Genomic DNA, 144,179 nt, shown 5'->3' on the forward strand with positions numbered 1-144,179 from the left:
TCCAAGACTTTGCTCTCATTCAAAGTTAAAATGTAAGCTACCCGTATTCTGAAAAGGGCTCTTAGACGTTTCCGGTTGAAATTGTGCTAAGTCTTCTCCTGTGGTCTTGTATCTCAGGCTGCCTCATTGTATCTCCTTAGCATATTTCTATTTCACCAGGATGTGACTTCAAGATCAAAATCTATATCTTATACAGTTTCATATCCCCTTCTAGAACAACAGTACTCTACACATTTTAAATATTTGATTATTTAATATATTACAAAGAACTGAATAATACTCTTTAAACCCATCCACAATTGTCACTGTAAATGATTGAATGTTTTTATGTAAACCCTATATAAAAGTTGTGTGCCATAGTTTCTGAAATTTTGAGTAGAATTTTATACTTGAATCATTATAAAATATATTTGGGAGTCATAAATTGTAATTCTATTATAAATTCTTCTATGAAGCCAACTTCACTCCTCCTTCTCCAATTTAAATATTTTCCAGTGAGTATCATTATACTTACCTCAAAAAATTATTTTCCAAAATTCTTATTTTTTAAGAATCAGATTTACTGAGATAATTTACATACAATAAAATTCACGTTTTAGGCATATTGGTCTCCACTAGTTAATTTTACTAGTTAATTTTCTAAGATCAGTATAAATTTGAAGCTATTACCTACTCTCTACATCTATCTCTCTAAAGGCTTATAATAATTTTAATGATCCCTGAATATGTTCTAGGGACAAAACAGTAGAAATCTCTTAACTGAAGGGAAACTGTTTGGAAATCTTCAGTACCAAAAATAACTGTGAAGACTGCTGTATATGATGAGGGAAATAAAATCTTCAATAATGCTTTTGAAACTTAGCTCACTAATCATTTTTAAAATATTATGCTTTGGGGCGCCTGGGTGGCTCGGTCGGTTGGGCGTCTGACTTCGGCTCAGGTCATGATCTCACGGTCTGTGAGTTCGAGCCCCGCGTCGGGCTCTGTGCTGACAGCTCAGAGCCTGGAGCCTGTTTCAGATCCTGTGTCTCCCTCTCTCTCTGCCCCTCCCCTGTTCACGCGCTTTCTCTCTCTGTCTCAAAAATAAATAAACGTTAAAAAAAATAAAAAAAAAAAAAAATTTAAAATATTATGCTTTTCCAGAAAGCTATGGTAGGAAAAAACCACAACAGGCACAATTTTTCATAATACCTTTACAGGCTGATTAGCATGGTATAGGATATTTTCTTTTTTTTTTTTTTTTTTTTTTTTTTAAATTTTTTTTTTCAACGTTTTTTATTTATTTTTGGGACAGAGAGAGACAGAGCATGAACGGGGGAGGGGCAGAGAGAGAGGGAGACACAGCATCGGAAACAGGCTCCAGGCTCCGAGCCATCAGCCCAGAGCCCGACGCGGGGCTCGAACTCACGGACCGCGAGATCGTGACCTGGCTGAAGTCGGACGCTTAACCGACTGCGCCACCCAGGCGCCCCATAGGATATTTTCAAAGACTGAAGAAATGAATGAAAATATAAAATGATATACTTATTATAATTGCCATAAGATCATATGTACGTGGCAAAATATATAATTACCCTAGCTCTGACAGTATACTTTTTACACATACAGGCAAACACTGAAAGGGTTGAATCTTAGTAACAAAATGCTTTTTGATGCAAAATATAGAAAAAAATGCAAGAATTATGAATACCTCATTTAGACATAAACACTTTTACTCAAATAGGCATATTCCATTCACTCTAGGGTCAATATGTCTAGAAATTAGTTATAATAAAAATTGAATAATGAGACTAACATCTACAGAGTTCTCCCTCTATTAGGTATTCTGAATTATAAGTAGGTATAACTGTTCAAGTTCATATAGAAACATGATAGTGGTTTTTCTTGAGTAGCAGTTGTGTTCAAATTGTAATATGGTGCCATTTTTCTCATTCTTTTTTTGCAGCACTTTTGAAAAACTAGAAAATGATGCAAACTTTCATTGGTGCACTCTGTAGTTCTGCATCTAGCTAAATTTGTTTGTGGTCCCCCAAAAGAGCACATCTTCCCCTCAACGTTGAACATCTTTCAGTTTTCTTATCCAATTGTCCCAAACCCCTTTGCAGTTTTGCATTTCCCAGGTCTGCTCTCACTGTGGCAGGCTCCAGATGCTTGCCTCCTCTAAATTGAAAGTTTAACTATCACGTTGGAAAGTAAATCCCCCAACACTTAACTGAGTAATAATAGCTCAATAGGTGATCTCTAAGGTGTTTACATTAAAAAAAGAAAGAAAGAAAAAAGAAAATAAAGGACACTTTAGGTACAAAGCCTTCATTCAAAGGTAATGAAGTTCTTTCTATGTGTAAAATTTCAAGCAGTGTCAGCTATGATAGACTTTCTGGTGGATGTTGGACTTCTTTAATGCTCCTTAACTCAAATGCATTTAGTCCACTCCCTTTCTCTTGTCAAGATAATAAAATAAATATTTCTGTAGGATGGTACATTCACTAGCTTTAAAAAATGTTTTAAAAGCTATTCATCACAATTTCCTTCTCATAAGGCATTTAGATCAATCTAACGAAAGCTTATTTACTCTTAGTATATTTTTTATTGAAGGTGGCAGAACATTGTGTCGTAACACTAAAAATTAATGAATATAATACAAAGATTAACACATTGAAAGAAATTAAGGCCAGAAATAATCAAAGCAGTATGAATCCTCTTGGCTAGAACGCCTCATGCCAGTCAGTTACATAAGTCCTTTATTCGTTCACTTTTGGAACCAAGTCTAATACATTTGACTAGAGGGAGTAGTCTTGGAAGAAGTAGCCGGGAAGAAATTGATCAGGAAAAAACAAAAAGATGGAAAAGTAGAATGTTTCTAAGAAGGGGTGGGATTTAGGGTGGAGGCATGGAAAAAATGCGAGCGTTCCTTCATTCACTGAACAAGCATTTATCTTTTGCCTCCCTCATGCCAGGGCCTATTTTGCGTCTTCTCCGGATGGGTGCTGCTAGTCAACAAATTCCGGATTCCGATTATCTCAGGAACTTGAGTTGCCCTCACTTCCGACCTCCCCTCTCAAAAACTGTCTTCAGGCAGGGGGGTAGGGATGGGATAGGGAGGATGGGAGAGGCGATGCCCGCCTCGTGGAGCACAACATCTGCTGTGTTCAGCGACAAGCGTCTGTCAAGCGGTGGGAGGAAAAAGAGCTTGGAGCCTCCAGCCCACTCTTAGACGAAAGTCGCCTGAAACGCTCCCCTCCCCCCCCCCTCCCCCCCCCCCCCCCGGACTTCTGCTGATTTCTTTAGGAAGGTGCTGCAGAAAGGCAACTTTTGGGAACTTGTAGAGGGTGTGGGGCGAAGCGGGACGAGCGTGGAAATGCGACTCCACTTGATCTCAGCTTAGGACTCCCACACTGGGATCAAGCGCAGCGGGCGCGGGGGGCCGGGACTGGGGCAGGAGCCCAGTCCGAAGCGGCAGCGGCAGCGGCGAGGCCGGGCGGGGCGGGCGAAGGACCCCAGGGCGCAGTTCCCCGTCCGGCCTCGCGGGGGCGCCGGCGCGGCCGATCAGGTGACCGAGCGCTCGTCCTGGGCTGCGGAAAGCGGCCTCGTTCTCAGCCGCCGGAGACGCCGCCGCCGCCGCCACACCTAGTGGAGGAGCCGGGGAAGGCGGCTCGGTGGGGGCTGGGGCGGAGAGCGCCGGGGGTGGGGACGGAAGGGCGGCGGGCGGAAGGCAGGAGGCTGCCGGGACGCGGGCTCCTACGGGGGAAGGGACCCCCGAGGCGTCTGCCGCGGTTCGCTCAGTCACCGGCGCGGGATTGGGGCGCAAGGGTCATGGGCGCTCTCCCCTGAGACGGAGGTCGCGGGCGGTGGGGGAGGAGGCCCGACAGAGGTTGCGGCGGAGGCCGCGGGCCGGTGACTGGGTGCGAGGCGGCCGGCGGCGGCACCACCACCAGCACCACCATGTCGCGCTCCGTGCTGCAGCCCAGTCAGCAGAAGCTGGCGGAGAAGCTCACCATCCTCAACGACCGGGGCGTCGGTATGCTGACTCGCCTCTACAACATCAAAAAGGTGCGCACGGGCCGGCGAGACCGCGGCGGGGGCAGCGGGCGGGCAGAGGAAGGACGTACGGCCGGGGAAAACCGGGGGTGGGGGCAGCGGGCGGCGCCCGAGGCAAAAATCACGGCAGTGCCGCGTCAGGCCGGGCCCGGGGTCGCCGAGAAGCGCCGCGGCCTATTGCGGAGTCCCGGCGCCTCCCCCGGTGGCGGGCGGGCCGGCCGGCCGGAGGCAGAGAGAAGCCATTTCCCAGCTCCCAGCAGCGGGATCCGGCCGGGCCGGCGCGGGGCCCGGGGCGCCGCTGCCGCCCCCTCCTCGGCGCCCCCGCCCCCGGAGCGGGGTCTACAGGAAAGGGAGGGCAGAGGGTGGGCGAGATTGGGGGAGGGGGGAGGAGATAGGAAAACTTGGGTGTTCATAACTGAGGTTGGATGGTAGGAATCTGTCGGAGGTGGTAGCAATTTTGTCTCAGTTTTTTGGTGTGTAAGTGTGTGGATGTGGGAAGGGAATGGCTAATCGGGATGAACCCCGCATCTCCTCCACTTGCCACTTTATTTTGGATTGCTAAATAACAGTCGTTTGAGAGCATGTTGACAATTTGGAATTATTTCATTTTGAAGGTAGAGAGGAGGGGAAAGTGAGGGTGGAACCAGTTTTCTTCTGAAATACTTCTGGGCTGTGAGTCACGAGAACAGGAATAACAACCTTCCATCCCTCTTTACTCCTCCTCTTAGTTTTTGCAACCATGTCTATCTAATAGCACCGAAACACCATTTCTTAAAGTTCGGTGTCGGTACAATTAGAACTGTAAATATGTTGCTATTACTGCTGGTTTATAACATGTAAGGAAAATTTGTGTAGTTGTAACTAAAAGGCCCATCGACAGTCTTTAAATGGCCTCAGTAGAATAAGAAATGGAAGGCTGAGTTGGAGTTAAGAGAAATAGATGTAAAGATAGGACAAATATTGTATTAATTTATCTTGAGAGAAAACAGACCAAAATCGTTTTCCTTTTAAGGCAAGGTTAGTAAGTTTCAAAGAACGTGGTGAAGAGCAAATTAAAGAGATTTTTGGGCACACTCTACCATTTTTTGAGTTTGCAGTGTGTATTTGATGTCATGTTTTCATAGTTATTTTTGTTGGCATTTTAACTATATCATGAACATTCCTTGTAGCTTGACCATAGCAATATAATTATAATGTGTGTAAATTAGGGCTGCTGAAGAAATATTTTTTTGAAATCCATATCATGGAGTTCAAGTTTTAAAACTGATTGATTCCAACAATTTGATATAGATGTTGTAATTCTAAAGGAGAAGACTATGCTAGCTTAATAGTGATAAATTTTTTATAAGGATGGCTTGTGTTCCTGTTGCTCACCTGAATGCAAGGATTGATTTGCCTCTAAACTCAGTAAAATCTGGAGAGGGCAACTGCAACATGTCTATTCAGTTTGTTACATCTTCTGTGGCAGGAGCTCAGCGTCATCACAAAGAAGCCCTCTGCATTTACCAAAGAGCTTTGGTTATACATTTATGGTAGATGGAAACAACTTAATTTTAGATAGTACTACTTACAGGTTGTATTGACTTGAACTTTTCTTGTGATATTATGCTCCTTAACAAACTTTCAAATTAGTTCCTATATGAACTTTGTCTAAAAAAACAAGCAAGGCAAACGGTACTAAAAATTACTAGACCTGTGGTATTGTGGTTAAAGGAAATGGTTACGATGGTTTTCAGAAAAGGAAGTGAGAGTAACATCAAAAGTGATTTGGGTATTTGGGCAAAATACCTTTTTAAGCATGCATTTAGACATTTTTATGGTATAAACACAACCAAACTTTACCTATTCTACCTTCATAAATTGCACAAAATTAAAACAAACTTGAAGCGTTTGAACTCCTGTTATTTCAGTTCACTGCCTTAAAAGCTTGTTTTTTTCACTTCCTGTTTTGAGAAGCTTCAGGTTCTTATATTACTGAGCTATTGAAATTTAAAATGATTTGAACGTGATTATTCCATCCAATTGTCAAATATTTGAGTTATTGTTATATTTCAGCACTTAACGCATATTTAGAGTTTATTGAGAAATATTTTGCCTATCTTGCCTTACGTTCCCTCTGGGCACGGGCGGTGTTAACTCGTTTTTGAATAACTGGTACTTAGGGCCTTACCTGGTGCAGAGTTTTCCGTTAAGTCTTGTTGAAATGGATGAATAATACATATATATGTGTGTGCATATATATTGGTGCACATATGTACAATGTATATATTTAACATATATGGCATGTTAAGAATATATATACGCATTTAACATATATGACATATATAACATATGAGTGTGTGTATAATCTTGCTCTAGTTTTAATAATAACTTTTGGTTTGCTCTCCTTGTGCAATTTTGCATACAAATGCATCAGATAGCTTTTGCATCTTTTAGCCTATAGAGTTGTCTATAAGACTGGCATATCTTCCTGGCTGGCTAGGGATTGAAACATTTGTTCAAAAATCTTGCCAAAAAAAGTGAGTAAGATTGGTTCACCATGTGTTTATAAGGTTCATGCTGTCTGCATTTTTATGACTGTATAAGCTACATCTTTTTAATCCCAATCTCTTACAGTTCTCAAAAAAACCTTCTACTGCATAATACATGTCTACCAATCAATTATCACATTTTTATTAATGCGTACATGCATTAGATTGTCTATCAGATCTGATTCCTGTTTCAGTTGGAAGTCTACATGGAAATATTTTAGTGAGCATACACAATGAAAATACTTAAAGTGACCTGAGTAAAATAACTTCATAAGTTACTGTAATAAAAAATAATATACTGGGGTGCCTGGGTGGGTCAGTTGATGAAGCATCTGACTCTTGATCTCAGCTCAGTCTTGATCTCAGGTTCCTGAGTTCAGGCCTTGCATTGGGCTCCATGCTGGGCATGAAGCCTACTTAAAAAAATCTATTATCTATATTTATATATGTATATACAGATGTATATATATATTATATATATTATATATATACACACACTTTAATGCTTATTACAGGAATATAATGTGGTTATTGAAGATGCCTTTTTATTTATTATTATTTATTATTTTTATTTATTAGAACGCTAGTGGGGGAGAGGGGCAGAGGGAGAGAGAGAGAATCCCAAGCAGGCTCCATGACCAGTGTGGAGCACGACATGGGGCTTGATCCCAAGACCCTGGGATCATCACCTGAGCCCAAGTCAATGTTGGATCCTCAACCAACTGATCCACCCATTGGTGCCCGTTTTACTTTTTTTTAAAAGAAAATTGATCAGTTGAAAAAATTTTGAGATCTTAATATGTGCAGGTTATGGAAATTTTAAGGAACTTGTAGACTAATCACATCCTTATGTGAGGACAGAAGGAGGAGTCGCCTGGGTAGCTCAGTCGGTTAAGTGTCTGACTCTAAGTTTCCACTCAGGCCATGATCTCATGGTTTTGAGTTCGAGCCCAGCTTTAGGCTCTGTGCTGGCAGTACGAGCCTGCTTGCTTGGGTTTTTTTCTTGCCGTCTCTGTGCCCCTACCTTGCTTGAGGGCGTGCATTGTCTCAAAATAAACATTTAAAAAAAAAAAGGAAAGAACAGGTGAAGGAGGAGTTTAGGAAAAGACATGAAGGTGGTAGGTAGTTTTATGTTTACATTTATTTGTGTCTTAATTCCTTAAAAATTCTGTTTTTTGTTGAAAAATATGTTTTTTTCCAGACCTGGTAATGCTACTTACCTACGTGTTGATTTTTAACATTTTCCAGTCTACTTTTATATCTGACTGTGGTGTGGTACTGGAAGTACAGTAGTGGGCCAGGGCTTAGGAGACCTGCATTCCAGTCTTCAATCTGTCACTGAGCCTTTTGTAACATCAGAGATGTCTTGACTTCCCTGAGCTTTATTTTTTCTCATCTGTAAAACAGACGAAAATTAACTGTAAAAGGAATGTTAAAGTCCATTCTAGCTCTCATTATCTTATCTTTATAATGTTTACAGTGGCCCATTTTAAATTTTTTTTTTTTTTTCAACATTTTTTATTTATTTTTTTGGGACAGAGAGAGACAGAGCATGAACGGGGGAGGGGCAGAGAGAGAGGGAGACACAGAATCGGAAACAGGCTCCAGGCTCCGAGCCATCAGCCCAGAGCCTGACGTGGGGCTCGAACTCACGGACCGCGAGATCGTGACCTGGCTGAAGTCGGACGCTTAACCGACTGCGCCACCCAGGCGCCCCACAGTGGCCCATTTTAAATAGTAACTGAGCTCAGTTTAGTTTCCATAATGCAGAGATAATGCCTGCTCTGCCTACTTCAATGGATTGTTTGTGAAGATAAAAGATAATAACAGTGTTAAAATAGTTTAAAACTTTCATGAATGTAAGTGTTTATTTAGGAGTCTCAGCAACTTTTTGGGGGGCAACGTTTGTTTGTTTCTGAAATTTTGCTGCTGTTAGCAAACACATTCCCAAATACCAAAACATTTTTGCTGAGTTGAACAAATATTTCTATTTTGTTTTTTCAAAGTCTCCTTTTTTTTTTTCCTACCGATCACTAATATGAACGATAACTCTTTACTAGAAAGGTCTCAGTTAATATTTGCGTGATTTTTCTAGTTACATCATTGCCTTAATTCTAAATGACGGAAAAGAAGAAAAGACCCACCCAACTATTGCAGACTTTTTTTTTGAATGGTGTGTGTTTGCAGATTTCAATGTATTTTCACTTGTTTAAAAAAATTTTTTTTATTAGAGGCTCTCTTTTTTTTTTCATAGTCTTCTCCCCATGATTTTGGATACATTTATTTTATGAGGAAAAAATGAATAGGAGTATAAAGAAATTGAAAGTCCTTAGCTGGTACCTGCTTATTTAATGGAGGAAAAAAAAAAAGATGCATGTGAAGGAGGGGTGTAGTGCAAGGTAAAGGGAGGGGAACCAGCTTTAGTTTTCTCTTTCAGTGTTCTCTTTTCATTTAGGGTATTATTTTCTCCATTCATCAATCAGGAGCAGAAACATGCTCCAAAGATTGGTTTGTGGCAAGTTCTGGAGTAGTAAGTGTTGTTAGTATGAGATTCCCCCCCCCCCCCGCCCCCCAAGGGGGTTTCATGAGAGCCTTAAGTATGTTAAGAAGGAAACATCTTTCCATAAACCCGAATTAAATAATATATATTATTGGGGCGCCTGGGTGGCGCAGTCGGTTAAGCGTCCGACTTCAGCCAGGTCACGATCTCGCGGTCCGTGAGTTCGAGCCCCGCGTCAGGCTCTGGGCTGATGGCTCAGAGCCTGGAGCCTGTTTCCGATTCTGTGTCTCCCTCTCTCTCTGCCCCTCCCCCGTTCATGCTCTGTCTCTCTCTGTCCCAAAAATAAATAAAAAACGTTGAAAAAAAAAAATTTTAAATAATATATATTATTTATTTAAACAGATCCTATTATGTCTATTTGTAAGTTTATTTTTTAATGAATGCTGCTTGTAAAAATGAGGATTTGATAATTTTTTTCTTGTTATATTGGATGGTAGGCCGAGGAAATAAGATCACTGAAAAATACTTAGGAAAAATTATTTTTATTTTTTAGTTTTATTTTGTTTTTTTATATTTTATTTATTTTGTGAGAGACAGCACGAGCTAGGTAGGGGCAGAGAGAGAGGGGGACATAGGAGCCAAATCCGGCTCCGTGCCCATAGCAGTGAGCCTGATGTGGGGGCTCAAACTTACGAACTGTGAGATCATGACCTGAGTGAACTCGGATGCTCAACCAACTGAACGACCCAGGGACCCCATTTTTATTTTTTTTAAGTAGCAATGATAGATTATCCTTTGTGGACTTGTTAAGTAACTTAAATATTAAGGATTTTTTAATGATTACAAAAGGAATACATTTATTGTATTCCTGTTTATTGTTAGAAATTCAAACATAACAGAATTGTGTCACTTCAGAAATTTCTCTGCTTACCCATTTCCTACTTTTAAAAATAAACCTTGTATACTTACATGCTTTTCTGTGCAAATGCTAACATATGTGCATGCATATTTTATTACCTTTTGATTAAATTAGATTCTTTACAAAAATAAAAATGAAGCATCATGGATGCAGTTTACATATAAATGAAATTAGGGTCCTTAATCTATTGCTTGTATACTTTGTAAGAAAAATTTAAAGGAATGAACATAGCTACTAGCTAGCTATGTCCAATATGTTAAAAATGAGGAGGCTCAGGTGAAAAACTGTCAGTGTCAGAAGTAATTGTCCTTCTTGACTAGGATGATTGAAAATCTGATCCATGTTATTGTTTGATAATATCCTAGGAATGTTCACATCAGTTAAATTCTAACAGTAATTTTGGGTCAGCTCCAGTAGTTATACACTTTATATGTTACTAGAATTAAATAGTTTCATCTCTTTATTGTCCAAAAAAAATGTGTAATGAAATTAATGCTAGCTGCCATTGTATGCTGTTTATATTTTTTTCTTTGTCTTTAGTTCTGTGATGTACATACTTATTTCTGGATAAAGGAGTTGAATTTGGAGGGGTTAAGTAATCTGTCCAATTTTTTTTTAGTTTATTAATTTTTTTTTTTAATAATCTCTATACCCAATGTGGGACTCAAACTCATGACCCCCAGATCAAGAGTTGCATGTTCTTCTGACTGAGCCAGCTGGAATTCAGATTGACACCTTTTTTATTGACCACTAAGTATGGCTTCTTCATTTAATTATTTTGCCATTAGGTTTACAGTCATTGATATTTTTTTGGTAGATAGAATTAGATTTTTAACACAGTAACCTTAAAGAAATATGTAATTCTGTTATAGTTTTTGTCTTTACTGTAGATTGCATTTGTATGAACTTTGTATGGATTTGTATGAAAATTGAGATCATACTATCAGTGTACCAGAGTGATTATTATTGGAGACTTCCGTTTAGCTTTGTCATGTGTTAAAATGAGCAGTGATTTAGAACTAGGAAATTTATTTATGTATGTAAGTATGTATGTATATTTTTGAGAAAGTAAATATGTGCCTGTTGAGCACAAGAGGGACAGAGAGAGAGGGAGACACAGAATTTGAAGCAGGCTCTAGGCTCTGAGCTGTCAACACAGAGCCCAATGTGGCACTTGAACTCATGAACCACGAGGTCGTGACTTGAGCTGAAGTCAGAAGCTTAACTGACTGAGCCACCCAGGTGCCCCTAGAATTAGGAACTTTAAAATTCAATTCAAATTTTTTTGGGAAACATATTTTGTATTTACTTTTCATGTTCTGTGCAGTTTTTCTTTGTGATTATTTCTAAAATTTAGTCCCTGACCTATTAAAATATACAAACTGAAAGAACTAATCATATAAACAATACTAAAGAAACAGGAACTTGCTTAAATTGGGGGAAGAGTATTTATAAAGCAGAAAGGAAAGTGTAAACTAAAAGATACAATGAAGTAGCATTTATCTTTCCTAATTTTAAGGACACATGGAATCATTTCCTAACTCGATACTCTGTTCCAAATTAAATGGAATTTTAAATGTACTTTTTTCATTTTACATGAAGTCAAATGGTAACATTTTCACATTGAATGTTCCATAACATGAAATATAAGAAGTGCAGTAAAGAAAGCCCCACCAGCAGGTACCAGGGTGGCTCAGTCAGTTAAGTGTCTGACTTTTATTTCAGCTCAGGTTCATGATCTCATGGTTTGTGAGTTCAAGCCCCGTATTGGGCTCTGTGCTGACAGTGCGGAGCCTGCTTGGGATTTTCTCTGTCTCTTCTCTCTCTGCCCCTCCAACATGCACATGTGTTCTCTCTCTCTCTCTCTCAAAATAAATAAACTTTAAAAAAAAGAAAGTCTAACCAATAAGTTTGTTTCTGTCTTGGGCAAAAATTAGTAATTAGTAAACTAGTAGTACTCTTCTGTGTTTTGTTGTTGTTGTTGGCTGTTTTTACTGTTGCCTTTATCAGTAAATGTAAAATCTTTTTAGTTTTAATGCTGTAGGAATTTGCAGTACCATAATCAGACTTTGGTAAATTTTTTACTTTTGGTAAATTGTGATGAGACAATCTCCTAGTTAATTATTTCTTCAAATAGTGTTACAGTGTAGTGTTTTAGTTAAATAAGTTAACAAACTTCATAAGTTCTTGAATTGCTAATTTGTAAGTAGGGTTGTACGTGTGCCAATTTTAAAGGTATCTCCTGTTTTAAGTAAAAGCCTATATTGGAAAATACTTTTTTATTGCATAGATACTTGATAGTATCTAAAACTACATTTTAAAAAGTATTTTGTATGGGGCGCCTGGGTGGCTCAGTCGGTTGAGCGTCCGAATTCAGCTCAGGTCACGATCTCGCGGTCCGTGAGTTCGAGCCCCGCGTCAGGCTCTGGGCTGATGGCTCAGAGCCTGGAGCCTGTTTCAGATTCTGTGTCTCCCTCTCTCTCTGTCCCTCCCCCGTTCATGCTCTGTCTCTCTCTGTCTCAAAAATAAATAAATTAAAAAAAATTTTTTTAAGGTATTTTATAAATCTTACGAACTGTTGTTTTAGTCCCAAATTTTGAGGGTTTCCATTTGTTTACTCTTCATTTGTTGAATGTCTTCCTTCATAGACACTGGTAAATTAATATACAGTCTCCAATGTCAAGAAGTTCATATTTTAGTAGGTATGAGAGATTTACAGAGATCTAACTGAAATGTATTATGTAAGTGTGATTATGGGAATCTTCAGAAGAGCGTTGAGGATTCCATTCTGAGGAAGAAGAGATAATGACTTTTGTGCTTGGTTTTGAAGTAGGAATAGAAGCTTCAGGTAGGCAATGTCAAGGAGTAGTCAGTCATTATTTAAGGTTCCAAAACTTCTGTTCAGGAGAATATATAAAGATATAAAACATATAAGGTTATAAAATACCTTAGTAATGTCTAATGTCCTTCTTGCTGGCATACAGCTTCTAAACTTGTCTATCATTTTCCATAGTTGTAGTATATTCTGTAGCTTGAGAGAACTAGATTCTAGATAAAGCTCTGGTACTATTTTTTTTTTTAATATTTTAATGTTTATTTGTGCGAGAGACAGAGACAGAGTGCGACTGGGGGACAGGCAGAGAGAGAGGGAGACACAATCTGAAGCAGGCTCCAGGCTCCAAACCTTATAAGGTTAATCAGCACAGAGCCTGATGCGGGGATCGAACCCACAAACCGCGAGATCATGACCTGAGCTGAATGAAGTTGGACGCTTACCTGACTGAGCCACCCAGGTGCCCTTCTATTTTGTTTTTTAAACTTTGGGCAAGTTATTTAACCTTTCTGGGTTATAATAGTTTCTTTATTTATAAGCTTCGAAGACTAGTGGTTCTTAGCCAGGGATACATAATATAATCATTATAAAGGGTTTTTAAAAATACATGTGTATCTTGACACAAACTACTGAGAAGAAAAAGCCCCTGAAGTGATTCTGATGTTAAGAGCCACTAAGATAAGTAAAATATGTTTTTAATACCTCTGATTTTTTTCTCAGGAAGTTGTTCACTGTAGTGATTTAATTTTGTTTTCTGTGGTATAACTAAATTTCTGGAATGCTAGTAGACTGCATGTAGACTTTCTACCAGCAAAATCATCTACTGAGTATTTGTTCTCAGCTTCTGTTATGCTTCAAGGTACACTTTTTATTTTCTATGCCATGTTAATCTTCTTGATTCTAACTCGAAATCTTAAATAGATATGCCGTTTCTCCTACATCTGTGGAATACTCTTTATTTTTTATTTTTAAGTAATCTCTACAACCAACGTGGGGCTTGAACTCACAACTCTGAGATCAAGAGTTGCATGCTTCACCAACTGAGCCAGCCAGGCACCCCTGTGGGATACTCTTTAGTTAACCTTATAAGGTTGAGAATTCAATGAGTTAATTAGTATTAAGTGCTAGTGCAGTGCCTGGCACAAGAGTAAGAAATAAATAAGTTTTGGCTATTGTTATCAAACCTATTCCTGGGCCTTGAAACAAAGTGGACCTTTAATAAGTGTTTATTTTTTTCCCCTGTTAAATCCATCTCAAGACAACTTCTGGAAATATTTCTTAATTATCCTTTTTAACTACCTGACATTATAGTTTGATATCTACTTACTGCTAATACAGAGTAAGTATTCAGTAGTCCTTTAAAGAGTAGCTTCTCTAAAACAGTAAAAATATGATCATATATAATGCTTTTAAAAAAACTATGGAGCACCTTTGTTTTATAAATGGAGATGTTTTTCTGTATTGGAAGCTGAAAAATGTTTAAGAGCAACAGTGACATAGACCTCTTCTTTTGAATTGAGTAGTAATTAGTAATGCATTTGAATCATTAAAATTTTTTAAATGTTTCTTTTTGAGAGAGAGAGAGAGAGAGAGAGCAAGTGGGAGAGGGGTAGAGAGAGAGGGAGGCAGAAGTTCTGAAGCAAGCTCCATGCTGACAGCAGAGAGCCTCATGTGGGGCTCAAACCCAGAAACCATGAGATCATTACCTTGAGCCAATGTTGGACAGTTAACTGTGCCACGCAACTGCCCCTATATCATTAAAATTTTTAATTAATTTTGAATTATATAAGACATTGAAATATTTCTTAAGTTTGTGATTTTTCCCAGAACTAGTGCTTAGAATAACAATAAGCATAATTTATATACCTTTAAGGTGGATGTTATTAGCTGTAAATAACAGGTAGTTATTGATACATTTACATTAATTAAAAAATTTTATTTATTTTTTTATTAAAATTTTTTTTTTAATGTTTATTTATTTTTGAGACAGAGGGAGACAGAGTGCGAGTTGGGGAGGGGCAGAGAGAGAGGGAGACACAGAATCCGAAACAGGCCCTAGGCTCCGAGCTGTCAGCACAGCGCCCGACGTGTGGCTCGAACTCATGGACTGCGAGATGATGACCTGAGCCGAAGTCGGATGCTCAACCGACTGAGCCACCCAGGCGCCCCTAAAAAACTTTTTTTAATGTTAGTTTATTTTTGAGAGACAGAGCATGAGTTGGGGGGGAGGCACACATAGAGACAGGGTGACACAGGATCCAAAGCAGTCTCCAGGCCCTGCTGCCAGCAGGATGCTGCTGGATGCGGGGCTCAAACTCACAAATCGTGAGATCATGACCTGAACTGAAGTTGGATGCTCAATCGACTTGAGTCACTCAGGTACCCCAATTTATATTAATATTAAAGAAAGCATTTCTAATAATTCCAGTTAACTTTCCTGTGAAGCTTCTTAATCTAAATTTTAGCAGTGAATTGCTTTTTTTTTTTTTCACTTCCCAAGGGGAAGTTCAAAGCAGTTTGGTTTGCCAAAATGTAGGTGATATGGACAAGAAAACAAAATAATTGGAAAATTAACCACTAATATGAGAATTTAAGGCTTGTTTTGCTTCTGACAGATTTTCCAGTACCTATTGAAAGATTTCATTGTATTATTTTCATTATTTCTAAAATAAATAAAAGAAGGCTAGGTAAGTTGCTTTACTAGTCCATGATTTTAGGTGATGTTCATTCTTCTTCTAGGCTTTAATGTCAGTTAATTTCCTTGGAGACTCGGGAGAATCTTGGTCCTGTTATGCTTTTAATTGTGCAAAACCTTTAAAAGCTCTGACTTTTTTTATTGAGAAAAAATTAAATTCCTGTTTCTATATAAATTGGTAACATTTTGCATTTTTCTGTTCTTCCCTTACATATTCAGATGGGGCTGGTTTCTTTCCTGTACTCTCACAAATAGTATTCTCACTCTGATCTCTGGGATTTCATTCATTTTATTTTTAAGATTTTTTTTTTTAATGTTTTATTTTTGAGAGAGAGCATGAGCGGGGGAGGGGCAGAGAATCTGAAGCAGCTCTAGGCTCTGAGCTGTCAGCACAGAGCTCAACATGGGGCTTAAACCCATAGACCATGAGATCATGACTTGAGCTGAAGTCGGATGCTTAACCAACTGAGCCACCCAGGCACTTCATGTTTTTTAATTAAATTATTGAATTTATTTTATTTTCTTAAAAAGTTCATTTATTTTGAGAGAGAGAGGGGCAGAGGGGCAGAGAGAGAGGGAGAGAGAGAATCCTAAGCAGGCTCAGCACTGTCGGCACAGAGCCCCACTCCACGCTCCATCTCTCATGATTCTGGCTCAGGTCTTGATTTCATGGTTTGTGAAATTGAGCAAGGGGCTCTGGGTGGATAGCAAGAAGCCGGCTTGGGATTCTCTTTCTCTCTGCTCCTCCCTGACTTGTACTTTCCCTGTCTCTCCTAAAATAAATAAACGTTACGAGTCGGACACTTAACCAGGTGAGCCAGCCAGGTGCCTGTAAGTTACTATATTTAAAAAATTGGTTTGTTCTATAGTTTTTTGGCAAAGGAATGTGTTTTACTGCTGACTTAGATAGACTAGGACTTAAAAAATAAAACTGATCGAACTAAGCAGGTTTTTCCTTTGATAGTAATTACTCCAGTGAAAGTTTTGAGCAGCTGAGGTAGTGAAAGAATGGGGCATGTTTTTTTACTTTTTGTGTTTTTTAAATTTTTTTTTAATTAAGCATTTTTAGTGCTTTGGAATCTTTGGGTCCTCAACAGCTAATAGTTGTAAAACCTTAATTTTTCTGAAGCTCCTTTCCTCTCCGTTGAGTGATGGGTTAGACACTTTCTAAAGTATAGATGTTTTACACACAGCAGGTGCCCAGTAAATGTTCTCTTTATTCCCTACCCTTGTTGTTGTTTTCTTTTTTCTTTTAAAAAAAACTTTTTAATGTTTATTTATATTTGAGAGAAAGACAGAGTGTGAGTGGGGGAGGGGGCAGAGAGAGAGAGAGAGGGAGACATAGAATTTGAAGCAGGCTTCAGGCTTTGAGCTGTTAGCACGGAGCCCGATGTGGGGCTTGAACTCACAAATTGCAAGAACATGACCTGAGCCAAAGTCATATGCTTAACTGACTGAGCCACCCAGGCGCCCCTGTTTTCTGCTTTCTTGATTGTCGCATAATCTCTTATGAATAGAGGACTATTTCTATCTATATTTGATTTTTTTAACATGATAAGTTCTTGAAAAAACAGGTAGCACTAATCACGTAAAATTAATCTGTGTTATGTAATCTTATGTTGTGACAGCCTAAGGAAGGGACTTGGAAGGGGTTTTGGTGGTAGATTGGCAGAAATATTTGTTATAAGGTTTACTTTAAAATCACATAAAGTTTGGTCTTGAGGTTTCCAGTGAAGGATGTTTACTTTTTGGCATGAGGAAAATATTATATGGTTTTCTAAAACATCTTTGTTCTTTATTTTTGGTAATAAATATTATATTTGTATTTTGTGAAAAAAATGAACTTGGAGATGTCGATTGAAATACTGACCTAGAATTGGTTACATAGAAAATCTTAACTTTGATAATTGGGAACTCACTATAGATATTGATGTGTTTTGGGAAGTTTTATTTTAAAAAATAGAAGATGATTATTTAGAACTTAATTATTAAGTGCTTATGTACCAGGCACTGGAATAAGCACTTTATTTGCAGTTTGTCTTTTAAAAATCTGTACAATCTATCCTGTTAAGTAGGTAGTATTAGTACCCTTCATTTGTGGATTATAGAACTGAAGTTCAGAGATTAAACAACTTGCCAGGAAGTCATATGGGCTGTGCTCTTTGACTCAGAGACAGATTTCTTAGTTATTATATTTAAGTATTCCCTTTAACACTAGTGCAATTTTATCTGTCACATTATATAGTCATAACTTAAATAAAATATAAAAAAAAAATTCAAAAAACCTAAGGGGCACCTGTGTGACTCAGTTGGTTGAGCATCCGACTTTGGGTCAGGTCATCATCTCGCAATTTGTGAGTTCGATCCCCGCATCGGGCTCTGTGCTGACTGCTCGGTGCCTGGAGCTCCCTTTGGATTCTGTGTCTCCTTCTCTCTCTGCCCCTCCCCCACTTGTGCTCTGTCTCTCTCTATCAAAAATAAATATTTAAAAAAATTTATATAGTCATAACCTTGTTGAATTTAAAGATAGGTAGAATATTCATAGAAAATAAAATTTCAATTGTGAGAACTGGAAGTTTAAGTATATAAATATTTAAATTTGCTTTAGATCTTCTGGAATTTTAAATTACAGTATTTTATGCATTATGAAAGCATGGTAAGTCAAGATAAACAAGATTTTGGAGTGAGTTTTTTTTTTTTTAATTCTGTGGTTCAGATATAGTGTCCTTTTTCTCTAGTGAAGTAGCTCTTTTAGCCAATTAAGCAAAAAAAAAAAAATTTTTTTTCAGTAGGGCTATAAGTTCAGTTATTTAGATGTAATTTTGCCCTGTACTCACCTTTTCCTTCTTTCTTTTTCTTTTTTGGTGTGTGTGGCATGGTAGAAGTATTCAAAAGTTTTATTCAAAAGTTTAATTTAATTGGTAATTTGTTAAATCTTTTGATTCAGTCTTTATGGTAAGCCTTTTTGATATGTATTACTGTAAAATGTGTTAATAACTAAGTACAGTAGTATATGTCATTTTCTTAAATGTGCCACTTCAAAGGATGATACTTTTGAGAGTGAAAGATTAATTTTGTGTAATATTGTAGTTGTAGGATGAGGTAGAGTTTCATAGGTACCAACTGCAGACAGTGTTTTTGAAATACAGGTTGTTATTTTATGATATCTTTGTCCTGCATATCCTGAAAATGAAATGTGCTGAGATAGGGTGGGGAAGAAGAAGATCAATTTTTATAAACTGAGACAGCTGGTTACTTGGAATTTTGCTATACTGTTTTGGTATAGTAGGAAATCCCCCTCCCCCCCCCCCTCTTTTTTAATGTTTATTTATTTTGAGAAAGAGCAGGCAAGCAGGGTAGGAGCAGAGAGAGAATCCCAAGCAGGCTTCATCTGTTAGCACAGAGCCTGATGTGGGACTTGAACCTTAGGAATCACGAGATCATGACTTCAGCAGAAGTCCGTCGCTTAACCAACTGAGCCATCCAGGCGCCCAAGTAGGAAATCCTTTTTTAAAAAAATCTTCATTTTTGAGAGAGAGAGAGAGAGTGAATGGGGGAGGGAGACAGAGGATCTGAAGCAGGCTCCGTGCTGACAGCAGAGAGCCCAATGCAGGGCTCGAACTTATGAACCGTGAGATCATGACCTGAGCCAAAGTCAGATGCTTAACTGACTGAGCCATCTAGGCACCCCAGTAGGAAATCCTTTTTAACTGAATTAAGTACAGCTTTTTGTTAGATGTATTTATTTACTTAGATGTTAGCTTTTAGTCAGGTCATTGTTTTTTTCTTGTACTTTTTTTTTTCTTTGCTTGAGTTTTCCTTACACAGTGTCTCTGTTGGTATTTAAATAAATCAAGCAGGTTGATTTCAGAAAAAATAAAATAAGGTCTAGTACTTTTGTATAGTACCTATGAACCCTGTATTTTTTATTGGCATTTCTGAGTGCTCGTGGTATGCTAACTATCTGTAAATTGCATGCATGCACACACACATACACACACAGATATTCATGTAATGGGGCTAAAGACCTTATAGGGTGAACTGTATTTATTATCAACCTATGTAACAGATGGAAAAACTGAGGCATAGAGGAGTAAAATCACTTGCTTATGGTTATGCAGCTAGGAAGTGATGGAGCTAGGATTTGAATATCTTGGAAATCATGTTCTTAACTATTAGGTTAAACTGTAAAAGTGCAACAAATTTGGTAGACGTAGGGCAAATGAAGGAAATATGTGATTAGAAGAGGGAATTGTAGTCATTTCTAGTTCCATATACTATGATAAATACTGTTTTGCAATTACTATTCATGAGACTTTTACTTGAGTAATTATAATTATTGTAGCTGTTATTGACAACAACGAGCATTTTTAGAGCATTTTAGAGCACTTATGTGTCAGTCCTTCAGCTAAATATTGTACACAGTTTATCTCTTTTATAATCCTCATAATGAATGTATGAGGTAAGTACTAACTTCCTCATTTAAACATGAAGAAACTGAGACTAGGAGATATTTTGTAATATATTCAAGTCCTGTGGATTGTAAGTGGTGAAGATTAAAACCCAGTAAGTTTTAGAGTCTGTGTTCTGTCTCCCGCTATCGTATGTTTAGCTATGGCTCATTGAGCAGGGTGGAAATAGGGAAATCAATTCCAAGGAAAGATTATACAACCATTTATTTTTCCATGGAAATGAAATTCCATTCTTTTAGTTTTTAGAGGGAGAAGGAAGAGTTCCTCTTATATGTACATGCTCACCTGAGCACGTATATATGTGAGCATACATATATGTTAGTTTTCAGATACTTGATTAAATTCTTATACAGTAGAATTTGTGCTCATGGGAAATGGGTATAGTAGTCTATCGTATTTTTGTTATTAGATAGTCACTAATATTGTTAGAATGGATAGTTAAATTTTTAAATATTAGAATATGGAGGATAAAACATTTCACTGAAAAACTGAATGTAATAAAAAAATAAACTGAATGTAATTTGGAATCACTTTAGGATTCTGCACCACCTCAGGCAATATTTAGGAAACTTGATTTTCATTGTATCATTGGTGTAAGGAAATGCTAATCTAGGTATTTCTGTTTGGACAGAATTTTAGTATGTGGTTCTTAGTTATTATTATATAGCATAATATTTTTGGGGAGGTGGACTAATTAGCAAATTAGTTTATGTGCAATAAATGATGGTCTACTCTGAAGAAAAGTCAGATATATTTTAGTATTTATGATGTTGAAATAGAATTTGCATAGTTGCCTTGTGTCAATCTCATGAAGGATTATGAAGTTCTAAATTTCTTAAATTAATTTTGCTTTATCTACTTACGTTTGAGAATTAAGAGCATTCTTAATGCATTCCTATTTCCATTTGGAAAATACAGGAATGTTTCCATTGATTTTTATACTTTGACTTGGAAGGGAGTTAGGTGATTTTTGAAAAATAGTTTCAATTTGGGCTGAAGTGCAAAAGTCATCCAATAACAATTTACTTTTATTCTTGGCTACCGTTTCTTTTTAAGGTATGTAAAATTTCACTGACGGTTTTGCTCCTGTTTTTATAGTTGCATGTAGTCTTCATTTTTCCTTCTAGTATTATTTTAAGTTGATTTAGAAAGAGCACCAAGAAACTGACATGGTTGTACACTTACACAGTAGTATTTAAATATATATGAATAGTGTAAACTCTATAAAATCTATTGTATACTAAACTCGCTACTTAGAATACCTTTAAAATTGTAGCACCATATAGTTCTAATCTTGTTTTGTTATTCATAGTCTGCGGTGCATAAGTTCTCTACTGAAACGTATGTCATAGTTTGACAATCATTGTTTACACGTAATTTTCTCTCTTTTTATTACAATGCTTCCCCAGCAAGGACAAGTTTGGAAGGTTTGCAAAGCTTTTCACCTTCCCTTTGCCCGCTTGCCCGCTTTCAGATCAGTTTCATGTTTCATAACTTCTCTTTCTGCAATTCACAACATAGCCATAGTAAAAGATGAAAAAAAAAACATTAAATTGCAATATGATATTTCCTCACACATAGTAGAGAGATAAAACTTTTCAAAGGACACATTAAAAAAAATTCAATGAGAAGTTAAATAGCAATGTTATAGTTTAATTCCCTAAGAAATAACATCTCACTAGCAAGCAGTTAGTTAAATGTCGCATAACGAACCACTGAATAGTACTGATTATATTCTGTATTGCTAATAGTTCAGATAAAAAGTTCTTTCTAATGCTTACATTTGTATAATGCTTTACAGTTTACTACAGAGAATGCTATATGGCTGATGTGGTCAAAATGTAAACATTCCCATTTATTCTGTGCTTATGAGATCTAGAACAGATACAGATTCATTGTTTGACGTGCTGCCGGTATGATGGAAAAATACTGTTGTAACTCAGGTGTTCAGAGGAACAGGTTACACACTTGAGTACTATAAAGACAATTTTAGCAGCTTCCAGTTCTTTTGAACTAGGGCTCTTGTATTAAAATGTTTAAAATGAATGAGGAAAACATTTTGGAAAAGACATTTAAACATAAGCTTTTATTTTATAACACTTAGAAAGAAACATTTCCAGTACTCTTCTGAATATTTAATTTTGTAATAATTTATTAGCTTCAGATGAATACAATTCTACCTCAAACCAAGACTTTTTTTTTTCTTTTTCTTTTTTTCTTTAGGTTTGAGCTTTTTTCTTCACTGCTGTTCTGCGCTAACTGCTTTGAAACTTTCCATGCATTTTTTTCAGTAGAAGAACATCTCTGTACTGTCTCCCATTGCATATTTCAGCTGTGACAATCCCTGCACTTTGCCTATTCATTTTATCACCTGTTCACCAAAAACAATAAATATCTCTAATTTCTGATTACAGATTTGCTATTAGTTAGTTGGTTTTAGAACAAGGATGCATTTCACTTTTTTATTACTGTTGTTTTATAGGCATGTGGAGATCCCAAGGCAAAACCATCCTACCTTATTGACAAAAATCTGGAATCTGCTGTGAAATTCATAGTCAGAAAGTTCCCTGCTGTAGAAACTCGCAACAACAATGTAAGTCATAGAAATTTTTGTGCTACTTGATTTTAACCATCAGTAGGGAAAGTAATGGTTAGATTAATACTTGAAATAGTTCTTATTTGTCTAACTCTTTATATTTTGGTATACCAATTATGTACATTGATGAATGACTTTTAGAGACACAGACACTATTCTTATCTTTAAAACTGGGAAAAATGACTGAAGTATGTCACCGTTTTATCATACAAAACATAAGATGTTAATTTCTTACACACTTCTTCACTTTCAAGTTGCAACAGAAAGTAAGGTAATAGATATGTTTATGTTCCAGATATTTGCATGACTAGTTGGGGAGTTTTTCCTAATAATCATACACTATTTTGAAATTAGTAAGTGTCATAGAGCTTATATTGTTTTTAGTAATTAGCTATGTTTAGTTATAAAATATATGTTTCTTTAATATTTTTACGTTTGAGAAAACTTTCTGAAAAATAATATAACTAGGTGATGTTGTAGGATCTTTATTTTTCCATATTACTTTCTTCAGATGGGGTAGTTTTTCTTAGTATATCAAAATATAATCATATTCAGAGTTTACATAATCCCGATATGTTTACATAATCCTTTGGTAGTTCTTTATAATAATTTCTATAAAAACTAATTTTAGGGGCGCCTGGGTGGCACAGTCGGTTAAGCGTCCGACTTCAGCCAGGTCACGATCTCACGGTCCGTGAGTTCGAGCCCCGCATCAGGCTCTGGGCTGATGGCTCGGAGCCTGGAGCCTGTTTCCGATTCTGTGTCTCCCTCTCTCTCTGCCCCTCCCCCGTTCATGCTCTGTCTCTCTCTGTCCCAAAAATAAATTAAAAAAAAAAAAGTTGAAAAAAAAAGAAAAAAAAAATTAAAAAAAAAACAAACTAATTTTAGAAAATTAGAGCTAATTTTTATTTTACCATGTTCTTTCCATATAAATTTTGTTGTTGGAATCTTTCTACATGTCTTCTCTTTTTAAATATTTTTCTTTGGTAGTCTTGTGTTACAATCTTTGTTCTCTTTTTCTTTATGTACAAACTTTGTATGGAAATTTCCTCTTACATATGGTTTTCCTACTTTTGAGAAACTGTTTAAAAAACTTTGTCATTCTTTAGTTTCCTTAAATCCTGTATTTTTATTGAAGATTCATATTTAACTTACTGATATCACCTTTACTTAAAAATATTTTAATGTAGAGGGAAAATACCAGTCAGAAGTAATAAAGTCTGGTTAAAATCTCTGTTTCTTCTTGTGAGTACAGGTTAATAGAGGTCTTTCTTTGTTTCATAGAATATGTTTTGTAATTGGTATATTAAGGTATGACAACTAGTTCCTGATTACAAATGGGTGATTCAAAGTACACACTTTTTAAGAACAGTATTATTTGTGTGGAGACTCTTTTTAGTTATTGACATTAATTACCTGACTTATCTGAGAAAAAATATACTCAGAATGAGAGAGGGTTTATGAGAATCGTTTTACATTTAGTTTCATATACACTTCTGTTTCTCTTGGCTTATAAAATCTCTGTGATATGAGCTCTTCAGAGAATCATTTAAGTTTAATTTGTGTGTGTGTGTGTGTGTGTGTAAATGTCCATGTGAGAATAAGCATAGTTCCTAAATATGAGGTCTTTTCTTAGAAAATTAGCAAGATCTGATTAAATACAGTTTTCATAACAGTAACATATTTTGTTAAAGAGTAAATTAAGAGTCTTTGCTCCTTGATTTGTGGGGTAAACTTTATAATAATGCTGCTGTTTCTTGTTTTTTCTAATATTTGTACTTCCCTTCTCAACTTTTGCAGCACAAAGTTGTTTTTTTTAAGTAATAGCTTTATTAAGGTACAATTCACATATATACAATTTACTCATTTAAAGTATACAATTCAGTGAGTTTTTAGTACATCCACAGAGTTGTGTGTCTAGTTCCACAATTTTAGAACATTTTCATCACCCCAAAAAGAAACCCCAGACCCATTAGCATTCACACCTGCTAATCCCCCATCCCTGTGCGAACACTAATCTACTTTCTGTATGCCTGTTATGGAGATTTCATATAAATAGAATCCTATAACATGGTCTTTTGTGACTGGCTTTTCTGTTAGCATAATGTTTTCAAGGTTTATCCAAGTTGTAGCATGTATCAGTACTTCATTTCTTTTTATTGCAAAAAAATTCCGTTCTGTGGCTATAACATTTTATTTATCCATCCATTAATTGATGATTGGATTGTTTCTACTTTGCTTACTATTATGAATAATGCTGCAATGACATTTGTGTAAAAGTTTTTGTGTGAACTTATGTATACTTTGAAGTAGAATTACTGGGTCATGTGGTAATTTTTTGTTTAACCTATAAAATCAGTTGGATATTGTTGGATATTATGCTGCTTGTAGAATTTACTTTGGTTGTTTTGTGCAAAGTCTCAGTTTTGTGATACGGCCTTTACAACTATCTCATGTAATGCTATTGTATTGTTTTTTGCCTACTGAAGTATTATATACTGGGTATTTATGAGGTTTTATGATCTCAGTTTTGATAAATCCTGGTGAGAAGTTCCTAGCTAACTTGGGTTAGGAAATGACAAATGAGTGCCATTTTGTTATTATTTTTTAATTTCATAGAAGTAGTTAATGGAGGTGTCAGGACTGGGAATGGCAGTAGCATCTGGGAATGATGGAAACTTGCAGATTTCTGGGTGCTAAGTAAACTGAAAAAAATATATTGATACCATGGTTGTTTTTTTTTTCCTTCCTATTCCTGGTCTTTGGGTCACTATATAAATATGTATCACAGAGCATGCTTACTTTATCTCAGAAATCAGGGAGAATTCCTGGTAAGCACTAACTTGTCCCCAGTTTTAGAAAAGGCAGACAAAAATACTGTTTTGGTGAAAAATTAAGCACAAATTTTATTTTGAAGTTTCTGAGAGTAGATTCCTACAAAAAGGCTACCTGTGTGCTGATAGATAACCTGGTTATCTGGTACTCTAACAAAGGGAGGACACTGCTAACAGATACAGCCAGATTGGTTCCTAACATAGCCTCAGCAATGATGATATTGGGTTCTGTTGAGTCAGTTTTGCTGTCTTGCTCGGGCCCTTTTGTGACCAGTTAGAAACTTTTGGACTCTTCCAGTTCTGGATTTAAGGAAAGTCTGGGCCAAAGGATGTCTTGTTTTGTTTTGTTTTGTTTTGTTTCCCTGAGTCATGATGTTGAACTAAATGTGCCCGTAGGCTTCAAAGTAGGCTGATTAAGTAAAATTCAAATGAATAAAAGTTTTGTAACTATAGTAGCACTTACTACATGTCTAATATGTGCCAGGCTATTTTAATAGAGTTAATAGATTTTTAAATTTATTTTTAGGTTAAGGAAAGCATTTCTGAGCAGAGAGATTGTCTAATTTATAACATGATAATCTTCTAGTATTTTGAAAGGGTGACTGCAAGTGGATGTAAAATTGGTTTCCCAGAAGTTTCTTCTGAGTATATAGAGGGAAATTTATTATTTTCCTGGGTAAAGAAAATAGTAGAAATTCCATATTTTAACAGATAGAAATTGTTTTGTCCAAGAAATTCTAAGGAGCATTTTAAGGAAATGATCATGTTTATGTATGTTAAGACATTTCTTATGAAATGTTCCCTAAAATATTTCAAACTTTATTTACCCCTTTTGTTCTTGTGTTGTTTTTCCATCTAAAAGCTAGTTTGTTTTTTAAAACAGTTTAAATATCTGACACAACAATGTCATTATAGGATTTGCCTACTTACCTACATTTTAGTATAAAATTTTGGATTTGATTCCCAAATTAATGACAAAATGATATGTGTATGTTGAATTAAGTCTTAATTCCCTAAGAGTGAAGACCTTGTTAGTGAGGAGAGTGCCACAAGAATAATATAAGGGATTCTAGATTGAGAAACAGGCCATTATTGAAATAATATGAAAATTAAGTTTTCAAACTTAGAGGAATATTTTGTTATAAGTGTTAACTTTTTTCTTAAGGAACACAGTATTTTTTTTTTTTTTTTTAATTTTTTTTTCAACGTTTTTTATTTAGTTTTTGGGACAGAGAGAGACAGAGCATGAACAGGGGAGGGGCAGAGAGAGAGGGAGACACAGAATCGGAAACAGGCTCCAGGCTCCGAGCCATCAGCCCAGAGCCCGACGCGGGGCTCGAACTCACGGACCGTGAGATCGTGACCTGGCTGAAGTCGGACGCTTAACCGACTGCGCCACCCAGGCGCCCCTTTAAGGAACACAGTATTAAAGGATATTATGTATTAAATTAAATATTTTAAGTAGCTTGCAAGGTTACTCAAGTAAAGACAAAATAAAGCAACTCTAATGTTGGTTGTGAGACAGCATTAGAATCTGTTTTTAAATAACTTTTTATCCCTAGTGCTTGGTACATAAGAGACAGTAAATAAATGTTTGAATGAGTGAATAAGATTTCTTTTATTCAATCATTATTTAAAATTTATGTCAGAACTCAAACTTACCAATAAATTTTTAACTTCATTATGTTGTTAGCTAAAAATTAACTATCCTTTTTAGTGGAGCTACACTGATACATCTCATTAATGATACTACTGAGAGTAAACTGGAATAAGATGAGTCCCAGCTTCTTAAAAACATAAATGTGTTTTGGGAGTGGGCTGGTGGACTTGAGGACAGATGTAGGGAAACCCTGACACATGCAGTGTGATTTAGTTAGTAGAAGGAAGAGGTGAGGAAATTTACTTGTTTCTAGCTTGTCTTGTCTTGGCTTCCGTTATGATGTGGTAGTATACTGGTTACGAGGATGGACTTTAGAGTCAGTGAAACAGAATTTGAGTTCTGGTCTTTCCGCTTATTAGCTGAATGATTTGGAGTAAGGTATTTCACATCTTAAAGCCTCTTTGTTATTCTCACTAAAATGATGATAATACCAATCTCAAGAAGCAGTTTAATATCTCCTACAGTACTTCACAGATTTGTGTGACAAATTGCTTTTGAAAAATGGAAGCTGTTATTTATATTACCCCTCTGACTTTTTGGTCTGCTTCACTGGCTTTTCTTCTAGCTGCCCTTTAAATGTGGGTAATTCTAAATGACTCCTTCCCACCCCACCCCCAGCAGTATATATGTATGAAAACTTTCTCTTCCATTGCTTCAACTAAGTAATCTACTCTTCTGTTTTCTGGGTTCTGAAATTCTAGGTCTGATTCCAGCTACCCTTTGGACAGCTGCACAAGTTAAATAATAGCAAACTTTGTATCCAGTATTGAACACATGATTATTCCCCATTTTGTTTCTCTTCTATGTTTTCTGCCTTGAGCCATCATCTTCCACTTGGTTATCTAAACTAGAATTTTTAGATTCCCCTTTGGCTTTTATAAAATGTCAAGTTGGTGATTTAGAGCTCATCATTTTTAATACTTGTCAGTTTCAATAATGTCTTGAATTTATCCCCTTCAGGTCCGCGTCTCCTGCTGGGACAAATGCTGTGATAATCTAAACACTGCTTTTCTTGCCATTCCAGTCTCTCCTCCTATTGCCACTCCCCATTCCCCACACAAGAGAGACCAAACAGAACACTTATCTGTTTCTTTGTGGTAACTCCCATCTCTGTTTTCCTGCCCTAAGCACTCATCTTTGAATTCTGTTGACTAGGATGTAGTAGGCCAGCAAGAAATGCTTTGGTTTTAAAAGGAATTATCATATAATAAGATAATATAACAAGATTTGGAGGATATATTTTGTCATTAGTCAATATGTCTCTCTGTATATCTTATAAATACCCTAATGTAAACTTAAATATTTGGTTTTGACCAAGTAAACTGTGCCAAAATTGAAAGAATTTTAATACAATGAGAACTAAAGTGTCTATTCTTTTAAAAAGGTATCATCAATATTCATTTAATATCTCTTCTACATGTAATAGTCTTTAATTCTAACTTGAATAAACAGAATAAATAGAAGAATGAACCCCTCATTAAAGACACAAGTAAGCCATGCTTTGATAGATTTGAAAAGTATTTGAAATAGGTTAAGTGCTGGCAGGGAATTGCATTAGCACTAATGACCTACCTAAACTGGTTTAAATTTCCTTTTAGTTTATACCTAAATAACATAAATTCATAGTAATGAGCCAAATAGTTTGAGAAGAATTTGAGATGAAAAGTGGGTATATCTCCTATCCACTATTTCCCACCCTAGTCATATTTCTCAGAAGGAATGTCTTATAAGGAATATGCTTGTTCTTTTATAAATTCATTTGCCAGTGTTAGACAATGCCTATTATAAATTCTCTTCTACAGAAGATGATAATTGAGCTCATTCGATTTCTTGCTCCTTACTTACTGTCCCTTCTTCTTGATATTTGATAGTTTTGTTGTTAATATTTTTGGATCATTGGTTACTTCCTTTTTGAACTTCACATAGTACAGTTCTCTGTTTTTATGCCCTCACCCTTGGTCATTTATACTTTAATACTGTCCAAATTGTTAGTGCTTTCTTTTGTTTATGAAACCATAAAATGTTCTGAGACTGATTTCTGTGCTGATTCCAAAAATTAGCAACTAGTAAAGACCTGAGTGCTTAGTTTGTATTCTTCATTCCATTGTCACATTGGACTTAAAATAATTTATTTATGTTTATATCTGTAGTATATTTAGCATTAAAGTAAAATGGGTTCTTTCATCCAGAATTATTTTGTAGTTAAATTTGTTTCATAGGTGTATCATGATTTCTGGACTTACAGTTATGTGCCTTGATAGAATTCTTAAAATTTATCCATCCTAATAATCATATCACCTATGTAAGCTTTCCTTTTTGTATGGAGCCCACTCTTCTATAACCTGCTGTCTTCTAACTCCTCTGTGGACAGTTTGCTTATGTCTGTTGCAAAGCTTTCATCTTGGGACATCTTCTCTTTGTTGTCCCAAGTATAATGGTTTTTACCTGGGCTTTTATATGGAGTTTTCACAGAATTTGGGAATCCCCTGATACTGTGTACAGAATTTGAATGTGAGTGTATTTTTTGGCTTTCATTGTATTCTCAGGGTTGATTCCTATGATCCCAAAACACATGTGCTTTGAAATCACTTTATTTTGTGAATTTTGTGTACTATATATTCTAATTATACTAAACTCTAATCATAACCTCTTCAGCTCATTGATGCTCTCTGTTTTCCTGCAAATGAGACTGCTAATGAGCATTATACTGGGGTTGTCCCCAAGGAGATGCATTCCTGGCATTTGCAATCATCTTTCTATTTTCCTCAAATTTCTTAGTTATATCTTGCCCTTAGTGATAGTTTTTTAGCTATCTTCCAAACTGTCCCTTTGGCTGCAATGTTGGTTATGATGCCCTTCCTAATAACAAAGGATATTACCAATATGTAATCACTTGTTGATCTTTAATTTTTATTTTCTTGGTTATTTGTTTGAAGGGAGCTTTAGCTACTTTAGCCTGGTACCCTTTGAGCACCGTTAGTATGGTTTCTTTCTGTTTATCATGGCTGCCCTGGTCTTACCTTTTGTCAGATCAAAAAATTTTTGCTAAGATGCAGAATAAAAGGCGACAAAAGAAACTATAGTGAAGTAAATAAGAGATGTTGCAAAAACACTTATTCTTCTTTATTCTTCTTCCTAGCAGTCATCTTGGGCTAAAAATGTTTTAAATATGTATACTAATGGTCTTTAGCCAAAAATAAATAGGATAGTGTACAATGTTAGTCCTCTGTGTAGTGTTGGATAGAATGCAGAACATGGGAAAATATATTTAAGTGCTTTTTTTTTTTTTTAAATTTTTTTTTTTTTTTAACGTTTATTTATTTTTGAGACAGAGACAGAGCATGAACGGGGGAGGGTCAGAGAGAGAGGGAGACACAGAATCTGAAACAGGCTCCAGGCTCTGAGCTGTCAGCACAGAGCCCGATGCGGGGCTCGAACTCACGGACCGCGAGATCATGACCTGAGCCGAAGTCGGACGCTTAACCAACTGAGCCACCCAGGCACCCCTATTTAAGTGCTTTTTAAAAAATGTTCATTTATTTATTATTTTAAACAACATTTTTTTAATGTTTGTTTATTTTTGAGACAGAGAATGAGACAGAGTGTGAGCAGGGGAGGGCCAGAGAAAGGGAGTCACAGAATCGGAAGCAGGCTCCAGGCTCTGAGCTTTCAGCACAGAGCCTGACGTGGGGCTCAAACCATGAACCATGAGAATATGACCTGAGCCGAAATCGGGCGCCCAACTGACTGAGCCATCCAGGCGCCCCAATGTTTATTTTTGAGAGAGAGAGAAAGAGAGAGAGAGAGACACCGACTGACTGCAAGCAGGGAAGGGGCAGACAGAGAGGGAGACACAGAATCTGAAGCAGGCTGCAGGCTCTGAGCTGTCAGCACAGAGCCCAACGTGGGGCTCGAACTCATGGACCGTGGGATCATGACCTGAGCCAAAGTCAGACACTTAACTGACTGAGCCACCCAGACGCCCCTAAGTGCTTGTTTTTTAAGGAGTATTTTATTTTTGGAGAGTATGTGTATACTTTCATGGCACAAATTGGCCATGCTTTCCTTTGCCTTGAGGTCTTTGTTTATGCTGTTTTCACTATATGGAAAAATACTTGCCTCCCATATTCTTTCATTAGGCTAACTTCTACTTGTCTTTTGGGTTTATCCTCGGATGTCACCATTTCAGAGAAACTTTCTTTAGCCCTTTCAAGTTAGGTTAAGTGCTGCATGAATAGTTCCCTCCATTTATCATTCATTCACTTATTTAAAACATTTGTTGAGTGCTATCTGCATAGTCCTGTTATGGGAGAGGGGATCCAGCAGTGAATAACTAGATTAAATTACAGTTCTTGTAGAGCTTACGTTCTATTGGATAAAGATAGACAAAAAAAGAATATGAATGTAATATCAGGTAGAGATGAGTTTTAAAAAGAACAAAACAGAGTGATAGTGGGGAGATACTTACTTAAGGTGACCAGGGAATGCCATACTGAGGAGAAGGATATTTGCAGTCATTGAGATTAGAGCTGATAGTGGCTTGGGCCAGAATGGTAGAGGTGAGAAATGTTCAGATTCTGAATTACTTTGAAGACAGCCATGAAATGTTCAGATTCTGAAAATGTATTTTGAAAATAGAGTCTACAGTAATTTGCTGATCCATTGGTATGGGGTACATGAGACTATGAGAGATGACCCCAACATTTTGGCTTGAACAGATCTCAAGATTTACTTGGGTAAGGACCCAAGATGAACAGGTTTGGGGTGGGCGCGGGCATAAAAGGGATAGTACTCAACAACTCAATATTAGATATGTTAAATATGTCTAAATATTAGAAATCTGAGTGGAGATTTTGAGTAGCTAAGTATACGTATTAAGTCTAGAGCACAGGCTAACATGAAACAGAAGTTGAAATGGAATTATTGAGTGTTTTAAGAGAGAGGAGGAATGGCATAATCATTGAGAATGAGAGAATGAATTGACAGTAAAAATTGGCAGTGAAAATGGTGTCGTGTTGCTACTCAGTTATGGTTTATGGTCATGAATTCAGGTTGAGATCAAGTCAGCATATCTATATGCTTTCTCTTATTGTGGGTTTTATCAGGCAGTCATGATGGAGAAAGAGATAAGGGAGTAATCCAGTGATGGGCCACTCAGTCTTAAAATGGTTAAAAAAGGTATTATGGCATGAGAAGGCAAGTGACAGGAAAAAAAATGGTAGGGTAAATGGATCGGAGGTGCTTCTGAGTTCCAAGAATTGATGAGGGTGTAAGGTATTAGGAGGTTATTACAGGTCTTAAGTGAGAGTTATTCATAGATGCCAGTTTACCTTGTTTCCAAATCTCCCAAGAACAACATATAAACAAAAAGGTCAGGAAGAAGCCAAGAGAGTTTAAGCATAAACTTTATTCCTCTTTACAGGCCTGCAAATTGAGGAAATTTAACATGAGCCACCACACTGTCAATATGTAAGAAAAATAATCCCTGGGAGCCCTCTTTATTTTAGGGTATCCTTTAACTTTCCCCATCTTCCTCACCATCCTCACTACCTTTAGAAGCTCTGACCATTCTTGTGGTCTTTCTCAAACTGGGAAGGGGGAGGAATGTGTGTGTGTGCTTTAAACTTCTTTCATGTTATTACTAGTTGGTGAGGGTCTTTGTCTTGTATTATAAGCATTATAGTGTTTCACCATTTTTGAACCTTGCACCTAGAAGTTAATTGTGGTGTAACCAGCTTTTAAAACTGGATATTTACCTTAAAAAAAAAAGGTGAGAGTTACCTGCATACTGACATGTACATCCTTCAGTAGACTATATACTCTTTTAGAGGCAAGGTCATCATTTTATTCACAGTTTTATCCCCAGCTCCTCTCATGATGCCTGATAATATAATAGGTTGGGATGTTTGTTGACTAAATGAATAATATATTTATGAATAAGTAAGTAAAATGTGGTATATCCATTTAATGGGATACTATTCAGCAATTAAAAGGAACACACTACTGATAGATGTTGTAGTATTGATGAACTCCAAAACATTGGGCTAAGTGAAAGAAGTCAGATGCAAAAAGCTACATATTGTGTGGTTCTGTTTTATAGGAAATGTCTAGAAAAAGCAAATTTGTTGAGACAGAAAGTAGATCAGTAGTTGCCTGGTTCTGGGGGTAATGGGGGTAAGAGTGAGGTTAACTGTAAATAGGCACAAGGGAACTTCTTGGGATAATGGAAATGTTCTAAAACGATAGGGTTGGTGGTTGCACAACTCTAAATTTACGCAAATTATTTAATTGTTCATTTATCATGGATGAATTTTGTGTTATGTAAGCTATCTTTTTTAAGTGATTTATATTTTTATTTTTTAAATGTTTGTTTATTTTTGAGAGAGAGAGAGCATGCCACCCAGGCACCCCATAAACTGTATCTTAATAAAGCTATGAAAAACAATTTTCAACAGCCAGAAGTGGTATTTTATTTTTTATTTTTTATTTTTTTTAAGTTTATTTATTTATTTTGAGAGCACGCTTGCATGAGCTTGAGTGAGAAAGGGGTAGAGAGACGGGGAGAGAAAGAATCCCAAGCAGGCTCCATGTTGTCAACATGGATCCCCATGTGTGGCTTGAAATCACTAACCACAAGATCATGGCCTTAGCCAAAGTCAGATGCTGAGCCACCCAGGTGGTCCTGGAAGTATTTCAGAAAAAATGAAATGTATTCAGAAACTGTGAGATCATGACCTTAGCTGAAGTTGGGTGATTAACTGACTGAGCCACCCAGGCATCCAGAGAAATAAAAACTTTAAAAAGTAAAAAAGTATAACCATCAAGGACAGTTTAATGTTGACTTATTACCTTGATATGTCAGTAGCACCTGGGGCCATCTTGACAGAAATAGTTCGGCATAATTACTGATTATAATGTTGACATCTAATCTGTAAGAAAAGCTTGATTTTTTTCAGTGCCCAGGTTATGAAAGCAAGGTAATCACATATTAGAAAAATAAAAATTATTAAAAATGAATGTGAGGAACTAGCTTCATTTGTATTGGAAAATGGTGCCATTATACAAAAATTACATTATCATTAACACAGTATACTACCTTTTATATAAATATGTTACACCAACCTCTCTTTACTCTAGGACCTATAATTAGTGATTTTTCTAGTACTAATGATAAAATTACAGTAGTTTCACGAGTTTGTATTAATTTGACCGTCCTGTAACCAGAAATCTTAAACTTTCAGGATCTTTTCAGGTGCAACTTAAGGTGCACAGGTGGTGAAATAGAGATTGTTTTAATTTGTGTTACTTATTAGTCTTTGTTTCAGTTACTTAGTACTATATAACAGATGACCCCAAATATTAGCTTGAAACAACAACTTATTTCTTATTCTGTGGGTTCACTGGGCAGTTCTTGTGTTTGTCTCACCAGCCTTATGTCACAACTACATGTAGCTGGTGGGTTGGCTGGGGGGTGGGCCTAACTGAGATAGCAAGATACTGAGACTTTTCATTCCTCATGATATATCTGAGGCCTCTCACACATGGCACTCAAGGGCAGTGTTCCAAAAAGAGCAAAATCAGAAGCTGCAAGGCCTCACATTAAGAGTGTCATTGCTTCTGCTTTCTGTTGGTCAAAGCAAGTCACAAGGCCAGCTGAGATTGTAAGGGTGGGAAAAGAGAATACTATTGATGGGAGGAGCAATAAAGTCCTATTACAAAAGTGGTATGCATAAACCTTTAATTTCTTTGCCTTTCTGTTCTTTAAAATATAAAACTCTGTTCTTTGGAATTAATTTAAACAGATGACTAGCAATACAAATTTGAAAAAATTTAATATATAAAATGAGGAGGTTGAATTAGAGGAGTTCTTGGAAGCTATAGTCTGATGAGGCTACAAATAAATACAAGTATTTTCTGAAAAGAAAATAGTTATAGCTTGGCTTGTTCCTATACTACTTTTGTATCATTGTATGGACACTTGAATGTTGAAGTATATCGAAGAGGTGTTTTAAACTTCGATGTCTCATTGACTTCATTGGCATTTTGCCCTCTTTATGGTCTGTTTCTGTATCTGGAAAGTGAGGATAAAAATATACCTGGAATGGGAAGATAAAAGTTCGGGGGGGGGGGGGGCGCCTCGGTGGCTCAGTTGGTTAAGCATTGGACTTGACCTCAGCTCAGGTCTTGATCTCAGGGTGGTGAGTTCAGGCTCCACACTGGGCTCTCTGCTGAGCGTGAAGCCTGCTTAAAAAAATAAGATGTTCTGGACACAGATGGGAGTGATAGTTGTACAACAATGTTAGTATATTTTTAAGTGTGAACTACACATTTCAAAATGGCTGAAATTGTTAGATTCTGTGTTATGTATATTTTATTGCTGTAAAAAACATGTACCTTGAAGAGTATTTATGAGGATTAGATTCAGTAACAAATTTTAAATACTCAGTCATGCTTAATTACTAGGCAGGTGTTAAGGATACTTCCCTGAAATTTATTTACTACCCTTTGCTCAGAAAAATGCATTTATGAAATACTGACTACCAATGGAATCATTTTGTATATGATAGAAGGAGAATCCTACGAAATGTTATGAACCTTTTTTTTAAAATGAGTACTCTTGGGGCACCTGGCCGGCTCAGTTGGTGGAACCTGCAACTCTTGATCTTGGCATTGTAGGTTTGAGTCCCATGCTGGGTGTAGAGGTTACTTAAAAATAAAATCTTTAAAAAAGTAAAATGAGTACTCTTTGTGCTGATTTGGATTTTCAGGTAATCTTAGATTTGCTTATATTGGATCGAATATGCCATTCTTTTTAGACGCTTCTTGTTTCCTTGTTTTATGCTTTTCTATCCTGGAAGGACATAATGAAATATTTTGCCCAACTTTGGGGATTTATTCCAGGGATTAAATCACCAGTCTGTGTTAGGATACATAAACTCATTTGAGACATGACTTGATACCTGATATTGCATTCATTTATAATCAGCAATGCAATTTAAAAATTGACTTTATGATTTTTACATTGAGAATCTTGATGATTGGAAATTAATTGATAGATTAATTGTACATCCTACTATGTGCTGGTATTCTTGATGTTGGAGATATAGCAGAGAGTGTTACAAACCTTCTTGCTCTCGTGGATTTAAATTCAAGTTGGGTTTTTAGATAACAAACAATTAATGGAAATAAACACATACTTTGATTTGGTGATAAGTGGTAGGAAGAAATAAAAAGCAGGATAAGCAGTTAAAGAGCAAGGAGGAAAGGAGACTATTTTATTTTATTTTTACATTTATTATTTAAAAAAAATTTTTAAGCTTATTTAGAGAGAGAGAGAACACGAGTGGGGTAGGGACAGAGAGAGAGACCGAGACAGAGACAGAGAATTCCAAGCAGGCTCCACACTGTCAGTGCAGAGCCCAGTGTGGGACTCCGCTCATGAACTGCGAGATCATGACCTGAGTCAAGATCGAGAGTCAGATGCTTAACCAACTGAGCCACTCATGAGCCCCAAAAGGAGACTATTTTTTTTTTTTTTGAACCAAAAGGTCTCACATATTTATTACTGAACCAACCTACAGGTGCAGAAGCATCGTAACAGAGAAAAGTCAATTTCCTGATAAAACAGATCTACTGGTCAGGCAGTAGGGAGGGATGGAATAGAAACACCTGACTTTCAGGCAGCATAAACGTGTGCCATCTCCTGTTCGATCCCTTACAGGCCCAGCTTCATTCTTCTCCAATTCTGCCTCTTGGAGTTGTATCTGATTTTATTACCAGTTTTCATCTGAACCCACGGGGGAATGGGACGATTCTGCTTTTGTTTCTTGGCAAGGAATCGCTTGATCCTGAAAGTCTTGTGAGAAGACATGGCGAGAAGTGGCCAGCAGCACACACAAGGATGGCGTAGAAGAGGGAAAAAAAGTAAAAGGAGACTATTTTAGATAAGAGTGCTTAACAGTGGCTTCTCTGAAGAGAAGTGAGGGAGTGAGCTATGCAAACAAGTGGCAAAAACATCCCAGACTTGAGAAAGGAAGTGCAGAGGCTCTGAGGTGGGACCAAGCTTGATGAATTTGATGAACAGAGGAGAAAGACCTGTATGACAGCTACTGAGTGAGGCTAAAGAAGTCAAAGATGAAGTTTGGAGAGCAGTTTGGAGGCTAGTGTAGTGGTCTAGATGAGAGTTAATGACAAAGGGTGGTAGCTGACAGTTCCTTTCATAAGAGGTTTACCCAAATACCTTCTCAGGACTCATATTTTTAAAAGTGTGGTTTAGAATATCATATTAAGAAACTGAACAAAGCTTTTTCTGAGACCAAACTTCTGTACTTGGTTGTTACTGTTTTGTTTTTGAATTTGCATTTTTATTTTTTAAATTTGGTTTAAATCCAAGTTAACATATAGTGTAAGAATGATTTCAGGAGTAGAATTTAGTGATTCATCACTTACATATAACACCCAGTGCTCATCCCAACAAGTGCCCTCCTTAATGTCCATCATGCATTTAGCCCATCCCCCACCCAACACCCCTCCAGCAACCCTGTTCTGTTTTTAAGAGTCTATTATGGTTTGCCTTTCTCTCTCTTTTTATCTTATTTTTCCTTTCCTTCCCCTATGTTCATCTGTTTTATTTCTTAAATTCTACATTTGAGTGAAATATATTTGTCTTTCTCGGACTGACTTATTTCACTTAGCATAATACACTCTCGTTCCGTTCACGCTGTTGCAAATGGCAAGATTTCATTCTTTTGATCACTGAGTAATATTCCCGTGTGTGTGTGTGTGTGTGTGTGTGTGTGTGTGTGTGTTTATGTGTACACATCTTCTTTATCCATTCATTAGTCGATGGATATTTGGGCTCTTTTCATACTTTGGCTTTTGTTGATAGTGCTGCTATAAACATTGGGATGCATGTGCCCCTTTGAATCAGCATTTTTGTATCCTTTGGATAAATACCTAGTAGAGCAATTGCTGGGTTGTACGGTAATTCTGTTTTTAAATTTTTGAGGAACATCCATACTGTTTCCAGAGTGGCTGTCCCAGTTTGCATTTCAACCAGCAATGCAAAAGGGTCCCCTTTCTCCTCATCCTTGTGAATATCTCTTGTTTCCTGTTTTGTCAGTTTTAGCCATTCTGACAGATGTGAGGTGGTATCTCATTGTAGTTTTGATTTGTATTTCCCTGATGATGAGTGATGTTGGGCATCTTTTCACATGTCTGTTAGCCATCTGAATGTCTTCTTTGGAAAAGTGCCTGTTCATGTCTTTCGCTCATGTCTTCACTGGATTATTTGTTTTTTGGGTGTTGAGTTTGATAAGTTCTTTATAGATTTTGGATACTAACCCTTTATCTGACATTTTCTCCCATTCCATTGGTTGCCTTTTAGTTTTGTTGATTGTTTCTTTTGCTGTGCAGAAGCTTTTTATCTTGAGGTCCCAGTAGTTCATGTTTGCTTTTGTTTCCCTTTCCTCTGGAGATAGGTTGAGTAAGAAGTTGCTGCAGCTGAGGTCAAAGAGATTGCTGCCTGTTTTCTCCTCTAGGATTTTCATGGTTTCCTGTCTTACATTTAGGTCTTTCATCCATTTTGAGTATACATTTCTGTATGGTATAAGGAAGTGGTCCAGGCTCATTCTTTTGCATGTCGCTGTCCAGTTTTCCCACCACCATTTGCTGAAGAGACTTGTCTTTTTTCCATTGGATATTCTTTCCTGCTTTGTCAAAGATTAGTTAACTATATAGTTGTGTGTCCATTTCTTGGTTCTCTATTCTGTTCCATTGATCTATGTTTCTGTTTTTGTGCCAGTACCATACTGTCTTGATGATTACACCTTTGTAATACAGCTTGAAGTCCAGACTTGTGATGCCTCCAGCTTTGGTTTTTTTTTTTCAGGATTGCTTTGGCTATTTGGGTTCCATACTGTACTTGGTTTTTAAAAGGAACAAAATACTAGCATAATTTAGATCAAGAAAAATAGTTTATTATGCATAAGCAGTTTTGACAATGAAAGAACATAATACTTGAAATAGGTGAATAAAGAACTATAGCCACATTTCTTTGAAAATCAGTGAGTTGCCATCTTAGGCATTGGTTCTTTATTGTAATTTGCCAGTAATTTTTCTTTGAAAGAGTAAAAACTAGTAAATACTACATTTCAGTGAATTTTTTAGATACTTATTTTGTTTGTAAAATGCTTCTTAATTTGACAAAGATTGATAACCAACATTTTTCAGTGCAAAGATACGATGTTCTTACGATCTGCGTTGCTAATGTTTTTCCTGTTTGTTTTTGGTTTTTACATATTTTTTACTTTGAATGTTAAGAATAAGGATCCATGGTTTGAAATTTAGTGAAAGCATTGTACAAATATTTTGCTAATGTATATAGTTAACCTAAGTATCCAAAATATGCTTTTAAAGTATTAATGAATAGAATCAGTTCTCAGAATTACACTTTTCTAATTCTGTTCTGTTACATCAAACAATTTATTATTGATTTATGTTGTTTAGCTATTTCCTGCTTTTTGTTTACTATAAAACAATGAGATGATGAACCTAAAATTAAATACATTTAGTAGTATCTACTCTCTTTCACTTTAAGAACTAAAAGGTACCATTCTTTTTTTGTGGTTGAAGTCTTAAAGTTGTAGACACTTTTGTTCTTTGTTGTTATAATTGATCTCTTTCATACAGAACTTTATGGAATTTATTGTCATTAAATAGGGAATATAATTGGGATGACTGAGTGAGATACTTATAGAGTATTTGGAACAATGCCTGGCAAGGAGTGTGTGCTCATGTAATACCAGCTCTTACTAGAAGTACTATGAGTAGTATTGACATTATTTAAAATAGCTTTTCTTTTGTTTTGAAGAAATGGTTTGTTTAGCCTCCTTTGCCATTTATCCAATATTGAATGAGTAGCTTCTGGGTGCCAGGAACTGTCAGATGTTCTCATGTACATTATTTTGGCTAATGATGAGAGAGTATTAGGCTCTAATGGTTAAGTCAGTTAGTCTTGGTTGTTCAATAAGAGGTAGGCTTTCTAGCAAAATTTGTCATCTGTCATTGACATAAAAACCTTTTAAATTTGTCATAATCTCTCCTCTGATAGATGTTTATGTTGGATACTTTTTTATGTTCAGAGCAATGTGATACGGGCTGTGGAGATTGAAAAAAATGAGTTTGGTACACTGTCTTATAGTGCTGGAGAAAGCTGTGATACAGGGTAGAAAATGATACTGTTAGAAATTATACACATTTAGAAGAGAGAGCTAATACTTGCATTCAGGGAACAAGTTTAATCAGGCATGGTTTTTGAAGATAGGTTAACATTTAAACTGAGTAGTTTGGGGATAGTAGGATTTGGACATCTCAGTAGAGGAAACAAATATGAGATGTGTATAGAAAATAGGGAATAGTTTGTTTTAGGTACTGTGTATGAATGAATGTAGGGGAAATTTTAGATTGGGAAGGTAAATTTTATTTAGAACCAAATTGTGTAAGGCCTTGAAAACTTGACTGTTTTGAATTCAGACATTTGTTAGTGGAGTGAATGTTTTTAGTCACTCTAGAGGCTAGTTACATATGGTTTGGGGGAAATAAAGTTGAATGAGAAATTTAGACCATAATGAGATTTTATTACTAAAAAGGGAGGTGGTGACCATACAGAATGGTAGAAAGGACAGTTCTTTTACATTCTGTGGGCATTACGTTCTTAATATGTAAAATAAAATGTGTGTAAAAGATCATTAAGGCCATAATGAGATGGTGACTTTTTTTTTTTTGGTCCAAACTAGGATGCTGAAATTGAAAGGAGGTACTATTAATAATTAAGCCCAGTAGCAACTGAGTTATACTGTTGCTTCTTATGAGTGTACTTTACCTATTATATTTCAAAACTCAAATTTAAAGTACTGAAAAGCAAAAAAAAAAAAAGACTAAGTCATCAATCATAAATGTTTATTGTTGAACTTAAAGGTAAAGGTAATCTAATCTGAGGAAATAGAATCTTTTAAAATGTATTAATTTAGTTTTAGTTGAAGTATAGTTGACACAGTGTTACATTAGTTTCAGGTGTATAACAGTAATTCCACAAGTTTATACGTTAATACTACGTTCACCAGGAGTGTAGCTACCACCTGTCACCATACAATGCTGTTGTAACACCACTGACAATATTCCCTATGCTATACTTTTTATTCCCCTAACTTACTCATTCCATAACTGGAAGCCTGTGTCTCCCACTCCCCTTCACCCATTTTGTCCACTTGACACCCCCAGAAAATAGTCATTTTTGTATATGTATCTGCTTGATGAGTGGTAATGATTAAAAATGTGCATATAAACATGGAAGTGTTTTGAAACAGATACATTGTTGAAAATAAAGTCAGTTGGGGCGCCTGGGTGGTGCAGTCGGTTAAGCGTCCGACTTCAGCCAGGTCACGATCTCGCGGTCTGTGAGTTCGAGCCCCGCGTCAGGCTCTGGGCTGATGGCTCGGAGCCTGGAGCCTGTTTCCGATTCTGTGTCTCCCTCTCTCTCTGCCCCTCCCCCGTCCATGCTCTGTCTCTCTCTGTCCCAAAAATAAATAAAAAATGTTGAAAAAAAATAAAAAAAAAAAAAGAAAATAAAGTCAGTTACTCATAGATAAAGCTAAAACCAGTTACACATCACTGTAAGTATACACTTTAATATGTCTGGCATTATGAGGAAGTAATGAGGTACTTCATTTACACATTTTCTAGACATAATTCTTTAAATGTCTTCAGGGACTGCAGTCTTTAGGGTAGTTTACCCTATATTAGATAGGTCTACTAGACTGCTATACTTGCTATTTTAAACTGTCTTGTCATAATTTTTTTTTGAATTTTCCCTTGATGTTGCACTCACTGCTGTAAATTTTCTGGCTTATCATAATGGTTCAGTACAATTATGTAGAGGGGCACCTCTTCCCCCAGTTCTCCTGTATAAGTAAGAACTGTATGAGGGCCTCAAAATTATGTGGACTTTGACAGCAATTTTGTTACTTCAAACCACTTTTCCGTATTCTAGTTTTCTCACATTCTAGACAAGTGATTCTCAGACATTTAGTGTGCATTCAGATCACCTGGGTATTTTGTTAAAAGGCAAATTCTCATTCAGTAGATCTTCCTTGGGCCTGAGATTCTGCTTTTCTAATCAGCTCCTAAATGATGTGGAGTTGCTCTTCTGTGGACTACACTGAGAGTATCAAGGTTCTTGAAGGTTTATTGGAATTCTGTCAGTCTTATGATACAGGATGTTAAATATGGCTGGATTCTTCCAGAAGTTATAGTTTTGAAAAGAAAACCTAGGGCTTTTTAAATTTAATAATGCAGTTGATTGGATAATATTTATCTTTTATATTCACGTTTCCCTCTTTCATGTTTACCAGTGTCTTAACTCTAGTTTTGCTTCTTTCTCATTTCTTTTTTTGTTGTTGTGGTTTTTTGCTTTTGTTTAATGTATTATTGTGTTTTGTGGATCTGGTCAGGGAACCGTTACTGTATTTTATGTTTGTATCTACATTTTATTTTGCATGCTTAACGTGGCTTTGCCTGGATGTTCTTTTTGGTAAGTTCCAAATTTATAAAGCATATTGTTTTTTTGTAGTGTAAGTCACAGTGTTTATCATCCTTTTTTTTCCTCTCACTTCTGGTAATGTGATCATGCTCTCATGAGTTGTTTTTAATTTTTTTTAAAGAGTTCATTTGATACCTTTCCCTAACATTTTCCAGTTTTCCTTAATAGTAGTGCAGTTTGGTACTAATCTGCTTTGATTGGTTTTATAGCCTCACACTGTCAGTTGCTGATCACTATTAGCAGTTGCTATGTCAAGTATTTTGGTTTTTTTTAAAAAGCCTTAATCATCTAGAGATACTGTTCTAAGAGCTTGTGCTTCCATATAGCAATCATAAAAGAAGATAGTTTGTAGTAAAATTAAATATTTTTGTTCTGAATGAAAAATGCATTCTAATTTTGTTTTTTTACAGCAACAGCTTGCACAGCTACAGAAAGAAAAATCAGAGATTCTGAAAAATCTGGCATTATACTACTTTACATTTGTAGATGTTATGGAATTTAAGGTATGTATTTTAATATATAAGGTTTAATATTTCAGAAGTAGATTGATGTTTATTAATTGTATAAATTGCTTTGTCACTTGTAGATAATAAGAATTCTTTTGCAACTACAATTTAAAATATATTTTATTTGTATGCTTTCTAAATTTAGTATTATTTACCTAGGTAGAAAATTAACATAAGCTTTTATTTTCAGGACCATGTTTGTGAATTGCTGAACACTATTGATGTTTGCCAAGTCTTCTTTGATATCGTAAGTATTATTTTCAGAAAAACTCCTGATTCTCTCCTGGTAGTTTCTTTTCTTTTTTTTTTTCTTTTAACGTTTTTATTCATTTTTGAGAGACACAGAGAGACTGGGCATGAGTGGGGGAGGGGCAGAGAGAGAGGGAGATACAGAATCTGAAGCAGGCTCCAGGCTCTAAGCTGTCAGCATGGAGCCCGACGCAGGGCTGGAAACCCATGAACTGTGAGGTCATCACCTGAGCCAAAGTTGGACGTTGAACTGAAGGAGCCACCCAGTGCTCCTCTGTTAGTTTCTAATATAACTAAGGTGACTAAATGTTTTTCTTTAGAGAAAATTTACATGACTAGTATGTCGAGTTTTAGCATTGTTAATTTGACGTATTTTGTAGCACTTTTTAAAGGTAAGGAGTTATAATGTATTTTCTATTTTTACTTATTTCATTGTCACTGAGTATAAATCTTGAGTATATTGGAAAATAGTTGTTAATTTTAGTATTTTATTTTAGTAATTGCAATTTAAAAAAGTTAAGTGAATAATACTTTTCTCTGTAAAAGGCATACTTGATAGAATCTTAGGTACGACAATTTCTAGATACAGGAAGTCAGTGAAAAACGCCTCCAGGGGCGCCTGGGTGGCGCAGTCGGTTAAGCGTCCGACTTCAGCCAGGCCACGATCTCAGGGGCGCCTGGGTGGCGCAGTCGGTTAAGCGTCCGACTTCAGCCAGGCCACGATCTCACGGTCCGTGAGTTCGAGCCCCGCGTCAGGCTCTGGGCTGATGGCTCGGAGCCTGGAGCCTGTTTCTGATTCTGTGTCTCCCTCTCTCTCTGCCCCTCCCCCGTTCATGCTCTGTCTCTCTCTGTCCCAAAAATAAATAAAAAACGTTGGAAAAAAAAAAAATTAAAAAACAAAACAAAACAAAAAAAAACGCCTCCATTGACAATTTACTACTAAATGACTTCCATTACTTTTTTATTTAGTACTCCTTTTTCTTGCTTAGTGAGATTGGCTGCATATTTCTTCTTATTCTGGTTTTATTTATCCTTTTAAATTATTTACCAGTTAAATAAAGCAATAACAAGCTTTTTGTCATCCATAAAATTGTGTCACCAACATGAAACTGTTACCTGTAACTTTTAAATTTTAGGTATGTTTTTGGTGAAAGGAATTAGAATTTTAGAAGTAGGGATAAAATAAATAACTAAAGAAAATTATTGACTTTTAGTAGCTGCCATGAAGATTGTGTGTGTGCGTGTGTGTGTCTTAAAGTTTACAAAATAAGAGGTTAAACTTGATTTTTGTTTTCTAGACTGTAAACTTTGATTTAACAAAGAACTACTTAGATTTGATTATAACCTATACAACACTAATGATACTACTGTCTCGAATTGAAGAAAGGAAGGCAATCATTGGATTATACAACTATGCTCATGAAATGACCCATGGAGCCAGGTAGATCTGCATTATACAGAGCTTTGTGACATTCTCAGTTTGATGGCTAACAACTCACTGAAATTTGATATGTCTATTTTAAGTGACCGAGAATACCCACGCCTTGGTCAGATGATTGTGGATTATGAAAACCCATTAAAAAAAATGATGGAAGAATTTGTACCCCACAGCAAGGTAGGACCTGGTTTTTAGATTGCTTTTAATAGGCATATGAAATAGTATAAGGGTGGATAGTGAGATAAACTTCTTTATGAAAAACATAATGGGATGCGAATAATAGCTGTGTATGGTATTATCTAATTGTGAACCAGAGAACTCATTAGCTAGATTCCAAATAGTACATGGAAACTCAGGAATATATTGATCCAGTATAATTTTTATTTTTATTTTTTTTTAAGTTTATTTTTATTTGTTTTGAGAGACAGAGAGCAGGCAGGGGAGGGGCAGAAAGAGAGGGGGACAGAATCCCAAACAGGCTCTGCGATGTTAGCACAGAGCCTGACATGGGGCTCAGATTCACAAATCGTGAAATCATGACCTGAGCTGTAATCGGGAGTCGGATGCTTAACTGAGCCACCCAGTCACCTCCATTATAGATTTTAGATTCAGTATAGGGTATAGAGGTAGTGAAGTTTAGTATTTGGGAATGTCTGCTCTGATACCAGACTACCTAGGTTCTAATCCCAACTCTGCCAATTACTGAGTGTGTAATATTGGGCACATTCCTTAACCATCTTCCCTGTATCCATTTTCTTATCTGTAAAAATAGAGAAATAATATCTCTCTCATATGGTTGTTATGAGGATTAAATGAATTACTTCATAAAAAGTATTTAGATACATAGTATTTGATAAATTTTAACTAGGTTATTAATAAATCTTAAGAAAAACTATAAGAGCTTTGTGAAAATAATTTTGAATGTCTTTTACAATATATAAAAAAGTAGTTTTAGTGAAACAATTTTGGTTCAAGGGAGTCTTGCCATTATGGTTTGTTTGCAGTAGGGCTGATTCAAAGAACCATAGTTTATATGCACATCAAGGAAATTTAGAGGTATCTCATACATCCTATTACAGATAAAAATTGAGAACTGGAGAAGTGACACAATAAGTCATTTAGCAGCAATTGGGGCAAAACCAGAGCTAAATCCCAAGATTGTAGAATCTTGGTTCATTCTCTTTGAGTCATGAGAGTTAAACATTTTAATAATACACTATTTTCTCTAAATCTGTGCTTTTTTTTGACCCACAGTTAACTCCAAGAATTTTCCTTCAATTTTTTTACTCCAGTAAAAATTCTGAAGATGTGTTTACAGAAGATGTGTTTGTAGTTTAATTTCTTTGTTTAGCTGTATTATACCCACAAATTTATATAGGTTATTGTTTTGAAGTTAGTTGGATCATTAGTTTCAAAGAGGCCAGTGGATGGCATCAGTTTTGAAGTAAAAATCAACATTGCAGATGGAGATGTCAGGATTCCTCAGAGTGCTGAGCATACCACAGTCATTTGTCTCTGATTTGGGTATTGCTTTTTCCTCACCTGGAACTGTCTTCCCTACTCCTCTCTGTTTTCTCTATACATTCATTTCTGACTTTTTGCCAATCACGTACGGCCAAGTTTTTATTTACCCAATTCAGATTTGGTTCTTTTCCCACTTAAGTGATGAAAATTTCCTTAAGACTCTTGCATGTCTTTTTAAGTTCTCCATAGTCATTTGCATATACTAGACTATTAATAATTGCTTCAGGAGAATTATCCATTTGGATTAGACCCTTTATTTCCTAATCACAATTTTTCTGATGTTCCATGATATCTCAGGTTTAGATACAAAGTCTATCGTGTATTTGCTAGGATTTGTTAAAATTAATTTTAAAAACATTCATAATCACTTGGTAGAGTATAATAAAAATACAGATTCCTGGGGTCTACTCCCAGAGGTTCTGGTTTACTAAGTTTCAGGTAGAACTCTGGATTCTGATTTTTGAACAAATTCCATGATAATTCATGTGCACTCAGATGTTCACTCTTATACAGAGATTCTAGGAAGCAAAGATGAATAGCAAAGGACAGTTAAAAGCAAGTAAGAAGCAGATGAGAAGAAACATTAAATATCTTGATGATAAAGCTATAATTAACAGACCAAATGACAAATAGAAGTTAAGTAATTTATTAAGATAGAGCACATTTTTTTTTTGTAAAGAAATCTTCGGAGAAATATGAAATTTGTTGAGCTCTATTAACAGTCCTATAACCCTAATATGTTTTTTCAAAGAACTATTAGAATAGAAAATGATGCACAAAAGAATGTGCCTACTACCCCTTTTGAAATAAAGATCCCAAGATTGCCAAACATTGTAACTTTTAAGGAACTAACATGATTTCCTGAGCTGAGCTCTTGCCCAGGAATACAGAATCTATGTAGTTTTTATGAAATTAAAAAAAATTCTAGAGGTGGTAGCCAGACCCACCTTAGATACTATATGGAGCATAGTTGTAATTAGGCTTTGTTGTTTTAGGATGGTACAGTTAGAAATACACGGCACTTGTAGCTGAAATTTAAATGGAAAAATAAAAAGTCTTTGTTCCTCAACTTCCTTTTTTCCTATTTTAATTAGTCTCTTTCAGATGCACTAATTTCTCTTCAGATGGTGTATCCTCGAAGGAATCTTTCAGCTGACCAGTGGAGAAATGCCCAACTACTGAGTCTCATCAGTGCACCCAGTACAATGCTTAATCCTGCACAGTCTGACACCGTATGGTTCTGTTTTTCCCTTTTTGAATAAAAATAGTAAAGTTGATTTTTAAAAAAATATCAGCTAATGCAGTACTGTTGTGATTTTTCTTCTGATTGATGTTAGCCTGTCAGTGAAGTTTATTGTAAAATGTCCAGTAATTAAGTTGTACTATTGAGTTTTTTTATTTCTAAAATCTGATGCTCAGTTAATACAATTAGTAATGTAAGTATTTTCTTTTAATATTTAAATGTCTGTTTTGTTCTGTTATAGTAGAAAATTTGGAAAATGCAGAAAATTGTAAAGAAGGAAATACAAATCACCTTAAATCCTCACCAAAATCATTATATTGTTTTATATAGTTGACCCTTAAACAACATTGGTTTGAACTGTGTGAGTTCACTTACACGTGTATTTTTTGATAAATACAGTATTGTACTGTAAATGTATTTTCTCTTAAGATTTTCTTAATATTTTCTCTAGCTTACTTTATTGTAAGAATACATTATATAATAAGTGTAACTTACAAAATATATATTAATTGACTTCGTCATTGGTAAGGCTTCTGGTCAACAGTAAGCTATTAGTATTTAAATTTTTGGAAGTCAGGAGTGTTAGGCAAATTTTCAGCTGCATGGGGCAGGGTGTTGGCATTCCTAATCCTCCTGTTGTTCAAGGGTCAACTGTATTTTCAATCTGTTCTCTGTATGTATAAAAATAGATGTTATGCAGATGGAGAATACACAAAATTACTGATTGGGGTGAGATAGTAAGTACCCATGTACCTAAATCTTTTTTAAATTGATTAAATATTATCTCTTGGAATACTACAAGCTCTGAAATAGACTTGGGAAATTTGAAGTTGTCCTTTATCAGATTGAAGACAATTTAGCAACAGTATTATTTTAAGGGAGGTTTCAGGGAATGTAAATGTGAAAGGGGCACAGCTCTTACTGTCCTTTATGGACTGCAAGTTTAAATAATAAGTTATAAAACTTTTATCCAGCTTTTTAAATACGTCATGGTGGTATTTGAGCCAAGAATTGAGCAGTAAGAGTTTTTAGGAGGAAGAGAAAGAGAGTGACTTAGCATAGGATTTGTTTTTTTAGAATTTCTTCTAATCACAGGTATATATTTTCTCTTTTTAAGATGCCTTGTGAATATCTCTCTTTGGATGCAATGGAAAAATGGATTATCTGTAAGTAAAATCAATTAGTTTCATAACTATCTCTCAGGTTTTAAGTTTTAGAGAAAAATAACAGGTAATATGGATTACTTCTGTGCCAAGCACTGTCCTAAGCCATTTCTGTGTATTACCTCATTCAGTTCTCGTACTGACCCTGTCAAGATAGTCTGTTTTATAGTCGAGGAATCTAAAGCTTAGTCTACGTAGCTAATGAGTGACAAAGACAAAATGAGAACCTAGGCTAATGCCAAGGCTCATGGTACATTATATTGCCTCTCAGTATGACTGTCAACACTACATTTTTATTTTGTTTTTAATGATTTTTTAAAATGTCATGTTTATTTAGCTAAGGTTTTTGGTTTTAGTTTACTTCTGTACATATAATAATGACTCATCGTTGGCAGTTAAATGCATTGGAAGATGAAATTACTAGTTGTGCCCCTGGGACGTTCACAAACCATAGGGGAAATAGACACAGTAACATATAGATACAATATAGAATGAGAGTTACTATAATTGCTTCTACCGCCCCCAGGTCCAGTAGCATGTGGGAATAATTTTGAGCAGTTTTTGTTTCTTAGTTCTTATAGGTCTTGTTTCTTGGTTTATTAACCTTTAAGATTTATTTATTGATTTTTTTTTATTATAGTATATCTCAAACTATAGTGAAGGACCAGTTTTTAAAAATTTTTTTTGCATTGATACTTCTATAAAATTCAAAAAAATTGAATTATTAGAATTACCAGAAATTAATAAAGATGCAAAAGCCCACATTTTTAATTATTAAATTCAGTTTAATCTAACATTGTTTTTAGGTTTCTACTCACAAATCAATGTCAGATTTTTATGAGAGTTTCTAAATACTGTTAGTTTCTTTACTCAATCTCATTATGCCCTGGCACTTTGAATAGCACTGTTATTAGTATGAAAGAGGAGGAATTTAGCACAAAACTCCCTGTCCCTAGCCATTTTTATTAATTATATATTTTACATTGATCATTTTTGTGATACTCTATTTTCTTCTGTAACGATAGTTAAGATTTTCATCCTTTAGTCTCTTACTTGATCAAAACACAGTCTTCAAAGTATTAATTTTGCTTAAATGTATGGTGATCCTTGGTTGTTCATGTTTATGGAAGTTTGGCTGTAGAACAGAGGTGATTAGTAGAGTTAGGTAGCATGATGACCTAGAGTTAATAGCACTAGTTCCCCTAGTCCTTAGGAATGCTGATTACAGGGCCCTGTATGATGAGAGGGAAGTGGGTCAGAAGGCAGGCTACCCTAAGAAGGAATGTAGGGACATAGAGGCAGATTTGGGATAATCATAGTTGCCCAAGTAAGGAAGGTTTACTCTGAAGTTTGCTGCCTTCATGTGTTTGAGCCATGAGTAGAGTTAATATAGAAGTTAAGAATTACCTTAAACTCTGCACTTGTCATTTTGACCCTAAGACTCATAGTAGGACTTTTCTGTAGACTGTGGTCTACTTTCTTTAGTGCTTTGCTCTAGATTAGTTTCAAGTGTGGTCCCTGGATCAGCAGTATCACCTAGGAACTTATTAGATATGTAGAATCTTGATCTTCACCCTAGACTTACTCAATTGGAAACAGTGAATGGATCCTAGCAATCTGATTTAATAAGTCTTCCTAGTAGCTCTGATGCAAGCTAAAGTTGGAGAATCATTGGTCTAGATTATAGCCTGGGGCCGAGAGTTACTGAGAGTCTGGAATGTTGAAGACCCAGCTATTTGGAATGCAATTATAAAATAACTTATCCTGATGTTCTTTTCAGGGTCTATTCTTGCTCTGTTGGTTGGACTCAGAGGACTCCTTGGGAAAGATCTCTTTTCATCTCTGGAGTTTTGGATTACTAATTCCTGACTCTCTTTAAATTGATAGTCGAGTTCTGTCCACTTTCGATCTTAAAAGATTTTTCCTAACTTTCTTGTCTAGTATTGGTATTTATTTATTTATTTATTTATTTACTTACTTACTTACTTACTTACTTACTTACATCCACATTAGTTAGCATATAGTGCAATAATGGTTTCAGGAGTAGAGTCCCATGATTCATTCCCTACATATAACACCCAGTGTTCATCCCAACAAGTGTCCTCCTTAATGCCTCTTGCCCATTTAGCCCATCTCCCCACCCAGAACCCCTCCAGCAACCCTCAGTTTCTTTTCTGTATTTAAGAGTCTCTTATGTTTTATCCCCCTCCATGTTTTTGTATTATTTTTGCTTCTCTTCCCTTATGTTCATGTTTTGTATCTTAAATTCCACATGAGTAAAGTCACATGATATTTGTCTGTCTCTAATTTCCCTTAGCATAATACACTCCAGTTCCATCCACATAGTTGCAGATGGCAAGATTTCATTCTTAGTATTGGTCTTCTTTCTTGTTTTCTAACATTTTTGTGGCTTAAAATAACTAAATTTTTTTTTCTGTCCTTGTATTGGAACCTTGGTGGGTAAAGGAAATTAATATGTGATTTAATTAATAAATCATCCTAATCTTGGGCAGTCTATTTTAAATTAATTTGCCCTTTTTGATTCTGTCATAAACAAATGAAGATATTTTAATTCATAAGGTAATCCATATCTTAAAATATATATATATATGGTAACCCATAATAACTGCTAACATCTTTAGAGAAACCTTTTATTATCTGCAGCAATTTTGTGACTCTAAGTATTCAACGAGCTATAAAACACTAAGCGAAATCACTTTTTACTCAGAGGTTTAGAGTAAAAAAACATTATATAGGACAAGAATCTTTTACAAACAGTTTCTCATGAGGACTTAAGTTTCCATGCGTATATTCTGTTTCTTTGGTTGTGTACCAGACCATGTAATTGGCTGTGTTTAAGGGTCCTGTTGCATGAAAAACTTTTTTATGTTTCAGGGTATTTAAAGAAGTTTAATATGCTTCTATATATGATTCCACAGTATATGCCTACTTACCTTAAAAAGTTAACTTGCTTGCATAGTGTCCTGTTAAAGGAAGGTTGAGCTAAGAATAAAAAGATGAATGACAAGTTATATGTTAACGATTCAGGAGTTTAAAGGGGGGAGTGACCACTGAGAATCCTAGGGAAATCTCACAGAAATAGGATTGGTTAGTAACTGACCCAGTAACTTGTGTATAGCAGGTACCGAGTAAATGTTGAAGGACTGACAGATGAGGTTTTGTGGCGTAGTGGAGAGGGCTAGAGGGCATCAACAAACATACATAGGATTTTAAATTTGTATAGGATTTCCAAAGTAGATAACAAAAGATGAAAGAGATATATGAATTCATGTAAGAAAGCAGCATAATATATTGAAAGAATCTTAGACTTTAAGGGTAAATACTTGAGGCTAAATATAACTCTAATAGTTAATAGTATAACTTTAGGCAAGTCATTGAACCTTCATTTCTTCAACTATAAAAGAGAAGGATACCATCTATTTTATCTACTCCAGAGAATCATGTGAGATAATATAAGTGAAAGCTTATTTAGTAATCTATATATTGCTATGAAAATGTGAGATGCATTTCTTCTGGTGATTTAAAATAGATTAGCCTTATTTTTCAGTTACTGTAACAGTTATGATTACTGTATTGTGTGTTGATTAGTTTAACTTCTAATATCTAGGTTAAAATATTTTATAAAGATTTTGAAAATGTCTTTTACTCATTTATTAAAATGACTTCTTTCACAGGCCAGAAGCAACATTTTTTCTCATCAGTGTGGGTTCAAAGGACTGATTTTGCAGAATACAGAAAATTATTGACAATTGTTGCCATCTTGTGTGTATGAGTTATTACCTGTCACTTAAAAAGCCTCAATAAAAAGCCTCAATTTTATGTTTCTGAAATTTTTGAAAGCTACTTTGTAATGGAAAGAATTTAATTTTGGAATACTTTTATATTCGTATTTACTTTTTTTTTTTTTAAAGTTGGCTTCATTTTGTGCCATGGGATTCTAAATACTGATGCGACAGCACTGAACCTTTGGAAGCTAGCTCTTCAAAGTAGCTCTTGCCTCTCTCTCTTTCGGGATGAAGTTTTCCACATTCACAAAGCTGCAGAAGACTTATTTGTAAACATACGAGGGTATGGCATTTTCATTTATCTTGTCTTTTTTTTTGGAGAAGGGTAGTGAGTGAATGATTTTTGTTGAAGTTTGGGGATAGAGAAGGGTCATGTATGCAAGAAGATGTCACCTGTACCCTCTTACTGGTCACAGTAAGTTTTTTTCTTAACAGTCACCCTGATACGGTATTTTCATATATTTTATAGGTAACTTCACGGACTGAAGTATCTAGTGTTTCTCCCCTTTTAAAACTTGTATTCTATGATAAAGAAGATGTGCTCTCTTTTGCAAATTATGATATGGGTTTAGACGTAAATATTGCTAAAAGCACCATATACATTTTAGAGTTTTGAAATTTGTAGAAGTGCTATTGAGAAGTATGTGGGTCAGTCAGAACTTCATTAAATTATAACAATTATACAAGTCAGACTGCTGCACATAAGAAATCATGTTTCCTTTTAATAAGGTGTTCCAAGTGACTCATTTATATTCATTCCCTGGAAAGCAAATAGTTCTTACAGATTTGTTTCCTTGAAATTTTTAATGCCTGCATTTCTTTCTATATGAGGTTCTGTAGGCAGTATACAGTAAACAGGTTGGCCTCAGACTTGGTAGTAGTTTTGAAATCTTTTGAAATTAGGAGCATCTAAAATATTCTAAAATACCTGAAAGTGTCAAATAGTTATGTTCAGCTTGTTAGTTTCAGATACAAATGAAGTTTACCAACATTTGATTCATATCCAATTTAGAAATGTCTTCATGCAGGGTGCCTGGGTGGCTCAGTCGGTTAAGTGTCCCAACTATTGATCTCAGCTCAGGTCTTGATCTCAGGGTTGTGAGTTCAAATCCCATGCTGGACTCCATACTGGGCATGAAACCTACTTAAAAAACAAACAAACAAAAAAAACAATGTCTTGAAGAAATTGAGATAAAGCATCTGTTAGTTATTAAAAAGTAAATATACCAACTAAGCCTCAAATTTTAGTGTGCATAAAAATTACTCTGGGATGCGTATTAATCCAGATTACTGGGCATGGTCCCTAATTTGTATTTCCTATATCTGTATCTTGGAGAGTTAAAAGAATCAGCTCTTTTTCTCCCTAGTAATTTTTGAAGTAGAATTTACAGACAGAAGAATACATAAATTTTACATGTATGTCTCAATAACTTTATATATGAATACTCTAGGTGACCACCTAGATCAAGATATAGAACATTTCCATTATCCCCAGAAAATTGTCTTGTGTCTCTTTTTTGGTCAGTACTGCCACCCCTGGTCTCCCACCTTTCAGTTCCTTTCTCCGGTGACCACTGTTGTGGTTTCTGTCACCATGGATGGTTCTGACATTCTCATGTTGGTAGATTCTCAGGCATAATATGAGAACTAGTGCCCTATGTACTTTCCAGCTCTTACTTGGCTTTTATTTTAGATGCTGGAGTACTTGGAAATATCCTATGCCAGATGGGATACTTCCTAATTTATTTTCATTTTCTAATTGGTTCAGATTGAAAATTAAGAAACTTGTATTATGTCTTAGCATATTGATAGCTTCTCTGTGGAATCATATTTAAATATATGTAAGTATTTAGAACGAGGTAGTCTATATATTGAGCGAGCTTATGTTATATATGGTACACATAAGTTGAATGACACCATGAGACCAGTTATCTTTAAAAAAATTTTTTTTTAATGTATATTTATTTTTGAGAGAGAGACAGATTGTTGGTGGGGTAGGGGCAGAGAGTGAGGGAGATGCTGAATCTGAAGCAGGCTTCAGGCTCTGAGCTGTCAGCAAAGAGCCTGACGTGGGCTTGAACCCACGAATTGCAAGATCATGCCCTGAGCTGAAGTCAGATGCTTAACTGACTGAGCCACCCAGGCACCCCACCAATTGTCTTTTTGTTACGCTTTTTTTCTTTATGTTAATACTTTTCTAACAATGAATTTACCATTTAAGAATCTTCATGATTAAAGTTGTAAAGTTTTAATTTATTAAGTCATGAGTGATCACTTGAAAATATGATTTACAGTACTTACAGGTTAGATTGTAAGTGTAAAAGCTTATTAATTAATTAATTAATTAAGAGAATGATTACAGATTTAGTATATTTTAGACATTTGCTCAAAGATCACATAAATCTTAGAGTACTTAATTTAGAAGCTGGGACTTCTTGGTTTAAGTGGTCTTAGCCAGGTTGTCAAGAAGATAATTTTTCTTTAACATTTTAGGAATTTGAGTTTTTGCATGTAGTATTAATGAAAATAACATTTATTAGCTCTTTTTTTCACATGTTACCTTTAAATTTTTTTATGTTGGTTCCTATTTTTTGGGTTTTTTTTGAAATTTTTTTAATGTTTATTTATTTTGTGAGAGAGAGAGAAAGGGGCAGAGAGAGGGAGACAGAGGCTTCAGAGCGGGCTCCATACTGACATCAAAGGGCCTGACAGGAATCAAACTCATGAACCATGAGATTATGACCTGAGCTGAAGTTGGATGCTTATCTGACTAACCCACCCAGGCACCTGGTGTCCTCTTTCTTTTAATTTAGTCTTAGGCTTTCCTGCCCCAGTTTTTTTCTGCCATAAAACCCCTATCTCCAGACATTCAGTAGTGTTACTCCCTAGTATATATCCTTTCAGAATTTTTTTTAATCAGATAGCATAAATTTAGAAGTAGTAGCTTTGTTATTACTTTAGATTTTGGAGACCACTGTTAATTACATTGGAGGTACAATTTTAGTGTCTCTGTGGGTTCTTCACAAGGTGTATATAATCAAAGATCTACATTGTGAGCTTCAATTTTATTGTTAGATTTAATATTATATGAGATCTGTTTTTCTAAGACTTGACTGGGTACTTAGGAAAGGAGGTAGGTGGACTTGTTCCATGCATTTCTAGTTTGAGCACCATTTTTTTCTTATTGCTAATAGTCATTTTTAATTGACTTTTAGTATTTGGCTAACTCGTTTTGACTGTTACTGATGAAATTAGGACTAACAAGGATCTAATTTTTTTTTTTTTTTTTTTGCACATAGCTATAATAAGCGTATTAATGACATAAGAGAATGCAAAGAGGCAGCTGTGTCACATGCGTAAGTAGTTCTATTTTCTCTGTGGAACTTGTAATCAACAAGAATTTCTGTCTTAAAGCATAATTTTGTTCACATACTGCAGATTAATGGTGTGCAATATGGGATAGAAGTGGGGCAATCAATGAGAAGTATATATCCTCAGTATTTAGTAAGCTTCAGGTTAGTACAGACAGATCTGGAATATTTTTGAAGTGTTGATAAAAATGCTCTAAGCAAGTACCATACAAAGGTCTTTTATTTTAGGTATCATTCAGATCTTTTGCCATCACTATGCTTTCATATCAATACTTTTCAAGGTGTGATGATTTTTGTACCACTTCATGAAAATAGATGTATCTTTATACTCTCCCAAATAGTATTTACTTTTCAAAGTATGTTATCCTCATGCCCTTACCTAATTGTAGTAAATATTTTATATTAATAAGTATATAGAATAACTTAAAAATTATCATATTTAAGATCTTTGAACAACTTTTTGATTTTCTCATGAAATAATTATAAATAATTTGATAATTCAATGTTACATATATACTTCTATAAAATATTTTCTCCACTGAGCCTAGGTAATATTATCTGATCCATCGTATTTCTGTAAAGCAGAGTATAAAGCACCACTGCCATCGATGAAAATATAAAAACCACAAGAAGTTTCAGAATTTAGGTTTAGGCTATATGATGGATATTGGGAATTTAAACCATCTTTATTCATTGCTGTCAGTGACCTATTTCCTCATGCATATTTTTTCACTTGAATGAAATGCTTATATTTAAAAAGTTATTTTCTAGTACTAATATATTTTGGAGTGTGTTAGCATTCCTTTCTTGACATACAGAAATACAAATGATTATCACTTCTTCATGGGATAGACCCTATTGTAGGCACATATATGATTCTTAGCTATCTTTTATGAAACTCTTTTAAAGGTAAGGCATTTCCCCCCTTTATTATATAAAGTAGTTGTAGGTAGTAAGCAGTAAGAATTCCTCATAGGAATTCCTCATTACCTTGTGCCAAGCATGGTACCTTATAGACATTTTCTCTCAGTATTAATAACACCACAGACTCCTTGCCACAACTCGGTGTAATAAAATAGTCAAAATAACATTGCCTCTTTTCTTAGAAATTGTCTTGGATGACTTTATTATTGTAAGATAAAAAAGAGCTTGTCATTGGAATTAGCCTAATGTAATAATACTATGTATCAGACATCATGAAAGATGTATCTTTTCAGGGAGGTGTCATCATCCCTGTTTTATAGATGACAGGGTGAAACTAGGAGGGGTGTGTGTGTGTGTGTGTGTGTGTGTGTGTGTGTGTGTGTGAGTGAGAGAGAGAGGGTGGGCAGAGGGTGCTGTTTTTTGCACCTATCAAAATCTTAAAACTTTGTTGGGACAGTGTGTATTTTGCATAGTGTGAGGAGTTGGAATACTTAGAACATTCTGTGATATTTTTTTCCACATTAATATGTAAGAGTAATTCTTTTAAATTTGCATTTTATTTTAAAAATACCTAGTAGTGAATATTTATGATTATCTTTTCCTCATCTTTCTGTTTTTGAAGATTACCAAATGATCTCATCCTAATATCTTTATTATATATAGCTCTTGTTTATTAGTCTTACCTATTTAATAAGAATATACTTAATAAAGTAGGATATAATCAGATATTTAATAAGTTGTGTTCATTGATTTTCTTTGTGGGGGTGACAGAAAATGTATGTAGTAGAACATTGCTTGTTTTCAAGGATTTCACAGTCCACTTTTATAAAGTGCTAGGCTAAATGGTATTAAAGTTGCAGACATTATTCACAAATGGACATCTGGATATTGGGAAATGCTTCTTGAAGGGTTGGTCTTGAAGTTTGGGTAGGATTTTGATAGGTGGAGAGTAACAGAATAAACATGGTTATAAAAACACTGCAAGCAAGGCAAGGATAAACATAAGTTTGGAAAGTCATTTAATGATATGACATACACATAGAAGATATTTGTAGGAGCTTGTGCTTCCTAAAAAATGTTTGTAAATTGACCTGAAATGGTAAGTTATTTAATTGCCAATAATGATTTTAGTAGAAACAGATAAGTTATATTGATGTCTTTCCCTATAGTGGTTCAATGCACAGAGAAAGACGCAAATTTTTAAGATCTGCACTGAAAGAATTGGCTACTGTCCTCTCTGATCAACCTGGCTTGCTAGGTCCAAAGGTAATTGATTTAATTCTTATTTCAACTACAGGTGTACCGTATTAAAATGAAAAAAATTCGGGGCGCTTGGGTGGCTCAGTCGGTTAAGCGGCCGACTTCGGCTCAGGTCATGATCTTGCGGTCCGTGAGTTCGAGCCCCGTGTCGGGCTCTGTGCTGACAGCTCAGAGCCTGGAGACTGTTTGAGATTCTGTGTCTCCCTCTCTCTGACCCTCCTCCCCCATTCATGCTCTGTCTCTCTCTGTCTCAAAAATAAATAAATGTTAAAAAAAAATCATAAATAAAATGAAAAAAATTCTATGTGAAATTTTACTAAAATTTGAATTCTTATTTAACTGTAGGTGTGCCAATTAAAATTTTTAAAAAATTCTCTATGGAAAACTGCTAAAATTTATATTTAACTGAGAATGAATTTGCTTACTTGACATTCATACATCACACCTTCCTGCATTTTTCTCACTTCATGTTTGAATGTGTGCTCCCCTTGATACCTGTCTCTAGGTTTTCTTCTGTGTTCTCGTTTTTGTCTTTGAACTTCATATTATCAGTTCTTGCCAGTGGCTCTCACTTAGACAAAGATTATGAATAGGTTTTGTTAATAATCTTGGCATGAGAATAAGCAAATGTTTTTTGTTTTTTGTTTTTGTTTTTTTAATTAGGCACTTTTTGTTTTTATGGCATTATCCTTTGCCCGTGATGAAATTATCTGGCTACTTCGTCATGCAGATAATATGCCAAAGAAGAGTGCAGATGACTTTATAGATAAGTAAGTTAGCAACATTTAAAGAGTTATTTTTTGAATATTTTGATGTATGGGATGTGGAATTTGGGGACATTGAAGTTAAATTATTTTGAAAACCTTTTTTAGAGCTTTTCACATTTCATAATAAAGGGATATTTGTAATACACCATTAGATGATATGAATTAAAATGCAGAGTCAGTGTTAGCTTAATATTAGGGCTTGTAATGTTTCCTAAACCTGGATGGTCATAAAGTTCTTATTTGTTTTCTTGCTATAACCAGTCATATTTTCTTTGGAATTCATTTTTTAAAATGATTCACTACACAAAAATTTAAATAAGAACCTTAATGAACCAAGTGTGTTATTTGAAATGTCTTTATCATTTTAGTACACAGTCCTTCAATAGGAATTAATTAGATAAATGAAACAGAAATAAGAGCTTACAGAAAAATCTTAATTCTTCTAATCCTCTAATCCTCTTCCGTTTGTGATTTTTTTAATGATGTAATTTATGAAATACTCTAATTTTATTTTCATTTTGGGTTTTCCTTTATCAACTTTTTAGTCATAGCTGTTTTTTAATTTTTGCTTTCCATCATGGAAATGTCTTTAGGAAGGAATTGACATAAAATTATATTTAACAATGCTTTTTCTAAGAAAAAAACTCTTGTAGTAATATCAGATACATTTTATATTTTCCTTAATGATGAATTTATTTTTTGAAATACTTTTCTTGGATTTTTTAAAAAGGCACATTGCTGAATTAATATTTTACATGGAAGAGCTTAGAGCACATGTAAGGAAATATGGACCTGTAATGCAGAGGTATTATGTGCAGTACCTCTCTGGCTTTGATGCTGTTGTTCTCAATGAACTTGTGCAGGTAAAAACTGTCTCATGTTACTCTCCCTGTTGTTCCTTTCTTCCCTCCTTTCTAGTAACTGATTTGTTTGCTCAGTATAATCTAGTGCCAAGTGATAGATACAAATGTAAACAAGTCATTGTCCTATCTTGTTAAGGGGGATCATCACCTAGAGGGGAGAAAACATTTAGTTGTAGTCAAGTGTTGTAGCATAGTGTTATGCTTAAGTGTGTACAAAGCTCAGACTGAGCACAATTCAGGGAATGATTCTTTACCTGGCAGGTGGAGGTTGGTATACAGTGACCAAATTATAGAGGGCCTTTCAATAGAGGAGGTTAGTCATAAATCTGATTTATTACTTAGATTACTGTGGCTCAGTATGGATGATGGATTGCTGGGGGCCAAGGGAGGAAACAGAGAGATTAGAAGAGAGCTGTTGAGAGCCTGAACTTGGACAGTGGCTATGGCAATAAAGAAGAGATGATGGAGACTTTATAATTGATAACCAAGTATTAGATAAAACACAGAAGATGAATCTTTTAGCATAGTATATTAGAAGATGACCAGATTTTTAAAACAAAATTCATCTAGATGTCTTAATAAGATTAAATGTCCTGATTTTATTTTCAATTTGAATTTTCCTCTATTGATTTTTAGTCTTTTTTTTTTGCTTGCCATAATTTAGTCTTTTTCATCTTAATATAGATTTATTTTTATTCCAAATAAGCTAACTATAAGGAAAATTATTTATTTTTTTTACTTCATTTATAAAATCAAGATGTCTAAAAAAGTTCTGTAAGCTAATATACAGTATAAAGGAAGAACAACACAAATTCTCTTTGTATTAAGATTATTCTAGGGGTGCCTGAGTGGCTCAGTCAGGTAAGCATCTGAGACTCTTTACTTCGGCTCAGGTCATGATCTCGTATTCATGAGTTGGAGCCCCACATAGGACTCTGTGCTGACGGTGTGGAGCCTGCTTGGGATTCTGTCTCCTCTCAATATATGTCTCCTCTCAAAATAAATAAAAATAAACTTTAAAAAAAAGAAAAGACTATTCTAAAGCTACTGGTTTTCCAGAGAAATAACCATACTTTGAAATCCTGATTTTTCTTTTTGAAATCTACCTAAAAAATGTAAATGAGAAAAGAAAATGTCTTTCATGGCATTGTTTACCTTGAATTAAATACTCCTTATAGGTTACTATCCTGAATTGGTGTATTTTTTCCTTTATCCACTAGATGGAGCTCAGATGCTTCCTGTTTACAATGTCCATTAAAAAAGGTCTAGAAAAGCTGATTTTATCTCTAGAATGTTATTGCTTTGCTGTACTTCTATTTTAATAGTTACTACTTAACAGATAAACCAGAGGCTTTTGTGCTATCAGAATGTAAACCAGTCTCCTAGTTTCATGTCAGTTTGAAACTTGTTGTGGCTGGTTGTATATTTTATTAATTTTATAGGTTTATGTTACAGCATTAAAAATTTTAAGTCATTCCGTATCTTTTGGTGTCTTTTTCATCAACTGTATTTTAACAACACTAGGGAGATTAATGTCTTTTTTTCCTAGAATTATAGTACTATAAGTAGCAGTAATACTAATATTAATAATTGTCAGATTTATTGATATTTTATTACATCTATACAACAATCCTCTGAGGATAGGTATGGTTATCATTATTTGTTGAAGAAAATAGACTTTGTGTAACTTGCTCCGTATCACACAGTTCATAAGTAGTAGAGCCAGTATTTGAATTTAGGCTTTAATTACAATGCATGAGCTTTTTATACCCTCTTCTGTTGTGAAGTACCTGCATAGTGTTTCTAACCATTTGGTAGGATTTAAATTTAGAACTAAGATTAACCTGTTAATATAGTTGATGAAATAGCTCTCAATTTTGTTTTTTGTGGTAAAATATACATTTTCTGCGTTAACTATTTTTAAGTGTACAGTTCAGTGAAATTATGTATGTTCACATTGTGCAGGTTTTGAAAATTATGCTGTTAGTGAGCTAAGCATTCACTTATTAAAAAATGTATTATTTATTATCAACTCAGATGTACTTTATATGCTATTCATTTTTTTTAGCTGGCTTGAAAGGGATGTTTTTGGTCCTAATCTTACTGAAGTATAATACACACAAAGTCACCTATTTTCAGTGTACAGTTTGAATTTTAGCAACTGTCTGTGTTCGTTCACATTACAGCCACTACAGTCAAGACATAGAAAGTTTCCAAAACTTAAAAGTTTTCTTGTGTACCTTTTTCTTGTGTACTGATGCTCTCTCTAAATCCCCGCCAACCAGTCATCTCCTTTTGGTCACTTTTGCCTTTTTTTTAACAAAAAATTTTGTATAAATGGAATCATATACTATATAATCTTTGTTTTTTATTTCTTTCGGTTAGTATGTTTTTGAGATTCATCCATGTTAATGTATGTATCAACATTTCATTCCTGTTTAAGGCTGAAAAATATTCCTTAGTATGGATATACCATCTTGTGTATCCACCCACCAGTTAGTGGACCTATGAATTGTTTCCCCTGTTAGATGTTCTTAACATTATTTTTTGTTTCTTCTTTCAGAATCTTTCTGTTTGCCCTGAAGATGAATCAATCATCATGTCCTCCTTTGTTAACACTATGACTTCCCTGAGTGTAAAACAAGGTAAGTCTTTTAAATAAAAGCACATTTTCTTCTAATTAGGTTTTCAAATTTGATTTTCAAGGAGAGGATTTCACAGTTAATTTTTATAGACTCACTTATTTTTGGACATATTTAATCTGTTCTCTTTTGTCTTAGCTTTGTTCTCTGTGAAACAAAAGTTTCCAAAATGGGTGTGTGACATTTATAAAAATAATGAGAATTATAGCTTGAAATATTTTATTATTCAGCAGGTGAAAAAAGGCATTTTGTAATTAAAAAAAAACAACAACAACAAAGAAACATAATGAAGTGTATATGTGGTCCAAGCATCACCTGTGACAATAGTATGTACCATTGATAAAACATTTTAAAAATTGCCAGGCACTTATATTATCCTATTTAGTCCACATCAATTTTAAAAAGTTCTTTATGCTTTTATTTGGTAGGTTTGGAAACTTAAGGTTTGAGAGTTAACCTCTCCATTATTTAACATGGTTTTCCCAAGCTCTAACAGGTATTAAGTGCTACTATAGGAGTTTTAAGTTCCGGTCTGTCAATCCCAAAAGTTAATGTCATATACTAGGTTGCTTCTTCATTATTTGAAAACTTCATTCCAACAGATTGGTGTTGTATTTTAGTTTTGTAACCTTTTAAGTAAAGGGTATCCAAATCCTTGAAAATTTGAGTAATAAATACATTTTAGTTTAATCAATATCACACTTAAGTAGTGAAACTGTTGTAAAGTTGGTTGTGATAATTTGGTTTATAAAGAGTTATTTTGAAGAACTTCACTCTGCTGTCCAAAGCTTTTGTTTACAGAATTCCTCAAGCTCTAGTCTAGCTTCTTCAAAATTGACATGTAAGCACTTAGAAACAGTTTAGGAGAGAAGTCTGTACTTAATACTTCTCTTAGCATAACTCCCTCCTATCAACATTTTTATAGGATTTAAGAATTACTGCCTTGTCTTAGCTATTAAATTATTTTTGTTTTTTTTTAAGTGTACAGTTTAATAGGGTTAAGTGTATTCACATAATTGCTCAACCAATCTCCAGAACGTTTTCATCTTGAAAACTGAATCTCCATAGCTATTAAATATCAACTTCTCAATTTCCCTCGCCCCTGATATCTGCCATTCTACTTTCTGTTTCTTTGAGTTTGATTACTCTAGGTACCTCATAAGTGGAATCATGCAGTATTTTTCTTTTTGTCACTGACTTATTTCACAACATATGTCCTCAAGATTCAGCCACACTATAGCATGTGTCAGAATTTCCTTCCTTTTCAAGGCTGAATAATGTACCACATTTTGTTCATCTATTCCACTGTTGGTGGACATTTGGGTTGCTTCTGCCTTTTAGCTGTTATGAATAATGCTGCTGTTGTGAATAATGCTGAACATGGGTTTACAATGATCTCTTTAAGACCCTGCTTTTAATTCTTTTGTGTATATGGCCATAGTTGAATTATCTTGATCTTAAATTTAAAACTGTGATTATATATTTGTTGAAACATTAATTTGCTTTGTAATCTTTTTTCTACTGTTGTAGTTGAAGATGGGGAAGTATTTGATTTCAGAGGAATGAGATTAGATTGGTTTAGGTTACAGGTAAGAATAACTTAATTTTCATTGGCTTTCTGTTTGGATATTGACTATTTTAGCTAATATGGAAACATTACTTAGAAAAAAGTTCATTGTTGTATACCTGTTGAAAAGAGTAACCATAGCCTTGTATAACTGACCATAGTCTTTACCTCAGAAGAAACAGTTTTTTTATTAAGATGTAATTGACATAGAACATTATACTAGTTTCAGGTTTGCAACATCATTACATTAGTACTTATTGCAAAATGGTCACCATAATGTATCTAATTAACATCCATCACTACACAGTTAGAAAAATTTGTTTTCTTATGGTGAGAACTTTTTTTTTAATTTAATTTTTTATTTTATAAAATTTACATCCAAATTAGTTAGCATATAGTGGAACAATGATTTTAGGAGTAGATTCCTCAGTGCCCCTTACCCATTTAGCCCATCCCCCTCCCACAACCCCTCCAGTAACCCTCAGTTCTCCATATTCATGAGTCTCTTCTGTTTTGTCCGCCTCCCTGTTTTTATATTATTTTTGTTTCCCTTCCCTTATGTTCATCTGTTCTGTCTCTTAAAGTCCTCATATGAGTGAAGTTATATGATTTTTGTCTTTCTCTGACTAATTTCACTTAGCATAACACCCTCCAGTTCCATCCACATAGTGGCAAATGGCAAGATTTCATTCTTTTTGATTGCTGAGTAATACTCCATTTTGTGTGTGTGTGTGTGTGTGTGTGTGTGTGTGTGTGTGTGTGTATACATACACCACATTTTCTTTATCCATTCATCCATTGATGGACATTTGGGCTCTTTCCATACTTTGGCTATTGTTGATGGTGCTGCTATAAACATGGGGTTGCATGTGCCCCTTTGAAACAGCACATCTGTATCATGTGGATAAATGCCTAATAGTGTAATTGCTGGGTCTTAGGGTAGTTCTATTTTTAGTTTTGTCAGGAACCTCCATAGTGTTTTCCAGAGTGGCTGCACCAGCTTGCGTTCCCTACAACAATGCAAAAGAGATCCTCTTTCTCCGTATCCTCGCCAACATCTGTTGTTGCCTGAGTTGTTAATGTTAGCCATTCTGACAGGTGTGAGGTGGTATCTCATTGTGGTTTTGATTTGTATTTCCCTAATGATGAGTGATGTTGAGCATTTTTTCATGTGTCAGTTGGCCATCTGGATGTCTTCTTTGGAGAAACATCTATTCATGTCTTTTGCCCATTTCTTCACTGGATGATTTGTTTTTTGGGTGTTGAGTTTGATAAGTTCTTTATAGATTTTAGATACTAACCCTTTATCTGATATGTCATTTGCAAATATCTTCTCCCATTCTGTTGGTTGCCTTTTAGTTTTGCTGATTGTTTCCTTCACTGTGCAGAAGCTTTTCATTTTGATGAGGTCCCAGTCTTTCATTTTTGCTTTTGTTTCCCTTGCCTCCAGAGACGTGTTGAGTAAAAAGTTGCTGCAGCCAAGATCCAAGAGGTTTTTGCCTGCTTTCTCCTCGAGGATTTTGATGGCTTCCTGTCTTACATTTAGGTCTTCCATCCATTTTCAGTTTATTTTTGTGTATGGTGTAAAAAAGTGGTCCAGGTTCATTCTTCTGCATGTCGCTGTCCAGTTTTCCCAGCACCACTTGCTGAAGAGACTGTCTTTATTCCATTGGATATTCTTTCCTGCTTTGTTAAAGATTAGTTGGCCATACATTTGTGGGTCCATTTCTGGGTTCTCTATTCTGTTCCATTGATCTGAGTGTCTGTTCTTGTGCCAAGATGAGAACTTTTAAGATCTATTTTATTAGCAACTTTGAAATATGCAATACAGTATTGCTGATACAGTCATCATCCTGTACATGACATCTGCAGGACTTATTTGTTTTATAACTGGAAGTTTGTACCTTTTGGTTACTTTCACCCATATTCCCCAACTCCAGCTCCCCATCTCTGGCAGCCAGCAGTCCATTGTCTACATCTATGAGTTCAGTTTTAAGGGGTTATTTTGTTGTTGTTATTTTTTCAAATTCCATATATAAGTGAGTTCATTGGGTCTTTGCCTTTCTCTGGCTTACGTCACTTAGCACATTGCCTTTGGGGTACGTGCATGTTGTTGCAAGTGGCAAGATTTACCCCATTTTTTTGGCTGACTAATATTCTTGTATACACACACACGACACACACACACGCACACATTTTTTTTCACCACAATTTATCTATTTGTCCATCAGTTGCCACTTAGGCTATTTCCATGTCTTCTTGGCTGTTGCAGGTAGTGCTGCAGTGAACAAGCGTTTGTAGATACCTTTTTGAGTTAGTGTTTTCATTTCCTTCAGATAAATACCTAGAAATGGAATTAATTGGATCCTATGGTAGTTCGTTATATTTCTAATTTTTTGAGGAATTTCCATATTGTTTCCAGAGTGACTGCACCCATTTACATTCTCACCAAGAGTGCATGCAGGTTCCCGCTTTTTCCACTTTTTTGCCTTGTTACCTCTTGTGTTTTTGATAATAATTTTTCTAACAGGTGTGAGGTGATATCTCATTGTGGTTTTTATTTGCATTTCCCTGATGAGTAATGAGGTTTGAGCACCTCTTCATGTGCTTGTTAACTATCTGGATTTCTTCTTTGGAAAAGAATAACAAGCAGCCAGCTCACAGGCCATAGTTTACCATCCCCTGATGTAGTGCCAAAAGCTGTATTTCTGAAATGCAGAAATAAATGGTATTAGAGTTTAAAACTTTTCATTTAATATATAACTCACTTAAATAGTTTTTAAGGGCTTTAAAATTCAAGCTTAAAATCTTCGTATATACTGTAAATTTAATGATGGCATTTAATTGCCCCTTAAATACTTCCAGTAATTATGTGGAAACTGTGGCTCAGTTTTTTTAATAACTGCATATCTTAAAAATATGTATATTTTAAAGTAATACTAATGTGTTCTCATTATAAAATGTCAGAAAACCCAGAGGTAAAGTAGTAGAAAATGAAAGTTTGTACTTTTCCCAGTGTTATGCCCTAGAAATACTAACTTTTAATAAATGGTTTATATCTTTTTAGGTGTTCAAACAGTAAATGGGATTATACTATATATACATATGGTTCAGTACCACAGATTAATTTTTCATTTAATTAAAAAATTATAAGCAATATATGTTTGTGGAAGAAATTTTTAGATCAACTCAGTCTGGCGAAGGACTCCAAGAGCATAATTTTCTGGCAGTCTTCTTTATTTCCTCTGGTACTTTTGCTCTTAGGTTCTTTCCTTTCAACCTCAAAATACATAGGCACTTTTCTTGCTCTTGTTCTTTGTTCTATGATCACGTATTTTTAGAGATGATTTTATAAATGAGACCACAGGTACTAAGTAATTTGCCTGAGATTGCAGAGTTAGGTAATGGTAGATCCGGAAAGAAGACTTGAAATAGCACCATCGCAAATATTAAATGTGCATATATAATATGTTGTTTTCTTCCTATTAAAAATGAAGTTTAGAGATTAACATTTCTTTGTTTTAACTAAAGTTGTGAAAAGTACAGAAGTAGAGCATATGAGGTAAAAATAGAAGTGAAAATTGCTCTGCTAAAGGATATACACATTTAAAATTTTGAAAGTCACTCATTGTAAAAAAAATCGAACTATTTAGTATTAAGTCTCTTGCTGTCAGTTTGTGAGAGTACCTAAACCAACATTTGGGTTCAGAAAAGCTTAAGAGATTTAAGTACGTTTCAAATTTACTCGTTATTAATTACTTTCAGGATTATTAAGCTTACTCATCTGAAGGATTCACTTGAGAATTTAGCTTGGTTTGGTCATATGGCAGAGTATAAAGCATTTGTTGTAAGCATTAAGAATACAGAATTGATACATCTCTGTGTGTTTTTTTTTTTTTTTTAATTTTTATGAGATAATTATAAGAATATCACCTGCTGGGGCACCTGGGTGACTCAGTTGGTTAAGCGTCCAACTTCAGCTCAGGTCATGATCTCACGGTTTGTGGGTTCAAGCTCTGTGTCAGGCTCTGTGCTGACAGCTCAGAACATGGAGCCTGCTTCGGATTCTGTGTCTCCCTCTCTGCTCCTCCCTCACTCATGCTCTGTCTCTGTCTCTCAAAAGTAAACGTTAAGAGAAATTAAAAAAAAAAAAATACACCTGCTATTTGATTCTTTCATGCGTTGTAGTCTTGCTTTTATCAGTTTGCTAGGGCTGCCATAACGGAGTCCCAAAGGTGGGTGGCTTAAACAACAGGAATTTATTGTTTTATAGTTTTGGAGGCTAGAAATCCAAAATTAAGGTGTTAGCTGGATTGACTCTGACAGCAGTGAGGGAAAATCTGTTTCATTCTTTTTCCCCAGCTTCTGGTGACTTGCTAGCAATCTTTGATGTTTCTTGGTTTATAGATGAGTCAATCTAATGGCATTTGCTCTGTCTCTTTTCATATAATCTGTGCATATTTCTGGGTCCAAATTTTTCCTTTTTACAAGGACACCAGTCATATTGGATTATGACCCACTCTAATGACCTCATTTTTAAAAACTTGATTATCTCTGTGAAGACCCTATTTCCAAATCAGGTCACCTTCTGAGGTACTGGGGACTATGACTTCAATATATCTATTTTGTGGACACAATTCAGCCCATAGTGTTTCTCATAATCATGACTAGGACATGCAGTCATTTTCTACTGTATAACTCAAGTTTTAGGGACAGTAGGTAGGGCAGAGCATACCAAGGAAGGAAACTGGTATATACAACTTAGGCAGCGAAGTCTTCTCCATGGAAAAAGGGCAGAAGTGCAAGTTGGGAGGCAGTGGCCAGAATCCAGAAGTTTTGCATAGACGATGAAGAACAGGTTAACAGCAAAGGTTCCACTCCTTCATACTCGACCATATGATACAGGAGATAAAATATTGAGCAGTATTATATAATCTATAGAGGAGTACAGATCCTCTTTTGATGATGTTATTAATCTGGCTGTGGAGACAGGCATAACAGATACGGAAAAATTAAATAGCAGTTGAAAATCTAAAAGATTAACTTAAAAGAAGCCGCCGATAGGGTATGATTATTATTAACTACAGTTTTCTTAAAAGGGAGAAAGCTTTTTCCAAGTGGGAATTGGTAGTAATGACTTTATAGAGAAAGCATCATTTTGTCCAGACATTGAAGGATGGGTAGAAATTGAATAGGACAATAGTTTACACAGGAAAAGGGCAACCAGTGAGGAAAGGACAAGTAAAGAGACTTCTTAGTGTTAAGTATTACTACAAGAAGGAACAGATCTTCACAAGAGATCTGAATGATCTGACTGAGCAATGATCAGGTAGAAGGATACAAGTTAACTATAAGCATATGACCAGAGAGAGGTGTAGCATTCTGTAGATATCAGTAATTCTTTTTTTTTTTTTTAATGTTTATTTTTGAGAGAGCATGAGTGGGGGCAGGGCAGAGAGAGGGAGACACAGAATCTGAAGCAGGTGCGGGGGCTCGAACTCATGGGCTGCGAGATCATAACCTGAGCCACAGTCAGACCTTGACCAACTGAGCTACCCAGGCGCCCCAATATCAGTAATTCTTGAGTAGAGCAGGGCCTGAAGGATAAGCAGTTGGGAGAATTTTATAGTTTTATGCCTTCACTGGAGTCCTATGCAATTTTGATTCTAAGGTCATTAGTCTCTTACTGGTCATTTTGATTTCTCTTTTTTTCTAATCTTTAAAGAAGAGTACTTTCTCTCTCCATGTATTCTTTGTCATTTTTTTCCTGTTTCCTAAGGCATCTTGTTCCCCTGTGTATTCCAGTAGTCTCTTAAAGCATCTTCAGTTATTTTCTCATTTGTCTTCTTCCCTCTGTCTTCAAATTTACTTGGGTTGTTCATATCTTACACTTTTATTTAAGCCTTTTTTTTAAATAACCTTTTCCTTTCGTTGTTGGCAAGTATTTCATTTTTTTTTTAATATATGAAATTTATTGTCAAATTGGCTTCCATACAACACCCAGTGCTCATCCCAAAAGATGCCCTCTTCAGTACCCATCACCGACCCTCCCCTCCCTCCTACTCCCCCCCCCCCCCCCCCCCCCATCAACCCTCAGTTTGTTCTCAGTTTTTAACAGTCTCTTATGCTTTGGCTCTCTCCCACTCTAACCTCTTTTTTTTTTTTTTTCCTTCCCTTCCCACCATGGGTTTCTGTTAAGTTTCTCAGGATCCACATAAGAGTGAAAACATATGGTATCTGTCTTTCTCTGTATGGCTTATTTCACTTAGCATCACACTCTCCAGTTGTATTCATGTTGCTACAAAGGGCCATATTTCATTCTTTTTCATTGCCACATAGTACTCCATTGTGTATATAAACCACAGTTTCTTCATCCATTCATCAGTTGATGGACATTTAGGCTCTTTCCACAATTTGGCTATTGTTGAGAGTGCTGCTGTAAACATTGGGGTACAAGTGCCCCTATGCATCATTACTCCTGTATCCCTTGCCAATATCCCTTGTTGGCAAGTATTTCAAATGAGTCTTTTTTTTTAATTTTCTTTTTCAAATGTCTTTTAAATTATCATTTTGTCACCATCCATTTCCTCTGAAATTATTTTCACAGTGATGCTTTAGTTCAGAATTTTTAAATGAGTGTCAATTAATGGAAGTCTTTAGTGACCTCATGGCCACAACAGTGGTTCCTCTTTTTACTCTAAAGCTGATTAAAGGTAATTAAACTTCATTTAAACTTAGTTTATAATAAATATCTGAGTATACTTTGCCATCAGAATATTGCCCTTATTATTCTTTATCCACTCAAAAATGACAAAATATAAAACTGCTTTCTTAGTGAACGGTAACCATCCTTGATGGACCCCTTGCCATTGTAGGGGCTGAGATTTGATTTTTATCTGATTTACAAGGAAAATAATTATTTAGTCTCTTAATGTTTCATGGAAACTGGCAGAAGACATGGGTCCCCTGGGTCAAAGACAAAGGACTTAGCTATTCATTGCACAGGAAGCACCATGAGCATCAACAAATATATGTCATTTTTCTCACTTGCTTTCATGACCCACGCTGGGGGGACCAGATGAATACTATGTATACAGTAGGTTTGTGTTACAGTTAAGGAACACTGAGTTTGATGAGCCCTCCATTTTATTAACAGTAAGCATACTTACTCTTTGATTCAGAGGGAGATATTACCATTCCTCAAATTTGGCAGCTGCAGATACAGTCTTGAGAAATGGCCTGAGTAATGAGTGCTCTGGGTCTTTCATTCTTGGCATATCCAACATGTGTAGGTAATATGAGATCCTTGAAGGAGTATCTCCCCAAAGCAAGCACCCTGGCCATCATTCATAATTCTTCAGTTGCCCACATCTAGTCATTTCCCAGACTTAACTCTTTTAAATTGCCACCATTGTGGATCAGATCCTGTCTGGATTATTGTACCGCTGCCTCCTGATAGATCTCTGCCTCCTCTCCTGGTCCTTTTCTGTCCACCTCTCCCCCAGTTCTTCTCTCGACTCCCCCACTACATAGAGCAATCTTTCTGAAATAGTAATTGACCACCACACAGAACCTTTGGTTCACCAAAAGGTTTAAATTCTTTAACATGGTATACAGGGGTCTGCAAGATATGATTGAATCTCTTCTGACACCATTTTCTTTTTCCTTTTTTCATTTTAACTGTAGCCATAGTGAACAGTGTTTATTCTGTAGACACCCCTTCTATTCTTGTCCTATGCCTTTCTGGAATGCCCACTATCCACTGACAGGATTTTGTTCTTTGATTTGGTACCTTTATAGTCGAGTTTCTTTCCCTATAAACCTATACTGATGGATTTGGTTAAGTTATATCACCTTATTAGCCAACCTACACTAATTTTTACTATCTTCAGTTTTTTTCCAGAATCCATCAATTAGTACAATGTGTTATCTGGTTTTTAATGATTCAGTATAGTCTAAAACCTCAATGAATCAACATGTACCATACTTATTTTCATCTGAATGTTTCCCATGTATGCTTTCTTTCAAGCTAGACTGAAAATACCTTTTGGTAGGGTTAACTTGACAATTCACTGTTTTGTGCTTTTGATACTGTAATTGCAGTTTCCTTTGGGGTTCAAGATGAATGACGCATATATTAGATTTTGTTTTATTGGAAGTAGTATTTGAGTTTATCTGAAGAAATTTTTAATAGGGATTTCAAGTATGAGTCACTGTTGACAATTTTAAAAAGTTGATGTTATTAATACAGTGTCAAAATAAACATTAAAAAAATTTTTCAATAGTGTTTTTATCCCCCCTGTAGAATGTCAAGGTTAAAATCATTGGTCCATGCTTAAACAACTTTGCTTTTTGCTGTATTTTCACAGGCATATACTAGTGTTTCCAAGGCTTCACTTAGCCTTGCAGATCACAGAGAACTTGGAAAGATGATGAATACGATAATTTTTCATACAAAAATGGTAGATTCCTTGGTGGAAATGTTGGTGGAAACATCAGATCTCTCCATATTTTGGTATGTGGTAATTTTTTTTCAAATCAGAACTTGAAATTTTTAGTATCCAAATATATCTTTGTTGATTGTTTTTATATTAGTGTAGTCCTTGAGACTATTCAGTAATAAACTCTTAAGAATAAAGGGAATAGGAAAAAAAAAAAAAAGAATAAAGGGAATAGGGGTGCCTGGCTGGCTCAGTTGGAGCATGCGAATCTTGATCTTGAGGTTGTGTATTTGAGCCCCACGTTAGGTGTAGAGATAACTTAAAAATAAAATCTTTAAAAAAAGAGATTATAAAGGGAATAGTTGACAGACAACTTGTTAACAAAAGGAAGTTTACAAAGTAGAGATTTTATGTCTTTTTTTTTTTATTCTCTATAAGAGGAACTCTTACTGTTGTAAATTTATGTTTATATTTTATTTGAGGTTGTAAGAAACTGTCATGTCAGATTGCCTTAAGGCCCTCTTTTGCATCATTAGATTAAGGAAAAAAAAACTTGTGAATCAAGGTCAAATAGAGCAAATGTTGGGAAATAAATAGCAAGTAATTTCGCTCTGCTGTATTAAATTAGATGTTAATATAATGATGATGTAGTGACTACTACTCCCTCCATTGTTCTCTGTTCTCCTTTGCTCCTATCGTAGCCTCTTTAGTTAAATTTAGCGGTTTACATTTTTTTCCCCCTTTCTCCCCACATAAATGTGATTCTTGAAGTAAGGTCATGTTTTTATTTTCTTAATGTCTAACATAGTAAGTACTTAATAAATGCTTGAATGAATAAGGGCACTTGATTATGATCAAATTAATAAACAGTGGGATCAGGATTTAAACTCAAGTATTCTGGCACCAAAGTTGTGCAGTGTCAACTCTATATCTGCTTCTTGGCCTTTTTTCCTGTAGGGAAGCTGATTGGAATAACCCAGTATTATGTCCCTTTATTTTTACAATGCTGAGATAATCTCAGTGGATAGTGATAGTCATTTCTATGTATTGAAAAGCTGTCATTATGAATAGCTTCTCATTGGTTTTATTTTGGAAGATAACTCAGTCCACACTGATTTTGGCAGTTTGTTAGGATAGCTTTAATTAGCAGTATTGCAGAAGAAATAGAAATCACCAGACGGAAGGCATGAGAGATCTCTTAAAGGAACTCTAGAAACACAGTATATCACTGAAACACAATATATCATATGTTAGATATGCAAAAATTTTAAGATTATTTGGAACCCTGCACTATTGTTGGACTTGAAAAGAAAATGGAGCATTTTATGTTTACATATGTTTGAACTACAGAAAAGTTCCTATTGTAAAAGAAGCTACTGCAATTAAAAAGTCCTTTTCCCTTTTCTTGGAAGTAAAAGTACTTTGAGTAGTATTTAAAATTTGTGATTTGTAGTCATATTCAATTAATTGTTATGCATCTTTTCTTATCACATTCTTATTTTGTCTGTTATATCCAAAATAAAGACATATTCACTACTTCTGGTTGTCTTACCTGTTCCAAGATGTACTATATTTTACAGACTCATATTCTTTTATGTTTAATATCTCCTAAATCTGGAAGTAATTTAAAATTGATGGGTGTGTCATTGTTTAATTGACAGTGTTTTTCTTTCCTAGTCGTACATAAAATAATGGTGTTTCTTGCAATTGATAATGACTTAGCTTGGATAAAAATTTGGCAAGGTGAGATTTGAATGTCGTATTCATATGTCATAGATATGGTTTATTTTCTGTTTGAGTTTATTTTAAAATTTGTTAATATTCTACAAATAATATTTTTGTTACTCTGTAATGATTGTTGGTGTATGAAAGATACTCTTTGGAAAAATAACTACTCCTCTTATGGTAATAAAGGTTACCAGTTGATAACTTTCACTTACTTGAATCCAATTAAATAAAGTACTATATCATTAAAGTTTTTAACTACAAAAATTGTGATCTAATTTTTGTTTCCTTGTGTAGTTTTTATAGTCGTGCTTTTGAGAAGATGTTTCAACAGTGTTTGGAGTTACCCTCTCAGTCAAGATACTCAATTGCGTTTCCACTGCTTTGCACTCATTTTATGAGTTGCACACATGAACTATGTCCAGAAGAGGTAATTTCAGAGTAGTACTGTGATTTGTATGGCATGCAGAGTAAACTAGAACAAATATGTAGCTGGCTGGGTTTCACAAAGTCACAATTACCTAATCTAGCTTCCTACCTACTTTATCTCTGCAAAATCAGAAGAATGTTTGAATAGATTAAAAAAGCTGTTAATGTTTATTTGCATAGATGGATAAATACACATACATATTTCTAAGAACATGTTATAAAGTCACTTGGAATTACATTTATTAAATGGTGGGTCAGGTATTAATATTTATTGTAAAGTTATATATAGCTATCGATTTTATATGCCTACTTTTCCTGTCAAACTGTTATTGAAAAGACTTGAAAATTGAATGTACACATTACTGACTAAACATAAACATGTCAAAGAAGAATTTCACTGACTTGTTAATATGATAGATGTAGTACACAAAATTAATATTTGCTAGTATTTGTAAGACATTCACACAGGCACACATAGTTATTGAATAATTGAACTACTCCATAGTTTATTGACAGCAAGTATCTATCAAAAATGTATTCAGTATTTCTTCTAATCTTTAGAGAAGAAATGGCACTTTGTAAATGTGGTAAGAATATATATTAAACTTAAATGGTCCATTTCTTTATAGTTTAACTTAGTGTTGAGTCCCTTTACTTAGAACTACAAAACTTGGAGAAGAGAAACCAACAAATTGCAGTAGCGTTATTAATGTCTCTAAGCATTAGGTTGCAGATTGTATTCCAGCAATGCATTGGAAACTGACTCTGAGAAAGGTTAGCCTGAGGGAAATTCAGCAGGGACACCTTTTAGGATTTTTACCTGCAGGGATACCAACACCACCACATTTAATAGTTTTATAGAGTTTTTAGATTTAATAGATATTTTCTTCAAGCTTTATGCCGAAAATACATTATTAATTTTCCTCACCATCATTCCTCCCATTAAATTACCCATGAAGTCCTCTTAGTTTTATTTGTCTGGTATAAAACAAGAATTTGAATCCGTCTTCTACACTTTCCATTGCTTTTGTCACTGTTGTAGCTCAAATTTGCAATATTCTTCATATATACTCCTAAGTAGTTTTCCTGTCTTCAGTATTTCTGCCTTTAAGATCACCTGATACAATGCCACCAGAGTACTTCTTTCCTTCTTGAAAAATCCTCAGTGGTTCTCCATTGCATGTAGAGAAGGTAAAAATTTCTCAGCCAGGCATTTAAATTTAACTTCAACAATTTGGACTCTATACCCATTCTTTTTTTTTTCTTTTGCCTTTTAAAAAATTGTGATAAAAATATTTTTTTAATAAACATTTAACTTTATAATATAAGCATGTACCATTTAAATTATTTTCAAATGTGCAACTCATTGGCATTAATTACTTTCACTGTGTTGTGCAACCGTCACCACTACCTATTTGCAAAACTTTTATCACTCCAAGCAGAAACTTGGTGTCATTAAGTAGTAATTTCTCATCCCTCAACCCTTGGTATCCTCTAGTCTACTTTCTGTCTCTAAGAATTTACCTATTCTAGGTAGTTTATAAAGGTGGAACCATGTAGTATTTGTCTTTTTGTGTTGGGCTAATTTCACTTAGCATATTGCTGATGCCTCCCAAATTTTTATCTCCAGCCCAGACCTTTGCCTTTAGTTCTAGATTTTCTGTATATTCTGCTGCAGTTTAGGTATTTGTGACCATCTGAAATGTAACATGTCCAGAATAGAACTATTGATTCTCCACATGTTACCCCATCGCCATCCTTCAAAGCCTTTTCTGCCTTTGGCTCTACCTTTATATATATCCAAATGCCTACTTCTTCTCATCTTTGTCAAAGCCATATCTTTTTTCCTGGATTATTGTCCTTACGTGGTATCTCTGCTTCTGACATTGTTCTCCTAAAATCTGTCTCAGCACTGTAGCAATAGGGTGAGAGCAGATCATGGAGAGACTGTGACATGTTAAGAGACTTTAGTTGTTTTGTTTTCCATCCAGTCTCAGCATTTCTGAGCCACTTAAAGAGAGTAGTGATACCAGATTTGTATTTTAAATTAAGGCTAGTGAATTTGAAGCAGTGGTAATTTAATGTTCTTTTTTCAGGAGTAAATGATAGCAAGGGGTATGTTTCATCTTTCAAAAGTCAGATTTTGGTTAAATGAAATCCTAAATGTTTATAATTTGAAATCTTTCCTTAAGTAAAGTGAACTAATATTTAATTTTATCTGGCCTGGAGATGCAAACCGTTCAGTTTGGCTTCCTGTTAAAGTTTTAAAGGGCATTTAGAATAAAATACATTAAGGTATCATGAGAGAGCTAGGAACAGTTACATTATGTGTTTAAGTATTTTTATATTCTTGTATATTACATTATTTTAGCATAGAAGTATATGTAAATTATACATTCGTTATGTAATTATGGAAGATCTGTAAGGTAAACTTCAAAAATTTATCTCTTTGTAAAGTGCTACAAACGTGTAGTGCAAAATGTTATAGCATTATATACTCAACATTCCAGTTACCGTTGACAAGAAAACCCTATTAAATTATTGCGACATCCACCAAAACTAAAAAGATACAGAATCCTGTAGAGAGAGATGGATGGATTTGAGTGAGTGTATGTTTACATATACATATCTAATCTCCTAACAAGTAAATATAATGTTCTTTTTTTTCCCCTGTTGTATTTAGAAAATGCACAGGTTTTTTTTTCTCTTCTGGGTTGATGGGTTTGATTTTAGAGAGTTGAATGCCTTGTGAATTTCTTTGTTTTACTGACTTGATTTCTAACAATTTTAATTAAATACTTAAGCTTTTCTTTTCTGTTGGTACACTACAAAGTTATTCATTGTGTTGAGATATGTATATATATATGTATGTGTGTGTGTGTGTATATATATATATATATATATATATATATATATATCATTTAAGATTAGAAAGTATTACTCTAAATCTCTTTCACATCCTTTCTTTGATAGTTTAATATTTAAGAACTGGATGCATAGGACCTTGTGAAACTTGGAAATTACATTAAGTTTTTTGTGTTAAGGAAAATATTGGTCCTCTAAGATCCCCGCAATCATTGTAGTTGTATAATCACCAAATACTTACTTTATGTCAACTGTGTAAATACAGTATGGTAGGTTAGGTGTTCCCCCCCCCCCCCCAAAATCTGTAACATTCCCTACTCCCACTCCTTACTATACAGACTTTATTTTCCATGTTTATTTAAAAAGTATTTTAATTCAAACCACTTTCTTATAACTTTTATTATTGTTATTATTCTGCTTTGACAGCGACATCATATTGGAGATCGCAGTCTTTCCTTATGTAATATGTTCTTGGATGAAATGGCCAAACAAGCTCGAAATCTCATCACTGATATTTGCACAGAACAGTGTACTCTCAGTGACCAGGTAAAAATTCACGTGTTTCCGCAAGGACAGGATGTTTGTGTATGAAGGCAAGAAAATAAGCTGTTAGTTGTGTGTGTGTGTGTGTGTGTGTGTGTGTGTGTGTTAAACTCTTAGTAAATCTCATTACCTCTTCTTGTAAAACTCCATTTTTAGGTTTTTAAAAATTAGCCCATCTTTAGGATTACTTACTGTTTTAAAATCCACCTTTTAGCTTTGTATTCAAGTCCCTTCCTGCTAGCTCAGACTGTCTACTTCACCCTGCACTTGATGCTTTACCAGCTAGTAGTTCTCATTAAATTCTGAACACATCATGTCTTCGCACAGTTTATTCTTCATAGACCTTTTTCCTTCTAGTAATACATTCTCATTCTTTACTTGCCTACTTTGTTTTTACTTATCCTTTAAACTGTAGCCTTTATAGAACCTCTGTGAAGTTTTCTTCACACAAGATTCATCTATTTCTGTTTTCTACCAAGTTGTGCGAGCTCCTTTAGCTAGCTAGGTAATCTACATCTCACTTACACCTCTGTTCTTAGTGCTACATAGTATGGATTCAGCTAAGGTTTGCTTAAATAGTTAATATGTTTTCAAAATAATTGTCATGTAAATTTTCATTTCTTTTTAAATTTAGTTGCTACCCAAGCATTGTGCCAAAACCATTAGTCAAGCAGTGAATAAAAAGTCAAAAAAACAGACTGGTAAGAAAGGGGAACCTGAAAGGGAAAAACCAGGAGTTGAGAGTATGAGGAAAAACAGACTGGTAGTGACCAAGTAAGCCATCCATTTTTATTATATCTTTTTGTTATGAGTAGGAGAATTTTTTCATTTTTTTATGGCATTAGTACTGAAAGAATGCTAGTAATTGTAAATTCTTCATTTTTCAGCCATTAGTTGTTGTTGTTATTTTACCTTTGTGAACTTGAGTAGGTAGTGCTAATTTCCAAAATATAGATTTTAGATTTTTAAAGAAAATTCATGTAATAGGTAATATTTGTCTTTATATAGTGAGTACTAAAGGCCAAGAATCTGTCTAGAAATCTGTCTAGTAATTTTACATTTATTTAAAATCTAATAATCTGAGACTTTATTTTGGCATGTTGTCATATTAGAACATACATCATTTTTAAAGTGGATATATCAGACTAGATATTATTAAGGGCCATGTGTTTGTTTAGAGGGTAGGCATTGGTGGGCAATAATGAATCCATATTTGTTTAAAGTAGATTTCCTACTACTTTGCTTTTTTATGTTGAACAAGCTATTTGCCATTTTGTAGACTATTTTCTTCCTCCAATACCAAAAATATAGCAAGATTTGGAAATGATTGTCTTTATGAGCATGTAATAAACTTTCTTGTCTATAAAATCAGTAAAGTCATTATTATCTGAATGTAGAAACAGATGAATGATGCTATCTTTAGAAAATTGCTCTCATATGTTAGTAATATTTTTAAAGATTTTGAACTTGTCAGTTTAGGGAAGAAAAATATTGAATTCTGCAATTGTAATTCTCAAATAAGGTCTGATATATTTATAAAATTAATTTTGTATTGCTGTGATGAAATGTTTAACATTTTATTTACTATTAATATTTTTTTAGCCTTGATAAATTGCACACTGCACTTTCTGAGTTGTGTTTCTCTATAAATTATGTACCAAACATGGTAGTTTGGGAACATACCTTTACCCCACGAGAATATTTGACGTCTCATCTGGAAATCCGCTTTACTAAGTAAGAGAGAATATGAACTTTTTGTTGGTTCAGCTGATGGGTTTGTTATAGTCTTCATATGTATATGGTGTTTCCTTTTATGAGGAAAAGTATTAGAACTGATGTAGTATCAAGAATAACGAATGGGGAAGTATAAAGAATAGTGAACTGGGAATTATGTTATGCAGATTCTTGTCTCATACTTGTTATTAACTAGTTGTAACATTGGACAAAGCAGTTAATCTCTGTGAGCCTTAGCTTTTGTATAAACAAAATGAGAAGACTGGAGCAAATCTGTGTATTTCATCTGGTAGGTAGCAACCAAGTAGTGTCATGAAATCAGTGTAGAAGGTTGTTGTAGTCAACATTTAAAGAAAGAAGAGGGAGGGGAAGGAAAAGAAACAAGGAAGAATAAACAAACGAACAATAAAGAACCAGTGCACTGTATGTAGTAAATATAAATGTTGCTTCATGAAACTCTTTGCTATGTATATGTATATATGTACTGAGTTGTGATGCTAACTACATATCTTATAGTTGGTCTAGTCAAATGTTTGAAAATATCAGGACTAGATAAACACTTGTTTTTTCTTTTTTTTTTTTTAATCTTTTTAAAAAATTTCTTTTAACATTTGTTTATTTTTGAGACAGAGAAATAGAGACAGAACAAGAGTGGGGGAGGGGCAGAGAGAGAGGGAGACACAGAATCCGAAGCAGGCTCTAGGCTCTGAGCTTTTACTACAGAGCCCCATGTGGGGCTTGAACTTATAAACTGCAAGATCATGACCTGAGCCGAAGTCGGACACTTAACTGACTGAGCTACCCAGGCACCCCAACTCTTGTTTTTTCTGAATTCAAATGTATGCTGTTAGGCCAGTAGAATTCTAGACTCTTGAGGCACTCAATCTTAATTAGAGTTTTATAAGTCTTATATATGTTTCTAAAGTTACATACTTGCTAAAGAAAATATTGATTAATTTGAGAAGTTTTTCCTGAAGGCCTTAAAACACTTTATAAACCAAAATTTAGCCAAAGATTTTTTTCAAAGGTTTGTAGTCATTAACAAGTAGTATCTGCGCCATGTGCTTCACAGTGTGTTAAGTTCTGTGAGTGGTAATAAAACAGTATAAAGCTGAGAGCTATAGTTTGTGAGAAGACTTTAACAATTAGAGAACAAAGTAGGAGAATGTATAAGTGGGCACTAAATTGTGTGTTAAGTCATCACTTGCCTAGTCAGGTGTTAAACAAAGACTGTCTTTTGCTATCCTAAATTAGTAAGGTAGGCAGCCTCACAGTGAAACCCAGAATAGTATTTAGACGAAAGGGACATTACAGCTTCTGGTATTTATTATTCTCTAGTCAGCGGGGTGGTAGAGTTGTGGGTGGAAGATAGAGCTCACTTTTCAGCTCCCTTGTTTTCCTTCTGTAAGTATGTTCTCCACAGAGAAACATGTTCTTGTAACAAAACATCCATTTAGTGATCAGGATCAAGGCAAAGCTGTAAACTTGTTTACGGGGAAAGATTTTTTTGCCAAAACAAATAGCTGTGTTAGTTGGTTGGGTTTTACTGATCACTTGAGCACAATCTTAGGACTTTAGGGGTTATATACAAGGATAGCAATTATTGCCTTGAATCCTTGTTTTCTGGGATTGTTTTCTATCGATGGGGTTTGTCATTGTCTTTAAGGATTTATCCTTACAAATACAAGTCTAAGATCTTTATAAATCCAATGCTCAAGGAGTTTTAAAGATGGTAAAATAGGGGTGGCCAATGTAGGAAAAGATCAGAAGGGAAAGTATTTTCAAAATCTGTGTTTCTTTTTAGGCTTTTATAGTTTATTGGGATATAAACCTAACAGAACTGTGTTTCACGTGCTGTGAACGATTAAAGAACAATAAAGTTTTGTTTGTTGCCTTGTTTTAACTGTCATGCATTTTGTTGAGGGGCAGCACTAAGGCAGTTGTGGGTTCAAAGCCTAGGCACTATTTCCAAACAAAGTGACTGTATTCAGTTGACGTCAGTTCTGAGCCTTAGTTTCTTTTTATCTGTGAAGTGGTGGTGGTAGTAACTACATTGCAGGGTTTTATTTTTTTATTTAAAAAATTTTTTTTAATGTTTTTATTTATTTTTGTTACATTGCAGGGTTTTAAACATGAGGGTGATTGATACAAAGCCTAAAAAAATACTAGCACATAACTGTGCCAGATGAGTTTGAGCTATGGATTAAATAGTCCAGTGTGCTTGCTAGAGACAGTGAGTCCTATTAAAGGAATTTTTTAAGACCCTCTTTATCCTTAATTCATTGTTATTATTGATGTCCTTAGAATTTTTAAAATCCTAATTCTACCTTATTGTAGCTTTTGGGTGTTCATTCTTTTTTAAGATGGTTTCTTGGGAAGATAATAATTTCATTACTTTGTAACAATTAGTATGTTAAAATTAATTTTATTGCATACTTAATATTAGAGATCAGTAGGTTGAATGGCCTATGTACATAAATGGAAAAGTTCATTTCTTATTCCCTCCCTTACCCAGGTCAATTGTTGGAATGACTATGTATAATCAAGCCACACAGGAAATTGCAAAACCATCAGAGCTTCTAACAAGTGTAAGAGCATACATGACTGTACTACAGTCGATAGAAAACTATGTGCAAATTGATATTACAAGAGTGTTTAATAATGTTCTTCTTCAGCAAACACAACATTTAGACAGTCATGGAGAACCAACCATTACAAGTCTATACACAAATTGGTAAGGAGCACATTTAGAAATTTGGATTGATACAAAGTTTCTTTGTGGTGAAATGCTTAGGAAAGTTATTTTTTTATCAGTAAGTGCTCATTTGTGTCATCAGTCATCTTAATGCAGGAATGTATACCATAATTTGAATAATACCATAAACTTTGAATTAATTTCTCCCGGTTATAAATTTACTTTTTCTTCCTAGGTATTTGGAAACTTTGTTAAGACAAGTCAGCAATGGTCATATAGCTTATTTCCCTGCAATGAAAGCATTTGTGAACTTACCTACAGAAAATGAATTAACATTCAATGCAGAGGAATATTCTGACATATCAGGTGAATAAAACCTATGACATGTTTAATGGAGTGAAGAAACCTTGATTCTTTTGGCTTTTCATTGTTAAAACTATTTTCATTCAGTTACGTTCATTCAGTGCATAATCATACATTATATCTTAGACTTACCTTTGCATTTGTGTTCCTTTTGATTCTAGAGACTAGAGATTTTTGCATTAATAATTTGCTTCTATGATGGAACATTCCAAAATGTTAATATTCATTTTCTTAAAGTATTTGCTCTATCAGAGTGTAAAATTAATTACATTTCCTTTCAGAAATGAGGTCGTTATCAGAACTACTAGGCCCATATGGTATGAAGTTCCTAAGTGAGAGCCTTATGTGGCATATCTCATCACAAGTTGCTGAACTTAAGGTAATACAGTCTTTATCAGTTTTAGCTTTGAAACATTGATTCCTGAAAAAACATTTCAAGAATATGAACAAGTCTATTTTGTTAATTACCTTAACCCAACATGAAAATTCTCATGTAAATGAAATTATAGAGCTACGATGGCCTTTCAATTGGATTGTCATTTAATACTCTCTCTTTTATGGATGAAAAAACTGAAAGCCTAGAGAGGTGAAATGACTTGCTAAAAGAGATTGAAAGTCAGATTTCTTGATGTTTGCTCAAGTCTTGATTCTATAGTACCATAATGCTTTTCTTTGAAGGACTGTTCAAAATTCCAGCCAAAGTCATTTGTTTAAATTTGTAGTTTGAATGTATTATTTCCCACAGTTTATGTTGCAAACATTATTAGGCTCACTGGGTTGTTGTTGGTTTTTTTTAAAGTAATCTCTATGCCACATGTGGAACTGGTTCAACAGACTCTGAGATCAAGATTTGCATGCTCTGCCAGCTGAGCCAGCCAGGTGCCCCTGGGCTCATTGTTTTTTTATTACTAAGTAATCTTTTAAATTATCTTACACCCTTTAAGGTAGATAAAAAATTTCTTTAGAATGCTTAACATTTTGTTAAGATGTAAAAGGGCTGAAGCAACAGCCTTTTAAATGACTTTTTTAAAGTCTTTTAGAAATATCCCAGCTCTAAGGTGATTTATATTGAATGAGTCTGTATATAACTATCTAGTTTTTGAAAGAATTTGAATTTGAACCACCAAAACTTTATAACTTAACAGAATACAAGAGGCGTGTTTTAAATTGTGCCCTTTGTGAAATTTTTTGGTGATTACTTGCGCCTTGCATTTTTAATTTAAGAATATGGTAGGTAGCATTGATAAGTAGCTTGCATTTACATAGAGCACTGAGGTCTAAATGTGGTAATCCAATTTACTGAAAACTTAGCAGTTATATAGGATAAGTCAATTCCTGCAAGGTAAAAAATATTTTGCTGAATGAATAAAATATGTAAGAGTCTGTGACTAAAAGGAGATGTGGTATTACCCAGTGGTTAAGAACTCAAGCTTTTAAGACCTGAATTTCAGTCCTCTCACTTATGAGCTTTGACTTTGAGCAAAGTTTAAACTCACTAAGCTTTTACTTTGAAAGAGTTATATGATACATATCAAATGCTTAGGTACTGAGCATAGTTCTTCATCCACAATAAGCACTGAGTAATTATTACTTGGTATTTTTCATGTTCATTATCCTCTAAGAACGTTCTGCAATTCTTTTATAAAAGTCAACTTTTATATGTGGGTTTTAAATACACACACTGTATACTTTATATAGTTTTAAATGCTAAACCTTGCAATGACAGTTTTAGTTCTTCACAAGTAATATCGTTCTTGTTTATTAGATTCGTTCCCCTGTAAATACATCATCTCCTTTCTATTCTGTTATTTTTTAGGTAACAGATTTCTCATCTTCAGTTCACTTTCTTGTATTCTTTTCAGTATGAGATAATAGAAGAATTATGGCAAGATATTCTTTTCCTTGAATTCAAGAAAATTTCACTTTTGCCAGCTATTTTTTATTTCAGACTAAATAATAGGTACTTCTGGAATTATTAAGTATTTTGGGTGCTTCTTTGCTATTTAATGTGGTGGATAGAATATTGTCATGTAGTGGTACAGATTGGCTTATTTAGGTCTCTGCATCTGTATTTATGAGAGTTCAAGGGGATTTGATGTCCTTAACAGTACTGGAAGGCCCCTATAGGAACTGGCCTTTTGCTTTTCTTACCTTCTTAACTCTTCCAGCCTGGTTGGCCTGCTTGTTGTTACCTCAAAATACTTTTCACTGAAGTATTGTCTTCTCATAATATTTGTGTATTTTTCAAATGTTGCCTTCTCAGAATATCCTTTCTTGACCACACTTTTAAAAACAGCAAGCATCACTTTTTATTCTTTTTATTCACCTTTTTGTGTATCTTATTGTGACCTTTCATGTCATGTATTTATGTCACTGTCACAAGAATAAAAACTTAGGGGGCGCCTGGGTGGCTCAGTCGGTTGGGCGTCCGACTTCGGCTCAGGTCATGATCTCGCGGTCAGTGAGTTCGAGCCCTGCATCGGGCTCTGGGCTGATGGCTCAGAGCCTGGAGCCTACTTCCGATATTGTGTCTCCCTCTCTCTCTGCCCCTCCCCCGTTCATGCTCTGTCTCTCTCTGTCTCAAAAATAAATAAACGTTAAAAAAAAAAAAGAATAAAAACTTAGTTATAAACCCTCTTAAAACTTTGCTAAATCAGTGTCCACACATAGAAGGTACTTGCTAAGTATCTGTTGGATGCAAAAATAAAAATAGGTAGCTTTTTTGACCCTTTGCTTTGTTCCAGGACTTTTCTAAGCTCCTTACATAAAACTGGTGGTATTACCCCTATTTTACAAATTAAAAAAGTAGGATCAAGAACTACTAAGTACCTTCTCTGGGCTCACATGCTTGAAAATGGTGAAACTAAACTTTGAACTTTGAACCTACATAGTCAGTCTAGCCCTAGACCTTATACTAGTCCTGTGCTATGCTGTTTTTAGAAATGAAAGAGATCTAAGCAGTCCTCTAACCCACACTTATCTAATGCAGGAAGGTACACTACATTTCTCTAGGAGGATGATCTGGTGTTTTTGAAAATGAGGCAGTCTCTTCAGTTACTGCATATCTCTAGTTATGTTGAGTAAATATCTGAGTAGTGATTTTTTGATGTGTCTTCATTCTTTTTTTTTTTTTATGCTTATTTATTTTTGAGAGAGGAAAAGAGCAGGGGAGGGGCAGAGAGGGAGGGAGGGAGAGAGAGAGAGAGAATGAATGAATATGAATCCCAAGCAGGCTCTATGCTGCCAGCACAGAGCCTGACACGGGGCTCAAACCCATGAACCATAAGATATGACCTGAGCCAAAATCAAGAGTGGGACAGTCCACCAACTGAGCCACTCAGGCACCCCTGATTGGTCTTCATTCTAATGTGAAGAGGCAGAGATTGCGTTTAACAAGATCACCCTTCACATATTTAAAAACTTTAGTAGTGTATTGCCTTTCTCTTCGCCATGTGAAATATATTCATGTTTAATCTCTCTGTCTTTTGTACAAATTCTATCTTAATTGTTTGTATCATTCTTAGAAAATAGTGCCTTGAACTGAGAATAAACTTCAGCTAGAGATCTGATTAGTAAAGGTACACTTATCCATTGTGGACACTACACTTACTAGTACAATTTAATATTGCTTTGACACATTTGGTACCTATAACATAATATTTTCATGTTAACTTACAATCATAAGTTTTCTTTTTTTCATATGTTGACCTTGAACCATGGCTCTCCACATCCTTGATTTTGTATTTTTTTCTTTAGAGTTAAGTGTTGCTTTATTGTTTGTCTTTTAAAAATTTATCTTGTTAGATACTATTATTTCTATATCTTTTTTTAAAATGTTTATTTATTTTGAGAGAGAGAACATGTGTGCAAGCAGGGGAGGAGCAGAAAGATAGGGGGAGAGCCTCTGTGTACTGTCAGCACAGAGCCCCTATGAGGGGATTGATCTCACGAACCATAATATCATCACCTGAGCCAAGATCAAGAGTCAGAGGCTTATCTGACTCAGCCACCCAGGTGCCCCCAGATCTTTTTTGAGTGCAGATTTTGTCATAATCTTTTACTAATACTTTATTTATGAACTTAACTCTCTTAGCTCTGTCCTTAGGTATTAATATTGTCAAGTACATCCTGTATTCTTAAAAAAGAAATGAGAGGAGCTTATGTTTTAACATTTCTGTTGTATTCTGGGTGACTATTTCTTTTCTTGAATATTATTAAAATTTAAAGTTTTGATGAGAGTGTAAATAGTGTTGATTTTTTTTTAATGCTATTGAATTTTCTGACTCAAGAGTGTTGTTTCTTGGCTGACTTCTCATTTAAATATTTGACAATATTCAGCTTAAGTCACAAACCTAGACAAAAGAAACTTTTTGTGTAAGAACTAAGGTTGATAATAATTGAGAAGCATGAGTGTGAATTAGCTTGGGTTTCTCATTAAATACTATACGGTCCAAAACAAAGATAGTTTAGGATACTAACCATTGTATTTCTAAAACTTTTGATTTTAACATTTTATTTTTGTGATTTTAAGTTTTTATTTAAATTCCAGTTAACATACAGTGTAATACTAGTTCAGGTATACAATTTAGTGATTCAACACTTAACATACAACACCCTGTGCTCATCACAAGTGCACTCATTAATGCCCATTACCCATTTAACCCTATCCTCCCACCCACCTCCCCTCTGATAACCATCAGTTTGTTCTCTATAGTTAAGAGTCTGTTTCTTTCTTTGTCTCTCTCTTTTTTTCCCCGTCCCCATTTGTTTTGTGTCTTAAATTCTACATATAAGTGAAATCATATGGTATTTGTCTTTCTCTCACTGACATATTTCACTTAACATAATACTCTCTAGTTCCATCCATATTGTTGCATATGGTAAGATTTCATTCTTTTTTATGGTTGACTAATATTCCGTGTGTGTGTGTGTGTGTGTGTGTGTGTGTGTGCGCGTGCGTGTGTCCATTCATCAGTCGATGGATATTTGGGCTGTTTCCATAATTTGACTATTGTAGAAAATGCTGCTGTAAGCTTTGGGGTGCATGTATCCCTTTAAATTAGTATTTTTGTATTCTTTGGGTAAATGCTAAGTAGTGTGATTGCTGGATTGTAGGTATTTCTATTTTTAGGTAGCTTCTATTTTTGAGGAACCTCCATAGTGTTTTACACACTGGCTGCACTAGTTTACCTTCCCACAAACAGTGCAAGAGGGTTCCTTTTTCTTCACATCCTCACCAACACCTGTTGTTTCCTGTGTTTTTGATTTTAGCCATTCGGACAGGTATACAGTGATATCTGATTGTAGTTTTGGTTTGCATTTCCCTGATGATAAGTGATGATGAGCATCTTTTCATGTGTCTGTTGCCCATCTGTATGTGTTCTTTGGGAAAATGTTCTTCACATTTTTATTCAACGTTTTTTATTTTTATTTTTGGGACAGAGAGAGACAGAGCATGAACGGGGGAGGGGCAGAGAGAGAGAGGGAGACACAGAATCGGAAACAGGCTCCAGGCTCCGAGCCATCAGCCCAGAGCCTGACGCGGGGCTCGAACTCGCGGACCGGACCGCGAGATCGTGACCTGGCTGAAGTCGGATGCTTAACCGACTGCGCCACCCAGGCGCCCCTGTTCTTCACATTTTTAATTGGATTATTTGTTTTTTGGGTGTTGAGTTTTGTAAGTTCTATATATTTTAGATACTAACTCTTTATAGGATGTGTCATTTGCAGAAAGCTTGTCTCATTCAGTAGGTTGCCGTTTAATTTTGTTGATTGTTTCTTTTGTGGCGCAGAAGCTTTTTCTTTTGATGTAGTCCTAGTAATTTATGTTTGCTTTTGTTTCCCTTGCCTCAGGAGGCATATCTAGAAAACAATTGCTACAGCTGATGACAAAGAGGTTATTGTCTGTGTTCTTCTGTAGGATTTTAATGGTTTCATGTCTCATATTTATGTCTTTAATGCATTTTTTTTTTAACGTTTATTTTTGAAGGAGAGAGAGAGAGCGCGCGCGCGCGCGCGCGCGAGCGAGCGGGGGAGGGGCAGAGAGTGAGGGAGACACAGAATCCGAAGCAGGCTCTGGGCTCCAGGCTCTGAGCCATCAGCACAGAGCCTGATGTGGGACTTGAACCCACGAACTGTGAGATCGTGACCTGGGCCGAAGTCGGACGCTCAACCAACTGAGCCACCCAGGCGCCCCTGTAATCTATTTTGAATTTAGTTTAGGGTATGGTGTAAGAAATTAGTCCAGTTTCTTTTGTGTGTTGCTATCCAGTTTTCCCAACACCATTTGTTGAAGAGACTGTCTTTTTCCCATTGGATATTCTTTCCTACTTTTTTAAGATTAATCGACCATATAGTTGTGGGTTAATTTCTGGGTTTTCTATTCTTTTTCTTTGATCTTTGTGTCTGTTTTTGTGCCAATACCTACTGTTTTGGCCACAGCTCTATGATATAACTTGAAGTCTGGAATTGTGATGCCTTAGCTTTGCTTTTCTTTTTCAAGGTTGCTTTGGCTATTTGGGGTCTTTTGTGGTTCCATACAAATTTTAGGATTGTTTGTTCTAGCTCTGAAATGCTGGTATATTTTGATAGGGATTGTGTTAAATGTGTAGATTGCTTTGGGTAATATAGACATTTTAACTATTCGTTCATGAGCATGGAATGTCTTTCTGTTTCTTTGTGTCGTCTTCAGTTTCTTTCATCAGTGTTTTATAGTTTTTGGAGTACAGCTCTTTCACCTCTTTGGTTAGGTTTATTCCTAGGTATCTTACTGTTTTTGGTGCAATTGTAAATGCCATTGATTCATTAATTCCTCTTTCTGTTGCTTCATTATTGGTGTATAGAAATGCAACAGATTTCTGTACTTTGATTTTGTATCCTGTCAGTTTACTGAATTTGTGTATCGGTTCTAGCATTTTTTCTGTGCAGTCTTTTGGGTTTTCTATATAGAGTATCATATTGTCTGCAAATAGTGAAGGTGTTACTTCTTCCTTGCTCATTTGGATGCCTTTTATTCCTTTTTGTTGTCTGATTGTTATGGCTCAGACCTACAGTACTATGTTAATTAACAGTGGTGGGAGTAGACATTCTTATCTTGCACCTGACTGCAGAGGAAAAGCTCTCAGTTTTTCCCCATTGAGGATGACATTAGCTGTGGGGTTTTTGTATATGGTCTTTATTGTGTTGAGATATATTCCCTCTATCCCTACTTTACTGAGGGTTTTTGTTATGAATGGTGGATGTGGTACTTTGTCAAATGCTTTTTCTGCATCTATTGAAAGGATCATATAGTTCTTACCCTTTCTTTTATTAATGTGGTGTATCACATTCATTTATGAATATTGAACCACCCTTGTAACCCAGGAGTAAATCCCACGTGATCATGGTGAATGATTCTTTTAATGTTTTGTTGGATTCTGTTTGCTAGTATTTTATTGAGAATTTTTATGTCCATTTTCATTAGGGATGTTAGCCTGTAGTTTTCTTTTTTAGTGGAATCTTTATCTGGTTTTGGTATCAGAGTAATGCTGGCCTTACAGAATGCATTTGGAAGTTTTCCTTCCTTGTCTGTTTTTTGGAATAGTTTGAGAAGAATAGGTGTTAACTCTTCCTTAAATGTTTGGTAGAATTTGCCTGTGAAGCCGTCTGTCCCTGGACTTTATTTTGTGGGAGGTTTTTTTTGTTTTTTTTAATTGTTGGTGCAGTTTCTTTTCAGGTTTTCTATTTTTTCCTGTTTCAGTTTTGGTGGTTTATATGTTTTTAGGCATTTATCCATTTCTTCCAGGTTGTCCAATTTGTAGGCATATAGTCTTTCCTTGATTTTAGCATTTTAGAAATCTTCTATGTGAGTTCTCTTACTTGGCCTGACTTTTTATTTATCTTCATAAAAACTTGTATATTTTATTAATGATAGGAGGTTGTATTTGTAGGAAGACTTTTTAACAATCACATGATGATGTTTTGCTATTTAGGGACTTCCTATTTTTACCTTTTTACTTCTCAAGTTTAAATCCTGATTTGATTAACTAGTTTTCAGAAGACTCCTTCAGATGGTCAACCATAAATATGAAAGGTTTACATTTCTAGCATTGTGCCTTTACCATTGAAATTTCTTCAAAACAAAGCTAGTTCTGGGGCACCTGGGTGGCTCAGTTGGTTAAGCGTCCAACTTCAGTTCAGGTCATGATCTCACAGTTTGTGAGTTTGAGCCCTGCATCAGCCTCTGTACTGACAACTCAGAGCCTGGAGCCTGCTTTGGATTCCGTGTCTCAATTCTCTCTCTGCCCCTACCCCACTTGTGCTCTGTCTCGGTCTCTCAAAAAAAATAAATAAAAAACAACAACAACAACAACAACAACAAAGCTAGTCCTAATGATTCAGTTTTCTGGAATTGCACAGTACTTTACAATGATTTTCTAAGAGATCCCTTTTAACAAAGATACATACATAGTCCAAATTTATCGGATTTCAGCTACTTGTGTATTATTAAGAACTAGAGAAGGTGTTATTTATGACTTTTTATTTCTGGCCTCTGTGTACTGAGGCATACTTCCATGTGTATTCTTGTATTTTATTACATAAGAAATCTTATGACCATAATATAATGATGTTTCATATAGACAAGTTCAGTGTGTTGTATATTATTCTCTCACATTGAGATCCATCTCCAAAAGTAGTCAGTCTGCCAGTGGTGATTATAATTGTTTTGCATTTTTTAGTGTCCTATAAAGTTACTGCCCTTAGAATGACCTAATTTATGAAATTACAAGAAGAAATAACATTTAGTGTTTTGCTTCAAGTATTGGTAGGCTAGGTTATTTATACCATTTTTTTTCCTCCAAAAGACAACTTAAAAAGTTGGAGAGCTATATAAAGAAAGATTCTTCTTTCAAAGAAGCTAAAAAAAAAAAGGTAGGTAGTTTAAAATCGAGGAGAAAGTGGGAAGTCAGAGACAAGCCTAGCACTGGAAGCCATTTTTGACCTGAAGACATTTGCTAATCAAGAAGCAGCATTTGTAAGATTAAGACATAGTTTTTGTGGTCTTGTGGAGCAAGGGGGTCTGTAATAAAACCCAAAGCCTACCTGCAATGGAGAGTGGGAAATCTGCTTAAATTCCCCTCCACTCTCTTTATACAGATACCTCAAAGGGTTATTATATAAGCCTTCCACTGCTAGGCTTATGTCTCTGAGTTCCCACTTTCTCCTTGATTTTAGCTTACTTATCTTTTTAGCTTCTTTGAAAGAAGACTCTTTCTTTATATAGCTCTCCAACTTTTTAAGTTGTCTTTTGGAGAAAAGATGGTCTAAATTAGCCTACCAAGGGCAGTTGTGAACTGGATATGATCTGCCCCTCCCAGGTTCTCCAGCCCTTTTGGTGTTACTCTCTTTGTTCAAGGAATATAGAGTCTTAAATATGGATTAAGATGGTCCTGGATGAGTTGTGCCCCAAAGTACTTGGCAGAAGATAACAAATATTCTTTGGAGAAAAGTTTCAAGTGATTCTTACAAACTGTTTTTCAAAAACCGTAACCTCTAGCTGGAGAGTGGAAGTCTGTTGGAGATCATTGGAGGGTGGAATAGGAGATTCAGTACTCTAGTTGGCTGTCTCAGGTCATTTTCTCTCCTGCTACACCCTCCACGCCCACCACCAACTTTTGCTCCTGAATTTAGAGTTGTCCTTGTTGGCATCACTTCTTAAGATGGTGAGAGGTTGGATGTGCAACAGTCCCCTATACAGACATGTAATAACCCTCTTGTTTAGGTTTAAGTCTTTCTATGTCACTGCCTACAACTTCTGAGCCCTGCTTGGGTCCTAAAAAGCATGCATCAACTTGCCTTCTATACTATGTCTTGAGGACCCTTTTATTTCAAAGAGTAAATTTGTCAGTGAAAAAAAGGAGAGCTGCTTTATATTTAATGGTCGTGAATAAATTGTATGTCAGACATAGTCAGCACTGTGCATGCATATTCATGGTAAAATATGTTCATTGCTCTCTGAAGAAGAAAACAGCCAGTCTTCTTTCCTATTAAAATTCTTGGAGTGTTTCATTTGGTGGTGTGCCCATTGAGTCAATATCTCCTTCTAATCCTGCCAAAAGAATCGTTTTTGGTATTTTACAGATCAGTTCCTCCAGTTCTTCATGGAAGACTTTTTTTTTTTTTTCAAATGAAGTAGGAAATTTAAATATGTATTGTGCCAAGAATTTAACACTTTCTTATTAACTGAAAACCGAGTTTATTTTTAGTACTCTTGATATGTTTCATTTGATTTGTATTCACTGATGTTACTTCCAGCTTGTAGCCCATTTGCCAATGATATCAATCAATGGCTTTAAGTGTGTAGAGAGCTCTCTTTCAGGATGCAATTGAGGGAGAAAAGAAAAACATTTAAAAATGTATAAACTTTTTAAGTAGAGACATCATTAAATTTATTTTTTTTTTTGGAATAATGTGCAAACCACCTTGGGGTAATGGTTCTTAAAGTATGGTCCTTGTAGCAGCAGCAGCATTACCTTGGAACTTGTTAACAATGCACAGTTGTTGTTTTTTTTTAAGTGTTATTTATGTAAGCTCCATACCCAACATGGGGCTTGAACCTCAACCCTAAGATCAAGAGTCGCACTCTCCTCCAACTGAGCCAGTCAAAATCTGTTGTGGGACTAAGACCCAGCAATGTATATTTTAATTAATAAGTCCTCTAGATTGTTCTGATACATAGAAAAAATTGGGAACCGTTTCTTTAGAGATTGAGATCATGGATTTTTAAATCAGACATACCTGAATTTAGATTGCATAATCCACTGTTTAGTATCGCTCTAACTTTGGACAGATTATTTAATTTCTCCAAGCCTTAGTTTCTTCAGTTGAAATTAGAATGTCACCTCTCATGTGGATAGGTAAATGGGGTTATTTGTAAATTGCCGGGTACAGGAGCTTAAAAGTGATTACAGTGTCTTTACTATTAAACATATACTACTGTCTCTCCTCTTTCTGCCTTTCTCCCCCGCCCCCCACGCGCTTGCACTCTTTCTCTCTAAATAAACTTAAAAAACCATATACCGTAATTTATTGATTCTAAAACACAGTTATTCCATATTAGTATTTCTGAAATTATAGATGTCTTAAAGTTGTATGTTAGAAACACTGTGTCAATTTAATTAGTGAAGGTTGTTTGTTTGTTTGTTTGTTTGTTTTCCCTTAATGGCCCATAAGATAATGGTGCACTTAAAATTCAGTGGTGTATGATTCAGTGATATGTGGTATTATGTTCAGAGTGCAGGAAGACTTTCAGGGTTGAGCATATACTTTGAGTGTGTATTGATTGAACCAAGTTTGAGCATGGAACAGGTATTGGATTAGCCCCAGAAAGAGTAGGCATTTTCATCAGAGATTGTAGAAGTTGAGTTTAGCAAACAAATATGACTACAGGTGGGAACATAAAGAGAAATAATCCGAAGTACAGGAATACCTCGTTTTATTGCACTTTGCAGATACTGCAATTTTACAAGTTGTAGGTTTGTGGCCAACCTTGTGTCAAATATATTGGCATCATTTTTCCAACAGCATTTGCTCATGTTTGTATCACATTTTGGTAATTCTCCCAATATTTCAAGCTTTTTCATTATTACTATATTTGTTAAAATGATTTGTGATTACAACTCACTGAAGGCTCAGATGATGGTTAGCATTTTTAGTAATAAAATATTTTTTAATGTTTATTTTTAAGAGACAGTGTGTGAGTGGGGGAGGGGAAGAGAGAGAGGGAGACACAGAATCTGAACCAGTCTCCAGGCTCTGAGCTGTCAGCCAGAGCCTGACATAGGGCTTAAACCCACAAACCGTGAGATCATGACCTGAGCCGAAGTTCGATGCTCAACCAACTGAGCCATCCTAACAATAAAGTATTTTTTAATTAAAGTATGGACATTGTTTTTTTAGATATAATGCTGTTGCACACTTTATAGACTACAGTGTAGTGTCAACATAACTTTTTGTATCCACTGGGACGCCAAAAAGTTATTTGACTTGCTTCATTGTGGTATTTGCTTAATTATAGTGGTCCAGAACCAAATCTGCAATATCTCCTAGGTATGCCTGTGATATCAAGTAACGTAAACAAAATTCATACTAGTATAGGAAAAATGATTTTTATAAACATTCTGTATAGGTTTTCATATTCCCCTTGAATCAGTTATCATCAGCCTTTGACAAACCCTCATGGCACTTTAACAATACGCTTGCTGTTAAATCTTTGCAGCCAGGCCTGCTGAATTGAAATATCCAAGGATGAAGCTTGGATTTGTATGTACTTTGAAATATGCCTAGCTTCATCCCTGGATATTTAAATATTACATCCAGACTTTCCACATACATAAAGCCATTATCTCTTACAGAATCCAATTGACTATATTTAATTATAATTTCTAAACTAAATTACTTTTCCAAAACACCTTTTAAGACAAACCTTCTTTAAAGAGTTATACTTTCTTTAATAGCTGTCTGTACTCCCTTCCCTTATTTTTATCCCTCCATTCTCTTCTCTTCCTTTTTCTCAGTGGTCTCTGAAAGAAGGTAGAGAGTTTTAACACTTCCATTTTATAATTTGTGTGGGAAACCTTGGTCTGTTAATAATCCCCATGAAGTGGTACATACCCCAGAAATTACTCTCCCTCTGATTGTATACATCTAGTGGTGAACTGTAGGCTGTCTTTGGCTGCCTTTAACTTTAGCAAGTTTTTTGTTTGTTGTTTTTTGGGGTTTTTTTTTTAGTTGGAATTTATGCTCTCTATATCCACTTCAGTGTCTGTTTTTTATTATTGATGCTGTTCTGTGCCTAAGCATTAGATAATCCTTTATCCTCCTGTTTATCTTTATTGCTTTTTCTTGAGCCATCCTCCCTTCTTGAATTTCAAACTGAATAAAAACATTAATCCTATATAAATAATTTTAAGATTCTTTTTTTAAACCAACAACAAAAGTATATAGCATAGAGCATCTGGATTTCATGAATTGTATTTCCTACTTGCTGGATTGTGATTTCAAACATGCTCTTGTCTCATTAATGCAAGGAGGTCTATGCCTAAGCTAGAATCTTTCTTATTTTTTTTTTTTGTTTGTTTTAGAAACTTGTAGTAGAGAATGTTGATGTGCTAACACAAATGAGGACCAGCTTTGACAAACCAGATCAGATGGCTGCACTCTTTAAAAGATTATCATGTGAGTAACTCATGATACTTTCTGTATTAAGACCTTGAATTAAGCCTTTATTCAAACATAAATATAAGCACTCCTTAGCTTATGAAGAGAACCAGAAAATTCTTGCAGTCAGAGGATATTTTAAGTACATGACTTATGTATGTCACAGTTGGTTTTTTGGTTTTTTGTTTTTTTTTTTTACCATACTCTTAGTCCCATGATCAAATATTTAGCGAATATTATCGATTAGTTATAAACTCATTTAATACAAAGTAAGTCTATGTTAATTTAGACTAAAGGAGAATTAACTTTTGAGTTAACTTTCTAAAAATCAACTTTATTGTGGTGTAGTTTACATACAATGAAATCTGTGCATGTAAATGAGCAGTTTGATGGATTTTGACAAATGTATACATCTAAGTAACCTTTACCACAGTCAAGACACAGAGCACTTCCATCACCTCAGAAAGTTCCCTCTCCCTTTGTAGTCAGTTTCTCACCATCCCCAAACCCAGACAAAAACTAATTTGATTTCTATCACTATAGATTAAATTTGCCTGTTCTAGAACTCCATATAAATGGAATCACACTGCATATACTGTTGTGTCTGCCTTTTTTCATTCAATATGTTTTTGAGATTTACCCAGCTCTGTTAAGTGAATCAGTAATCTGTTTCTTTTTATTGCTAACTAGTATTCATTGCATGAAAACCTGAGCCCTACAACTGAAAAAAAATTTGTTTTTAATGTCTTCTTGACATTGATTTTTTGTGGGACGTATGTTGTGAAACAACAGTGAATCTTAAATATATATTAAAGTATATTTAGACAGGTAACTTTTAGATCCACTTGAATTTATTTTCATTTGCTTTGTACTTGAACTTATAATTAAACATTATTCTAAAGTCATACTTTATGATTCATTTAAAAGCCTTTCCGGGGTGCCTGGGTTGGCTCTGTCAATTAAATGTTCAACTCTTGTTCTCAGCTCAGGTCATAATCTCATGGTTTGTGACTTTGAACCCTGTATCCGGCTCTGTGCTGACAGTGCAGAGCCTGCTTGGGATTCTCTGTCTTTCCCTCCCTCTCTCTCTGCCCCTCCCTGCTTGCTCGCTTTCTCTCAAAATAAATAAATAAGCTTGAAAAAATAAAGGCCATTCCAACAGTAGAAAATTAATCAAATACCAAATAAAATATTCTTTGTATTTGAGAAAACCAGAGTTTATTCTCCCAAATAAAAAATCGTCCTGAGGAAAATTAAAGCCATGCATGTATTTTACATAATATTTCTCCTTTGATAATTTTATTTACTTTTTAAACTTTTTAAAAATGTTTGTTTTTGAGAGAGAGAGAGCACAGACAAGCAGGGGAGGGGCAGAGAGAGAGACACACAGAATCCAAAGCAGGCTCCAGGCTCTGAGCTGTCAGCATAAGAGTCCAACACAGGGCTCAGAGCTGAATTCCGATGTTCAACTGATTGAGTCACCCAAGTGCCCCAATAATCTTCTTTAATTTTATTTATTAATTTAATTTATTTTATTTTATTTTTTAATTTTTATTTTTGAGAGAGAGACAGAGTATGAGTGGGGTAGGGACAGAGAGAGAGAGAGAGAGAGACAGAGACAGAGACAGAGACAGAGACAGAATCCAAAGCAGGCTCCAGGCTCTGAGCTTATTATTAGCACAGAGCCTGATGCAGGGCTCAGCCTCAGCACACTGCGAGATCACGACCTGAGCCAAAGTCGGACACTTAACCAACTGAGCTACCCAGGCACCCCCTGATAATCTTCTTTTGAATGTTAGGCAGCTATATAAAACTTTATAAAAGTGTAAAATGATTTAGAGAATTACTTTATTAGGCTGTCTTCAAAAATGCTTAAAAAAATGCAAGCTTATTTAATAAAAATTAGTATAAAATTAAACTATATGATATGTTGCCTTGTAGAGCAGGTCAGTTGTTGCCAGAACTGGGAAAAGCAAACAAGGAAGTTTTTTGGGGTGATGAAACTGTTACCACAGTGGCGAGGTGGTTACACAAATCTATACATTAAATTTTTTTTCCTAGAGCTATATACCAAAAGAAGGAAAGAAGGTCAGGTTTACTGTATGGTACTTAAAAAATGAAATTAAAAAGCTAAAAATGAAAGTACTGAGTTGGTAATATTAGAGGGAGGTAGAGTGTGAATAAATATTTAGTAGGAAATTATTTTTAAATCTCTACCTGATCTTTTTTGTTCATTGTTTTACTATGTACTTACATTTTCTAGTCTTGTTTTCTTTATTCTTAATTATTTATTGCGTGTTTCTCCCGTTTTTTAATAGTAGATCGCCCAACCAGCCTAACTACTTAACTTTTTACTAGTAAATAATGTTTTGACAATATCATCTGGTTAGAAGCATTTAATCCACTCCAATGTTCAGTGCCTGTTTACTGTTAACTTTAACTCTCTTGTTTGTAGAATCGAAACAAAATGAAATTTGTTAAAACTCGAAACAGTTTGCAGATTTTCAAAGTAAAATTCATAATCCTTTATGTAGATTTTATTTACTTGAATTTTTGTATATGGTAGTGGTGATTCATGACTTAACGGAATTGGCCAAAATCTAAATTGCTGAGTCTTAATGACCCATGTATGTCAAATTTGCCTTTAAATAGAATTTATTAAATCTTTTTGAGGATTTGAAAAAAGAAAAGATCTTCTTGCGAATGGCTTATTTAGTGGAGTAGAGAAAGCTCTTCTTTCAGTTGAACTATTTTCCAAAATTCTTTTGTCTTAGATCCCTATCTTTGTGCTTCCTTTACCCTATATCCAGAAGTTGATGTACTTTTGTAGCAGTTTGACTTTCATAGCTGACAACCACATTCTTTTAATACCTTTAAAAAGCAGTATAATTTATTAAAAGTAAATTTGAATTGGGAGGTAATCTGGAATTAATCTTCAGTTTTAGGACTTTCTAGCTATGTGACTTGAGCAAATTTAATAATGTCTCTCTGTTTTCTCACAGTGTGTCTCATGGGGCTAGGTTAATCACTTTATTGACTTTCTTATTATAAATCTTATATTTTCTAATTTTGCCCTGACTTTGCCACCATCTGCAAACCTACAAGTTGCCTCCAAAGACCTTTACTTTAGCAGTACTTTGAATGTTTTTATCACCTGAAATTGCTGTACTGGTAAAATCTTGAATTTGAAACTCTACTCTCAGATCATAGTCCTTATGGCTTTCCCACTCCTCACTCCTTTGCCCCTATTAAATTTTTTGTCCTGGCTTATTGAAACTTTGACCTCTCTCTATTTTCTAATCAGCCACTTCCTGGTTTTACTTCCTTATCCATTCTGGACTATAAAGTTTAGTGATTTTAATTGCATTCTCCTCTGTGCCGTCATACTCTGACTTTGCTACACTTATCATTGCGAGCAGTTTCCCTGATCCCAGAAAAACCTCCTGCCCCCTGGAAGCCAGATACTGCTTGTAAAATAACACTTGTTATTGTTTTTTCTTAAGCTTGCCTCTTATTCATCCCTACCATTCTTCACGTTGCTAAATTTTACTAGCTTGAATTTGCTCTTTTGTCTTCCAAATTTTCTATTTACTCTTGTACATAATAATGTGGTTACTTTCCTGAAACCTTTCTGGAACAGGTCATTAGTGACTATCCATTTTCAAAATCTGGTCCTTTTTCTTATTCTACTTGATTTCTCTGTAGTATTACCTGTTTTGCTCTCCTTTTTATTGAAACTTCATTTTCTTCATTTGCCAGTACTTTTGTCTCTTACCTTTTGCAAGCCACCATTTTACAGTCCTATTGGGAAAATGTATCCAGTCTTATGTATCAGTGTTTCTTTAAATATTCATCTCTAGCCTTGATTCTCTCTCTGGAGCTCCAGGCATTTAATGCCAAGTGCTAGTTTGACAAGGGTGTGGTCCATGGACCGGAGTTTGTTAAGAATGTAAATTGTTGGGGTTCCACCCCAGACCTACTAAATCAATTTGCTGGGACCCAACAAGTGATTACACTGAAGTTTGAGAAACACGGTTAGATATCTACAGCTATATGACCCACAGGTACTTGGCAACATCTCTGGAATAGGAAGGATATTCCCCTCATGGGAGGTATAAGGGGGTGGGGAGAAAGCCTGATACACTTTTATTGCCATTTTATTACCTCCCATGCCATTCAGCCAGGGATTCTCACAGGGAAATTTGGGTATGCTCTCTGACTCTTCTTGTCATCACATTCCACATCCAGTAGCTGTATCTTCCAGATTAGAGTCTGCAAATTGGTGGGTCATGTTTGGCCCAAGGATAGAATTTGCTTGGCTCTATCCTGCATTAAATTAAAACAAAACAAAACAAAACACAGTCTCTTTGATCATTATTTTAAAAATGAAAGATTTTTGCATAAATATCCAAACTTCTGGCTTCCTTCCTGAACCCTAGGACATATTTCCCCACATGGCAGTGATTGGCTGGAGCTAATAAGCAGTTGCCCCCTTTAGAATTTTTTTTCCTCCAGTTCCTTCCTCTCATTATTCTTTCCCCATTCTACTTAACTATTTTATGTTACCTGCCATAGATTTGAGCTTTTAACTCCTTCAGACTCCACCTCTTAAATGTGATGCCTGAATCTATTCCTTTTATTCCCATGGTTCCCATTTAAGGCTCTGTCATTATTTTGTGAACTACAGTTGTGGCTTCCTAATGAGTCCAGTCTTCCCTTACTAACCCATCTTCCACATTTAGAGTCATATTTCTAAAGGTTTCTTTTCCTATCACTCTTTATATTAAAAAAACAAACAAACAAACAAACAAACAAACCTGAACTACTAACCTTTCCTTGCTGGAGCAGTCTCAAACTCCTTAGCATGGCATTAGAAAGCCATTATTTGGATCAACCTCCTATCCAGACATTCTTTCTAGAAACCTTATTTTCCCCACTGCTTTTTCTTGCCTGGCTTGAGATCCACATAGCCTCTGCTCTTAGTCTTGGGATATGCCTTAGCCTGTTTGGGCCGCTACAATAAAATATCAAAGATTGGGTAGTTTGTATGCAACAGAAATTTGTTTCTTACGGTTCTGGAGTCTGGAAGTCCAAATTCATGCTGCTGGCATGGTTGGGTGAGGCTCCTCTTAAGCGTCACAGACTTGTCATTGTATTTTCACATAACTGAAAGGGATAAGGTTCTCTCTGAAGCCTCTCTTACTGAAGGCAGTAATCAATTTATTGAGAGTTCCACCCTCATGGCTTGAGTACCTTCAAAAGGCCACACCTCCTAATACCATCAGCTTTTTGGGCTTAAGATTTTAATATATGAATTTTGTGGAGACTTAAACATTCAAAGCATAGCAAGATATTAATAAATTATGGAGGCTAAGAGGAAGTGCCAGTGGTTAAAAAGGTATGGTAAATAATTCATTAACAATAAGTTAAACACATTTCTTACCATGAAGTTTCTCAGAACTTGAAAAAAAAATTTTTTTAATGTTTATTTTTGAGAGAGGGAGAGAGAGATAGAGTGTGAGGGGGAGGGGCAGAGAGAGGGAGACACAGATCTGAAGCAGGCTCCAGACTCTGAGCTTTCAGCACAGAGCCTGATGCAGGGCTTGAACACATGAACAGTGAGATCATGACTGAGCCAAAGTCGGATGCTTAACCAACTGAGCCACTCAGGCGCCCCTCAGAACTTTTAATGTGTCATTATTGTTCAAGGGGAGGTTGTGGGATATAGTTTTGGCAAAATTATTTGATTAAGTTCTGGGTATCATCACTTGGAAAATATATGATTATACCACACTACTTATTTTCTGATATACTCTCTGCCTTTCCTTTTTCTGGATTCCCTTTTTTTGTTGCTTGCTGATGTGGAATGCTTTTGTCTTCTTAATGTTCTTTTATGACCATCTTGGGTGATATTTTCTTAAATAGTTCCTTTCACCCTTTATCTTCTCTCCTTTTCTGGATCGTAACAATTTCCTAGTCTCCTTTCTTGAATAACCATGTCATTAAACATCTTCTAGTCTGAGTTTCACTCCACTGAGTGTTAGAGAAAGATTAAAAATACTGATTGATTAGACTAGTTCCTGCTCATGTGGATTGTATAACATATTTGTGCCTCACCTCATTTTATTAACACTACTGTTTTAATTCTCATCACATTTTGGCTTATGTTATGGCTGTTAGTATGTTTTAATAAAGATGCTATGGTCAAGTTTTAAACAATCCACATAGGACGTAGAAAGTCAAAACAGTTCTCTGCAATCCTACTCCTCAAAGGCAACTATAGTTAACAGTTTTCTATGTTTTTCTAGAAATATGTTATCAAATATATGTGTATATATATATGTGTGTGTGTGTATATATATGTATGTATATATATGTAATATATATATATGTATGTATATATATATATATATATATATATATATATATATATATATTATATACTGTTGACTCTGAACAACATGGGGTTTAAGGGCATTGACCCCCCACCCCCGTAGTCAGAAATCTGCATAGAAATTTTGACCCCCCCCAAATTTAACGATGAATAGCCTACTGTTGACCAGAAGACTGATAAACAGTTAACATATTTTATATGGCATATGTATTATATACTGTATTCTTACAATAAAGTAAGCAAGAGAAAAAAATGTTATTAAAATCGTAAGAGAAAATAAATTTATAGTACTGTACTTCATTTACCTGTGGAAAAAAATCCGCATGTAAGTGGATCTGCACAGTTCAAACCTGTGTTGTTCAAGGGTCAACTGTATATCTTTTATCTCATAAATAGGATCATATTTTCTTAGTTTTCTTGGCAGTCCGTTTAGACTGTTACTTAATGTCTAGATTATTATTCTGTTTATATTTGTGTTCTTATTATACAGTATTATGCCTTGTATATCAGGAATAATTCAGTAAATGTTTGTTGGCTTTTTAAAATATGAAAGTATTGATCCTTCCAGTTCTAATTGCCTTGAGTTTGTTAAGTTTTAATACTGAATATATAATAATAATTTTCAGAATAATGCTTTCTAACGAAATGTAAATTATCAAATCTGTTTATAGTCTTTAGCACCCTGGTCTTACCAAAACTGCTTGTGATCTCAGTAGTCATTTTTTGTTTCTTGACTCTCCACACCTCAACAATTTAAGAATTTATCATCTCCATGTTCTGGGACCTCTGGGCATTTAACTCCTGTCCACTCTGACAACTTCCTCTTTCTCCCCGAGTCTCTCTCTCCACCCTCCTACTTCTGCCATTTCTGAGAGGATTATCTGGGTGGCTGCTTATGTAATTATTTCAAGATTCTGGTGAACTATCTAAATCATTTTAAAGAATAGTGTGTACTCCATATGAAGTAAACTATAATTTCCTTAGTTTTAATATCAGCTTTCAGTACCTTTGCCTCTTTAATCACTTTTCTAATCAAATTGCTATTGTGCCTTTTATCATGGGAATTTTATAACTAAAAGTTTTCTCCAAAGTTAAGAAAGACTCTAATTCCTGTTCTTCTCCTCTCCTTTCTTCCAATTTAGCTGTTGACAGTGTCTTGAAGAGGATGACAATAATTGGTGTAATTTTGTCCTTCCGATCATTGGCACAAGAAGCACTTAGAGATGTAAGAAACCATTATAAGTACATATCCAGTCAAATAATCCCTGTTAATTTCCCAGAAATTAAAAGTTACTTAAAATTCCAGTTTTCATAGTTATATATAATCAAATATGTAGAAATTAGGGTTATTAAATTTATTTTTTATTTTGGTATTGAAATTGGGGGTGGGAGGTATAGTTTGCCTAGATACTTTACTACATTTTCAACTTCACTCTTCATTAAAGCATTTTCCATTTTGGCTTTACTCAGCTTGGCATCAAACATATTTCATTTCTCCGTGTCTTAGTACTTTAGAAAATCATGTGAAAATAGAAAAAGTAAAATAATTTTTATGGAAACTAGAAATAATTGAATGGTAATATTTAATAAATTTAGGATTTGCCATTTAAAAATAAGTCTACATTTTTATTTGTTGTCCTGCCTAGGTCTTATCTTACCACATTCCTTTTCTTGTAAGTTCAATTGAAGATTTCAAGGATCACATTCCAAGAGAAACTGATATGAAGGTAATAAAACTTCTATTTGTCTAAAATGAAATATGAGTTACATGTGAAATAAAATTTAATAAACTCAAAACAATTGTAAAGTTTCTGTTTTAGAGTGATTAATTAGCATGCTGGCCTTTGAAAATACATCTTTGAGAGCTCAGCACTAAAATGCTGTGTGGGCATTTTGAAAGTTCATCTTCCTTGGTCACCTATAGCAATGTAAAGTGGGTTGGTATTGGTCTTTTTTCCTTAAGCTTATAGCTTTTTATACATGGTCATTATTAGCAGAATAAGAAAAACAAGCCATTGAGATAGGAGTTGTTTTGTTTTAAATAAAGTTCAATCTGTTTTTTTTTAATTGATGTTTAAAAAGTCTTATAAAAGGATGTCAATTATAGGGTATAATAAAATTTTAATATCCTGTTTTTATGAATATAAGAGAAGATTAGTAACCACATGTGAGTTTATGATTTTTGTTTTGAAAATTTTTTGATCATGAAATCCAACTCACTTATTTACTCCCAGCATTAATTAACCAGTAGTTACACATCCAGTAAGTGACCTCATGTATATGTTTTCTAAACTTTCATGTGTCTTGGAAAGATTATTTTCTGTTTCATATTTTGAAATGCAGTGGCTGAAAAAGTTACGCTAAAGTCTTTTTATGACACTCAAGTCTTCTCAGATTGAAGCCTCTCACTTTCTGAGGCTTATCTTTCATCGCTTGTCCATCCTTGTCCTGTGCTCTTCCCTTTCCCTTTCTTCCTCTGCCCCTCTCTTCATATATGTATCCTGTGAGGTAACTAGTTCTTCCCAATGTGCATGCTCACATCTGTCTGTGTCATCCTCTCATTTATTCTACCTGCAAATCTTGCCCTTTTCTGTTTCTGCCTTTTGAAATCCTGCTTATCTTTTAAGGTGTGATTGAGTTGCCATCTTCTAAGAAACATTCCTTGATCCCCAGGCAATAAAGGATTTCTTTTTTCTTATTATTATCAGACAACTTTTTGTTTATCCATTGTAGAGTTAAATAAGTTCTGCCTTGCATCATAATTGTGTTTTTCCTTTTAAATTTATACTAAGTTGTAAACATTTTGAAGACTGTGTTTTCTATATTTTTGTTTCTCCCACAGTGCTTTGCATAAACATTTGAGATCAATGATTGTCCTACGATTTTATAATTGAAAACCATGTATGATGATTAGTTCAAAATTGTTAAGTGGAAACAACTGTAGAAAAAAAAGTTAAAACATTAAAGAATCCTTCCTTGAGAATACACTGGTGTGTGGATTATGAGAATACTAATTAATATTCTGAGCAACTAATTCTCTTAGCACCAACATAATTATGTTTAGTTTATAGCAAACTTTCAATAGAACTTCATATTTAAAAAAACAAACAAACATGTATTTTTTTAAATCAATCTATTTTTAATTGAAGTATAGTTGTCATACAATACATTAGTTTCAGATGTACAATGAAATGATTCAACATTTATACCCATTATGAAGTGCTTGCCTTGATAAGTATAGCTACCATCTGTCACCATACAAAGTTACTATAACATTATTGACTATATTCCCTATGCTGTACTTTTCATTCATGTGACTTATTTTATATCTGAAAGTTTGTACCTCTTACTTCCCTTCACCCATCTGCCCAGTCCCCCTCCCTTCTGGCAACCACCAGTCCTCCAGATACATATTTTAAAAATTTTTTTTCTTACATTTATTTATTTTTGATAGAGACAGAGCACAACTGGAGGAGTGGCAAAGAGAGAAGGAGACACAGAATCTGAAGCAGGCTCCAGGCTCCGAGCTGTCAGCACAGAGCCCGACTCAGGGCTCAAACTCACAAACTGCGAGACCATGACCTGAGCCGAAGTCAGATGCTTAACCGACTGATAAATATTTTTAATAGCTTTATTTATAGTCACAGAGTTGTGGAACTATCACCACAGCCAATTTAGAGCATTCCAGAAAGAAACCTTATGCCCATTAGCAGTAATTCCCTAATTGTTCCTAGTCCCAGCCTTAGGCAACCACTAATCTACCTTCTGTTTTTGTAAGTTTGCCCATTCTTGACACTTCATATAAATCATACAATATGTAGTCTTTTGGTACTGGCTTTTACTTAGCATAATGCTTTCAAGGTTTATTGATGTAGCATGTATCAATACTTCATTTCTAATTGCTGAATAATATTCCATTATATGGATATACAACATTTTATTTATCCTTTCATCAGTTGATGGTCATTTATGTTGTTTTCACTTTTTGGCTATTATAAATAATACTTCTGTGACTATCCATATACAGGTTTTTGTGTGGACATATGCTTCCCTTTCTCTTAAGTATATGCCAGGAATTGAATTGCTAGGTCATATGGAAACTCTATGTTTCACCTTTTGAGAAACTGCCAAATTGTTTTCAAAGTGGTTGTGCCATTTTTCATTCCCAGCAGCAGTGTATGAAAGTTTCACTTTCTCTGTATCCTTGTCAATACGTGTTGCTGTCTTCTTAATTATAACCATGCTAGTGTGTATGAAATGGTGTCTCCTTGTTTTTGCTAAACATTTTCCTGAAATGATGGATGTTGAACATCTTTTCATCTACTTATTGGCTGTTTGTGTATCTTCTTTGGAAAAATATCTGTTCATATCATTTGCTCATTTTTTCACTTGGATTGTTTGCCTTTTTAATTCTGAGATACAAAACTCATTATATGTTTGGATACAAGTCCAGTAACAGATACATGCTTTGCAAATCTCTTGTTCTGTGGGCTGTTTTTTTCATTTTCTTAATAATATCTTCTGCAGCACAGAAGTTTTTAATTTTGATGAAGCCTAATTTGTCTTTTTTTTCCTTTGATTACCTCTGCTTTTGGTTCCCTAAGAAACCATTGCCTAACCCACAGTTGAAAAATTTATACCTATATTACTTCTAAGAATTTTGTGGTTTTAGCTCTTATGTTTAAGTTTATAATCTATTTTGAGTTATTTTTTGTGTGTAGAGTAAGTGGAGTAATTTTTTTTGTGGATCACAAAAAAAAAAAAAAATGTTTTCCTAGAACTTAATCCATGGCAATTTCTATTTATTTTAAGATACACAGTTTTACTTCATATTTTATACTGAATTTTTTTGTAGCACCATCAGAGGTAACCAATTATGTAGGTAGTTTTATATATATATATATGTGTGTGTGTGTGTGTGTGTGTGTGTGTGTATACACACACACACACACACACACACACACACACATCTCCTAAATACATGAAATCCATATGTGACACCAAAAAGAATTACTTTAGTCATTAGAAATTCCTTTATGGGGTTTTAAGTCATTACTCCTTAAAAATCTATGATGGGCCATCTGGCTGGCTCAGTTGGTAGAGCATGCAGCTCTTGATTTCTGGGTCGTGAGTTCAAGGACCACGTTGGGCATGGAGCTTACTTTAAAAAAAAATCTATTATGGGGGCTCCTGGGTGCATTGATCAGTTAAGCATCTGACACTTAATTTCGGCTCAGGTAAATAATCTCACAGTTTTGAGTTTGAGCCCTGTGTTGGGCTCTACAATGACAGTGTAGAGCTTGCCTGGGATTCCCTCTCTCCTCTCTGTGCCCCTCCCCTGCTCACTCGCTCTCTCTCTCTCAAAATAAATTTTTAAAAAATTCTATTATGGTAAGTAATTTACCATATTTATGGCTATAAATAAATGATGAGTCATTGAACCACCACAGTTTTTCATTAAATAGGTATGAGTGTAAATATAAGTTCAGTGATTTTGATTTGCTTTTGTTCATTTATTTATCTTTTGACTTGATACATTATATCCATACTTCCAAAAAAAAAAAAATGTTAGGCTGATTTTGTTGGCATTTTATACAGAAAGTATACAAATTTTCTTTGGCCTTAACAACAGGAAGTTCTAACAAGCAGTACATCATGAACTAATAACAGTTGTTCATTATAGGTTAGTTGTGCTGTGGTTCCTGTGTCACCTAAGCTTTGAAATCTAGTGTTGTTGTAGGTAGACTCTAATTTAAACAGTATTATCTTTTCTTACTAAAGTGAGATTTCTTACTCTGTAATTCTTACATATTTCATCAGGTTGCAATGAATGTATATGAGTTATCATCAGCTGCTGGATTACCTTGTGAGATTGATCCTGCCTTGGTGGTAGCTCTCTCCTCACAAAAATCAGGTAAAATGCATTAGTAAGTACATATTAGTCTTAGTTAAAATTATCAGGGCAACACAGATATAGATGTGGTACTTATTTACTCAAATGCCTGCTGAATGTCAAACTTGCATTTTATTTTATTTTATTTTATTTTATTTTATTTTATTTTATTTTATTATTTATTTATTTATTTTTATTTTTATTTTTATTTATTTATTTTTGGTGTTTGGGACATAGTCCTCATACAGGTTGATATTTAAACCATAAGACTAGATGAGATTACTGAGATCCGTTAGTTGAGGAAGATCAGGGTCTGAGCCCTGGGACACTTGCAACTTTAAGAACTCCAGGAGAAGAGGAGGAACTACCAACAAAGAAACTGAGAAAGAAGGATGGATGAAGGAGAAGAAAAACTAGGAAAGAGTAGCTTCCAGCAAAGTGGAGAGGAAATGATCAACTATGTAGAATTAATATGGGCAATAGGTAATGTTGCCAAGAACAGTGGAATTTTTGGAGCAAAAGGCTGTTAGGGCTTTCAAGCGAATTGGAAAAAGGAATTAGAAATAATCAGTATAAAACAACTCTATCAAGAACTTTACTGTAAAAGGGAGCAAAGAAATGAAATTACAGTAGTTAGAGGCAGGAATAAAATCAAGAGAAGGGCTGGAGTACCTGGGTGGCTCAGTTGGTTAAGCGTCCAACTCTTAATTTCAGCTCAGGTCATGATCTTTGTGGTTCATGAGTTTGAGCCCTGCGTCGGTCTCTGTGCTGTTTGGAATTCTGTGTCTCCTTCTCTCTCTGCCCCAACTCCACTCCGTTTGCATGCATGCTCGCATTCTCTCTCTCTCTCTCTCAAAAATAAACATTTTTTTTTAAAAAATCAAGAGAAGAATTCTTTTCAGGAAAGAAACTAGCAACATTTGTATACTAATGGAGATGGCCCAGTAGGTAGCACAATTGATAACTGGAAAAGGGTGTCCTATTTTCATTGAACTAGAGCTATTTACCATAGAGTCGGTACACTGTTATATTGTATTTAAACATTTAAAAGATTGTAAGTCCAGCTCTTTGAAATGTAATACCCAGAATGCTGTAGATATTTCTAGATTTTTCTACAAAGTAAGTAACATTTTATCTGTTTCTGATACTTAAGTGCCCATCCCTGTCCTCTTGCACCTAGCGTGTTTGGCTGGGTTCATCTGTTCTTTTTTTATTTAACATTGATTTTTGTCTCATTCTTCATGCAATATGTTAATTTATAGTCACATGAGTGCCACGATTACTCATTTTGCCAGTTACATTTTTCATAACTAAATTTAAAAAAGTTTTTTTTAATGTTTATTTTTGAGAGAGAGAGAGAGAGAGAGTGAGTGAGTGGGGGAGGACCAAAGAGAGGGAGACACAGAATCCAAAGCAGGCTCCAGGCTCCGAGCTGTCAGCACAGAGCCTGATGTGGGGCTCAACCCACGAACCGTGAGATCATGACCTGAACCGAAGTCAGATGCTTAACCGACTAAGCCAGGTGCTCCCATAACTAAATTTTAAAAACACATTCTGGCTCTTTCAATTCTTACGTATAAGTGGTGGGATGAATAGTAGGGTAACTAGAATTTCCCAGGTACCAGATTCAAGTGCCTAGGTAATGTGCAATTTTAGTACACATTACAGTAAATGTTTTAGAAAGGATTAGGTCTTAAAAGACTTAGTACAGTGCTAGTTATTTTTATTTATGACTGGTTCCTTCTGTCTTCTAAAATGGAGAGGTTGGAAATCTCCACTTTCCACATTTATGTCTTTTAAATAGTAATAGTAAACTTCAAATCACTTTTATATCAATTCTAGAAAAAAAATAAGGATTTTTTTAAATGACATTACAGAGTATTTATGATATAATAAATTTTCTAAACAACAATAAACAATTTTTTAATAAAGTAACATCAGTTTTCGGGGTGCCTGCGTTGCTCAGTTGGTTAAGTGTCTGACTCTTGATTTTGGCTCAGGTCATCATCTCATGCTTGTGAGATCAGGCTCTGCATCCGGCTCTGGACTCCACGCTGAGTGTGGAGAATGCTTGGGATTCTGTTTCTGCCTCTCCCCCTGCTTATCTGTCTGTCTGTCTGTCTGTCTGTCTCTCTTTCAAAATAAACATTTGAAAAAAAATTACTTACCAGTTTACAATTAAGAAATTTTAGGGGGTGTCTGGATGGCTCAGTCAGTTGAGCATCCTCTTGATTTCAGCTCAATCATGATCCCAGAGTTGTGGGATCCAGCCCCGTGTTGGGCTCCACGCTGAGCATGGAACCTGCTTGGTATTCTTCCCCCTCCCCTACACCCCTGTCTCCTGCTAGTGCGTGCGCGCACTCTCTCTCTCTGTCTCTCTCTAAAATAATAAATAAAAATAAAGAAATTTTAGGATTCCACTTATCCTAATCACAGTTTTTACCCTATAATCTTACAATTTTTTAAAAAATTGTCTTTTTGTTAGAGGTTCTCGAAATATGCTTGAGTAGTGATAATAACCAATGATGTATATTATTTCTGTTCTATATTTCTTATAACAGTTCTGATTAGTTCTGTAGAAGCTCAGTAATGTACTTTATACAAAAATTAAAATTACTTTATCTGGTTTCATTATTAACTCAAGTAATTCTAAAGAAGTACCTTGGTTTTATTTTTAATTTTCTCTCTTAGAAAACATAAGTCCAGAAGAAGAATATAAAATTGCCTGCCTCCTTATGGTCTTTGTGGCAGTTTCTTTGCCGACACTGGCTAGTAATGTGATGTCTCAGTATAGCCCGGCTATAGAAGGTAACAGTGGTTTAAAATTATTTTGACAATGAAAAAGTCAGGAGTTTTGATACAATAGATACTCTTCAAGTAATTAATGTTCATTTATGATAGAATGTAGGTTAACTTACTAGCCACTTAAGTAGCTTTGTAACCTTGAGTAGTTGATTTTCTTTTTCTAAGCTTTCCATATCTTGATATATGAAATGTGTGTGTGTGAACCTTTGGGTGCTTGACTGTGTGTGACAGGGGATGGTGAGGGAGTATCCATCCAACTCTTAAGATTGTTTTGAAGATTGACAAAATGTAAAGCAGCTGAGAACTTTTTTAGGTTTTGGAGAGAATATAAAACTAATGTATAATTTCTTTTAGGGATTTTTTTGAAAATATGCCTGTTCAACGTAGGCATAATCATTTGTTGCTTTTTTTTTTTTTGCTATAGTATTTTTGAAAGCACTAGTCCTCATAACAGTGAAAGGAGAGCAAGGCAGGCTGTGTCCCAACTCTTTTTAATAACTCTTTTGAATCACTATTTATGTAGATTGTGAAGTCATTCATTAAAGACTTGCCTTTTATGTATTATTTGAAATTTTGGGGTCTCGCAAAAACCACAAACCCTATTTGCACTTTCTCAGGGCACTGCAACAACATACATTGCTTGGCTAAAGCCATCAACCAGATTGCTGCAGCTTTGTTTACAATTCACAAAGGAAGCATTGAAGACCGACTGAAAGAATTTCTGGCGGTATGTATAATCTAATAGCAGAACTCATGACATTTTATGAGGAAAATGACAACTGTCAGATACAACAGAATAAATTCTCTTTATTTATTTATTTTTTCTGGAAGGAGGACCAGGTGAAGGCAGGCATTAAAATCAAGGAGCCATTTGACATTTTTTCCCTTAACGGATCTCTCCTAGAGCTCTGCAATATGATCTTCTTTTTTTCTAAGCTGATGTTTGGACTGCCTTAGAATTTTGCCCATTATCTTATATGTAGCTGTATTATAAGTTGAAGCATACTGAAAATAAACAAGAAACTTGTGAACATTAAAACTTACTTAAAATGTCTGTATACTTTAAGCTTGCATCCTCCAGTCTACTGAAAATTGGCCAGGAGACAGATAAAACAACAACAAGAAATAGAGAATCTGTTTATTTACTGCTAGATATGGTAAGTCTCGTTTTATTTTTTATTAACAACAACAAAGTTTCTGTTATTCCTGATAGTCTTTTCTTGGGATTTAGTAATTAAATATCAGTAAGAGCTGAAGTACCTTTTTGATCCCTTCTGTTCAGTTCACTCTTTCTAAATATTGCTGGAAAGACTGACATCACTTGTATTTTACCAAATGGCAACCATATCAGAAGACAACAAAATAAAAGATTTGCATTCTTGGATTCTCTATGCCTAGTCAGTGCTGTCTCTTCACCATCCAAACCAGCTACGCTTGTTTCTACCATGTGACTCTTCCCTCACTTGAAATAGTTTCCTTTTCCTGCAGAGATCTGTATCTGTCTTATGATTTAGCATACCCCATAGCTATACTATACTCTTTGTCTAGGTAGACTTTCCTCATTACTCTGGCCCACATTAATCTTTCATCCCTTTTGAACTCCTGGCTTTCCACTTCATTACAGCTGGTCTTATGTTTATTTGGCTTTTTTACTTAGTCTTGGGAACCCAGTGGGACTTGATGATATGGACCATATTTTGAATATGTTTGTATTGTCTTGCATGTCTAGTGTACTGTTGAGGGCAAATGTGAACGTGCTCAATATATTCCTGTTGATTAATAGACTTCATTGAAAAGTGGTGATTTTAGACATTTTGCTAGCAAAACATTGTGACACATTTATATTTCAGGTTTTAAAGTAAAAGGAAAATAATTTTCTATCAATTTCTAATAAGAACACTATAGAAATTATGATTTACTGGCTATGAGTAAATGTTCCCATTATAAATAACTTTAATTCTTTGATGAATTTTTGCAACTTTTCAGATTGTGCAGGAATCCCCATTCCTGACAATGGATCTTTTGGAATCTTGTTTTCCTTATGTCTTGCTGAGAAATGCATACCACGCTGTCTACAAGCAAAGTGTTACATCTTCCGCATAAAATATCTACTTATTGAAGACAAGCACGCATTTTTGTTGCTTTGGTTTTACCTGTAAACTGTGGAACTGTTTTACCTTGAGGCCTGAAAAGCAGTTTTGTGGATTATAAATTTCTTTCCTACGATTGTATTTTCTGATCATTGGTTTCATTTAATATGGTTGTACTACAGTATACTTGGTTGATTTAGCTTTTACCTTCACTGAATTCACTAAAATTATTCCTATAATTTTAGAAGATCATTGTTTGGAAAGCATACATTATCTCTATGTTTTTGATATTTGAAAATGAAAAAACCCTTTGCTTGTTTATTTCTGAAAAAGAATTGTATTTAGTGATTATTTTAGATAGTGATATTATAGCATTCATCTGTGTGTAAATTATTTCATATAGGGAAGAGTTCTGATCTGTACCTATGGTTCTTATTGAAAACAAAACTGGATGTGCATTTCTGTGATGTTATGAATACATTTCTACTTTATTTTGAAACATTTGCCAAACTAAATACTGTAACACTATATAACATTAAAAATGTTAAAGGACTGCTTAGCATTAGAAGCAGACTATGTCCGGAAATTCTAAAACAGCAGCATATGTTGTTGCTTGTATAAAGCCTGGTGATAATTTTTAGACTAACTTCCATGGTGCCCTACTGGCATTAGCACTACCATTGTACCCTGCTGTATAATAAACAATCTTAGACATTTATCAATTGTTGATACAAATGTTAGTCCCTAACCACTTTTTATATGTTTTAAATTTTTGAAATTCAAGTGTACCTGCCATAACATAAAATAAACACTAGACTGTATCCCATTTTGAATTATTTCCTTAATTATGTATCTCTAGAAATGTATTCAATAATATGAGAGTTTTAGTTTCAACTTAGTTTAAAATAAACTTTAGGAATGTCTAAGTATAGCATTTGATGCCAGGTCAGCTGTCACAAACTTTGCTTAAATATTTTGAAAAAACACTCCACAGGAAAAAAATTTTAAACAAAATTGGAAAATAAAATCACATAACATTTTTTAAAAATTAAGAACTAAAAGGAAATTTGTGCCATCACATTACTAATTGTTTATGTGACCAAATGGACAGTTAGATGAAAGAATGGGAATAGAATGATTATGGAACTAGCGCACATGTTGCTGAGAACTACTCCATCAATCATGAATAAATGGGAAAGACCTGCTTAGTGGTTGGCATGGAGGGCAGAGGAGCTCATTTTGTTTAAAAACTAACCTGTTTCTCAGCAGCTTCCTATCTGGATATCAAATAGAGCTTTTTTCACAACTTTTTTTTTTTTTAAACGTTTATTTATTTTTGAGACAGAGAGAGACAGAGCATGAACAGGGGAGGGTCAGAGAGAGGGAGACACAGAACCCGAAACAGGCTCCAGGCTCTGAGCTGTCAGCACAGAGCCCGACACGGGGCTCGAACTCCCGGACCGCGAGATCATGACCTGAGCCAAAGTCGGCCACTTAACCGACTGAGCCACCCAGGCGCCCCTCACAACTTCTTATAGTATACACTGGTAACATGTGAAGAGGAAAGAAAGCCACCATGAACTCAGTTATAGAACGTCCTTCTTTGTTCAGATAGAGTAGAATGACATTGAGGTGCCACAAGATTATCATATTGCTATTTTGTGTACGATTTTTCCAGTTTATATTTAAAGCAGAGAATAGTTGTCACTGTTGAAAATTTTCAGTGGTTCAGTGAGGATTTTTTAATAGAATACTTTTAGACTTGAAATAGGCTGATGATGCAGCAAGCAGTTAAAATTAAGACTAAATGTTGTTTATTTTGAAATATTAGTATCCTAGAGTGGAGGTAACTTGTTGGTAATCGATATCCTGAGAGGGAAAGTAGGCATTTGAATATGTGCACTTAGGGTTAAAATGAGGTAGGGCGCACGTACATATGCCATTATTTACCCCTGTTCAGGCCAAGAAAATAGCACTCCTTCATAGTCTTGTGAAGTTTTTCTTGCCTGGGTTTTTTTCCTCATATACCCAAGCTGACTGACTGACTGACTGACTGACTAGTGTCTGATTATTCTTAATCTATCAAAAAAAAAAAAAAAAAAAAAAAGACAAAGGTAACTTGGAAAATTTAAGGTAAAAGTAAATTGACAGTACTATTTCTGACATTTTGTTTGTCTAACTCTTTTTTTGTCTTAACTTTTCTTACTCTAAACTTAAACCACAACATACCGTTTTTGTTGTTCTTTGTACAATCCTGCGATGGTACCATGTATGCTAGCCGTATATTCTGCTTATTTCACTCAATAGTTGAAAAGTTCTTTGCTTTTTTTTTTTAATGCCTCCACATATGCTGTGACTAATTTAATAATTTCACTTGGATGAACATTTAGGCAACTTCTTGTTTTTCATTATAAATATCTTGTATCTATATCTTGGTCATCTTGTCTCCTTAGGATAATTTCTCACAAGATTGCTTGGTGGAAGCATGTACACATTTTAAGCTTTGACACATAATATTAGATTTCCCTCTAGTACGACTGTATCAGTTTTACTCCTGCAATTGTGTGAATATATTTTTCTCTATTATTGCCAACACACCTTTGCCTCTTCAAAAGGTGAAACACACCTCTTGCTTTAATTTGCATATCCTTGTTTATTAAGGAGGTAGAATCTCTGTTAATTGGTTACTTTTATTTCTTTACGCACTTTCATTCTCATTTTTTTTTAAATGTTTATTTTGAGAGAGAGAGGAAAGTGGGGGGGAGAGAGAGAGAATCCCAAGCAGTCTGTGCACCGTCAGCACAGAGCCCAGTGCGGGGCTTGATGTGAGATCATGACCTGAGACTAAATTAAGAGTCAGATGTTTAACTGACTGAGCCACCCAGGCTCCCCCTTTTTGTTACTTTCAAAAGCTTTTACTTTAAAATACTAGTTGAACACTTATTTGCATATCTAAACATTTTTAGTACATATAGTTAGGGTTGAAAACAGCTCCCCGTTCAGTCTTGAGTATAGTGATATGGCTATTAAAATATACTAATAGTGCATAGTAATTAATGTTAGGGCGCAACTACTTTGATAACTGAATTTTACTTTTTTTTTTTAATTTTTTTTAACGTTTTATTTATTTTTGAGACAGGGAGAGACAGAGCATGAACAGGGGAGGGTCAGAGAGAGGGAGACACAGAATCTGAAACAGGCTCCAGGCTCTGAGCTGTCAGCACAGAGCCCAACGCGGGGCTCGAACTCACAGACCGTGAGATCATGACCTGAGCCGAAGTTGGCCGCTTGACCGACTGAGCCACCCAGGTGCCCCGATAACTGAATTTTAATTGAGTTTTAGAAGTAAAGGACATTTATTTCCAACGTCCAAGTTAAGAAGAGCATGGCTACAAAAAGAGTATATATACCTGTTAAAGAATGAAAAGATGTACAGTTTAAATGTATCAATGTAAGAATCAATTGAAATTACACCAAGATTGTAATTCCCTTATTCTATTATAGTATGATAGTAAGGAGAATCCGATGCAGTTGAGCAAATATTGGCTAGATGAGATAAATTTCATCTAAGCTAGCAGTACCCCTACTTAGTCTTCAGTAAGTGAAACTGGGGAATAAGCTTAGGAATTCCATGAGCTTGCATGGATGGGTTAACAAGGCATAAAGAGTTAGCCATAGGATGTACACCCACGTTTGGGTAAACAAGATGAGGTAAGTAAGATTAGGTATGGGCAAAGGCCCCCAATATTGACAAAGGCATAGGAATAGGAAATCTCAGGATGAAAACATCCAAGATGAGGTAGACAACATTAGGTTTCAGGGCAAAAATGCCCCCCAATTTAGTACAATAGCAGAAAGCTGCTTTCACGGGAAGGAAGGACCAAAATAGATAAACAGGTCTATAGACCTCAGAGCAGAGCTAATTAGCAGAAGAAAGGTGCCTTGTTGACCCTGAGGTAGCATCCTGTCTTTCTTGTCCACTGTAAACAACCTTCTGCCCAGCACCAGAATTTTGTTTTATATTGACTCAAACCCCTAACACCACGTATCTTTAAAACCCCCATACCCCCATGCCCATAAGTTAATGTTCAAGATTTCATTGTCTCTTTGTTCACACCCATCACGTTTGTAAGCCTTCTGATCTTAGTTAAAATGGAGCAAGGACCCTTACTCAGGGCTCTTGTTTCCTCCCGGACATTAGCCTCTCTTGGCATTTTAATCCTGAGTCCTGCTCTCTTGCTGGACAAGAGAGAACTCCAGACCCAGAGTCTACAACATGAAATAGTGCCTTAGATTTGAAATGGGGCTTTTTTCCTTCTCTATTAGACTCTTATTTATTCCTTTTTTCTTTTTTCCAACTTAGCTCTTAATTTCCCCTTCTCTTTTCAAGGTAATCATGGAACTTGGCACAAGTGATCCCATGACTTCCCATTGTGGATCCGCTCCAAAGTCACTGGCACTCTCCTAATAATTTCCTACCTCTTTTCCATTCATGTATTCAGCAAATATTTCTAGATGCCTGGATATAGTGGTGAACAAAATAGAGAAGTTCCCCTTTTTCAGTTAAGTTTGCATGTTAATGGTAGGTAGTAAAAGAGCAAACTTCTGACAGTGACAGGGAAATACACAGGATGATGGGCTGGGGAGTTAGGGAGAGAGTTGCTTGAGGCACTACTTAGGAAGTGTCATCATGGAAGGCCTCTGTGTGGGAATCATTTGGGCTGGTACATGAAAGATGAGAAGGAGCCAGAAATGGGCAGAGAGAACAGTGAAGGTAAAAGTCCAAACGCAAGAACAAACAACATATATGAGGAATAAAAGGAAGTATACCAATTAGTGTTTCTGTTGTAGGAGCCCCATTGGGTGGGCTAACTCTTTTACTTTTTTGGTCTGTCTTACTTCTTTTTCTTTCTTTGTTCTTTGCTTATATATTCAAAGTTCACAAATCCAGACTAAGGTAAGTTGGTCAGAAAGAAAGAAAGTAAATTCACTGATAGGCTGTGGCATTAATCTGAGAATGGTAAAGTCTACTATGTACCTATCACTAGACCTTCTAAATCAAGCTCAAGTTCTTTTCAGGTAATGCATCATAATCTACTAATTACTTTACATATAATCAGGCCCAGCGATCTGTTACAGTGACTTGCCTTTGGGAGACTTCAGCTGTGTTATTCATAAAAACGTTTATGAATGAGTAATCCTTAAAGTAGTAACTCCTCATCTGTCCTTTATCTCTTTTTTATGGCCACTTGAACACAAACCACCATTTCATTTGAAGGCATTGGCCTTAATTTTCAAGTAGACACCATGCCTCTCTTTCTAAAGATTTGCTGTGACCTTTGTCCTTTGGGAATAAGATTGTTTGAAATTTTAAATGTTGTAATCTTTAGTGAAAAATGATTATCTGGTCCTATTGGATTGAAAGGAAAATTAATATATGTTTTTTAAATAAGTAAATTTTTTTAAAAATAAAATGAAATCTGTTTTTGAGAGAGAGGGAGAGAGAGAATCCCAAACAGACTTCACTCTGTCAGCACAGAGCCCGGCATGGGACTCGATCCCATGAACTGAGCTGAAATCAAGAGTCAGATGCTTAATGGACTGAGCCACCCAGACACCCTGGAAAATTAGTATTTATTGACCCTACTTGATGTTATTTTCAGAGGGGAAAGTTGCTTTAAGTATATTAAGGTTTGGATGTTTGTATGAATCAAACTTTCCATACATATTACTGTCATTAACATTTCAGATCAAGCATGCCTAACTCTAATATGGTTCATTTCCAAGAAAAGTTTTCAGCTGTCATTTTGACCTAAAAATAACCAAATAGGATAAATTAGCAAATTAAAGTGAGGAACCTAGCCAGAGAGGGCCATGTCTCATTTCCAATTAAGTGCAACCACCTTAACCTTTACCTTACTACTTTCTTTTAACGTTAAGAGTTAGATGGATGGAGGTACCTTGTGGTTCAGTAGGTTGAGCATCTGACTCTTGATTTCTGCTCAGGTCATGATCTCACACTTCTTGGGTTACAGTTCTTTGCAGGGCTCTGTGCTGACAGGTGGAGAGCCTGCTTGGGATTCTTTCTCCCTCTCTCTCTGCTCCTTACCTGCTCTCTTTCTCAAAATAAATATAAATGAACTTTAAAAACAGTATAAGAAAAAAGAGTTAGATAGATGGACAGATTCTGGTCAACTTCTTGCACAAGGTCCATAAACCTGGGAAATGAGTGATCCGAAGATGGGGCTATACTGGATAAGCAACCTGGTGATTGCCCTATCTTAACTGTGGTATATGGTTAAGTCATGTTCACAGTGTATGTACTGGCCAAATGCTCAATGGTCTAGTCTTGCAATTAGTATTTGGCCAAGGCCTATGTTGAAAATCACTATTATAAAATATAAGCTTCTAAAATACATGAACAAATTTTATTCAAAAATTATTATAGTTTTATCACATCAGTTATATTTTTAAAGTTTAATATAGTTCAGAAGCATTCATTTCTCACCTTTGTCAATTGCTAAATTGCTCCTGTGCTCATGTTAACCCATTCATTTAAAATACTAAATAGTTACTTGCAAGTATAGAGTGGAGAGCAACTCATGAAGTTGATGTCAAATTAAATTTGTGTGTGTGTGTATGTGTGTGTGCTTTTTTGCTATCAAATTATTAAGATTTACCTTTTCTCCACCAGTAACTAAGTTAAAGGCATTTCCTTTTTAAGTCCTGGATATGAAGTTTTGGGGGTCAGTAGTAATGATAAAATTTCATTAAAGCATTCTCACAAACTGAAACTTCATGCATTTTTGGATGATATTTCCAGAAACAAACCTAAAGTATGTTGCCCTTGTTCAGTTTTTTTAAATACTTTTGCATACATTTACTGCCTCACAATTACTTGAGAAGAAATTTTTTCGTAAACTTTGCTTCTAAAAATCTGACAGTGGAACAATGTAACTGAATTTCCATTTGCATATTGTCTGTAACAGCATGTACACCAATTTCAGGATCTTCCTTGCAGCAGAAAGAGAATCTTTATAGCAAGTATCATGTAAGAAATACTTGCATTCTAAAGGCACATTCATACTTGAACTGACAGAATTCAATTTAGGGAGATCTCCACTGCAAGTTACATCTAAAACGTGTATCTTTATTTGAAAGTGGATATTCAATTATTAATCTTAAATCAAGATGCCATACTAACTAGGTATGACCATAACCCATACCCATATAATTACATGGTCATTGATCACATACGAGTTGTGGGTGCCAGAAAGCAGGTTGGAGGCATTCGGTTGTTAGATCTTGCAAAAACGAGCTGAATCTGAGGGGCAGATAATGCACAACTTCCTAGGCTGAAGCTGAACCTCAGCTCATTCTTAATTTTTACCTTCAGCCAAAATGTACAAGGAAGGGTCTTTGTGTGTAACCTGAAGCAAGGCCCAGCTGGCAGAACTTGAGATGGGCATAAAGGTCAAATTTGACCTTGGTTGTTAATAAGAGTTTTGTCCAAGTTGAAAATGATGGCTAAGTAATAGAGCTAACGTTTACTGACACCAGACACTGTGCTAAATTTTATCTGATTTGATCCTCTAAGTGTTGCTCATTTAGCCTTCACACTAACCCTATGTGATGATTATGCTCATTTACTGATGTGAAACCAAAGCTCAGAGAAGATAAGTAATTTGCATAAACTCCTATTGCAAGGAAGTAGCAGAGCCATGATGTAAATCTGGCCCAGAACTATATACTTCTCATTACATTGTCTCAGATCTCTCAGATATAAATGTGGGCTTTTTTACACACTAGCATTTAAAGCTGCTTTGCACTAACTTAACTGCAGCATAAGGGTCAGGAAACACTTCCTCAGTGTTTATTGCATTATGCCACTCTTGATACGAGGCATTTTCATGCCCATGACCTCATTTAATCTCCACAACCAAATTGCTCAGTAGGGATTATTTTTTCATGAAGAAAAATGAATGAAGAAACTATCACAAGAGCTTTAAACCCCTTGTCATAAAAATACTGAGTGACAGTTAATAATGGAGCACTTTAGTCTTGTAAAGCTGGATAGAGTCTTAGAAATTAACTAGTTTAACCTACTCAAGGGTAAGTAATTTATCCAATGTCACATAGTAGAGATCACAAGGTTTCTTCTTAGAATTCTGTCTTCTTGATTCTTGGTACAGTAGGTCTAGTGTTCTTTCTCCTGTACCATGTTGCTACATATATGTGTATAGTTAGTTATACGGTCAAAATCTTCATCCTAATGAGCATTTGCTGGTTCCTGCTAGGGTTTTAGGGGTATATGAGAGGTAGGATTCCATAGCATGAAACAATTCTGGGATTTCAATCTCAGCTCTGTCATTTATGTCAATGATGAATTGCTTTTCTGAGTTTGTTTCTGTAGTGTAGAATGGGGATATCTACCTCAGAGGGCTATTGTGGGGATAGAGTAAGTGACATCATGTATATAAATTGGTGAGATTCAGCAAATGGTTGTTTTTCTGATACAATTACGCTATTTGTCTTATAAAATCATCTTCAGAGTTCATGGTTTTTATGAATAATATAACATCACAACTTCCATTCATGAGAATGGGACGTTTTGGTATCAGTCTGTATTCCAGCTCTGGTCTAAAAGTCTTTATGTTATCATAAGTGGGGAAGAGTTATTTATCTCATGTAGCTTTAATATAAAGCGATGCCCAAGTTAATTTAAGATTGCTCTTTCCTGTATATACTTTATACTATATTTGTGTGTATTATACACAACAGATGTAAAAGATACAAAACTTACATTTTCAGATGTCATTGTAGTACCCAGAACAATTTCAGCAATTGCTCACTGGAAGCCTCCATGCTTTTCCTTATGTTGTTTCCTACCTCTGGAATGGAATGTTTGCTGATATTCTCACTTATATTATATGTAAGATATATATAGTTTTATATATGACTCCTGGTCATATTGTCAACCGTGAGTTCAAACATTACCTTCTTTTTCATAATGCACCATCCTCTTTTTCTTCTGAACCTTGTAGATGCCTTTATTATAGTACTTACTGAGTCATAGTGTAATTGTTACGTATCTGTGTCTCCTTTGATTGTGGGAATGCCTTGAGGCATGGAATGCTGGAAAATGCTGATGGCTAGACAGATGCTATAGAAAAAATGCCCTTTGCTTCATGTTGGGGGCAAGAAGTTATTTTTCTTTTTGTTCTTGTGGAGGAACAGGGCATTATGAAGTACAGGTAGGTAGGGCTTTCCAGGGCCCGGAAATGAGGTAGCTCAGTGGTGAAACAAAGTGGTATCTATGATTTCTCCCATCAAGATGATTCACATGTGTGGAGTCTTTAGGGGAGATGTGGAATCTGAACTTCTTACATAAATAGGCATAAGGATGAGAGGATTAGTGAGAGAGATCAAGAGTTACAGGAAAGTGATTTTAAAAAAGAAAAAATCTGGAAATGTAAGTGAAATGCCAAGAGCAAAGAAGAGGAACTCTCAGAGAAATTACAAAGTGACAGTTGAGGTCATTGTCCTGAAATAGAGAAATAATCCTTTCAATCTGGCGACTCACCTCTAACTAAAGTCAGTACTTCTTTAAAAAGGCAGGACCTTTGAGACACTTAACCGTAATCTTATCCCTTTGTAGAAATACCTCCCATACTTGGGCTGGTCTGGTGATCTTCTCATGTAATCAGGCACAAGGATTAGGAGACCTTGAAATGTTATCCTGTCAGTATAACTTCTCATCTATCCTCAAGATTGCACTGGCAGTTACCTTGGCAGCTGATCACACAGTGAGGACCGACAAGGCTCATAGGCTTTCAAGATGGCAGAATACTCTTGGAGAATAAATGCCTCTGCTGCTGGAGGTCACAGCACCCAGAAAGTGATTGGAGGAAGCAGCTGATGACCTCTCTAGTGAGTTCTGCTATTCTTATCGTATCTGAGCCCATCTCCAATGGTTGCTAACAAGTGAAATAATACCATGACTTCAGTTTGAAGGAGACACCACACATTTCAATTCTACTCTCCTTACCTGTAAGTCATAGAGCCTTCTTCAGCTACAGTCTGAATAGTTGCATTCTATACAAAGTATTACAGTTGGAAGATAGGCGTGGTCTTTCAAGAACAGCTTCTGAATCCTACAAGCCTTCCTATATAAAATGTATCATAGGAATTCTGCTTTGCTTCCTGTATCCATGCCATTGTACCTTTTGAAATTGAGGTTCCTTAAAGAGTGTACTGATGTTAAGTCTTCAGGTTGAGTTTCACTGCATCTCTGTGTGAGAGGGAGGAGACCTTGGCAGTACCTGTATTCCTGGGGGGAACACCCAGGTAGAGGTGCTCACAACATTCTCTAATGACTGGCTTGCTTGAATTCCTGGCTTAAATGATCACATCTGGTCTTGGTTTTATCACCCTTTACAAAATTTGATTTATTTGAAGGGGAGGGAGGGAAAGGCTAATAAACGCTTCTCTGGGCACTAGAGGGGCCCTTCAAAAAGAACAAAGAGAAAAATAATTGCTTGCTCCTAACATGAAGCGCAAAGGGCATCTCTGCCAACATTTCTGTAACATTTGTCTAGCCATCAGGCTTTTCTACCTCACACCATGCTTTCTAAGGGGAAATTTATTAGAGAGGGTTTGTTTCCTTGATTATTTAGTCTTGAAATTAATACAATTCTTCATGTCATTCTAAATAACTTAAGTTCTAAAGGGAATCAGAAAAGGAGAAAATACAATCTTGTGGCATTTTTACAATGTGACACATCTTCAAGGATAGTTAGAGTGGGCAGTGAGTTTCTGAGATGTCATGTAGTAGAGTCTTTCTGGTTTCCGTTTTAACTGATTTTTGAAAGATTGATTTGATAAAAGGTTTTGTTTTAAAGGAGATGTTTGAGTAAGAAAGTTAAATATAACTTTCCAGCTTTAACTCTACTCATCCTGGGAGCATTACATATCTTTCCAGAGTCTAAAACCTCAGTAACTGTTACTTTATCTCCCCCCACTTTCCTTCCCCATCCCATATAATTATGCATCTTAAAAGAAATACAGTAGTCCCTCCTTTATCAGTAGGGGCCACATTCCAGGACTCCCAGTGGATGTATGAAACTGGACAGTACAAAACTCTGTATATGCTATGTTTTTTTCCTATACATACATACCTATGAAAAAATTTAATTTATAAATTAGGTACAGTAAGGGATTAACAACAATAATAGAAAAATTATAACAATATGCTGTAATGAAAGTTATATGAATGTAGTCTCTCTCAAAATATCTTCTTGTACTAGACTTACCCTTCTTGTGATACTGTGAGATGATAAAATGCCTATGTGACGAGAGAAAGTGAGGTGAAGGCTGTAGGTGTTGTGACTCAGGCTTAGTCTAACATTGACCTTCTGACCACGTGTCAGAAGGAGGATCAGATGCCTATGGACCACAGAAGTTGACCAAATGTAACTGAAACCATGGAAAGTAAAACCGTAGCTAAGGGAGGACTACTGTAATATATCACAACCTAGCATCAGTTCAACAAATATTTTTTAAGTTTGTTTATTTTTAAGTAATCTCTACACCCAACATGGGGCTTGAACTCACAACCCTGAGATCAAGAGTCCTCCAACTGAGCCAGCCAGGCACCCCTCAACAAAAAATTTTTTTTAATGTTTCATTTTAGTTTTGAGAGAGAGAGAGACAGAGAGACAGAGAATGAGCAGGGAAGAGGCAGAGAGAGGGAGAGACAGAATCTGAAGTGGGCTTCAGGCTCCAAGCTGACAGCACAGAGCCCGGCGTGGGGCTCGAACCAACAAACCGCGAGATCATGACCTGAACCGAAGCCAGACGCCCAACTGATGGAGCCACCCAGGCGCCCCAACAAATATTTTTTAATACTACTATGTGCCAGATATTTGTGACCGAACAGTAAAAAATACAACTATCTTAAGACACAGTTTAACTAGATTTATCTGGGTTATCTGCCCTATGCACAGCTTCATCTAAAGCGAAAGACTCCTAATGGAATCTCCTTCTGCAATTATACACCTTGATCCTAATATGTATCTTCTTGCTGGCTACAACTGGTTACATGAGAGAGGAAATTTAATTCGCAGGAAATTAGTTCAGTGACTTGAAAATGGTGGGCTATTTTTACCGGACTCTTCTCATAAATTAAAACCAAAGCTGAAGGTTGTAGTGGCTACTTGAGCTGCAAGTCTCATGGAGGAGGGACTGGGGCAGCCAGTTCTGGGGTTCCTGTACTCCCAGATTATTCGGGAAGAGAGTATTAGAGAAAGCTGACCAGGTGAAGAGAATGGCATGGTTGCAAAGAAACATGACAGGATGAAAATGAGAAAACATCCAGACTTTTTTTTTTTTTTTCCACTTAATTTGACTAGATTTGTATTTCTTACAACTTACCCAGTGCAGAGAAGCTCCTCAATAACTATTTGTTGAATGAATAAATGTTTGGATATTGTGTCCTAAATGCTTGATGTGTATACGAAGCAGATATAGTCCTTGACATTCCAGAGTTTAAAGTATAGAGGAGGAGACAGATTTTATATATTTGATCTTGACCATGGCACAAGTGTTGTTATCTCTCATCATCTCTCTCATCATCTGATGCAGAAGACAGATGTTAAACAAATAATGACTATTCGACATTGTAGTATCAAAACTAAACAGAGGCTCAGGTAAAGGTTTCAGTGTGATTAATCATGACCAATGTATATGTGAATGCATTAGAAAATTGGTATGATATCATTAGCAAATATATAAATAAATAAATTGCACTTAACTAGAATTCAACTTTGGCTGGATTTTTTTCCTCCCTTCCTTTCCCTCCCCTTCTTCCTTATTTCTGCTCTCTGTCTCTCTTTTTTAATCTGGCTACAATATTGTGCTAGTGTACATATTTTAGCTTGGTCCAGGGCACGCATAATAAAATAAGTGAAAAGCTGTAAATATTAGAGCATATATAGTAGTTATTTCAATGACAAAGGGGTAATAAATCATTTTGTCAACTTGCACTGTGTCATTCAAGTTCTGTCTCTGTTGTGTCTAATTGGCCAAGCATTTGCAATTCTGAACTTTACAAAATGGGGAAAAAGCATATTAACTAATAACAATAGATCATTGACTTGTTAAATGTACCTTTCCTAATTTATACTTTCACTCTTTAACTGAAAAAAAAATGCCTTTCTCAAATATGTAATATTTACAGGTCATTGGTAGAGTATTGCACAATAGGATTATTATAATGTGTGCACTTTGATCTCATTGGCATGTAGAGATCACATGTGAAAACTTTTTGATCTTTGCTGACTTTTTAGCTAAAAAGATTTCTAAATCTTTTTGTCATTGGCAAAAACAGAACTATGGTAGCTACTTTATAGTTGGTTGATTTTTAACAATGGACAAAAAAAGTTTTGCTGAAGCCAATTTCTTAATACATAACAGGCAACATGTTACCTTAAAGACAAATGCATATTTTTCTCATATCAAAAGACTCCCCCAATTTTTGCCAGCATCCAAAGATACTTAAAAGAGACCTACATCCCCCAACCCCCACCCAGTCTGTCCTATGCTGGGAAATAGTACTGCAACCCTCTGAGCTCTAGCAGTTTTTTAGGTAAAAGGAATTTTTCATGATGTAATTGATATCATAACTACTCAGCTGGACATAAGCTTTCAAGGGCTAAGTCCACTTGCTGATTTGTTTGCATTTCCTACTCTGACTAAAAGAACTCAAAGACATGAAGAGGCTATTGTAAAAAAATGCATGAACAATGCAAAAGCATCTTCAAGTAGGACATCAGTAAGGTTCCAATGCAATTATGGCTTTGTCTAAAATCATGAAAAACTTAAATCGAAAAAACTAAAACCATCTCAAACTTGTTGAGGCAGCTATAGGAGAGTGCATGAGGGAAATTTCCTCCTGAGATGTGCGGGTTTTTTTTTTTTTTTTCTGTGAATTCTCTCCCCCCACACCCCCACTACAACTTTGTTGAGATATAGTTGACATATAACATGATGCAAGTTTAAGGTGTATGGTGTGTAGTTTTGATAGACATACATTTTGCAAAATGATCACTACCATAGCATTAGCTAATGTCATCAAGTCACGTGACTACTATTTACTTTTTGTGGTGAGAACATTTAAGATCTACTTTCATAGCAACTTTCAAGTATCTAACACAGTAGTGTTAACTAAAATCACCATGCTGTACATTAGACCCCCAGAACTTACTCATCTTGTGACTGGAAGTTTGTGCCCTTTGACCAACCTCTCCCCATTTCCCCCTCCCTCCCTTGGTAACCATCACTCTATCCTGTTTCTATGAGTTTGGCGTTTTTATGATTCCACATGTAAGTCATATCATAGTGTATTTCTTTCTTTGTCTGATATATTTCACTTAGCATAATGCCCTCAAGTTTCATCTATGTTGACATTTTTAAAGGGCAGGATTTCCTTTCTCAGGGCTGAATAATATTCCTTGTGTGTGTACACCCCCACCCCCTACCCCCATGCACATGCTACATGTAAAGTGATGATTTTCCATAGTGGTATGCATTGATTCCCTTCTCTTTATCTTCTGTGAATCTCCTGTAGGTTATGTTTTATGGTTACTGTGTGGCTTACATAAAACATCTTATAGATATAACAGTCTATTTTACAGTGATAATTTAACTTTGATTGCCCAACTTTTTTTTTTAATTTTTTTTTTAATGTTTATTTTATTTTTGAGACAGAGAGAGACAGAGCATGAATGGGGGAGGGGCAGAGAGAGAGGGAGACACAGAATCGGGAGCAGGTTCCAGGCTCTGAGCCATCAGCCCAGAGCCCGACGCGGGGCTCGAACTAACGGACCGTGAGATCGTGACCTGAGCTGAAGTCGGATGCTTAACCGACTGAGCCACCCAGGCGCCCCATGATTGCCCAACTTTTTACTCTCTTTTGTTGTTGTCATAATTGTCATATTTTTTTTTATTAAAAAAAATTTTTTTTTTAACGATTTATTTTTGAGACAGAGAGAGACAGAGCATGAACGGGGGAGGGTCAGAGAGAGAGACACACAGAATCTGGAACAGGCTCCAGGCTCTGAGCTGTCAGCACAGAGCCCGACGCGGGGTTCAAACTCACGGACCGGGAGATCATGACCTGAGCCGAAGTTGGCCGCTTAACCAACTGAGCCACCCAGGCGCCCCATAATTGTCATATTTTTATATTGTGTATCCATTGGCAAATTATTGTAACTATAGTTTTTTTTAACGCATTGGCCCTTTAACCTTTATACTAGAATACATACCACAGTATTACAGTGTTAGAGTATTCTGAACCTGGCTGTGCTAACTTAAACCAGCGTGTTGTAGATTTTCATATGTGTCTATGTTGCTAATGAGTAGCCTTTTATTCCAACTTGAAGAACTTTCAAGGGTTACTTATAAGGCAGATCTGGTAATGAACTCCCTCAGCTTTTGTTTGCTAAGGAAAAACTTTATTTCATCTTCATTTCTTAAGTACAACTTTGCTGGGTAAAGTATTCCTGGTTAGTTTCCTTCAGCACTGTGATTATATCATTCTGTTCCCTCCTGGACTGCGAGGTCTCTGCTGAGAAATCTGCTGTTAGCCTTATGGGGGTTCCTTGTGTGAGAGAAAAAATTTCCCTCTTGCTGCTTTTATTTATTTTTTAATGTTTATTTATTTTGAGAAAGAGAGAGCATGAGCGTGAGCAGGAGAGGGGCAGAGACAGAGGGAGAAAGAGAATCCCAAGCAGGCTCCGCACTGATAGCATGGAGCCCAAAGTGGGACTCGATCCCACGAATTGTGAGATCATGACCTGAGCCAAAATCAAGAGTCAGAGGCTTAACCAACTGAGCCACCCAGGTGCCCTTCCTCTTGCTGCTTTTAAAACTCTTTTTGTCTTTAATTTTAGACAATTTTATGATAATGTGCCTTGAAATTTTAGGGTGCCTATTAGCTTCATGAACTTGAATGTCCAAATCTCTCTGTAGACTGGGAAACTTCTCAGCTATTATTTCTTTACATAAGTTTTCTACTGTATTCTCTCTCTCTTCCCCTTCTGGGACTCCAGTCATATATGTTGTTTCTCTTAGTGGTGTCCTGTAAGTGTTCTGGGCTTTCTTCATTCCTTTTCGTTTTTGCTCTTCTGACTGGATAGTTTCACTTGGTCAGTCTTCTGGCTCACCATTTCTTCTATGTGTTCAAATCTATTATTGAAGCTCTCTATTGAATGCTTCAGTTCAATCAATATGTTATTCTTCAGCCCCACATTTGTTTGGTTTGTTTTTACGTTTTCTATTTCTTTGTTAATCTCGTTTTGTTCTTATATTTGTTTTCCTGATATTATTATATTGTTTATTTGTGTTCTCGTGTAGATCTCTGAGCATCTTTAGAACAATTATTTTAAATTCTTGTCAGATAATTCCTAGATCTCCATTTCTTTGAAGATAGATACTTGAGGTTTACTATATTTCTTTGGTGTAATCATGATTCACTGATTCTTCACAAGCCCTGTAGCCTTGAGTAGGTGTCTGTGCATTTGAAGAGCAGTCACCTCTTCTGGACTTTCTGGATTGATGTTAGTCGTGGAACACAGTGTGCCGTGACCCTGGTACAGGGCACCAAGTGTGACAGTATTGGGTACAGGGATGCATGATGTTTCTTTGGCTTGGGCTGCTGGAGTAGACAGCATCAACACCCATGTGGTTCTTGGTAAGTACTGTACGGGGAATACAGTGGCTATAAGGGCTGTTGGGATCCTTAGTGGTGCCTCTAGGCCCTGTGGCTAGTGACCAGGGCACGCAGTGATGGTGGCTGGAACCAGTGGCGTGCACACACTCGGCTGTGGAGCCAGCTGGAGGCGCCTGTGTAGTGGCTGGGACCAGAAGCAGACACACATGTGGTGGTGGTAACCGGGCAGCCAGCAAGGGCCAGGCCAACTAGGGACTATTGGTGTGCTCTACTGTGGCTCCACAGTCTTCCCTGAGGTGTGTACCCCGCAGTGAAAGCCAGTAATGGGGGTCAGGCCAGGGCATTGCAGGTGCACACAGTTGGAGGAATTAGCTGCAGGCCAGTGACAGAAGATTCAGCCTAAGTTGAGCCACAAGCAGCCACAGGGTCCTGGCTGCTGGAGTGCTCTCCCATGGGTACCTATATGTCCCAGGTGTACAGACTGCAGTGGAGGCTTGTGACAGGCGTCAGGCCAGCAGCTGGAAAGCTGGCTCCAGTGCATGCTAAGTGATGGAGGACAGCCTCAGGAACCTATGCTGCTGTCTTGCACTCATGCAGCCACCGAAGTCTGGACTGGCTGCCAATGCAGTTCCTGGGCTCTGGCGTGGGTGAGGGATGAGGCAGCAGGGATGGACTCAGGAGGCTGGTGTCCACAAATGCAAGTATCTGTGGGGAAAAACTTGGTGGAATCAGGAGGGGGTCTGTAGCAGCTGTGCTGGCATCAGTTTCATCAAAATCTTCTCGATTTGTGTATAGAGCAGGTCACTGTGAACCATGATTGCTCCTGCTGTGTGGCTGCTGTTGGTACCCCCTACTCTTCTTCCTTGTTCCTAGTGGTCTCTATCCATCTCAGCTTTGCCATTTTCTGGGTGGAGTGAAGCTGAAGTACGACCTTCATGGGGTGCCCCAAGGCTGGGGAAACTGGTCACTCACCCCACTCTTTCTTTCCTGGTGAGGGAACTCTTTCTAAGAGTTGGAGGATGGGTTGATACAGGCAAAATGAAGCTGTCTTCTTTCTCTTCTTCAGTGGTTATTCTCAGATTTTGTTGTTGTTGTTTCACTGTGCTGCCTAACTTTTAAGTGGATTCCAAGGCTCACCCAGCATGGTTTTAGTTCTTAGGTAGCTAACTGTTGCTCTCTTTGGGGGGAATCAGGCTGGGGTTTCATATATCACCATTTTGGTGATGTCAGTCCTGCCATTAAAAAAAACAAAACAAAAAAAACTCCATCAACGGTAGTCCATTCTCCAAATGAAAAAGCAGGTGTTATTCAGCATAAATGTCAAAATAGCTGAGGGGAAGGAAAAAAAAATATTAAAACTGATGACTTTGCTAGTTCAAAATCATGATGATGGTCACTCCATTGATGACTTAACATTTTGAAGTTTAAAGTGTCAGAATAGTGATTTCACTTATGTTTTTATGGTTTAAGATTTTAGGTTTCAATTTTTTTAGATAGTCTGTTTTTAACAGATTGTGTAAAATATATTAAATTAATTAATGAAGTCATGCATTTATTGCCATTTTTTAGTTTTATTTAGATATTTTAGACCATCCTATTGAAAGAGCGGACCTAGGCCAGCCGACTCCATTTTGTTCTGTGTCCTCCATCTTGAGTGACTAGATCCCCGACAGATGGCCCCCTTTCCGGGAAAACCACAGAAAGAAATTCCCGCTCAAACCTCAGACCACGCCTCCTCCCCTTGAGTAACTTCCCGTTCAAACCATGCCTAGCAACCTGCGCAACAGGACTCTGACCCTTCCCCAGCCAATCGGCTAAGGCCATGACCATCACCCCACCAACTGCCCCTAGATCCCTATAAAACCTTTGTGCTTTTGCAACTCGCTCTCTCTCCGGCATCTCACTGCTGCGTCGGTGCAGGTAGGGGATTGAGCTCGAGCTAGCTCGAATAAAGGCTCTTTGCTTTTGCATCGGACTCGGCTCCCTGGTGGTCTTTGGGGATCACGAATTCTGGGCATAACACTATGAATTAATCCTTCCTATGTATTTGAATTCTTCATTGCATAAGGCTTGGTGGGGTGCAAAAGCTACTTCAAACCCTAAAGGTCTACTTTCCTAGCTTCCCTTGTGTGTTTTATGGGGTACATGACTTAGGCTCATCTAGTCAGATGCAACTACCCTGGATACAAAGTGATGCAAGAAGGTAAGGATAGATAAGATAAGATAGATAAGGATAGATAAAGACTCTTGCTGGCAGCAGAGAAGGGCATATCCTCACCCTATTTCCAGGGCAGTAGAGACAACATTCTTAACAGTGGTGTCCAGAGTTTAGCTGTAGCAAGCTGTATTTTTTAATATTCTGGGTGGTGTCAATAAGGTTCTCTCTGGATCATTTCTATGGCTTGATTTTGACACTTGCGGTTGCCCAGTTTTCAACTCTGGTTTTCTAGCCGTCCTGGCTATTCAGTGACATGCTATTCAATATCCTTTCATTAAACCCCCCTTTTACTTAAATCGAAGTTGTCCTTTTTTGTTCTTGCAACCTGGAGAATTATGAGTGCTAACCCCATAAATTGGTCAGATAAGCTCTCTTTGTACATTTATAATCCATGGGAGTTTATGATCCACTACAGTGGGTTCATTTGTACAAGTTATGCTGCTGCAGTGTCGATGTAACAAAGATGTATACTTGCTGTAGTGAAGTCGACAGGAAGAGGTTATACAGCTAATATGTGGGAAGGGAATAATTTGAACTCCAAATGTGTATTTTCCAATATACAACATAAAACTATATATAAAATTCCTTTGAACATGGTTAATTACGACACAAATATAGTGGATGATGTTGGTATATCATAGTGAAAAAATGGTCAACTTTCACATATGGCCTAATTTACTTATTTTGGGAAAATTCTCATTCACAAATACCACCAATTTTACTTATAGAAATATTGCAAAGTGGATGAATATAAAGCAAGTATTCAATACATTTGAGTAATTTTCAATGTAACGCTATCAATATATTCCTTCTTGCAGTGGAGTTCTGCCTGAACCAAATTAAAGGTGTCTTCCTTGGCCTGACAATGTTGGATTAACTTTGGGCCTTTAGGACATAAATTCAGATTAAGTCTTAAATTTGTAAATACTTAGCAATACTTACAATTATGCAATACTTATAAATACTTACACCACCAATCTTCTTTGAAGATTGATAACAATTCAGATGCTCTCAATGTCTGGCCACCCACCTCTTCAAAATGAGGAATGAGAAAATGGGATTGGATTGCCAAAGATGTCTTTGAAAAATAGGTGCTTGAGGATGTGTTACCTCTGAGGGTGCAAGGATCCCTTCCCACAAAATGAAGACCAAATTTATAGTTGTTCTTTTACACTCATTGTCTCGTTTGAGGCACACAGCAGTGCTATAAAGAAGGTGAGCAGGAATTATTCTGACTTTTCAGTGAGAATCCTGAAGGTCGTTATATTAGATACCCGGCTAATGTGTGCTACAGCGGGACTCAAACCTATCCTTCTGACTCCTGGCCCTGTCCTCTGGCCACCATGAAGGAATCTGACAAAAAATTTTTCTCATTGCAGTCTGGGTATAAGTTTCTCTCTCTCGGGGTGCCTGGGTGGCTTAGTTGGTTAAACATCCTACTCTTGATTTTGGCTCAGGCCATGATCTCACTGTTTGTGAGATCAAGCCCCACATCAGACTCTGTGCTGACAGTGCAGAACCTTCTTGGGATTCTCTCTCTCTCCCTCTCTCCCTCTCTCTTTGTGCCTCCCCTCCTCATGTGCTCACACTCTCTCTCAAAATAAATAAATTAAAAAAAAAAAAGATTCTGTCTGTCTCCCTCTGCCCCTCTCCCCCACTTGTACTTTCTCTGTCTCAAATGAAAAATTAAAAAACTAGGGGCACCTGGGTGGCTCAGTCGATTGGGCGTCTGACTTCGGCTCAGGTCATGATCTCGCGGTTCATTAGTTTGAGCCCCGAGTTGGGCTCTGTGCTGACAGCTCGGAGCCTGGAGCCTGCTTTGGATTCTGTATCTCCCTCTCTCTCTGCCCCTCCCCACTCACACTCTGTCTCTCAAAACTAAATAAACATTAAAAAAAAATTAAAACCTAAATAAAAAAAGATTCTTCTCACTAGGTTTCTTCACTTTAGAAATCCAAGGTTTTTATCTGAAACATTGATTTATCTATACATTTCCACTGAAACTACTCACAAAACGTTTTCTGCTTACTGTTTAAATTTTGTGAAATGCGATGGTGCTTTGATATGATGGAAAAGACCAAGGCCACTGGCATTCCTAGGTTACCGCAGAACACAGTCTCAGTCCTCACAACACAGCCTATCTAGTTCTGAATCCCCACTGGTCCAGAGCTCTCCTGGAGCTGAGATTTTGCTTTGCAGGTCAAGTGAGAGAAAGCACCTTTTTTGCCAAGGAACCATAACCCACATGTTGCCAACACTCCAAATGTGTGTATATATGAGGACACATCAACATCCATGCTCAAATTCTAATCACCATTTCCCCTCATATACTTACCCTGATATCTAAACCTCTGAAAAATACTTCCTTCCACCTTCCGAAATTATAGGATGTTCATCCGAGTATGACACATGTCATACTGGCTGTCTCACGCAAAAACTGCAGCTAGAATGGGCCACTCTGAGTTGCCTGCCCCCCTCACCACTGAGCTACAGACCTGTACCACCCACCCTCACTAGTGTTAGCACGGTGGGCTAGTCTCCCATGTAAGGAGGAGAACTTCATCCTTCCTCTGGATGATGCTTGGGTCAGGATGGGGCTGGAGCGGAAGGGGATTGTCCTCCAGGAGGGTTACTTGGACCCCAAATGTAGCAGTTAGTAAGATAGCTCTTTGAGTTTGCATTTAGTCTTTTTTGGCTTCCAGGGCACCTCTGGACCACGAAGGTAGTTGAATCTGGACCTGGTTAAAGAACTATCTACCACATCTTTGCATAAACCATCATTTCTCCTTAACTCTAGGGCCCAGTGGCTGAATTCCTTAGAACAAACTTTCTCTTTGGAAATCTACAGTTTCCTTTTGTATTGTGGTCTTCACCGAGTCCCTTCTCTCAGTCCACCCCTATTCCAACAGGCATGTTTAGATGTGTCTGAACACCAAATGTGACAGAATTTGTGGTCTTTGACCAAAAGGCTGTTTTGCCTTTATATAAATCAGATGATGGAAATGGAACTGAGGGAAGGGTTTTCTTAGGAGTAAACAAGAACCTCACTTTTTTTTTTGTTGTTAAATCCAATATTTATATATGTATGTATGTATGTATTTATTATTTAAATGTTTATTTTTGAGAGAGACAAAGTATGAGCAGGGAGGGGCAGAGAGAGCGGAAAGCCCAGAATCCAAAGCAGGCTCCAGAGCCCAATGCAGGGCTCGACCCCATGAACTGTGAGATCACAACCTGAGCTGAAGTCAGACACTCAACTGACTGAGCCACCCAGGTGCCCCAAGAAGCTCATTTTGAACTTCATCTCAGGTTGGGCTCTCTCCTTTACTCTTACTACCTTCAATCAAATTCAAAATGGAGCATCAAAAACTCTGTTTCTGGTCAAATTATTTGTATATATGCTGCCGAAGTGAGCACTCTAGTCAAATTATTTATATTTTGATGCTCGGTGCCAAAAATATCTTCTCAGGGGAAATTTTCCTTTAAAAGTTATTTGTTACTTGAACAGATAAACAAAACAACAACACATAAGGCAATAAACCCAAGTGTTTATCAACAGAAGAACAGATAAACAAAATGTAGCATATACGTACAATGGAATATTATTCAGCCTTAAAAAGAAAGAAAGATTTGACACCTGCTACAGCATGGGTGGATCTTGAAGACATTATGCTAAGTGAAACAAGCCAGTCACCAAGGAATAGATATTGTAGGATTTCTCTGACGTGAGATTCCTAGAGTTGTGAAACTCATAGAAACAGAAAGTAAAATTGTGGTTGCCAGGGGCTGGCAGGGAAAGGGGAATGGGGAGTAAGTGCCTAACGGGGACAGAGTTTCAGATGGGGAAGATGAAACTTTCTGGAAATGGATGATGATGACTGCCATACAGCAAAATGAATGTAATCAAGGCCACAGAAATATACACAAAAATTGTTAAAATAGTAAATTTTTATTACATATATTTTACCATGAGTTAAAAAAAAAGAGTAGTAAAAAATATTCTCCAGAAGTTACCATTTTTATTTTTCTGGTGTATTCCTCCAAATATTTTCCTATGCATATATGTATGTATGTATGTATATATGTATGTATACCTAGAATTGTGTTTGTATATTCAACATAAAGTATTCTATATGCAGCTTTCTTTTTTTTACTTATTCCATCTAGGACCCAATTCCAGATCAACATATAGATCTACTCTGTTCCTTTAGGTGGTGTCAAAATATACTCTTATCTTGAAATAATCTAAGTTGGCTTTTATGTTTTTTGTTTTTTTTAGAGGGAGAGGGTGCAAGTGAGCGAGGCTCATAGAAAGAGAACCCCATGAGGGGCAGAGGGAGAGAGAGAGAAGCAGGGCTCACCTGAAGCAAAGCTCAAACTCACCCAATGCAGGACTCAAACTCACAAACCATGAAATCATGACCTGAGCCGAAGTCAGATGCTTAACTGACTGAGCCACCCATGCACCCTAAATAATCTACGTTTTTTATTAGTGTCCTACTGCTGGACATTCAGATTATATTCTTTTTTAAAATCAAACAGGGATACTTGGCTGGAACTCAGGGTCATAGGTTCAAGCACCACATTGTGTGTGGAGCCTGATAAGATGATAAGATAAGATGATGATGAGATGAGATGAGATGAGATAAAAATGGGTGAATGCTATCTTTAAAAAAATAAATAAAAATAAAAATAAAAAATTAGGAGCACCTGGGTGGCTCATTCAGTTAAGCTTTTGACTCTTGATTTCGACTCAGGTCATGATCTCATGGCCTGTGAGATCTAGCCCCCAGTCCGGGCTCTGTACTGACAGAGCCTGCTTTGGATTCTCTCTCTCCCTCTTTCTCTTTACCCCTCCCCTACTCTCTCTCTCTCTCTCTTTCAAAAATAAATAAACATTTTGAAAAAATTTTAAAAATTAAAAAATCAGGGGTGCCTGGGTGGCTCAGTCGGTTGAGTGTCCCTCCGACTTTGGCTCAGGTCATGATCTTGTGGTTCATGGGTTCGAGCCCCATGTCGGGCTCTGTGTTCACAGCTTGGATTCTGTGTCTCCTTCTCTCCCTGCTTGTGCTCATGCTCTCTCTCTCTCTCTCTCAAAAATAAATAAATGTTAGAAAAAAGTTCTTTTAAATTAAAAAATCAAACAATACAAAAGTGAACATCTAAATATATGTCTTTGAGCACTTGGGTCAATATGTATGCTTGACAAATTTCTGGAAAAATGGCCTGTAGCTGAAAAAATATCTGTTTTAGTAATATGCTAGATATTGTCAAATTTCTCCCTAAAATGTTTGTACAAATTTACACTGTCACATACAGTGTATAAACATCTATTCACCACTCTCCAGTAATGGATATTATCAAATTTTTAAAACTCTGTCAATTTAGTGAGTGAAAACTAACCTCTGAGTGAGGTTGAGCGTCTTTCCTAAGTTAGTTGATTTGTAAGAGCTTTTTATGCCTATTAACAAAATTAACTTTTTTGTCTATCAAATATTTGGCAAATTTTTTTTAAGTTTATCATTTGTCTTTATGCTTTTTAACAGTTATACAAAACTTCTAGATCATCATGTAGACACAAAGGTATCCACTTTCTCAAGATGAAAAAAATTCTTCCTGTCATTTCTAGTACTTTTATGGCTTCTTTCTTTATTTTTAAATCATGGGTATATTATTTTGGTGCAATATTGAGGGCAAGAAACTTGGCTCTTTCATAAAAATAGTAGCTACTCATGAAACACTTCGTGAAGCATTATGCTAGTGCCTTCTCTTCATCGCAATCTAAGCTGTATAGCACACAGGGAATGAGGCAGGCTCAGCAAATTCCAATGGCCTACTTGGTAACACAGCTGGCAAATGGTAGAGACAAGTCTTGTGCCCTAGCAAGGGTCTCAATAGCGAATCTGTTTGCAGAATGTGTGACTCTAGAGGGGAGCTCTGCTTTCATATCGTGCCACTTTCTTCATTTTACGTAAGAAGATCTGAGCTCTAGAGACATTACACGAATAGAAGCAGCAATTTTAAAAACCTGTCAGAACTCCTGAGTCCCAGCCCAGTGTAAGGCTTCTCTTCCAAAAAAACACTTTATTCTCAGACTTTCATGGGTCAGCACAAAAGGATATGCAAGACATTTCTCCATGATGCTGCCTGGCAATTTTACCTACAGGGACTGTGAGCCTTCCTAGGTGCTCCTTTGGCGCTGTGGGAGGCAGTGAAAGTCTGTAGGTGCAGTGGTGAGGAGCAGACCCAAGCACTCTCACAGGATTGAAATCCGGGCTCTTAACCCGGGATGGGGGGGCGGGGAACTTTGGGATATACTGCGGGACGTGTGTGACCTAGGCTTTGTTTTTATGCGTGTGTATTCTTTCTCCTGGGGACATAGTTCATACCAGTCATAAGGTTTTCAGAGAAGGTGGGGAAAAAGGTGAAGAATTTTGGCACTGTACATATATAAAATATTTCTTGAATGAAAGCTTGCATTGGACTGTATTTCTTCTTGAAAGATTTCTCGATAGAAATTCCTTGACTAACAAAGGTAAGAGTCTGTTATTTTACCATCAGCAGTCGTGTAAACATTTAAAAAATTGTTTCCTTTTCCAGAGCTCCCTGCTCCCTTTTTCTGGAATCTTTCAAGTTTGAGGGGCAAAGTACTCCTGAAGGTCAGAGATGCTACCCAGATGGTTGTGGTCCGAACACTTCAAGGGCCATGTGTTCCCTTAAACATAGAGTCCTGGCTGTGCTGTGGCCAGAAACACAGCCATCCATGTCTTCAATTAGTGCAGGGCCCTGGCTCCCATGAGGACACCGCGTCCCGTTCAGCCTCAAGCAGAGACGTGATTTCTGCTAAGCGGGAGAGAGAGGAGGGATGAGATGGCAGAGCCTGACACCCGGCAAGCGAGATAACCTTTGGATTGATCTAGAATGAAGCCTTTTTTTTCCCTCCTAAGCTGCAAGTCTTTGAAATGCTCACTGGTGTCTTTGGGGTGGGAAATTAGCATAACTTCCTTCTCTCACAGTCCGGTCTTCCAGCCTCCCAGTGGGGGCTCTCTTTGAAATACGAGGAGTGTGTGTGGAAAGGATTCAGGAGCGAGGCTTGCGGGCCAAGAAGAAAAGCAACCGGCCTATTTCCCATCCAAAGAGTAACCAAATACAGCTGTAACTTTAGACTGAGGTGCTTGGGAAAGTGATTTTTATTATTATTTATTATTTTGTAAGAAGCAAGTGTCCATTGCTAAGGAAAGGATATAAAACGTGGTTGAGAAAACCTAGCTTTGATGATGTAGTCTAATATATTATGTAAAATTTAACAAGTTAGCTGATTTTTTTTCTTAGGAAGAAAAACCTCACAAGTGCAAATTTTTTTAAGAGACAAAATGACTAAATATCGACTTAGAAATACAGATAGGAGATTCCCAAATACCCCGAGGGTACAAAATGCTTACAGCCTGTTCCTATTTCCTTCCACATCAGTTACATTCAAGTCTGAGCAATTATTAAAGGAAGTTAACATTCTCTTGTGTTTTGTCTACCTGTGGGAGCTATCACAAGATCTCAGCTGAAACAGGAAATATACAATAAATCCCCCTTTTATGGCTGGAAGTGAACATATTTTATGGTGTCTGCAAGTCATGTAACTTTGTGGGGGAAACAAGTAAATTACATTGTAACTTATGGATCACTAGTTTCTGCTGAATAATAACCTATTTTGTAGATTTGCCAGCTCTTTGTAATTGTAGCTTGCGTCTGCATTGCAGGTAGCACATAATCAACTGTGATACTGAAATAAAGAGAAAAGACGTATTTGACATTGGATTTGTGAAAGGTTATGTGTAATGAGATTTCCTATGAGCAAATGAGACCAACAATGATATATTGTGTCTTATTAGATTGAATAGACAAAAGTTAGGTGACTTAAAAACTAGTAGATGTTTCAAGAATATGGTTTATTGGCTCAACACTTTTTCTTAAGGAGTCTTTAACTTATGAGTCTTTCTGTCATTTCAAGAGAAATTCAGAGAAGCTATTCTTTAATTACTGTTACTAAAAAGTTAAGTTTTAAAAGAGAAAGGACACAAGACACAATCTTATTTTTTACATATTTCTATTTTTATTTTTTATTTTGAGAGAGAGACAGTGCAGGAGAGGGGCAGAGGGAGAAAGAGAATCTTAAGCAGGCTCTACACTCCCTCAGCGTGGAGCCCAGTGCAGGCTCAATCCCACGCCCCTGGGATCATGACCTGAGCTGAAATCAAGAGTTGGACAGTCAACCGATTAGTCACCCAGGCACCCCTCAATCTTAATTTTTTAAATCCAGTTTATTTGGAAAACCTATACTGGCAATCACCATATCATGTGCATCTGAGCCTCTTCTTGCTCAAGTCAGTCTACCCACCTCAGATCCAAATGTGGTGGTGTCTCTTGATTCCTGCAGCACTTCTCCCATGTCTGACTTTGCATCTCCAGTCTATCACCTGGTCAGGAGCAGATGTAATCAAGGTAAGACTCGTAAAGCTTATCCCTTGTTTGGACCCTTTGGAAGGTTCCAGTTTCATGCCTTTAAAGTCTTGAGAGACCTGGGCTCTGCACATCTTCAGTGTCAGGTTTTGATATGTGATAGTTAGTGACCATGAGTCCTGCTGCAACCAAGGCCATGTCTCTAGAAGGAAAGGCAACGTTTCTTCAAACAAATGGAAGACTAATTCATCATAGAACTCATTCAATCCCCAAAGAGACTGAACTGCAAGTGGAGTAACGGGATTTCAGTATCAAATACATGCAGAAAAATCTCGGAATCAACCTGCCAGCAGTCCTTGCTCTGAGTGTTGTGATTGGCTACATTCATAGTGAGGCATTTTGTGAATCAGAGAATAGACTGCAAATACCAGAAACTGCTGGACTATTAGCTAAAGGATTCAGTCTTGAGTGAGACATGGTTCGCATGAATGCCAAAGGAAATGCTTCCTTGTGGCTGCATGCATTATGAATAAATTACGGAGGGCCTCATAAAAGTGGGGGGGGGGGGAAGCACACAAACCAAGTTCAAGAAAATGAAAGAATAAAAAAGAATCTCCTTCCGTGAGACTAATGCACTGAACCTTTTAACACATATACATTTCTACTCTATGTGCTGTTCACTAGAATACACTGTAACTTAAATAATAATACAAGAATGGATTCAGTGATTGTTCCTTCCTATATTTTTTTGTGCACAACATCTAGGCCTTTTGTCATGTACCAAGTTGAATCCCAATCTTCCACTGTTGACAAAGAACACTTCTTCTTCTTTAAGAAAATTTTTAATGTTTTATTTATTTTTGAGAGAGAGAGAGAGAGACTGCATGAGCGGGGAAGGGGCAGAGAGACAGGGAGACACAGAATCGGAAGCAGCTCCAGGCTCTGAGCTGTCAGCACAGCTCACAGACCGTGAGATCATGACCTGAGCCAAAGTCAGACACTTAACGGGCAGAGCCACCCAGGCACCCTGACAAAGAGCATTTCTATATTTGTTTCTTTAAAGCAATCCTCTTAAAAGCCAGAATTCTGCAGAGGATATTATACCAGAAATATTTGATATAAGGTGATATTCCCTTAGTGGAGGTGACCACATTTCCTCCTTTGTTATTAAACTGGTGAGGCAGTCCTTGATGAATAAAACAAGAAAGAATTGGATGCCAAAACAAATTTTCCGATTCACTGTACTACCCAGCATTAGTACTTGGTTTGACAGATTGCCTCTCCTTTTGCTTGCTATCTAAAGGTACAGTGTGGAATTAGGTTCATCTTCACTTCAAAAATCCAAAGATGTTTCCCAGATGAATTTAGAGTTCATTAAAGCAACCATTAAATGCCTTTTTATCATATTTCATATGAGAGGTAGTTCAGTGTCCTTGAATTTGCGTGAAAAGTCAGATATACCTCAAAGGATCCTAGAAATCAAAAGGAACCAGTGCAATTGTCCCTGGCCTGATGCCTGGGGTGATGGCTGTGACTCTGTTTCCATGTAGCCTGGCCATGTGTCACAGGAGATACAGCTCTGCCTGCAACACAGTCCAAAGGGCATGAGACAACATGGGTAGAATTTGAACTTAAGTATAAACACATAAAGATATGCATGATAATATTTTTCTTCTAGAGTGAAGGTAGTATAGTCTCTAATTGGTCTATATGTGTAGTTTTCTCATCTAATCCACTTGAATACATATTATAAAGTAATACATGTTTATTGAAGAAAACATATATTTATTGCAGAAAATACATGTTTATTCAGGAAAAATAAAGACAAGCAATAAACACAATGTTATTAGATCACTTCAAATCCCACCTTTATGAACATTTTATCTAGATATAAAGAGGTATCTATACAGATATCCAGATACATACATATATACATTCTAGAGTTATATGTATTCCTTTTTTAAATGTTTTTTAAAGTTCATTTATTTTTGAGAGAGGCAGAGCATGAAAAGGGGAGGGGCAGAGAGAGGGGGGGACACAGAATCTGAAGCAGGCTCCAGGCTCTGAGCTGTCAGCACAGACCCTGACACAGAGCTGGAACCCACCAACTGCCAGATAATGACCTGAACCAAAGTCGGATGCTTAACCAAATAAGCCACCCAGGCGCCCCCATTTTATAATATCCAGAATTTTCTTCAGTTTAGGGTTTCAAACAAATCCTAATATACACGAGTTTAGTGCAGGGTACCTTCCCAGTACCAAGACAAAAAAGATTTTAAAGAGACATGTAAGAATAAACTAAAACAAATTCCTAGATATCAAAATATCCTTTAAAAATAATTGGGAAGTAAAGTATAAATTAATAAAAAACATAAAGATTAAGTGTTCTGACAATACTCACTGATATAAGGGAATTATTCTGGTTGGAAAATGCATTTTGCTAAACACAAACTATTTCAAAAATAGCTTACAGCTTTTGCTAAGTCTGCAATATGCTAGAATTTACTGAACCTTAATTATTGTTACATTTTCAAGTAATAACCTCTGGTATTTAATAGCATCTTCACAAAATATCTGTGTGTAAATGGATCTTGCTATGTAAGCTGTGTAACACCAATGTTGCACACTTCAGGATAGATTTGCTCCAGAAGTTACTGCAAAAATAGAATAATCTGCATTGGATTGATGTACTCTATCAACAAAAACATGTAAGAATGCATTATGGAAAGAAAGCACTTAATGACAGAGGTAGGCATGGTCTGGGAAGAAATAGACATCCTATGAGTCTACTGACCATGAGTGGTGCCTGCCATTTTGCATACACACTTGCCTGCATTCATTTTGTTGTCTTTCACGCTCATCTCTGCATTTCTTCTCTTACTTCCTCTTTTCTTAAAATTTTTTATTTATTTAATGTTTTTAATTACTTTGAGAGAGAGATAGAGCACAAGCAGGGGAGGGCAGAAAGAGAGGGAGACAGAATCGGAAGCAGGCTCCAGGCTCTGAGCCGTCAGCACAGAGCCCCATGTGGAGCTTGACCTCATGAGCCGCGAGATCATGACCTGAGCCAAAGTCGGACGCTCAACCGACTGAGCCACCCAGGTGCCCCTGTTTCCTCTTTTCTATATATTTCAATTTTTTCTTGTCTTTTTATCCTCTCCCGTAATTTATTTTAGGTTCATGGAGGTTTCCATAGCCTTGTTCAAATGGAGGAGAACGAGAGAATCTGGATCTAATTGTAATTCCTTATATTGACTCACTTTATCTCCAGTGAAACATTGATATGTTTCTCTGATACTAAAGAGGTAAACATACAATGGAAGGGAACCTTAGTACCATTAGCCTGCGATGTTATCTTTTAGCCGTATGTAGGTGGTAAAAGGAGAATACTGCCCTTGGAGTTGATGATATTAAATGGATTGGGTCAGGAGTCTGAAAGCCCTGGGTTCAAATCTAACTCTGTTACTAATCAGCTCTTTGCTATTGGGCTGACCTAAAACTTACTGTGTTTTAGTGAGAATTAAATAAGATAATGTATTTCAAGTACTTAGCATTGAGCTTAGCATACAGGAAAAAAAAAAAAAACTTTTTAGCTTGGCATGCAG

The 144,179-nt window shown here is 36.0% G+C and overlaps 2 protein-coding genes across 6 annotated transcripts; one reads left to right on the plus strand and one right to left on the minus strand.

Moving 5' to 3' along the window:
• Positions 1–3,791: 3,791 nt before the first annotated feature.
• NCKAP1 (NCK associated protein 1) lies at positions 3,792–113,999 on the plus strand. 5 transcript variants are annotated; one of them, XM_058712114.1, is made up of 32 exons: positions 3,792–4,050; positions 21,398–21,415; positions 22,471–22,581; positions 43,087–43,179; positions 43,373–43,429; positions 44,730–44,872; positions 44,956–45,046; positions 47,488–47,625; positions 48,754–48,802; positions 52,732–52,888; positions 55,905–55,961; positions 58,070–58,166; positions 58,824–58,930; positions 59,658–59,790; positions 62,354–62,435; positions 63,963–64,021; positions 72,369–72,514; positions 74,463–74,595; positions 77,886–78,005; positions 78,637–78,776; positions 79,605–79,736; positions 82,252–82,470; positions 82,667–82,797; positions 83,076–83,173; positions 95,916–96,009; positions 103,528–103,610; positions 104,032–104,112; positions 108,206–108,299; positions 110,970–111,086; positions 111,701–111,810; positions 112,151–112,240; positions 113,070–113,999. In XM_058712114.1, the coding sequence occupies exons 1-32, from the start codon at positions 3,943–3,945 to the stop codon at positions 113,184–113,186; spliced, it is 3,405 nt and encodes a 1,134-aa protein (XP_058568097.1). In that variant the 5' UTR covers positions 3,792–3,942; the 3' UTR covers positions 113,187–113,999. The 5 variants fall into 5 exon arrangements, with proteins under 5 accessions (XP_058568097.1, XP_058568107.1, XP_058568117.1 ...); XM_058712124.1 differs by having other exon boundaries at positions 43,093–43,179; XM_058712134.1 differs by lacking the exon at positions 21,398–21,415.
• On the minus strand, positions 36,622–36,979 carry LOC131501726 (large ribosomal subunit protein eL39-like). The gene has a single exon (XM_058712162.1). It carries the CDS (start codon positions 36,947–36,949, stop codon positions 36,794–36,796), a length of 156 nt encoding a protein of 51 aa, XP_058568145.1. The 5' UTR covers positions 36,950–36,979; the 3' UTR covers positions 36,622–36,793.
• Positions 114,000–144,179: the final 30,180 nt, after the last annotated feature.

Source organism: Neofelis nebulosa, chromosome 2 (genome assembly GCF_028018385.1).
Source record: "Neofelis nebulosa isolate mNeoNeb1 chromosome 2, mNeoNeb1.pri, whole genome shotgun sequence".
Lineage (NCBI taxonomy): Eukaryota > Metazoa > Chordata > Mammalia > Carnivora > Felidae > Neofelis > Neofelis nebulosa.

Coding starts and splice junctions, on each gene's coding strand:
- LOC131501726 (XM_058712162.1), bottom strand. CDS start 36,949: ATGTCTTCTCACAAGACTTTCAGGATCAAGCGATTCCTTGCCAAGAAA.
- NCKAP1 (XM_058712114.1), top strand. CDS start 3,943: ATGTCGCGCTCCGTGCTGCAGCCCAGTCAGCAGAAGCTGGCGGAGAAG. Junction 64,022..72,368: donor TAGATTGGTTTAGGTTACAG/GTAAGAATAACT, acceptor GTATTTTCACAG/GCATATACTAGTGTTTCCAA. Junction 78,777..79,604: donor AACAGACTGGTAGTGACCAA/GTAAGCCATCCA, acceptor ATATTTTTTTAG/CCTTGATAAATTGCACACTG.